Raw genomic sequence first — 118,012 nt, 5'->3', positions numbered from 1 at the left:
ATCTTTCTCTCATGCTCATCCCTCTTTCTGATATATCCATGTTCCCCTTTCCTTTTTTTTTTTTATCCAATATTTACTTTTCATAAGAAAAGTAGTTAATTGTGTAAAAAAATATTTAATAAATACAAAATCAGCTTTCAACATTAGTTTTTTCTTCTTCTGTTTTTTTTTAAAAAAAAATTTCAACTTTAATATAATACACCCCTTGCTTTTGACATGTGGACATGGCATGCATTCAATTTGGATTAACAAAAAAAAAAAAATTAGGCGGAATGGCTATTAATAAAATCGTCATGCTAATTTGGTGGTTGATTTGAAATAAAAAGAAAAACTAATTGAATGATCAAAAGTGTATGATCCGAATTGTTTAATGCGTTTTTTTTTTTTTTTTGGGCTCAGGATTCATAATTCATAGTAACATTATAGGCAGAGAACTCACTACTAACCCCAAAGATATCAAAAAATGGTATGAATGTCTATTTCAAAGGTTGATCATATATTTATCTCTATAAAATGTGATTAATCATCAACAGTTGGAAGATTTTCAATTTGTGTATTTTCTTTGACAAAAACAAATGGTGTATTTTTTTTCCACCCAATTATGTATCATGTATTCATGCATTAGATAGATAGCTACATATATTAACATTAAGGGATAATTTCATAAACCTATTCTAAATTTCTGACTATTTCACTGACCTTCTTTCGGATTTCGAAAATTATACTAATCTCCCTTGAAGTTTAATTTTCTTATAACATTTAGATCCAACCAGTAATTAAAAAGTGATATTAAGAGAGGGAACATAAGATGATTCCACCATCACCTCTCATTTATTACATTATTTAGTTAATTTAATACCAATTCACACATTAAAAAAATACTAAAATTTGCTATTTGTCATTAGGGATCAAATCACATACAACATAAAAAAAAAGTATATCACTCTATATTTTTTACTCAATACAAGATCCAAATTGCTCTTTTTAGTTACATACCCATTGTTAAACGTGATCAATAACAAATAATCGAAAGAATTTGCAATTGAAACATTATGGAGGGCGAACTTTAACGTCATAAATATCATTGTCAATAAATAAGGTTAGGTGCAGAGATTTTTATGATATTAAAGTTCGCTTTTTTGTAATGCTTTGGTTGCAGTTTTTTTTTTAATTATTTGTTATTAATCATATTTGGCAATGAGTTTGTAACCGAAAAAATAATTTGAATCTTACATTAAGAAAAAAAAAATATAAAATGATATACTATTATTTTGATGTTACACGTGATTTAATCCCTAGTGATAAACAATAAATTTTAGTATTTAGATTAACTAAATAATCCCTAAACTTTTTTTTTTTTAACCTACGCATCATTCGTCCATCATCCTGCCTGCTACGGAGTATAGTTTCCGTTTGACTTGATTCATATGACTTTTTTTTTTCTCCCCAAAACTCACTACTTATTCCTGGTGTGGCCCCGGCCTCAGGTCCAGAGTAGCAAGTAGTATAAAAAAGTTTCAAGTAGCGAAACAGAAAATACGGGTCTGAAGAGAAGAGAGCGACAATTCCTCTCCGCTCTCAGGTCTCCGCTTTCTGGCCCTCCCAACTCCTAACACTTTGTATCCGTCGGTCTCCGTCCTCCCTCGGCCGCCTGCCTCCCCGACTAGCTGCCCTGCCCGGAGGACACCTCCCTTCTTCTTCATCTTCTTCTTCCCATTGCCACCGGAGGAAAAAAGGCACGCAATTTTCATTGCAATCTATATCTCAATCAGCAGCAATACTGAGATCATTTCAGAACCAGGAAAAATAAGAACAGAGTAATTGTATGATGGACGCTTCGGCAGCTGCTTCGACATCGTCGTCATCATCAGCTGGAGCTGATTATCTTCCCGAAACCCTAAGCCGGTCCTATTCATCCTCTCTCCTCGATCACGACCGTCCACTCCATCGCTTCAAATCTTCTTCCTTATCCTCATCTCCCTCCGATCCATGCCTCTATAAATCCGCCTCCTTGAGTAAGCTCAACGCCCGCGCTCCCGAATTCGTTCCTCGCATCTCGATTTCGTCCGCCGCTGCGTCTCCTTCGTCTTCGCCGTCTCTCTTGTCGCCCTCTGTATCTTCCCCCTCCTTGTCTTCCTTGTCGTCTTCCTGCGGGAACTTGCTGTCCTTGGTTCAGTCTGAGCAGCAGAGCGATCTCGCCGCTACTTTCGTCGTTCCCCGCCCTCCTGGAGTTCCCTCCTTGGTACATGTGTTTAATTCCAATGGGGCTTCGTCTTCGGCCTCCTCCAGAGCTGTCTTTCAGCTGACGTCGTCCTCGCTCGACACCAATTTGGCCTCCGCCTTGGGGTACCCTTCGCAGCTCCAATTGTACGGTGTTGCTGCTCCTGGACTTGGAGGCTTTCTCAATCAACAGCAGGACCTTTCTGTCCTGGCCCACTCTAGTTCCGATGCTTTTGATCCCTCCAAAATTGGCCTATCTGAAGAGATTGCTCTCAAAATTATCAATCAGGCAACCTCTTCATCTCTAAAAAAATGTCATCTTTGCATTTTTGTCTTATTGATTGATGTTGTTATTCAGTTATGCGTGGTAGTGTGCTTTTTTTTTTTTTTTTTTTAATGAATTACGTTTTTATTGCTAGTTTTTATTTCCTCTGGTGATTATACTTATTACGTTTTTATTACTAGTTTTTATTTTTGGCTGGTGATTATACGTATTCTTTAGCTTTCTTATTTTGCCAACTAGGATGCATTATATAATGAAAATATGACCAGCGCATAATATGTAAACGGGACGTGTATTTGGATCTATTCCCATATTTTCATCTAATAATTTAGTCACTGTACAGAGTGATTTTATGAATCTTCCCTGAGTCATGCTTGAATTAGGAAATAGATATCAAACCTGCTTATTAGTTACTTTGTTTTAGAATTGTATGGCATATGCACCTACTTGGTGCTGTTTGAGAGGCAAAAAGTGGTACTGTGTGGTATAGAGAGCTGAGTGTCTTTAAGATATGGGAATTATCGGTAAGTAATAATTAGGTAGGCTAGATACACTAATGAAAGGGCAGCTTTTGTTTCCATTTAATTTTTCGTGACAGTGTCCACGTCCTGTCTAAGTACTATTTTGCTGGAAAGGTGTTATCCGGCATTGCATTATAATTTGATTTTGAATTTTCTTGATTGCCTTTCAGTTAATCTCAAAATTTCTTTTTAAGTATTAGCTTTGCTGCAAAAACAGCGTATGTACATATACACTACATTAAGTGTTTTGAGTACATGAAAAATCATGGTATTCTTGTTTGAAGGATTCAAAAAATTTGTTATATTGCATTAGGTGGACATCCTCTGATGATTTCTGTTGAAAATCATGTATGTATGGAACGCTTATATCGTTAGGCTCGTAGAAGTTGAGCTTAATACTGAAATAATTGATTTAGAATGGGATTTAGTAAAGTTCTCTTGCCATTTAGATCTTATTCTTAAAACCTTTGTTACGTTGCATATCTCCTACTATTCAGAGCCATTAGCCATTACTCTTATTCCCAAATCTTTGTTGGCTCTACCTCCTTACACTGGAAGATGTTTAAGAAACATTATTTCCAGCTGCAACTCAAGCTGATGCCAGAACACTGAGCTCAAAGCTGCAACCATGATATAAACTGCCGACTCACTTATCGAAAAACAAATGTCAACACAAATTCCAAGTTACTATTGACACAAAAAGCTGTATTCTACAAGAGAACAACCCCTTCCACAGCCTCCACATGCTTAAATTTAAATTAAAAACCTGTGATTTCTGGAGAGAAGGGGATATGTCGTTTAGGAGTGGAGAAAAAATAAGAGAGCTTTCCAAGAGAAAATCTGGACCCACTTTTAGCGAAACAACTATGGGCAGTAAAAGTTTGGAATGCTGATGGCAAACTGTTTGGTGGCACAATGCAGTTCAGAATTGGTTTGCATTGGAGGAGAATTCGTAAAGAGAGCTCCCTGATAAGGTTGCAAGATTAGGAATGGTAGGATTTCAGTTGAAGGGAGGAAGGCAAGAATGCACAATAATCGTGGTCGGGAAGTATGAGGTTATATTTTCTTTCTTTTAGAGTGGATGGGGGTCCAGAGAAAGGATACTGCTATACCATTTGAGGATCTAAACCAACCTGTCAAAAGTTCATCACTTATCAGGCTTCTGGTCAGTCAAGATACTTTAGTTTTCAGTTTGTGGTGATAATGTCTAATACTTCCAAAATTGGGTCATTGAAAAAATATTAGATCATAAACGGGTATGCTGATATGTTAATGTGATAAGGATTCTTTTTCCATATCTTTTTAATCCCTGTAGAACATGCTAAAGCACTGGAAGCTATTACATATGGAAATGGGTAAAGAACACATAAATGGGAAGACAAGCTGTTTTCTAACGAATAATTACAATTACCCATGTATTGGTGTCAATTTATGGGGCATGTTAGGCAATTTCCTTTGTATGTCCATTGTGGCCCATATTTAACTTCCATATGAGTGTGTTATCTATTTTCTGAAGCTTTTGGCGATATAATCTTTGTTTCCACCATATAATGCCTAGTCATAAATATTTGTCTTTGCAGGTGGAGTTTTATTTCAGTGATATAAATCTGGCCACTACTGGTTTTTTGTATAAAATTATGGTTAAAGATCCTGAAGGATTTGGTAAGATTATCCATATTTTTATTCTTATTTCACTTTTGATTCATGCCCGTTCAAGTGTTTTGTATGGAGCTCTAATTTGGATAAACTTTCACTTTTGGTGTGACCCACTTACTTTTTATGCTGCCTCTTGGGAAGTTTTGCCTAATGTGTGGTTCTATTTTATTTTGAGATAATTGCTGGCACATCTACACATCACATCACTGTCTGGCAACTTTTAGAACCTTTGCTTTCTTTGGTTCGAAGAGGCTTTTTATAATTCTAGTTTCCTTTTTACGGCTTCATAACATCTTAACTGGGTACTTTGGTCGATAGCAATGTTTTTGTTCCAACATAGATAGACAAATTTTAGTGAACTGATATTTAGTGTATTCTGGTGATTCTTCTCTGAAACATTTACGGAAGGAATAATAATTAGGTAAAAACTGATAAATGTGCTGCCTTTGACCATGCGGTCAAGATTGGGTCACACCACCATCTATTGGTTTCAAGCAGGAATAGATTGTTATGTTGGTTGATGTGGTGTCAGTCATCACTGCATGGTCTATGGGCGACAGTGTAGAATTGGTCTACCAAAGGTTTTCTAAGGTAATGTGTTTGTGTACTGAATATATCATCAGTTTATGGAGGCGCAGACTGTATGGATGCCAATTGTCTAGAATCTTTAATTTAAAATGTTTAAACCGAGGATATGTTTCTTAAATTTGGTCTTTAATTGGTGATTTTTGAAGTTACCCGTTAGTGAGGTCATGCCATTTAGAGGTCTTTGTACAGAACGGGTACTGGATCCTGGCCACATTTTCTAGCAGTACTTAAATCAGCTTGTCATTAGATAATGGTATTTTTTGTCAAAATCAGATCCAGGCCAGAGGAGTTGCTATAAGCTACACTTAACTTTTGTTTATAGCTGTACTTGAAGTGAGAAACTGTAGAAAAAGAAGAAAGATAAGATATAGCAAGCATAACCCTAAACAAGAAAGAATGAAGTCATGATCGGTGCAATTGGCTTGTTTTCCTTTTCTGTGTTGTGTGTGTGTGAGAGAGAGAGAGAGAGAGAGAGGGAGTGTCTCTGTGTGTGTGTATAAGTGAGAGACCTGCTTTGATAGCATGTAGAAAAGATGAGAGAGAAAATTTATGAAGCATAACCCTAATAAGGGGTCAAGGTCTCTGTTTATGTAAAGTGATGTCACGAGGAGCTAGGAACAGTCCCAATGTGGGATAATAAGCAAATTATCCAATTGGACAAAAACTAATAATGGTTTAATAGGAAAACAAGAGTTCCTTAATTACTTACATATCAGTTTCTAAGATTGTTGAAGATACCTTATTCAAATTTAGGATTATTTTTTGTCTTTTATACATTTCCTCCATGCATGGAAGCTGGGTTTTGGCTTAGTTGCTGTTTCTGCTGTTATATTTGAAATTAAATTACCCATAACCTTCTGAATGATTAAGCCTTCATATTGTGTAGTACCAATATCTGTCATTGCATCGATAAAGAAGATCAAAACTCTCACTAAAAGTCAATCTCAGCTTGCCAGTGTCCTTAAGGGCTCATCAAAGCTTGTAAGTCTTCTGTACTCTGGCTATGGAGATTACACTGTGTTTGGGGTTCCTTCTTTCTTTGTTGTCCAGCTATAGTTGCGTTTCCATTGATTTCCTGTTGTGCTTGTTGATTTTATATGCATTTTCAACATGCTCTAGGTTGTTAGTGAGGATGGAAAAAAGGTCAGACGCCTGCATCCGCTGACTGAATTAGACATGGAAGATGTGCAAGTAGGTTTTCTCTTATCCTGTTCTAGTTGTCTTTGGGCATCAATTATGTATAGGTCATATTTTCTTGAACTAGTAACGGGCCATAAATTTTTTGCTTGCTCTTTAAATGCTTGGTAATCTGTAGTCCAGGATAATCATTGCTGAAAATCTGCCGGAGGACCACTGTCACCAGAATTTGCTGAAGATTTTCTCAGCAGTGGGAAGGTACTTGTTTTGCTCATCTCCACCAGAGCATACAGTTCTTTTAAAAAACGGTTTCCAATCTTCTCTTATTTCTCTTGTTCCAGTGTAAAGTCCATTCGAAGTTGTCAGCCTAGTGGACCAACAGTAACATCTACATCTAGAGCTGCGAAAGGAGATCCTGTGAACTTCAGTAACAAGGTATAGCCTCTGTAGTTTGTTTCCACGTGCTGCTTTCAATGTCATTTACCTTCCTGTGGTGATAATTTCATCCACTTTCTCTTGCACTGTGCATTTTTTACTTGTGGCATATTGCATATGAATGGAGCCTTTGGACTTCTCGACTTCTTAAGTCTTCACTATTTCATGGAAGAAGAATGCTTATCTCATATTGGTCTTTTCCTGTTTGCGCTGATGTTCCTCCTTGGTCCTAGTTGTGGCCTTTTTTTTTTTTTTGTCTAAAATTTATTGTTGATAAAGGTATCAGAAGTTTAAGATGCAGTTGATACTTCATCTTGCATTTGGGCAGGGATAAGAATTTTGTGTCTTTTGAATCCAATCATGATTAATGACTGAAGTGTCCTGAAGATGGAAGAGTTTAGGAGTCTATGTATGTGGAACCATTTCCAGTATTTTGTTAGTGTCCTCGTCAAATTTCATGCATGTATCCTTTTAAAACTGTTTTTCTTCTTTTTCTTTGTGGTAATTGTGTCAGAGCTAGCATAAATCTTAAGGGGAGAGTTGAAAAAATGTGGTTTTAAAAGAAGAAAGAGATATGAGGCAGGGAATCTAGCTGCTCACCTTTTCTTGTTTTGCTTTTGTGTCTTTAAAAATCAGTTACAGTCAGATTTTTCCCAAACTTCTTAAGTTTATAAACCGCACCTATGCTTGTAGCCACTGTAAAATGGTAAACTTTGCATTGTAGGAAAGTAGAATTGTATTGAGATGCTTCATTGCGATGGGGGAGAAACATGGAGGACGGCTTTTTTTCTTTTTTGCTTTCCCTGATACCTTGGGTACATCTTGATGCAAAGATAACAATGAGGAAAACAGAGAGGGTCCTTTTAACTGATTTTATTTTAGATTGGCATCGTGCTTACAGAAGTGACTGTTTTGTTGCAAGAGTAGGCAACAAGATGAATAATATGGCATTCATAGTTTTCAAAATCTTTTCTTGTATATTTCAAAAGAAGATAGACAGCATTTTTATGTTGTAATATGTGGAACTGACAAAGCTGTAAAGACTGAAATAACTTATTGAATTTTGGCCAATTGTCCAGCTGTTATTGGATGCATGGATTTTATGTTGTTTGCCATCAATGCGCAGCTACTTATGTATCTTTGACATTCATTATAAGACTCAAATGCCTCTAGTCCTAACTAATACTTTTGGTTTGCAGTTGCATGCATTTGTGGAATATGAATCAGTAGAACTTGCTGAGAAAGCGGTATACATTTGCTTTCCTTGTCGTCTTTTTTTTTTTTTAATTTTTTTCTTGGCTTGCAGAGGAGGCTCTATATCCTCATAGCTTGTACAGGAACATTAGTCGTCTTTCCCTGTCTCTTCTCTCTTATATTTTGTTTCTTGCTGGTTCTTTTATGGGAAATCAATTCTGAAATCTTCTTTACAGGTTTTGGAGCTAAATGAGGGTAACTGGAGGAATGGTCTCAAAGTGCGGTTACTGCTTAAACGCTCAGTATGTTGCTCACTTTTATATTGATCTGTGCAGTTATGTTACATGGGAATTAAGATGACAGAGCAAAAGGTTTCATGTACTACTATTAGACTGTCTTCTCTGTGGCTGACCAAAATTTTCAGTTAGACCTGCTTTGATTCTGCTGTTTCTATGGCCAACTAAACTTTCATGGTTATATGGTAAATTGTTTGAAACATTTTAAAAAGCCTTCGCCCTCCCATTCAAATGGGCTATATTAGAGAAGCAGCTTTGTTCAGCTTCACACAGTCTTGTGTTGGAAACAAGGTCAAGTGAATTTTGCAAGACATAATTGGTAACGATTGAAACTAAACTTTTGTTTTTTCTTTTCAATTTCAAGCATTTTTTTTTCCTTCCTTTTATAATCAAATTTCAAGTTAAAGATTATTTGTTAAGATTCTAAAAGCTGAGATGAATCATTGTTGCAAATATTCACATGTGACAAACAGTTCTAATCAGAATGTATTTGGTCCCCTTAGCTTAATTTCTTGTAAAGATTATCTTCTTATCATTGCATCCTCCTCAAGCACCACATATAGCAGCAATAATTCCACATGCAGCCAATACAAAACTCTGGAGGTTTTTTCATGATTGTTCTCTCTCAACAAGTGAAACATACTCTGCTTATTCTTGGATCTACCGATTTTTGCATGTTGAACTTAGCCCAAAGCTGCTCAGGCACGTGATAAAAAAGCTGGTCACGAGGGCGAGTACAGCTTCAAGGACGAAGATGGATTTGGACCAGAGCACATACAGCAACATGAGAAATGTTTGGATGATTTTGTGCAACCACCAAATGAGCCTATGGTAAGTGAATTTTTGGACTCTGCATTTGCTTTGACATCAGCAATATTGATCATGTGATTTTACGTCCCTCTCTTGCAGTGGGAGGAACATGGCAACAACAAGGAAGGTGGACTGAGAAAAAGCAGAAGTCGTGAGTTTCGCGAAGTTAATGAAAATCGTGGTTGGGGAAAGGGACGTGGACGCCCTGCATATAATTCCAACAATCGTGGAAATCATCCAGGGGTAACTTCAAATGTTCCCTTGAATATTGAGCAGCCAACTGCGGCTAAGCAGCCTCCAGTGCCACGGATGCCAGATGGAACAAAGGGGTTCTCCATGGGTCGTGGAAAGCCAGTTGCTGTCAGAATCGCTTGAGGTAATTTGCATTCTAAGCTCACGGAAACTGGCGGTTCTTTTGCCCCAGCCCCAACCCCAACACCCCCCCCCCCCCCCTGCGGCGATTGTGTGCAAGGTAGGAGTTGCATACTTGCATAGGTCCTGGTTTCTGCGGTCCTGACGGCTTATATCTACAGACTCCTACTCTTGTAAGGAAGTTGAGTTGACACAAGGTCAGTCTGGGAGTTATAGTTCATCTCTTTTTCGGCAGCATTCGTAGGAAGAAAGGAGCAGATGCGGTTTTCTTGGTCGCTGCCTTTTTCTTTCTTTCTTTCTTTTTTTTTCCCCTTTTTCTTTCTCCTCGAGGATAATTCAGTGTAAAAATGAAAACAAAAAAAAAAACCTTGGGGATTACCCTATACCCTAAAAGCAGAAAGGTGAATAGATAAGTATTCTGTAGTTTAATAGATCTCCCTCTCCCTCCCACATGCGTTGTGGTAAATGTCTATTTCTAATAGCTATTAAAGATTGGAGAAAAAAGGGTCGTTTGATTAATAGATGAGGCCTGAGTGTTAAGGATGAAAACTATGCAAGATAAAAAAGCAAACAAGCAACCTATACAAGTCGAACATAGGAGATGATGTGATCATTCATGATCATGCTAACCCAACAATGATGGAAAATGCTTTAGTAATGATAGTTATGGTAGCGAAATATTTTTACCTAATATAACATGTTGTTGTATTTTTAGCGATCATTTAATTTCTTGTTGGATCTATCCATTTAAATAGAATAACACCTAAAAATATGGAAGTAAATTTCCCATCTAAAATAGTAAGTTAATCTTAATAGATTAGTAATTTTTATACGGGTAAATTGAAATAGAAATTAAACTTACTTTTTAAATAAATAAACTGCTACTTTATATTTCAAACTTATTTTTTAGAGAGCAAGTTTAGTTCAAGTAAGAGTAAGTTTTTATACATAAATATTAATGATTAAAACTTAGTACCTTAGTTAGTAAGTACTCGTAATACATCTATATAATAAATGATTATAGGTATAATTTAAAATTTTTTTGTATTTATATATTTTAAAATACTATGAAAAGTAGTTTCACTTTTCAGATAACCTTGTAAAATATGTAATAAAATTTTGTCATATTATAAGTTTTTAATCATTTTTAATTTTTGAAAAGTTTGAAAGTTTGGATAACAATAACAACAAATTTTCTTAGTTATATATGGAATATCACTTGTTTATAGATCACAATTTTTATAATTTAACACCTATGAATATAATAAGATGATAAAGTTTTAATAAATTTACATCTGGGATATAAGAATTAATAAGAGTTAAAGCCCAAACAAAATGAGAAATAATATAACAATAAAAATGACGAAATTAGTATAACAGTTAATATAAGAAAATCAGTATGATCTAGACTTTTTTTTTCTTGGGAGATTGTTTATAAAAATAAGATTCAACAATTAAATGAAAATCACTTGCACATATAATCTATTGTATAATATAAATTAAATTCAGTTCATGTATAAAACGGTCCAAATATAATTAGCGCACTATGAGATACATATGAGGGATATTTTACCATATTTGTATCTAATTGTAAGCACAAATTTTGTTGCCGAAAATAAAAGATACGAAAACTTGCACAAATATCAAATTTATTAAATCAAATAATAAGAGAGTTATAATCTCTAAAAATTCTTTTTTCTTTTGATAATTACAATTTCTAAAAATTCTTGAATCAAAGAAATTGATTCCCTAATTCTTCTCTTCAAAAGCACTCCTAATTAAAGCATAATAAAATCAAGTTTTTTTTTAACTTTTTAATGTAGTAGTTATGTTTACTAGAAAATTAGTAAAACCATTCTTATAATGCATTGCTTCTCCTAAAAGTACTAATATTTTGTGAATAAATTGAAATAATTTTGTAAAAGATTTTATGCATTTTCACTAATATAATCAAGAGAATTTTGCACCTTTAAAATATAAATAGAAAGAAAGGAAAATGGTATGAGTATAAAGGTGACCAAATGCAATATATATCACATCATGTGTTTAGATACGATTTGTTAAGTAATCAGTAATTTAGTACTGGTCAATATATGATGCATATTGATTTCTTATAAATAAAAATATAATTTAGCAATTATGCACTAACAGAATTCGTAGTTTGAATGCAATCAATTAAGCACCTATTTCCTTTTTTTAAGTAGCTATTATTTATTTCATTACTTAGGTTATATATTTACATGTAAAATAACAATAATAGCATGCCAATCCTCGGACCAATAGAACTTCAATTATTGTTAACTAAACTAATTTTACATTGATAAAAATTAGTCTAGAAAATGAAATGTTAATGGCAACAATAAGTAAAAAAAAAATAGCAATCTTTTAATTTTGGGAAAATAAAAATAAATTCCCAAAATATTTCACTTTTATTTTTTTTAAAAAATGTCAACTTGTTAATTAAATTCAAAATGATTTTATTATAAAAAATATTCTTCCTCAAATTAACATCAATGATTAGACATGAGATACAAATATGGAAAAAAAAAGAGATAAAAATATGGTAAAATATCTCTTATACATATATCATGGATATTGGAGACTTTTGGCAAAAAAAATTTTTGTTGTTAAAATAATATGGTATTGTAGTATGCTAATTATTTTAGGATCATTTTGTACATGAACTAAATTTAATTTAAATTATACATTAGATTATATAAGCTTGTGATTTTTGTTTAGTGGTTGGATCTTATATTCATAAACAATCTCCAGAGAAAAAAATTTTCAGATTATACTAATTTTGTTATCCTAATTTTGTTATTTTTATTTTTGTATTAATTGTTACACTATTTCTCTCATTTTGTTAGGTCTATATTAATACAAGTTTAATTCTTATTATTTCTTGTGTCCCAGACAATAAATATATTAAAACTTTATCATCTTATTATATTAATAGATTTTAAATTATAGAAATTACATAGATAAGTGATATTCCATATATAACTAGGAAGATGTGTTGTTATTATTATCCAAACTTTTAAACTTTTCAAAAATTATTCAAAATTATAATACGACAAAATTTTATTATTTTATAAGGTTATGTGAAAGGTCAAAATATTTTTCATAGTATTTTAAAATATATAAATACAAAAAAATTTTAAATTATACATATAATCATGTATTATACAAGTATATTACGAGTACTTACTAACTAACGTACTAAGTTTTAATCATTAATAAAATATTTTATTGTTATTTCAAATAAACTTCTTGTGCGTTTGTTAGCAAAATAGTACATTTGTGCTATAAATTAGTAAGTTTTGGTCATTAACCAAATTTACTATGTTATAAGTAAGAATTACTATTTATGTATAAAAACTTACTATTACTTGAACTAAACTTACTTTCTCAAAAGTATGTTTGGGATATAAAATAGTAATTTATCTCTTTAAAAAGTAAATTTCATATTTATTCCAATTTATTTTTTGAGACACAAAAGTTACTAATTATAACGGTTAACTTACTATTTTAGATAAAAAACTTACTTCCTTATTTTTAGGCATTATCTTATTTAGGTGGTTAGGTCCAACAGGAAATCAAATGATCGCTAAAAGTATAATAACCTATTATATCAGGTAAAAACTGTTTAGTTACCATAACGATACTCACTACAGCATTTTCCAACAATAATAATGCGAACAACTAAATATGATCAGATTCATAAAATAGGTCAAAGTTTTCAAGAAGAAGTGACATTGGTTTAAATGAAAGAAAAATCTGCTTCTCCTCTGTATTGATCGGAGACATAAGAACTGGGGAAATTCCGATGATTTACAACTAATACGTTAACAATCATCTCTGGCGTGCCCTACAAGGCCGCTTCCTTTTGATCCAATCACATGGTTTATCTTGAAGAAGCACTAAGAGCATCAATTACCAGCAGGAAGACACTTCTTCTTCCCATTTGGTAGGGAAAGAGAACAGGAACAATTAAAATCAGTGTAGATGGATCAAGAATTAGTCAGCCGTTCCATGACCAGGTTGACAACTGCAGGAGCATCAACAGTGACTGCCACCTTGACTGAGGGTTTATCTGACCATTCTGTAACTTCACCAAACCTGTTTCATCACAAAGTGGTAGAGCTAATGCTATCAATGAGATATTCAAAAGAAGCTAGATAAGACATTGTCCATTATAGGATGAGCAATCACACAGTTGCTCCTAAGGAGACAGTGGTACTAATTTTAATAATGAAACTATTATGGAAGAGCAATCATGATCGCTCCAGATGGTATTTTGGATGCATGCCATAAATCTAGTATAAATGGTATTTTCCTAGTAGTAGTTTAGAATGAAAGTATGGAAGAGCAATGAAGATCATTGCAGATGGTTATTTTGGATGTACCTCTTTAATCTAATACTAGAAATGGTTCCTTTGATAATCTGAGCTAATGTTCAATCTTTAGAAAGTTGCTACTTCTAGTGCATGTTCAATCTAAAGCTATAATGACTTGCTCATAAAATAAAAGAAATGAAAATTTGTGAGACAAATTGAAACACATTCCCATGATTGATCACTGCAACAAGTTAGCTTGCAACGATTGCTTTAGTTACTTGCAAAGCTTCCTGTTGTAAGTTCCATGTGCAAACAGATCACTCAAAACCATATTGAGCTAATCTTTAAATGATATGTGCTACATCAGCCACCCATTTTGAAAACTCAACCAACAGGCATCAAACGCACACAAACAACTCATGATGCAGCTCCTCTCCATCATAAAATACTTAGCCTTCAGGAGATTTTCTCAGACAAATTGAGGCAAAAAACATGGGATGCTTAGACCCTATTCAAGTTTCACCACATCCGCATTTATGCTAAAGTATGGAACCATAGTGAATATCGAATACAGAGCATGCTGTCTCAATTCCAGTGTTTGAGAAAATGTTCATGCAATGAGCCGATGCCTAAAGCATATAGTCGGATGAATGCATTTCGATGTTTATGAGTATGCACAGATCATTAAGGTGACTTTTAATGCAGCAAGGGTAAAAGGTTAAACAGAATAATATCCTTAATTTCCGGAGTTGAAAAGGATAAATCTTCAGCTTCCCTTTCTTGAAAAATTGACACTTCTACCCCTAAATGCTTCAAACACTATTGCTCCCATGACAGTTGCATATATTTCCAATAATTATTCTTCCAATTAGTTGTCCACAAAATATTTTAGTTATTTTTTGTGTAATTAACTAGATAATGTTTATTTCTCCAAATTACATCCAATTTCAGAATTGAGGAGGATATTCCTTACTTCTAACATCTTGCGGTTGAATTAACCTTTCAAAGTATTGCTGGTAATGGAATTTTCTTCCACCTGCAACCGTTCCTGAAGGTTATGCGCATTTTGCACACGGCGTAATTCTGTTTGTACATTGTGTAACTTACTTTCAACAATGTGTAATTTTAAAGCAAAATTTTGTGGATCCCACACATGTTGTTAAAAACGAGATACAAGATGAGATCTGGACCGTACAATTTTTTTGGCCAAACCTTGGCCGTGAACTGCTCAGGGGATAGTCTACCTGATGACCGTTCCTGCCCCAGATCCTACTGTTAAGATGGGCCAAGCACATTTCTGACTCCTGAATCGATCCAAAGGCAAGTTTTGTTTCTGTTCAAATGTCTTGTCATTATTCCTGATTCCACTTTCAGTAAACAGTTCACAGTTATCTTAGACATGTTTCTGGAAAACTTTTCTCCTTCATGTTAATTACTTGGGTGGATCTAGCAATATTCCCAGAAACTCACATATCTTCCAAAAGGCAACAAAGTAGATATGTAGCAATGGTTTATAACCTAATTTCGTATGTGTACCTCTGTTGTTGTCATAAGGTTACATAAATAAATAAGATTGCCAAAGGAAAATATCAAATTAATCAGAGTACTCAGTATCTCAAGGAAATGATATTTTGAAGTATATTTTTTACCTTTTCTGTTTGTTATAAAATAGAGTTAGACCCCGTGTAATGCCAGTAGTCTGTACACGGACCACACCTTCTGTGTAGGTGATTAGTGAAGGAGTGACAGCAGCTAGAAGGGCAGCTGGGTCATGAAGGTAAACACCTGCATCATATCCAAATATTGAGTGTAATGCCTGAAAGAACAGGAGAGTATCATCTCTTTATTTCCAACCAAACCTTTGATGCTGTAAGCATCATGATGATATGAATAGTACACATCCAAGATCTTGCACAAGTATTGAGCATACTTTCCATTGGACTCTGCCAACTTATCTCGATCAGCATCTACAAAGGGAAAAAAAAAAAGCAAAGTCCCAGTGATGCAACTGTAGAAAGTAATGTCTTGTTACAAGATAATCAACAAATTTTCTTCAGCTGTAATAGTTGTATGCCTTATGCCATGTTTCCAAATGAAAAGAACATATGTCCTATGATGCAACTCAAACTGATCTACGACTCTGACTTGTCCCAAAAGAGCAGAGGGAATAACCTGGATATCCAGTCCAGCACAACCTGCCTAACAAAGTCCCCAAAATTAATTCCGCAAGACAGAAAACAGAAAAGAATACCAGTGAAAATAACTTGATGCGTGACATTGATTCCAACAGCCAGGACATCAGCTCCACTGGTAAAAACAATATCCGCTGCATCTGGATCTCCAAAAATCTAGTTCCCCAAGAAAATGTGAGAAACATTTCAACCAAAATCAAGGTGTGGGTTGCATATACAAAACAGAACATATAAACTGTAGCAACTCACATTTGCTTCAGCTGCTGGATTGACATTCCCATTTACTGCAAAAGCACCGCCAAGAACAACAATCTGTTGTATGTTTTTTACAAAATGGGGATCTGATTGGATAGCCTGTATCAAAAATCATTCTACTTAAAAACTTTCCATTGAAATGTTGAGCAATTCATCTGATACATTGAGCAAACAGACCAAAGCAATATTCGTAAGAGGCCCCAACGCAACCACGGTGACCTTGCCAGGATAACAACTCGCTTGTTGGATGAGAAAATCAGCAGCAGACAGTTCAATTGGCTTTCCTTTTGGTGGAGGAAAGTTTTGATTTCCAAGCCCATCGTTACCATGTACAAAATCAGCTATTCGGAGTTTTGTCCCTTTCTTCAAATGAAAGAAAATGAATTTGTTGAATATGCAACAATAAAACTCAATTTGATACTTATGCTTGTGGTATCATGAATGCCTAACATTGATTAAAGTTCTTCTGAGGCTCAAAACTGTAATCAGACGTGGCAGATAAATGATCTTTTGCATGAAAATTTTCTACAGTTGATGGAAAGGAGAGAACATAAGCCAGAGAATCTAGACTTACTTCCATTGTCTGTTATAGTTTAGACAGCATACAGACAAAAATTTTACTTGCATTAACTTCCCACAAAACCCTACTCAAAAAGGAGAGGAAAAAAAGAGTTCAGATACCCAGGTTTGAAGAGTTATTCAAGTTTATTTGGAGGACCCGCTTATGGAGTTGAAAAGTTGTATCGAAAACTCACACCTATCTGAGTCGATGGGAGACCTTAATCATTGAACTGATTGTGGGAAACGTGCCATTCCCATAAGCTTTGAAAAAACTTGATTGTTGGGTTGACAGGAATGACCAATCTCCAGAGGTTTCCCCAGGAAGCAGGAGCAATGAAAGCCAAAAAGGAGACAACAACACACAAAAAAAAAAGAAGACATTTTGCAGCAAATTATCTGAAACATGAACCAAAATTGCAATTTGATTTACGGTTCATTGGCTTTTGTACCTAGCAAGGAGGAAAATTATGCTCTTCTTTGATAATCCCTTGACAGGAATCTAATTGAATGTTAATTCAGTTGAGCATGCAGAAGTTTACAGAAGATAAGCACGCCTCAATTAAGCTCTGACAGCTTGCGTGTCAAGCCTCAGTTAAGCTGGGAGAGATGTAGCAATACATACAGTGATTGTGACATGGGATCCTTCAGCAACTGGAATATCCGTCCTTCCCGCAATCTCTAACTGAATCATGACATGAACTAAAACGTGAATTTTGCCAGAAATGAAAGTCACAATGAACTCTGCCTGCCACCGCCTCCCCCCAGCCCTTCTTCCCTCACCCCACAAAAGAATACATGAAGAAAAAGGGAAAAAAAAAAAGTGAAAACACAAACGGGAAAAAGATATTCTTTTATCAGGAAAAACGAATCATATGATCCAAAAGCAAGGTGAAACAACCTATTAAATGTCAAAAATGAGATTCTTGAACGAGGTTGATGTAAATTAGAAATCAAGTGATAAAGCTTCCATACTCCAGCGACAATTAAGCATACTTAGAGCTTATGAGAGCTAAGAAAAAAAATATTATGTTTGACATGAAAACAGAGAAGGGATGAGATGGGGTACTGTAATTACCAAATGCAAAGCATTTCTGGTGGCAAGAGTGGTATAAACGTTGCCGTAGATGGTGGTGAGTCCAATGACCTCCACTTCCGGTGATTGCAGCGCCAAAAATATTGCCATGGCATCATCTGACAATCAAATTAATTCAATTCAAGAAAAACAAGATTCAAAGTCCAGCATACTAGTGGCAGAAGAAACAAGGACTCCTAGTCCTATCTGTGACGGTGAAAATTTATTACCAATCCCAGGATCAGTATCTATGATGATCTTCTTGGGTTCTTCTAGCATGGTGGGCTGTACTCAGGTGATGAAAATTTCCGGATTCTTTAGTTGGACTAGATGATGAAGAAGAAATGCGCTTGGTAGAACTGCCTGCGATTGATTACTTATTGGTTGACTTGCTGATTAGGTATTGGTTTATGCACATTAGTATATGACTCTATGATGATTATGGGATGCTTTTGTTCTGAGGAAATTGCAACTTTAGACCCTTAAAATTGGAGAGTTTTACTCAGCTAGCCGACTCGCGAGCTAACGAGCTTAATATTTTGAATTCAAGTTCGAGCTCGACTTTAACTCGACCAACTTGAGCTCGAATCGAGCGGCTCGATTCGTTTGCACACTTCAAGAAGTGCATTTCTAAGTACCGGTATGGTATGTGACATTCTTTAACCATTTGCCTTTTTAGGATTCATAGTTCCAAAATAGCTGGACAAATAACTCTACATTTTATATAGGGTTAAATGCACTGAATCTTCCTCAACTTTGCCCCTAGTTGCAGTTTATGATCTTTTTAACTCGTTAAAAAAAAATAACAAGACTATCCTTAAAAAAAAAAAAAATTAACTCAAATTTAATATTTTAAAACTTTTTTAAGCTTTAAATACAAATTGATGCAACCTAAACTAAAATATTAGGCCTATTATGGGAGCATTTACAATTGCTCAATATATTTTCAGATCAAAACAAAATAATAGAAAAGTTTTAGGTCAATGTATAAATCAATCTTTGATTTGTTTAATTGTTTCCTGTTGGATGTTGCAGCCTGTCATCTTTTCTCCTCTTTCGTCCTTGGCAGCTATACCATAGACTACAGTGCACGTCTCTTTTTGTCTTGTGACTGCAATTCTTTAGTACTCTGCGCCTTGTTCCTCCCCCTATTGGATTTTTTTTTTTGGTCGAAACGTTAGCTTTCCCCCTATTGGATGTTTGTCGCCTTTTTGACATGATTTGTTGCTCTATTCATAGTACTTCTGATGCTGACTGGCTTATCCACATCTTCAAACCGTAGCGGAAATAGCCGTTCATTGCTGGCCTTAATGATGATTCTCGCAAGTTTCTTTCCTTTCCAGATGTCCCACAGGATAGGTACTGTGAGTGCAATGTGGTCCATCCCTTGCTGTCTGCGTTTTGCTTCAATGACCAATTTCTTGAAGTTGCCGGATAATTCTTGTGGCGGTCCATTTTTTTTTTTAAAATAACTTTATAATTTATGCGTTTGAAAAATGTATTTTTTATTAAAAGATAAGTGAAAAAATGAATTTTTTGATTAATTTTGAGTGAAATTGAAAAAAATGAGTTTTTTGCAAAATAAAAGGAAAAGAGGAAACTTAAAAAGTGCGACGGTTTTGACCCAAAATAATAGTCTAAAAAGAGTTTTTAGGAAAAAAATAGGAGTCGCCATTTGGTATTGAATTTATGTGTACCAAGTCATCAAAAAATATATTTTTAATAAAAAAATAGATAAAAACCCTTTTTAGACGACTCCAAGTTTTTGAAAACAAAAAAAAAAGAGTTCGCGAGTCACGGTTGAAGAAAGCGAAGGCAAAGATTTGATACAATCGAAGGCACCCTTTGTGAGATTTAGTCAAAAAATTTTCTTAATCTAACCTATAAAACTTATCGCATTTGGATGTTTCTATATGGATGCAAATCTAGACCTAATGGATATCGAAATGATCGAAATATCTTTTCAAAGTTTAATTGATGCAAATCACATTAATTGTGACGCCCAAAAATGATTTTTCGAAGAGATCGCGAATATGCAAAAATTAGACTCGAAGAAAATAAGAATTATAATATATAAATATACGTGACCTAAAGGAGAGGAATGCAATATAACCGGTGCGAAGGACTAAGATTCGTTACTCAATTTTCTCTTTTATAGAGGAGGATGAGAGCGTGTTAAGGCTAAGAAGTCACACTCGTCCATTTTCCATTTTTGAAAGGTGACTTTCTTAATCTAGTCAGGCGAATGGACTAGCCTACCTCTAATTTCCTAAATGAAATGCAAGTCTAAATGTCATGTTTCACACATATAAGGATAAGGGAGGTAATATATAGGAAATATCATGCAACATGAGAAAATGTCCTAAAAATGAAAAATATGTATGAAATGCGATGAATGTCACGTAAAAAATATGAAATGAGTCATAGTTAAATTTAGTTAGACCCAAACCCTTATAAGTTTAGAGCCAGACCCTCATGGATCTTAGTATTGAATGAGTATTCATTGTACTTTTCTAAACATATTAAAGTAAAAATATATAGAGTTACAAAATAATATGAATACCATCTAATTTTTATCTCCAAATAATAAAAGTAATATTTAAGAAATTGAATGCAATATTATGAACTAAAAAAAGAATTATTATTGACTACTACTAATTATTTTGAAAGTTTAACTATATCCATGTCTAATCTTTCATTTATTTGCCTTTGCTTTTCTGTCATTTTCCTAAAAAATCTGTACCAGGTATAATGACAACTAGAATTAGTTTGAAAAAAGAAAATAATCATGAAGCCTTACTGTGTTTGATCCAATGGTCATCGACTATTAGATTATTTTATAAATTACTAATATATATACATATATGTATATATACATATATGTATATACTATTAATTATATATACATGGGTCTAGGTAGGATTTGACGTTAAGTATGGATCATAGAAAATCAAACTCTATCCGGATCCTTGACTTTCTTATAGGGTTTGGATTTAATAAATTAATTCCAAACCTTACCCAAGAATATTAGATTTAAATAAGACCTGACCCATTGACATGTTTATTTGGATGGAAAAGGGGCAATGACTTAGGTGTTAGCTGTTGCCACAGAGAAGTTTGTGAAGGTAAAACCTTGTATTAATTGTCGGGTTCATCCTAGGTACGGTGGTGAAGCAATTAATTTTTTCACTTTAAATTTTAGAACTTTTTTTTTATGATTTTGACCCTAAAACGTTACCAAAAAAAAAAGTGTTATAATGTTATTCCAATTTTTTCCAAATAATCCCCTATCCAGATATTCTTAAATAAATAATATTTAAAAAATCACTGAAACAACCAAAAAAACCTAACATAAGTAGACAAAATGACATCGAAGCCCACCTCACCTCCTCAACAATGGCAATATAGATAATCCATCACCTCCGCAAAACCTAGACAACACAAGGAACAACCTAAGCACAAAACAAAAATTGTTTTACCAAAGAAGGGATCAAACTAAGAAACAATCACATTGAAACCATCTAAAACTCACGGTTCATTATCTTTATAATAGTGTTGATGATGATATACTTGCATATCCTGCAACTAAATTAGGGTTTAAAAATTGAAGAAAGCAAAAAAGAAAAAGCTGAAACGTGATTTTGTGGGAGGAAGGAGAGGGATAAGATGAAGAGAAAGAAGGAAGAGGAAGAGGGAGAAAAGAGGGGGAGAAAGAGAGCGAAGGAAAAGGAGGGGGAGAGGAAGGAAGGAAAGAGGAGGAGGGAGGAGAGGGATGGTGGTGGTGGAAGAGAAAGAGTAAGAATATTGTTTTTAATTTTTTTTTTTTGTGTTTTTGTGCATTTGAAGAGTTATTGGGGTGTTTTTGAAATTTGTTACTGTAGATTCTGAAAATAAAAACTTGTATTTCAAATACTGAGTATTCCAAGTAGAGTTGATATTTTTTCAATTTTACAGTCCAAAGTTATGTGTTATTTTACATGGGGATACAAACGAGTTTAAACAAGTTAAATATTTTAGTGTACGACTTTGTTTGATTATTCTAAGGAGTTTGAAATTTTGTTCAAATTTAGTTTATTTATTTCTCGAGTCTAATTCAAACGAGTTTTTATTGAGGCGAATTCGAGTAATTTAAACTTTTTATATGTAACTTTTATTTATATACTAATTGAGCCAAGCTTAAGTCAAATTAAATAATTTATCAAACACAAATTGCTATTCAAACTTAATTTGATTAGCTGACGAATCAAATTTGAACGAACTCTTACGGAGTTGAGATCGATCCGAGTATCATATAGTTTAGGTTCATTCTTCAGCGCTAAATTTAAAGGATTAAATCAAGAGGCTTTCATGCTAGGGATCAAATTTAGGCTTTAGACTAATTCTCGATCCTGTCATACAGGCCCTCACATTTTGTTGCTGTACGGTGGCAGTACATTGGCACCCCATTTTTTTGGCCTATTCAATACCACATATAAATTTGTGTTTGTCACTCTGTTGTGCTGTCCAATTCTATGCCATTTATATATTTCCTTGATAATTATATATATATATATATATATATATTTCCAAGTTCATTCAAGTAAGTATATTTATAGTTTTAAGAGTATCCTTTTCATTTGAGTTTACAAGTACCCAATAGACCAATATACTTGACAAATTAGTCCAAATTGCAATGCTTAAACAAAAAAAAAAAAAAAGTCATTCTTTATACCAAAAAAAGTAGTAGGTACTTTTAAGAATAGAAAAGAAAAGAAGGGCATGACCAAATAACCATCATGTGAATGTGATGATTATACATTAATCATACTACTACTTAATCTTTTTTAGAAAAAGAAAAAAAAGATTGAAACCATGCATGTGAAAGATTGACCAGAAAAAGTTTAAGTTAAAAAAAAGCCAGCCAGTGAAAGAACAGGAGGACAGTCAAAGATTGAGAGCTAAGCTTGGCAGCTAGCTTTGCTAAACAGAAAGAGAATAGGATTCCAATTCCATCCTCATCATCAAGCTATTGACATTTGACAAAAACAAAACACTTTTATTGCTTCCAAGGAATCGGATGACCAAAAACAATAGCCAGTTTGATGACACCTGGATGCAAAAGCGATATCATATCATGTTTAGTGACACTTGAATACGAGAATTTTTGCACCATTGAAAGCAACACTTTACCAAAAACCAAACCTATCACTGCAAACACAGATTGTCATTGATGCAGAGATGCCAGAAAGATTGGTCCGTGGGATTATGACCCAATTACTACGTGGGATGGGACTGGGATCAGTATTCGCTATTCAGTAGTAGTGTCATATATATATATATATATATATATATAGATGTGGATGTACACGTCTTTGTTTCTATGTTTGTGGCCCTCCATTTACTAAGGACGTTCCATGCATGATGATGCAACAACAACCTCTTTGAAATGAATTTGTTGTCCCGAAGACTAGAGTTGTTCCATGTGAAAAGCCAAATTTGATAGCGTAGGTTATACAAATGTATCGTTATTGACAAAAAAAAAAGAAAAATTTGAAGCTATGAGTGGAGAATTGTTATCATCAGAACAGAAGAAGGTTAAGGTTTATTAATCAATCGATAGTGAGGGACATGACGTGTATATATTTTGCAACCAATAGAGGACGTGAAAAATAAAAATTATTTTTTTCTAGTATGTTGACGTATCATAACTCTTATATATACTGCACATAAAGCGGGTGGGAGGGGTTTGGTGTAAATGTCATTTATTTAAGGGTAAAATACTAAAAAACTCCTTATGATTTGCTGAATGTTTAATTTAACTCATTTTCATTTGGAAACCTACAGTATAGCTCCTTGTGATTTTAGCTGAATTGAAAATTGGATGGAAAACATCTGATCTAGCGATTATACGTAAAATGTCAATATTGCCCCTGTATAAATGAGCTTCATAGGGTTTGTCGAATGTTTAATTTAACTCCTACTAATTTGAAAAACTATACTATAACTCCCTACAGTTTCGACTAAATTGAAAATTAAATTGAAAACATCTCACATATAGCAGGGGCAATATTGACATTTCACATACAGCCGTAACATTGAATGTTTTCTGTCCAATTTTCAATTTAGTCGAAACCATAGGGAGTTATAGTGTAGGTTTCCAAATCAAAGGGAGTTAAGTTGAACATTTGTCAATTCACAGGGAGTTTTTTTGGTATTTTACCCTTTATTTAATGTATTAGCTAACCTATTCCTGTTTCTAAAAATAATTATATTATTTCAAATACCCACCTTTCCACAACCGCTCTACATTCCGTTGAATTAACTATTTATTGCTTAATTCCTAACAAAAAAAAATGCTACAGCTTCACTAAAATACTAAAACAGTTTAACGCTTTTAAACGTCTACTTTCTAACTAAAAAATAATTCGCCCATTTTTTTATTAGTTGCACACACATTGCTACAGCTTTAAGTATTAGTGTAAAATTAAAACATCCCTCTCCCTGAGACAAAGACAAGAGTACTCCATATCAGGGTATTGATAAAAATTAGGAATTGATGGATTATTTCTATTTAATTATGGTTAAATGGAGGATCTTTCATTTACCCTCCAAGTATAAAAGGCATAGAAATACTTTCAAAAAAATAAAAATAGTTCATGATTCATATCGTATTATGGTAGTTGATGTAAGTGGCATGTGAGTAGTCAAACTAAATTCATGACATTACATCATATGATTAATCAATTTTAGAATATTTCACAATTTCGTATCTCTAAAAGTGGATGTTGCTGTGGTATGTTTATTGGCCAAAAAACAGGTGTGGAAAGGTAAGGAAAAAGACGGGACAAGCGATTGTGGCCACAGATGATAGGAAATGTGTCTTGAATGGGCACGTGTAAAGGCATTTTATAACTTGGAACTTGAACAGCCGTTGGGTGTTAAAGTTGAGTGGAAGGGCCATGTGAAAAGTTGGGGGGATTTGAAAGCATAAATGGAAAATGTGTGAGGACCCGAATTTTTTTACTTATTTTAATGGCTTAATTAATTATTTATCTACCCGTTTTCTCCAAATAATTTATTTCAACCATTTTAAATCTATTCATATGGAACAATGTCTTCCTTATGTTTTTAAAACGTCCCGTTAGCAAATTTAATTTTCAGAGGTTCGTTTAAGTGAGAAATAATGAGTACATGTGTTTTGAGGTGATATTCTATTCGAGAGTGTAATTATCTTGGGGAAATTAAGAATGATCAATAGTAGATTAAAAAAAGTTAATTGAGAAATCAAAGGTGAATGAGTTCTAATTAAGTGCATGCCGCTCGGGCGTCGTTAGTTTTCCGAAAGATGCGCTGATACAAATTTATTGAAAATTTGAGGAAGTAATACTTATGTGAAAATTTGAGGAAGTAATACTAGACTCATGTGAGGACCCACAAATTTACTTATTTTAAACTCCTATTACTGGATTATTTAAATATTTAATTGCCCGTTTACTCCGAATATTTTATTTCAATCTTTTTAGACCCAATTGCATGGAACTATGACTTGTTTCAAAATTTAATTTTGAAAGGCTCGTTAAGTGAGAATAGTGAATACGCGTTTGGAGTCAATAATCGATTCGAGAATACAATAAACTTGGAAAATTGAGGACTTGTACATTAGTCTTAAAGTAGGTATTTTTATGTTTAAGTGTTCAAGTGTTAGTTAGTTATATTATCGTTATAAGAAATTCTTGGAGATTCCACTTTATCGCGCACAAATCGGTACTACGCGTTTCTGCGCGCGCGATTAATTGAGGGACTTTAAACCCTTATTTTTAGACCCTTAAGTGTGAATAATAATAGTATGAATAAAAGTGCATTAGAGGTTTAGTGCACTAGTGAAATAAACTCGAGAGGAATCGAGCACGAAAAACGCGCGTGCACACGGGGGAGAGAGTTGACTTTTGCACAATTTGGAGCCACACATTAAAGCTTCTCAAGGAAGCTTCATTGCAGCCCAAATACTCTCCTTTCTCTCTCTCATTCCAGCGGCCAAAGGAGGAAGAAAAACAGCCCACATTTCTTCTTTATTTCACCTTCAAATCTTCACCAAATCACCTCAAATTTTACGTACAACTTACTAAACACTTGGTGAACAATCTCAGCTAGGAAAAGAGCTTGCTTTCCATGGTTTTCTTTAGCTATCAAGGGCCGAAAATTTATGCTTGAGTCACCAACAAAGGTAATCAACGATCAAACTTTCAATTCTTGGTTTATAGAAGATATCTTGCACGTATAAGCTAATATATTCATGTGGGTAGCTTTATTTATGTTGAAAATTTGGTGTGTGGGCTCTATGAACTCCCACTATGGCTTGATGGACTGATTTGATGAGTTTTGATGTTATTAATGTTGGATTAGTGCTTAATTTAGTAGAAATAAGTGATATTGTAGATGGAAACTCAAAGGAAGTGAAGAGGGAAATTTTTTCGTTTCTGCCCCTGTCAATGCTGTGACCCTTAGAGCATTTTTTTGAGGTTCAATTGACTTGTTTAAAATGTATATATGTTGTGTGGGTTGTGTGAAAGGTTTCCACAAAAAATTAAGCGATTTGGTTGCCCAAATGTTGTGATTTCGAAAATTTATCAAAACTGGAAACGGGTGTCCAGTGTACTCTGGCAGTGTTTTTGTTTCGGTCATAACTTTTTGCTCCGATGTCAGAATCAAGTGCCGTTTATGGCACTGGAAACTAGACATTCCCAATTTTCCAACGGTATAAAATGAACATCTTGATTCCACTTGAGTGACCCGTACCAACTTTGTAAATTGCCTATTCTGTTTCTTGTTTTATTGGAAGCTCTGTTTTAAGCAGCGAGTTGATGCTCAAACATGAGCTAGTTGTGGATAGAATTTTAAAATGATTCCTTCTAGAAAATCGTAGCCTTATGAATGTAGTTTTCAACGCCACTGACCACGCTCAATTTCGAGTTGAATTGAGTGAGATATGGCCGAATTTCAGAACTATCTTCGTGAAAGAAAACCCTTATTTTTGACTGATTTATAGCAAATCTTGATTTGGGACTTGTTATTGGAAATCCTTGGTGTTAATCACCTACCAAATGTATCTTGGATATTCTTAGGCATTGTCTACCCAAATGGACCATATTTGTGAAGATTTCTTTGGCCAAACGTTTAGGAAAAGGAAATTTACATACAAGGCAGATTTGCCTTGGAAACTTGTGGGATTTTAATGATTTTGTTAACTGACTTCCCGTACGTATTTTTCTATGAAATTTTACAGTAGAGTAGCCCTCATATGATAGTGTAATACTGCCAAATTTGGTACCATTCCAAATCCTTCTCGATGCCCAACAGATGCCCCAAAGTCTACTTTTCAAATCTAGAAAATTTTTCCTTTTCTCTTGGCCGAATGGTCAAATCTGATTTGGGGAGTTATATTTCGAAAATTGTGATGTCCATTACCTTTAAATTGTTTAATGGATGTTTATGGACTCTTGGTTTTGAAAATGGAGTGATTTAGAACTGATTTCATTGCACAAAACGTTTGCAAGCGAAAGAAAAGTGAGAAGACAGATTAGCCTTGAAATATTTCTTGAACTTTGGTTGTTTTAATGACTGCCTTTCCGTAGGAATTTTTGCATGAAACTCGGTAGAAATGTTGTTCACACATGGAGGATTTAGTGTACCAATTTTGGTGTATTTCTAATGCCAAATCGATGGCCAAATGATATTTCAAAAATAGTCTTTAAATCTGGAAAATGCCTGAACAGTTTGCGAAATGTGACCAACTTTGGACTGATGTCTCTCGATACTCAAAACTCCGATTCTTGTTCCACCTATTGTGTTTTAAACTTTGATTGTAACTCTAAATGAGTTCCAAATTTTAGAGACTAATTCGCATTGTATGAATTTTGCCGAATTTTCAAACTTTGCCGAAAATCAACCCAAAACTGTCTTAATGGTCCAAAATAGCCACTTTGAGCCACATTTCGAATGTCATCCATTTGGAATCATGGAAAAGTGTCTTGTACGAACTTTTAGTACTTTGAAAGTAGTTTCCAACGGTACCAAGTTTTTCAATTTTACACTTACCGAGAGTGAGATACAATTTTTCAAAGACCGCTTGATAAATCTGAAATGTCCGAACTTAAGGGAAATTGAGAATTTCGAACTCTTCATTTTCCTTCCATATCACTTGACCGTTTCGCACTTGACTTTAAAGATGCAAATCAGATTTCTCTTGTACTTTTAAAATCCCGCTTTTGAGTCTCGATTTATGAGTAATTAAGGCTCGCATTTGTGAAATTTTCTTAGATTGTACTCTAGTACAATCTTCTTCGATAAATGGGATTTCTAAGTAGTAGTTCGTTATTAATTGCTCAGGCACACAATAGGACCTTCAAGAGGATCTTACAGTGGATGCTTAAACCCTCAAGAGGGCATTACTTCTTTGTTTACTTGGTGAGTGTCAAATGTATGAATATTTAAAAATTATGTGAATTGCTCAATATGAAATGGATGGGTTATAACTGCTGAGTCGAGTGTGTACCTTATCGAATACGTTCTCAATAAAATGAATTGTAATTGAACTGCCTGAATTGAATTGCATTATATGCTATGGTTGTATATGTCGTTGGAGTGAATCTCCTCGATTCATAATTGAACTGTATGATTGCCGATTGGAGTGCGCTCATCGGCCTATAACGGTATCTGTCGATTGGACTGAATGTCATCAACTCTTACAATTATAATCGTATAATCGGGTCTCTGAGCGATAGCATGTACCACACTGATTCGGGTGGGAGGTATCTCTCATGTCGGCTCAAAACCCTAAACAAATGATCGATTTTCTGAGCAATAGCATGTACCACACCGATTCGGGTGGGAGGTACCTCTCATGTTATTTCAGAACCATAAACCTTTCTAAGTCGATTGGAGCGATGTCTCATCGACTATTGGGCGATAATATGTACCACACCGATTTGGGTGGGAGGTACCTCTCATTCGACTCAGAACTATAAGCAAAGCATAAGTCGATTGGAACGATGTCTCATCGACCACTGAGTGATAGTATGTACCACACCGATTCGGGTGGGAGGTACCTCTTATTCGACTCAGAACCATAAACGTATAATCGACCACTGAGCGATAGTATGTACCACACCGATTCGGGTGGGAGGTACCTCTCATTCGACTCAGAACCATAAACGTATAATCGACCACTGAGCGATAGTATGTACCACACCGATTCGGGTGGGAGGTATCTCTCATTCGACTCAGGATCATAAATGGAATAAGTAAAGTTCTATGGACTCTTGGATTGAACTTTAGCAAAGTAAGTGAAAATAAGTTCCTAAGAGCTCCCGTATCCTTCTTGAATGTGTTTTGTGAATATTCGAGAATTGCTTGAATGTTATACCTTTATCTCTCGTACCAGCTTTATTGCTACTTGAATTACCTGCTTGCATGATTTTCTTGGCCTCACGAGCATTCGCTCACCCCGTTAGATTTGTTTTCCTTAACAGGAGATGAAATGAGAGGAATTTTAGAGAAACTTACTTGATGGCTCATGTGATTAGAATTTTGAATGTATTTGTTTAGACAACTTTTGGAATCTGTATATTTTGGGAATGTAAAGTATTTTTGATAGCTTTTGATGTAAGACTTGAATGTTTAGTAAGAAATTGACCTTCCTTTATATTTTCGACTTCTAGTATCGATTGGTTATTTTTAAATTTGAATTGAATTTGTACCGAATCCTGGCGAGAGTTGGGCAGGCGTCCCACGGATATCCTTGGATTCGTCCTTGGGAGAAGTGGGGGCGTCACAAAAGGTGGAGTGCTTAAAATAATCAACTGCCAAAGGCAGAGGGTCGCGAGCGAAACTAAGGGCATTGAAAAAGGCGCCAAGCTTGATGGATAAGCTAAACACTGTAGCATATAAAATGAACAGAAATTACTGCGAAAAACATATTCGTTATGGAGTTGGCGGCTGAAATAAATGTTTCAAAAATATATATTTGTATATATCCTACCATGTATGTCTATATATATATTTTTGTGAATGGGATAACTTTGTACAAGTTCGGATGAGTGATATTTTCGAAATATCATTGGACTCCACTGAGTATAATTTCGTTTCTCGTGACAGTAGTTTAATATGCCAATATCAATGGTGAAAAATTATCTAATAATACTCTCATATTTAAATTTTAAATTCTTTTCATTTACATATAAATTTCCTACTTTTTTAGAACGTGTATACATACATACATTTTAAAAATATACATTTATACATATATATATAGATATATGGATATGTATGTCTTGATATAAATATATTGTGAATGGGATAACTTTGTAGAGTCTCGGATGACGTTATCTGAAATATTATTGGACTCCCCTGAGTATAATTTCAATTTTCGTGATAGTAGTTTAATATGTCAATATCAAAAGTGAAGAATTCTCAAATATTACCCTCATATTTAAATTTTAAATCTTTATTTCATTCTCTAAATTTCTTACTTTTTTTTACAATGTTTATACATACATACATTTTCAAAATATATAATTATATATATACATATGTATGTCTATATATATATATATGGTAAATTCATATATACAATTAGACTTGCAAATATCAATGCAAACTGCTGTGCACTTGAACCTGGAATAATGGATAACTATGCAATAATGTATTTCTAAATTATAATAAATAGAATTTTGTTTTTCTTGTTGTTTTGTGATTGTGATCAAATGAGGTATGACTATGCAAGTTATTTGTTTTCAAATTTCATTTTTACTTTTCAAATTTATAGTTTTATCCGTGATTGTATAGCATTATGGTGTAGTAGTAATACAAAAGAAATACCATGTAAATAATGATAGTTTTTTTCAAATAAACAAAGTGGTTTACGAATATTCCTATCTAGCGAGCAAAAGGGTAGTTAGGATATTTAAAAATCTTGCTATACAAACAATAAAAGTAAGGTAGGTTAGTGACATTTTTAGAACTTTAGGGGTGTCAGGCGAAATGAAGAGAAACCTCAGGGGAGGTTTACAATATTGACTTACTAAATACACTTATTTATGCCAATTATACTCTTCATACTAATTATATTTTTAAACTAAATTACTATTTACTCATATTTTAAAACTTCAAATTTAATTTCTATTAGCGAAATTATATTGATTTTTTTTATATGAGTAGTATTTTTTATCTTGGATACTACTTTAGTTAGAATTTAGTTTAAAGACATTCACTGGAGTTTGGACGCATCCAGAAAGCACCGATCGATGTATCTTCATGCATAAATTGGAATAAATATGCAACTTAATTTTTTAAAAAATAAATTACTACTCTATATCCGAAATTTACTTTTTGGAGAGTAGGTTTAGTTCATACTATTTTTCATAGTATTTAAAAATATATAAGTACAAAAAAATTTTAAATTATACCTATAATCATGTATTATATGAGTATATTATGAGTACTTACTAACTAAGGTACTAAACTTTAATCATTGATAAAACATCTTATCGTTATTTCAAATAAACTTCCTAATACTAGTTTGAGATAAGTTTTAAAGTAAAATAGTACATGTGTCCCATAATCAGTAAATCTTGATTATTAATCAAATTTGCCATGTTATCAGTAATAATTACTATTTATGTATAAAAATTTACTATTACTTGAATTAAACTTGCTATTACTTGAAGTAAAATAGTACATGCATTTGCTTGCCTTTTGCTTTGGTTAATTATAAAATTAGACATAATTGTAGAAACCTCCTATAGGTTTTTGACATATTCACACGGCCTTCCCTAACATTTGCAAAACTATACAAAACTTAAAAAACTCTAAGGTTTATATTACAAATTTAATTCCAACGAAGTTTACTAACATTAAAAAAATGACTTTACATGGGGGAGTGAAGTGAAAAAATGGGAGTATAATAATATCTCTTAATTGTTTATTCCATAAATATCCCTTATACATGCATATGAGTTGAATTTGTTTAATAATAGAAATAATTTTTGGTGTAATGGGCCATTTTTTTGTGCAGTTAGAGCATATTTTGCCTGAATAAAGCTATTTCTAAGATTTTGCCTGAATACCTAAATTATATGTGCGGTTGGCAGATTTACCTTTAATATAATAATAATAGTAATTACTATTATTATTAGCTAGCAAAGCACAACATTATTTCCCTTCACTTCTACATTCTCTGTTCATGCAGCACTTCCCCTCGACATTTCTCTACTTTTCATTGCTCTCTTATTCACCATGTTAATTCAAATGGATATGTGATTTTATTAGTTTCAAATGAGTAGCGGAATAAAACCAATTAATTAGTGGCTATTAAATGGATAGATTTCGACTGCCTATTTATTATTAATTCAATTAGACGTAAATTCAAATTCATTAGTAAGCAAATGAATTTGAATTCGTATACACAATAATTATATCAAAGTTTTTGCAAAGCCATATCTATCCAGTGTTTCCTATTCTTTAATTTTCATTTATTAAAAGTTTTGGAAACAAAATTGGTTACAGTAAAACAAACTGCCAACTATTTATTAAGCACTAATGTGAAAGTATTTTCAAGTACCTTTGTCTGCTTGACATTTAAACTAATTTTTTATCATAATTTTTTATTATTACCACACCCATTCGGTGTGTCATAACTAGTGCTCATAATAATTGAAGTTTTTGCACAAGAATACACTATGTCTAACGTTAATTGTTGGGGTTAAATGCAATAAAATCATGACTAACTATATACTTAATTGCAGTTTACCCCTTAAACTATAGTAATACACTTTTTCCTCCCTTGAATTATTGGCAAAAAAATTTTGGGGTTGCAAAAAGGTGTCCTTAATGTTCCGTAATTTTGGCCAATTAGGGACAATTGACGGGAAATAAAGAATTGATCGTTAGAACCAACGGTTTTACCTAACAAAAATGGGTAAAATCGAATGGAGCCATTTTTAACGGAACAATTGCAACGGACGAAAAGCTCCATTCTTCTCTTTCTTCCCTCTGCCTTTCTGCAACCCCAAAATTTTTTTGCCAATGTCTAGAGTTTTAACGACCATTATACAACTTTCAAAACAAACAAATTTATTCTAAATCTTTATTTGGGATAATTTCATAAACCAAATCGCGGCCACTTTCTATAAAATATCACTTTCCCATAAAAGACCACCTCTTTATGACTTTCCTCCATTATAAGAACAGAGTACCCATTTTTTCATAAATAAATTTATTTATAGGATAAAATAAAAATAAATCTATTTTTTAATAAAAGACAAGCTCTTTATGGCTTTCCTCCATTATAAGAACAAAAAACCCATTTTTCCATAAACAAATTTATTTATCGGATAAAATAAAAATAAACCCATTTTTCAATAAAACACCAGTTCTTTATGACTTTCTTCCATTATAAGAACAGAGTACCCATTTTTCCATAAATAAATTTATTTATTGGAAAAAATAAAAATAAATTCATTTTTCAATAAAAGACCATATCTTTATGGTTTTCCTCAATTATAAGAACAGACTACCAATTTTTTCATAAACAAATTTATTTATTGGATAAAATAAAAATAAACCCGTTTTTCAATAAAACACCAGTTTTTTATGACTTTCCTCCATTATAAGAACTGAGTACCCATTTTTCTATAAACAAATTTATTTATCGGATAAAATAAAAATAAATCCGTTCTCCAATAAAACACTAGTTCTTTATGGTTTTCCTCCATTATAAGAACAGAGTACCATTTATGGGTAAAATCGTTGGTTCTAATGATCAATTCTTCATTTCCCGTCAATTGTTCTTAATTTGCCAAAATTACTAAACTTTGAGGATGCAATGTGTTTGGGGTGAAACTTTGAGGATGAAATTGGCCAACCACTCAAACTTTGAGAATGAAAAGTCCATTTTTTCCTATAAGATATTTAATCAAATGTTACAAAAGATATGACTATGCTACATATTTATTAAATAGACATATCTTTATAATTAAAGTTAATATTTAATATTTTAGGATGCCATATATTTAAATAGATGAAAATTATTTTGAACATAACATATTAAAATAATTTTGTTTGTCAATCATTTTGGCCCCTCCCCCCAAGGAAAAAATCTTGATTTCGTCACTATCTAGGAGGAAATTAGGGTCTATTGCTAGCAAAAGATTGCGAAAATTTACCTTTATACCCTAATTATTTGGAAAAATCTAATGAACAAATTTTGCAAAAGAAACCTTGTTTCTTGCCAACAAATTAAGTAACTAATAAAATCACCTGTAATGTTACTTTAGCATATTTAATTTATGTTAAATACAAATTCTACCAGTGTCCCTTTCGTAAAATATAAGTGTAACACTTTTTCAATTTTAGTTACATACATTTATGTATTTTACATAAATATAATGATTCAGAGTAAAATGCCCATAAATAACTAGTATTTTGTTGATGTAATGCAAAAAGCTCGTAAAGAGCTGGTATGTTATGGGCGCAATCTTTTTTACTTTCACATATTTAAAATTTGTTAAATACAAAATCTGCCAGTTTCCCTTTCGTAAAAATATTAGTGTAACAGTTTTTCAATTTTAGTTACAAATATTTATGTATTTTATATAAATGTAATGATTCATAGTAAAATACCCATAAATAGATAGTATTTTGTTGATGTAATACCCATAATCGGGAGAATCAATTGGAATCCACTGTTCCTCAACCTTGGACGCTTTATGTAAAGTAGAGATATTTGTATTCAATTAAATGTGAAACAGACAACAATTTGTCTTCCCATGAACCCAGTTTCCACAAATGTTAATATTTTACTAATATAACAATTAAAATCAATTTCAATAATTCAAATTTAGTAGGTTAGATAAAAGTTGTTAGAAAAGTGAGAAACCAAAAGAAAAATATCTCAAATTATTAAAAGTCCAAAATGGATTCAGTACTTCAGCTCTAGAAGTCCTCCAAATGACTATATATTAGAACAGCTATAATCAAAATAGATTACATAATTAAAAAACTTAATATTTCAAACATTTTTTTTCTTAAGTTTCACTTCTTAAAGGCTCTCAACTCGTTATTCAATAATGACCATATGTTGCTTCAAAGCCAAGCATGACCGTGTTTAGTACTATTTATGCATCCTCTTCGGTGTTTTATTCGTAGACCCATTATATTTATGTTAATTCCGTGACACCCCAATACATTTTCAGTTTCTCCAGTACGCAACATTTCCAAATCGCCCGCGCCTGTTATAGGTCACCACTTGCTTTTGTAGAAATATTCCCTTCATCGTCCGTACATGTCAGCTTGCAACGTGTCGGCTTCTTTGCCATATTCTTTACCTTTCCACACCTGTCTTGGATTAGCTGAATACACTACAGAATTTACCCTCTAAAAGTATGAACTTAGACCGTATGATAAGATTTACTGACTTTTGGGTGTAAAAATATACACAAACGAGCTAAAACTATCGGTATTAAAGAGGTTAAGTAAGAAAGATTAACCTCTTATTACTAATGCTTCTCATGGGATCGATAATAATAAGTAAGTCAAAAAATCCATGAAATTGCATACTAATTTTTATAATCATAATGGCTATTACAAGAATTTGAAGCTTAGGTGCACAATATATACAAGAATTTATGTAGTAGTAAATATAATAAACATAAAACTAACTATGTAAAAGAGGACAAGTATATGAGATATTAATGCCATGAATAAATAAAATAAGAAATAAAAAAGAACAAAAATAAATTCAATTGGAATTCCTATTACCCATTTGATCTAATTTCATTTCCATTTGCATCCCATTTCATCTTAAAATCCCTAATATCTCTATTTTAAATTTAGGATGATATATTATTGATTCAAAATCAAAATATCAGGGATCAAACTGTGCAAATTCAAAGCTATTGACTAAAGGGCAATGTGATGTCGACCATTAGTCATTCTTGAATTTCTCTTAAGGGTACATTTGAGAAAATTGAAATCTAAAATATATATGAAGTCCGAATCAATTAAGTTATTGAATAATTAAGTACTAAATTTAATTAAATTTGAGTGTATATCACATTAAGTGATAAGTGAATAGCTTATCCCTTATTTTTGAGACCAAGAAAATTCAGTGTTACTTAATAAATTCAGATGTTAAATTTTTTGGTTATGAAACGCCACTAAACATATTAAAATCTGAATTTTATTAAATTTAAGTGCTGAATTGAGTTATCAAATAGGGTCTTAGTTATCCTAAATGTACCTAAAATCATAAATTTTTATGAACCGAATATTTCTTTAGATAAAATATGCGGGCATATAACTAAATATTAGGGATCAAAACTACAATTTTTCCTAAAAGGGGTGTAGGAAGAGCAAACAAAGGAGGAGAAGAATGGAAAGAGGCGTTTGATGAGTGATGAGGTGCCACTTGCCATTTGTTGCCTTGCCTTTGCTTGGCCCCATTTCCTTTTACTCTCTCCATCTCTCAGAGGCTGCAAATAGGCTTTAGATTCTGGAGAGAGAGAGAGAGAGAGAGAGCCCACAGAAACAGAGCCCTAACACTACTCTTTCATTTCCATTTTCCATCTCTGCAACCCAAAACCCACCTCACAATCATAATCCCTCCTGCTTTCTTTTTTCTCTTCTTCACCGATCCATCCGTCCGTCCGTCCGTCCTCCAGGTAATTCACTATCGCTAAACACTACTACTATTATTCCCTCCACCGGACTCTGCCCCAATCAGGTGTCCCTTTCTACTACTGTTAGCTTATGTTCTTCTCTCTTTATTAAAAGGGTTTCTTTGTTGGTTGTCTGGATGTCTTGAAATTAGCTCACTGATTCGTATTGGTAAGATTTTTAACCATCTTTTATTCTTCTACTGTCTGTGGAATGGATTGTTGTGTTACTAATGAAGTATGATCGGATCGGCTTTGGGTTCTTTTTTTTTTTTTTCCCATTTTTTGGGACTTGCTTAACTACTCCCATGGTTTTCATTTGATCGCCGCAGGTGGGTCAGTTGGATTTCTTCGGAATTTTAAATCCATGGGTTTAGTAAATGCTAGTATCTTGTATATGGGACTGCTGCTGATTTTAAAGTGGGATTTTTGTTTAGATAATTTGTACGGCTTAAATACCTTCTTTCCAAAGTGTGAAAAGTGGGATCTTCCAGCTTGAGCATATCAATTTGTTGTCTAACTTCTTAGCCTTAGCTGGTCATTTGTGTATACGTCTGATGTTCGCTCACGCCCCTTCCACTGACTGTCTTTTGCTTTCTACAAATCCTAACTTTATGATTCACGTCATTCATTCGTAGTTCTCTGTTTTCATTTCTAAAAATAACAAAAGGGTTACCTGTGTCCGATTGCAGAGTTTACTGTTTAGGTCATTGGGTTGGTTATTACTGTTTGATTTTTAAATAACGACGCGAATACCATGGTCGCTTCTTATATACATGTGACATTGGACGTTCTTGATATAGATTTAGGCTCTCGTTGTCTGTGGAAACAAGAAAAAATGCTCCTCATTTTGGGAAAACGAAAAGGTCTTCCTATGTGAAAGGGTACGTGATGACTTCCCAAGTGTCACACATTGGACACAAGGGCAATCTGTAAATCGGTTGTTAAATCTTAGACTCAAGTAACTTGGAATAAGTATTTTTTGTCAATCTTGCTGGCATCCAATAAAATGTTAGTCTAGTGCTTACTCAGGTGGCGCTGGTCGACATTAGAGTAGCTTATTGGTGACAAGTTTGAGTTATAAATTGGTTACTAAGTTCTTTGGTCTGCCAGTGTATAGTTCTTCCAGAAAAGATAGGTAGGGAATGATATTCTGAAAAATTTGGGTAGTCCACAATGAATTTTTATTATAATATTCACTATTTCAGTGTTCTACACTTTGACAATGAAAATTAGAAGTTATACAAAACAACAGCAAGGTTGAATCTTCTGTGAATGTTGGGTAGTCAACACCGACTATTGATTTGCTTTGAATGTTTATGACCTTTACCTAAAATGTGTGAATACTAGCTTTCTAATTTTTTTTTTGTTTGTTTCTGTGCTAACTTGTTGGCTACCTTTGCAGTCTTTTGTGTTTGGAATGAAGGGTTTTCGTGGTTTCTTCCGAAGTTGATGGTTGCGACGGTGATGCATCTCAAGTTAGCCTTCATTTTCAAGTCTGAACACGGGCAGAAGCATTTGCTTCTTATGGATCTTTCCATCTTTTCTTAGGTTTTTTCCTCTTTGAGAAGGGTATAGTGAGGGTTTTAAGTTAGAAGAGACACAGTTGCATGTTTTTATTATAGTGGGAACCCTCTGGTTAAAATTGAGTACAGAAAGTAAGGTGCTCTGTTTTGGTGTTTCCCAATTTGCTGGTTATTATGGTGCTTCTGTATAAGAATTGAAGAAAACCAGTTGCATTATTAATTAGAGTTGGTTGAGGGCAAGGGTGCAAAAATGCAAGATAAGAAAGTTTTTGTAGTAGAAAACCCAAGCCTTAATATGGGCAACGAAGGGCAAGGTCCTCAGTATAAAATGGAAGTTGAAACCAATGAGACCAGAATTGCTAGTCGCCACAATGAGATTGCAATTCTAAGTTCAGATAAGGATGGGAGAGGCAGTGGTGATGATGTATTTTCAAGTGAAGCTCCACTGGTCATTAAGGACTCTAGGAAATCCAACAGAGATGGAGGATGTTGTAGTTGTGGAGCTAAGAAACTTAAATCTAGATTGGTTCCTACTGATTCTGAGCTGGGTAAGAATGAGAAATCTGGGCAAGAAAAGAAGCTCTGTAGGCAAGACAGACTGGAGTTGAGTCGACTTTTTCAAGGTGCTTTGAGTTCCAATGACTGGGAGCTTGCTGAGAATCTGATCTTGTTGGCAGATCCACAGACTCTCAATGATGCATTATGCATTGCTTTGGATTCAGTTTGGTTTTTAAGCACCCAGCAAGAGTTGTATGGAATTACTAGATTGATTAAAAAGGTTATAACTAATGGTGCATATGATTTCACAAGAGCTGCTCTGAGGACTTCATTTCTTGCTTCCTGTGTTTCAGCATGTCAGAGTCGAACTATGAGTCTTGCAGATACTGTAACTGTGATGGCACAAAGGTAAAAACATATCCTTTTTCTCTTCCTGTACAAATATGGCACTGCAACTATGACTCATTTAGCATCAATGCATGTCATTTATAGCACATCAATGTGAAGGTCTTTTATTACATCAATCTGTGATGACGCTAATTTTTCTTGCCTTGTTTTGGTATTTTGTTGTCTATGTTTACTGTCATACATAGTGTGGCTTTTAATAAGATGGATAAAGCCTTTCTGTGCTTTGGTGTTCTAATATCTGGATTAATTATGTTTGACGGAGTTTTGGATTTCAAGTTTCATTTTTAACCATTTTCTAGTTCTTGTTCCAGAATGTGAGTAGCTCATTTGATCTGTCCTTGAATTGGTTTTTGCCTTCAATTATTGCATTTTTGGGTTTTTTTCTTCATGGTGTTGCCTATTATTTCCATTTCGATTCCTCATGATTGTGCAATGATATACTGATAGGACATGAGTAGATTTATTTTTGCTTTTAATGAAGAGTGTATTACTGGTTTGTTTCTGTGATTTACATTTTGTTTAAGGAATATAAATTCTAGCATTCTGAAATTTGTGAGTATGCCATGCTAGCCCTTACTTTTCGTATCTGGCGTTCTGCATGTGGGGGATCAATAGTTATTAAGTGGTGTACAATATCATGTTCTTAGTGTTTTTTGTTCTCTATTTCAATGGAGAGTCATGCTAAACCGCAATCTTGGTGCAATGCAACTTTCATATGCACACCTTGCTGTGTCTAAAGCAGTATGTGCAAGCTTAGTAGCTATGGAAGATATGAAGGGGGCTGAAATTTGTATCACCTTGTCCTTGTTATACTTCACTGATCTGAGCATTGCCACTCCTCAGATGTTTGTAGGGTGAATTAACTTTCATTTTTCCTTTTCAGGCTGCACGAAAGATTGCAGGAATGTAATGGGGACGAAATTTTGAAGGCAGAAGCTGGAGCAAAGGTTCAAAAGTTCACTGAATGGGCTCTTAAATGTATAGGTTTTCACTCTCGTAGCCAGGGAAACAGGGATAGAGTGGGTCAGAACTCTGCTGTGGAAATCCAACTACAATTGTCTGCTTTCAAGACCTTCCTCGATCTTGCAGGAAACCACCTGACTGGAAAGGACTTTACAGAAGCTTTTGATGCAGCTTGCTTTCCGCTTACACTCTTCTCTACTTCCTTTGATCCTGGATGGGCGTCAGGTACTTCTGCAAATGCAATCCAAGGTTTGCTAGCCATGTTAGTAGAGGGTGGTGCAGACAATGTTAATCAATGTTTTCTTGAAGCATCGCGTTTTGGAAGCACAGAGCTTGTTCGTATTCTATTGCAGGTATGCTAATCTGGATCTACTGAAACTAGTTATTGATAATCTTTTGTATTGCATGATAGAACTTAACTTAGCAATTTGGTCAGGTATTTGCTTGTGTTGACATTAATATTAACCTTTTTCTTTCAAAGTATTTGTTAAGCAGTCATATTGGCAAATTCTCTTGACTTGCTAGCAATTCCTGTATATTTTAAAACGTGGCTGAAGCGCTGATAGTAGATTTGTGTAATCTTCCCTCTTTAGGTATTCACTGGGGTGAACCACAAGTAGTCCTTTGGCCTTGATATGGTTTGTTTGGTGATTTCACCTGCTTTCTTTTGAACTTTTGAGTACTACTTCATGCTTACTCTACCAAACCAGTTTTAAAGTGACAAATCAAAATTATAAGAAACCAAAGTATGAGTGCGCACAAATCTTATTCTACCCGATGATGTTGGATTGTTAGAGATATTTGCAATTTGGTGACAAGCTTGACCAGATTGGTGAACTTTTCTCAGCATGACTATTAACTCCATAGCATTCAAACCATCATTAGTATACCCAAAGAAAATTGGCAGGTCGGCACTAGGGGATTTACCAATCCATTGTCAGTATTAAATGCTTAAGGGTTATGTAAGTTGTTCAAAATGCTAGATAACATAATCTTTCTTTACAAGTTGTTAAGAGAGTTTTCTCAAGAGTATTTTGGTATTCGGGAAGATAGCTTCCCCAAATTTGTTGCAATTTTTTTTTTCCTTCTTCTCAAGACATGACTTAGACAAAATTCCATCCTCTATAATTTGAATCAAGCACATTTATTATCCTCCAGAAACTCTGCTAGGAAGATATCTGATTCAAAGTAGGTTGCTGAGACTGCACTCCTTTGAGTACCAGACAGTGCTTTGTGTTAACTTGGGTGCAGTATTCATGCCACAGTTAAGATCGATCTCGCTGGTTTCTGTTAAGATTGCGGTATCACATTTTTCTCTTAGCTCAGTGTGGGTGCTATAATTAGATGGAATGATAGTCATTCAATTCTTTTAGGCAGTTTACTAGCATTTTGTCCATAACTTTCTGGTCTAGTACAACAGTTGATTATGATGGTTGACGTTTTGGAATTAATGATGTTGGTGTTGTTATTGAGCACCTTTTGGTTTTTGTCTTGATTTAGTGGTCTTAAATTTGGATAGATCTTTGTCTTTTATTTTTTTCAAGTATGGTTTTTGCACTGCTGTACTGGTCTCTCATTCAGTCCTTTTCTGGTTGCTTTATTTCTCTCCATTGACAGATTGCTCAAAGGAATAGCTTGGATGTTGATGTTGACCTGGCTTTGGGGTTTGCTTCGCACTATGGGAAGATTGGCACCATGGAGTGTCTAGTGGAGGAGGGGAATGCCATGGCTTTCTTAGGGCCTTTGATGAGGGCAGCTGAGAGGGGTTGCATGCCGGTGGTTCAGTGGTTTGTTGAAAGGGGCTGCAGAGACATGGAACTTTGTCTTGCTCTCACGGCTGCTACCTCTAGCAGTCAGGTTGAGGTTGCTGCTTATCTCCTTCCTCATGTCCCTAAGCATATCCTTGCTGCCTTGAGTATTGAAATTCTGAAGGCTGCTGCTGAGCGAAGTGGGAGATCACTTGATGGGGTTTCATTTCTTCTTCGATCGGACTTCCTGGGTGAACCTGCTGCTACATATGCTGTTGCAGACAGCATTGCTAGATCTAATGATGAGTCTGTTGCTCCTGAGCTCAGGGCTTTTCTTAAAGAGCATTGGTCAGAGGCAGCTTTTTTGGATGGATTGAAGCAAGGACAAGAACATTACATGAACTTGGTAAGGATAGTGAAATGGGGCGAGTCTCCTATTTGTTTAAGGGATCTTCCGGGTCCCTTGAGGGTGGCAATAGCATACCTGCCGTTGTATAGGGAGTGTAGGAAGGCAGGAGGCTGCTTGTTATCTCAGAGGCGAAGAGGCCAGCTTGTGGAGGCGGCAAGAAGGCTTGGAGGTGTGGAATTGGAAGAGGCAAGCCAAGGAAGGCAGCTACTGGCTGTGTTGGAGCATCATCTTCCTTCATTTTTGCTCAACGCATGAGATGTTGCCTAGTGAAATGGTTTTCTTTCTTTCTTTCCTTTTTTTTGTTTTTGGCTTTCCCCAAAATTTTGGATCTCCTTTTTCCGATCCCTATCGCTTGCTCACTGGCATGCCTTCTCTAGGCATATAGTATTATAATAAAATGGTAGCTGATCAAGCTGAAAGTTGGCAAAGTCCACAAGGTCTGCCACTTTTCTTCTTGCCTAGTTATTTGATGTTGTATTAGGTATTAGGTTTCTCGAAATATCATACCTTCGATGTGTATGTTAACTTTTCATGTACGTGCAAGAGAAATTGCATTCAGAAGGTCGGTATTATGATAATGCTCGTGTATATTTTCTGTCTAGTTTAATATGCTGTTGATTTGCTTTTTGATGCTGCCAATGTAGCTGGTGCTGCTACTTTGATCCATGAGTTTATGCAGATGCTAATTTGTTGTACAAACTTAATGAGAAATGGACGACACTTGGAACTTGCATTTAGAGTTCTAGGCAAGCTGTATTACTACCTCAATTGGAAGGAATTTGAGTAATCTAATCTTGTGCAAGATTGTTGTTCAACTTCGATTTCAGGTGTTTGTGGTCAGTGGCGGAGCCAAAAAAAAATCTTAGTGGGGGCAAAAATAACACTAAAATTTTTTATCTACTCTTTTTTTTTTTTTTCTAGTTTTTTAAGCAAAAAAAAAAAATAAATTCACCAACAAGTATAAATGATACGTACATTCCATGAAAAACATAAAAAAGACAAAATCAAAATTATTAATGTAATAATAATTTTATTTCAAAAACAAACTAAACTATTTACAATTACTCACGACGAATTTTTATATTTTGATAACGGTTTACAATTTTCTCATTTTGAACTTCAAGAAGTATATTTTTCTCAATATAAGTAACTAAACTAAATTTTGTGACCCATTCTTCCACATCTTTTCTAAAAAAACTCTGGGGGCACGCTTAAAATTATGTCAAAATTGTATAAGTATTATAGGAATTGAAAGGGAGCAGTGGGGGCCCGTGCCCCCAGTGCCCCGACCTTAAATCCGCCCCTGTTTGTGGTGGAATTCTTTGGATCATTTAAGAGAAAAGATTAGCAAAAGCTTTGGGATCAAGACTTGAATATGAACTTTTAATGGATCTTAGTGTAATGAAATTAACCAACATGCTTAACTCTTTTCTTGTGGGAAGTCTAATGGTTGACAAACTAAACATTAATGTATGGGGGCACTTTTTGTGAAATGGAAAAAGTTGAATATCTTACTATTAATTTTATCAAAGTGATGTAATTGTATCAAATTAAACTTTTTTTTCGGTTGAAAGGCTTGTTTGTGATAATGTATTGTTGATGGGCCAAAAAAAGTGCAATGAGAACAGTTTAAGGGGTCAGATGGATAATTTCCTCGTTCGTTTTTTATGTTAACTCATCCACCCATTGAAGTCACTGCATTCGTCTATAATATAAGCCCTTCCCTTTCTGTCTCTTTTTGACTGTGAATTGAATGAATAGACAACTCATTCAGCGATTGAATTTAGGGTTGAAAAACGAATCAAACTACTTGATACTCGAATTCAACTTGACTCGCTACGAGCTCATTTGAGTTTAATTCGCTAATTAATCAGACCAAGTTCAAATAACGTTCTGCATTTGTGACTTGTAAGCACCTCTTTTGTGTTTACAAGGAGAATTAGCAAAATGCCTCTGGGAAGTCTCTATTTGGTAGTCAGCCATTCCAATACATCCAGTTTCGGCTCCATCCAATTTTAAAAGAAAATTGAAAGAGAATACCATTAAGGTTTCTGCAAATGCTACCTTTTCTATGACTGACAGTCTAAACGTCTAGAGAATAAATTATCTCAAGTTTATCAAATGAATAAAGATGAAAGAAAGTGAGATTGAAAATACATGAAATGTAGGCAAATGATTGAGGGACTAATTATTATTGGGAAATGATTTTAGCTAATCTGTCACTTATTTGGTAGATTGAATTTGAAAATTTCCATCATACAAGTAGGCATTACCCCATTGGTATATAGTCAATAGATGACAAAAATTGGATCCATATACATTCTGTCAATCTCTGATTCTACCTGTGGCTCCGTTTGGATTGTTTTTCAAAAACAATAGCATCTGAAAAACAATGGATTAGGCAGAATGATTGAGGGCATTTATAATACTAATTTACAAATGTATTGGGAATATTATATAAATGATGCATTTATGCATTTATAATCATTTATAGATATTTATAAATAAATATATTTATATATTCATATAAAAATATATAAATGTATTATAATATATATAATACATAATATAAATATATTTATAAATGTATAAGTGTATATTATTATAAATGTATAAATTATAAATGAATATTATAAATATATTATAAATTATAAGTGTATATTATTATAAATGTATAAATTAATATATTATAAATATATATTAATATTATGTAGAAATGTATTTAAATAATTAATATAAATGTATATATGTATTGATATTATGTATAAATGTAAAATTAATATTATGAATGTATAAATGTATTATATTATATATAATACATAATATAAATGTATATTTAAATGTATAAGTGTATATTTTTAAAAATGTATAAATTATAAATGAATATTATATAAATATATAAATTAATAAATTATAAATATATATTAATATTATGTAGAAATGTATTAATATAATTAATATAAATATATACATTTATTAATATTATGTATAAATATAAAATTAATATTATGTATATTAATATAAATGTATAAATGTATTATATTATATATTATACATAATATAAATGTATATTATAAATATACATAAATATTTATATATTATGTATAAATGTACATTTATATAAATGTATAATATATTATATATTATATTATATATAATTTATATAACATATAATATTTATGTAAATATATTATAAATATATAAAAATATATTATAAATAAAATAAAATATTTATAATATGTATGTATAAATATATAATATTAGAAATGTATAATATATATAATATACATTATTATTAATATAATTTATGTATAATATACATAATTGAAATATACATATTAATATATATTATAAAACAAAAGTGAATAAATATATTTATAAATTTATATATAAATAAATGTATTTATATAAATATATAATATTTATTTCAATTGATATAATATATATAATATTATACATAATTGAAATATACATATTAAAATACATAATTGAAATATACATATTAAAATACATAATTGAAATATACATATTAAAATACATAATTGAAATATACATATTAAAATATAATTGAAATACACATATTAAAATACATAATTAAAATATACAAATTTAAATATACTTATTAAAATATAAAAATTAAATATACATAATTGAAATATATTTGGAGTTGTTTTTGATATATTGTTTAGATATGGGTGTTTTTGAAGTTGTTTTTGAAATACACATTACTGTAGCATTTGGAATGTGAAAAACAGTTTTTCAAAAACAGGTGCAAAAACACTCAATCCAAACGCAGCCTGTGTTTTTCCATGCAAACGTGACCAAATTTTCATGTTGTCAAAGGGCTAACCATCCCTGGTACCTTTTCAAAGCTTCATGTCAGGCCCTGATCATCCCTCTTCCTTGAAAGAACAATCAGCAAGAAGATTGCAAGTCAGCTTCCCATGGTCCTCCCACTTTCTGAGCTTGACAATAGACTGCAAAACTTGGTTGTATATCTCTGATTCTACATGACAACAATCGACTGTTTCTATATAAACATGACTAAATTTTTATGTTGTCAAGGGTTTAATTAAGTCTCGCGGACACTTTACAAAGGCTGCATGCAAAAGTCCAGATCACCCATCCTCGCCGAGAGAACAACCAGCAAGCAAGAAGATTGCAAGTTTACTCGCGTAGTAATCGTCCCACTTTCTCAGTTGAAAGAGCTCTTGTTATCACTTCTCTCGATGTCAGCATAGAGAGACCAAATGTGTGGTTCATCAGATATGCATTTGCTTAAGCTAGCTGCAATTTTCTCAACCCCAGCTGATAGATCAAGATGGTAGCTGAGATCCCAAGGAATTTTGAACTACCTGTTCTTTTAACTTTTAATTTGCTGAGATGGCAAGAATAGAAGACATCAAATGATAAAGTAATACTAGAAGCATTCATCATCTTCTCCATTTGCCTTTTGGTCCAGTGTATCTGCACGACACCATTAGGATGCTCTAAGAATCAGGTTCTTTCTAACTAAAAATTGCAGAGGACTATTGTAGAGGGACTAACTGTTCCCATATGAGTCATGACAGCAAGGTCAGATCAACTGTGCAAAAAGGTTAGACCTTCCAAAATATCAATTCTTCAATCTTTCCAGTGAGGGAAACTGTTGGAGGCGTTCACCAATTGCTAGCCCTCTGTACCCAAATGAAGAAAAACAAGTTGGTGAGGAGTGTAAAATTGAGACTAGGTTCTCAGAAACTAATTCATCCTAGGAATTTGACATGGAGGTTATAGTTCATATATGAAACTCTAAATAAATATGCACGATTTATATGGTAGAGATGGAAAAAAAGAAAGCAGCAATGATTTTAGTAAATATCTATAATATGTTACGAAAAGTCAAAGACATGATCACAACTACACGATCAAAATTTTGTTCGAGTTAGATCCAGCCAGAACACTAAACCAACTTGAACAGTAAAATTATCCTAGTCAACTAGCATAGAGTACATTATAGAAAAAGAAGGTGATTCAGTTACCGGCATATCAGACTGATGCATTCATTGTCCAAGAGGCCAACTGGGTGCCCCTGATCCTGAACAACTGGTACTTGACTCATACGATGTCTGTACATCAGAGTTTGAGCAGAAAGGAGACTCATATTTGGTGTTACAGACAGTGGTATCTGACACTCTGCTCCTTCAGGTGCACATACTTCAGATACTGTAAGCTCCTAAATATCAAGATGCCAATAGACATCATTCATAATATAAAAAGGAAAGAAAGCTAATATTCAGATACTTTTAGCTGGAAAGCAAAATTCATTTCATGGTTTAACATGCACGCTAACAGGTAGTAATGCTATCCTGTGTGGGCTCTAGTGTTGTCCCCTTGCCTTAACGTATCAAGTAACCATTTTTGTTTATTTGGCTTTTTCCTCTTCGCAGTTAGTTTCCTTCAAGGAGTTAAATGCACATAGCTAAGATCTCTCACGGGCATTCATCTCATCAATCGTTTATTCCATCTGGAGAGATATGAATGAGGTCTAGAGTTCGATTTTAGAATGTTTTCCGGAATTTGTGGAAGAATTAGCTATTTAGAGAACAGCAGAAAGCTGATCTTTTCCTAAATATGATTTGATAATGATGCAGAAATCAATGATCAAAAGCATTCCAGAACCCACCTTAGGACTTTTAGTTTTTGCCTTTGATAATTCAGTGAATTGTTGTATATTAGCAAGAGTAAGAAGCCCAATCAGAAGATCCTTATCATCAACTATGGCTGCACAAGATTGCTTCTCTGCTAACATGAGCGACACTGCTTCTGCTACTGAAGTGCTCATCATGACTGTTGCATAGCGGGTTCTCATGGCCTGTGCGACCAGAATCCTCTGCGTGATGCCATTTGTATTATCATTGGGCCCGCCCAGATAAACTAACCTCCCAAGTTCACCAAGGTTGCTTTCATCTGATGCTTTTTCAACAACAGAATTGGCAGAAGATACAAGTGGTGAGCTGGAGGAAGATATTTCAGGCTGCTGATTTAAAAAGGCATTCTCATTATTGACTTTCTTTGTTCCCGCAACTCCCTTTCTTCTTGTCTGCCCAGATGTAATCCACGACGACAGCCCCACAGCTCCTAGAAGGGGTAGAACTATCCGATAATCTTGTGTCAACTCAAAAAGAAGCAAAACTGCTGTAAGAGGTACCTGACATACGCCTGCTAGAGTAGCAGCCATACCAACCTGTGCAACAAACCGGAATGAAGTAATATTATCAGAACGTGCCAAACAATAAAAGCTTTATAAAACAACAGCATGAAGATAGACCCTTATAAATCACAAATATTCTGGTTTGCTATACGGGTACATGCTTCAGTAAACCGTATGGGTATTCCAGCCTAACTAATCCACATTAGACAATGATTGATACTATGTTATGTTGTTTTATCCAGAGCCAAGATATGATTTTTCTCATAATTATACCAAGGGTACATTGATCATCTAAGACCAGGAAACTTGATTAACACACAGAAGGAACTTCTGACAAATGAGGCATCCCACGATGTGAAACTTACTTCAAGACACTCAAATTAGGTAATTAAGAATAAATTAAGCTTTCCGGCATGTTAAGGTGAAGGAAACAAATTTAAGGCAGTCTCTCTATAACAAACAGATAGTCTTAATAATGCTAGCAACACCACCGCTCAAAAATAGAAAAGAAAGAAATTATTACAAAGAAGTAGTAACTCAAGTGAAGAAGTGATGGAGAAAAAAAAAAGCATGTGAAGCCCAGAAGCAACTGTAACAGTAAACTTTTGCAATCTTCAGTCCCAGACAATTACTCATCAAGCAGTGCCCATCTTGGATCCATTTATCTAGAAGAATTTACTTCCCTCTCGCTGTCTCTCTCCCTCTCTTTCCCTTTAAACATTACAGTATCTGGCTGACAAATAGGAAATGCTGAGGGGACTTCTAGCGCTAGAGATCCAGTTTCAATTAGTTGAAAGGGTTTATGCTCAACTTTAATAGTAAACTGCATATACGATATGAATCTTAATCAAGTTTTCCTAGATTTATAGCTGCGGATATATTCCAAGAAGAAGGACAAAATGTAGGCAAAGTAATTAAATAAAGATAACCTACATCAAGGGGATCAAATGACAAAAATGCGTGAGAACTTTTCAAAAGATTCACAATATCTAACTTTTGAAGAGGTAACTCGAGAGAGGCTAATGCAGCAGGTTTGGATTCTGTAATGTGAAGTTGAATCTGTTTTATCACAACAAATGGAGCACAGTACAAAAAAGCAAGCACAATAGCCAAAAAGGCTAAAAGCTTGCAGCATCTCGCCACATATGGCATTACAACAAATATTTTGAAGGAATTCTGCTTACAGCAGCTCAAAACCAGAAATACAAGGTTAGATAAATTAAGTTCATGGTAAAGGTATTCAACAAAAATAGTATATTTTTCAAGTTAATATCTAGCCGCCTATGAATTGTATAAGGAGTTGTCATACAACTCACCATTATTTTTCACTACTTTGTAGCTAATGAATTTTGAAAGGACTCTTAGGATGTAACTCTAACTCAAACAGATATTCTAGTAAGGCATCAGTACTCTGCAACAGAGTCCTAACTTTTGCCATGTAGGGATTTTCAAAGTGTTGAATGGGTCATGGAACCTTATTCTTCTTCCTTTTCTTTTTTTTTTGTCATTTGCGCATGCAGCTGGCTTGGTTTTGAGCAAACAATTCTTCAAAACTGGGAGATGGGAGCAACTGAGTATATAAGGTAGGGGAGGAGACCAGATGGAAAGCAGACTTTAATTCTGAAACTAAGTATAAGGGGTTAAGGAACCAAAAAACCTGATAGTGATGCCCATATAGGGCTGGTTCACGGAGAAAATCATCAATTTTGCTTTCATTATCGGTGGTACCAGAAGGAAATGTATGCCACCAGCAGTTTGACAAGATAAGGGTCGAGGACATCAACCCTTTAGCATTGGATTGTAAGAGTATGGAGATATAACCAATCTGAACTATCCTTAAGGGTACAGGACATGCCAGGCCATAGAATTCTTCCCATCTTTTTCTTTTTATTGGTTTGAAATTATTCTATAGCAGGTTTAAAGAACTATTTAAAAAAAGAAGAAGTGAGGATTTGAAGATTAAAATCCTACCAAGAAATTAGAAAAAGTCTGTAAATGATATTTCTGTCCAAATGCTTAGCCCAAAAAGAAGAAAACTAGATAGCTCCATGTGCTAGAAAATCATGATTGTGAACCTGCAATGCCAAAGAGGGTTAGTCTTATTGGCAGGCTTTGTTATTTGGAAAAGGAGAAAGCGTGATTTGGAAACTGCCAGTTATGCACTTTCCTGGTACTGAAAGATGATAGAAACACAATGGACTTACTTAGTACAAAAACTGTGGGAATTGTCTATGTTGAAAAACAGGGTAATAACCTGAATAAAGAGGCTCAATAGCAATCTTTTAATTCTGTGTATCAGTTAAGGAGAATATAATCCTTAGGTTACTTTACCCTATATGGAATTTCTACATTAAAAAAACAATAGCACAAAAGATGCAAAAATAAATGAAAGAGAGAAAACGAAAACATTGATTTGACCTCAATACATGCAGGGCACACAGATCTACTGGAAGATAATATCATTTGTATCATCCTTCCAACAAATGTGTCATTGCAAAGCCAAGAACCTCAAAGCAATGCAACAGATTGACATGTTTACAAGTCTGGAGGCATATAATTCACTCATTAGAGTAACTAAAACATACCAGGCCATATGCTTGTGGTGATGCAACTTCCAAGAAGGGTAAATGAAAAATTGGATTGGATTGAGAAAACACAAAGCTAACAACTTTTCCATATGCCATTCCAGTAGCAGCACCAATAAACAACGATGGTGCATAGTAGCCTCCAACTAATCCAGATGCCCGACACAGAGAGGTAGCTAAAATTTTGACTGCCACGATCTGAAGCAACAGATTGACAGAAAGAACTTCCACAAGAGGGCGAGATTCTAATAAAAGGTCAACATTCTCAAAACCCCAGTAAAGAATTTCTGGATATGCTAATGCCATTAAACCAACAGTGAAACCACCAAATATGGGGAAAATGGTGTTTGGAACGCCAGTAATCTTCTCAATATTGTCGACAGCTACTCTCATAAATGCTGTGCATTGAGATAAGGTAAGGGAAACCAAGCCACACACCGTACCCAGCAAAAGATAAAGAGGCAGTTCTGAAATGAAAAGAAAAGATTCAGGTGTCTTGGTGTTAGCTTAGCCGTCAAAAGCCTACCACTTTCTAGTGTCTTGTAACAAATTACCGAAAAGAGTGATAATAACAGATGTATAAGATATCACCTATAATAGAATTGCCTTGAAAACTTAGATAGTTCAACATGAGGCAGAATTCCTCAACGCCCCTATGTAGGAGACACAAAACTTCTCTTCTAAATTGCATAACAGTGAATCGAAACCGGATGTATTGCTTTTTTTTTTCAGAATTCTTTTATTCGTGTAGGTCAGAAATTCATCAACAGTGTTGAAGCCTGCCTTACATTTTAAAAAAAAAACCTTAAAATACCTGAGCTGGTAGATGTTTCATGCATTTTTTTCACACATATTCAGTCTAGTATCCAATATTGCAAGATTGGGAGAGAAAACACAATGCCACAGAGGGACACACAGTTTTTTGAAATTAAAACGTTCCAGTTTCAAGGATAAACTCAAGTTCCTGTGGCAAATAGATTTTCCAACAGAAAAAGATCCTGAGGTAGCTCTTAGCGTTACAGAATTTCTCTGATGCTGTAGAGAACATAATCCACTTCATCCGCTTCAGATGAAAGCTCATCTATTGTACAGGTTGAATTCAGAAGTCCATTGACATTACATGCTCATGGGCCTCTTAAGTTTCAAGTTTGTGTTTTGTCCATGACTTCCTCTCCTAATCATTGTGTTGAGATTGTCTTTATGTAAAACCTAAAAATCATGTCTGTAACAAGCAAATTAACTAAAGGTACACCACTAATCCCAGGAAAATGCTAGCCTAGAGAAAAAATAGTGGAGACAGCAATACCACATTGAAGATGACATGTTTGTAGTCAGGAAGGGAGGCTTTTCTGGAAAAGGAAACACATAAAGAGACGGAATGTGAGTATCAGAATGAACACTCTTTGGCTTGGTATGTAATTTATTTCCTCCTCAGCCTGGTCTAATAACTCCATTGTATCAGAGATCTTTGATTGGATCTGCATCCTTTAGGTATTAATTAAGGAAACTTTGAGCAAACAAGAATGGGGATTACCACTTGGTGAACGGAATTCATAATTCGGCACTATAAAGGCAGGTTCAGAGCCAAGACCAATTTCTGAAACTACGGAAGCTATCACAGCACTAAGAATGACCATTGAAGTTGTATTTGTCAATGAGGAGGATGACTCTGCTGGCGATGGCCACAACACGACCTCTACTGCAAAAAAGCAGCCTGCAACAGCTGCGTTGAACCCTTCAAGGCAAAAGGAAGTCAAAGAGATATTGTTAACAGATGACATAAAATTCTTATTTACATGTAACATAAATTCAAACTCACCAGAGCTGTAACAGCTTAGAATTGGGAGGTAAAGTAAATGAAAATTTCAATGAGAATGATCTTAAGGACAAGAAGATGGCAGAAGAACAAGACGGTAAGAATCTTAAGGATGGGAAGGATGTTGATGAGATGATGGTTCAATAGATAAGAAAATAGTATAACGCTGATTGCCACTGATTTTGTCTCCAAGAATGAGCTAGGTATGGAAATTGTTGCTGGCTCTACATAGCCATTGGCATGTTAATGATGATCAAGCATAACATGCAAGTAAATAACAGAAGGACAAAAGAAACAAATTTTTGAAAGAAACAGAAGTGATTTTATAATCATGTCTCAGGTAAAGACAACAATTACATAGTACAAATATGATTGCCGAATGACTTCTCCAGTTCTGAAGGGAAAAACATGTGTGATTTTAGTTGATATAAAGCCAATAGGAGCATAAAACTATGAACGTCATAGGCCTTAAAATTTCCTTCCGTTTGGATTTGGTTTCCTTTCTCTAGGACTTAACCAGCCATAGCTGAGTTTTTTCAAAGTTTTTGCAACTGCAATCTTTTACACTAGTGCAAGCATGACAACATGAATTAGTGATATTAAACACAAACCACTGTTGCTCAGAAAAGAAGTGCTAGCCAGAGCACAAACAGAAATTGATATTAACACCAATCCACTGTTTGTTAAAAAAGAAATGCTGGTCACTGAGATAAATAGGAGAATTATACTTTCATTTGAATCTAATAGTCCAAAGTTCATGTATAAGGTTATACCTGTGGTATGCAGAAGACAGATCACATAGTTATTGAACAAGAAATTCCAAATTCACCACAAAAATGCATTTAACTCTCTGTCTAGAAGAAGTGTCTAATATGCTGATAAACTGAAGTTTACTTGTACAGAAAATCAACCATATGACACTGTCAAGCAGAAAGCCAGAAAAATGGAGGAAAACCAACCAGAGGCAATTCCAGCAGCAGACCCTGCAGCCTTGAGGGATAGCTTTCCCTGAGAACTGTTGTCGAACAAGGTACCCACTCCCTTGGCAATAGATGCACCTATCTCAACACTAGGACCTTCTGGTCCCAATGAGTTCCCAGTGCCCAAGGTGATACAAGCAGCCACTGCCTTAAAAATTGGGTCTAGTGTTGCTTTTACATTAGATGACAAATTCCAATTCTTGGGCTCCTCTATAGCAGTTTGGAACAGCTTTAACATGCTAACCAACAAACCCCCACAAGCAGGTATTAAAATAACATGTCCCCATTTTACTCCAATTGGCTCCTCTCTTAGCCATGAGGCACCTCGATCAGGAATTCCATCCCAGAAAACATCTCGGATTTCATCCACCTAAACGAAAAGGTAAATCTGCTGAGCAAGAAACTAAAGCAGGCCATGAAACCGGTTTCCTTCAAAAACAGTCGATCCCAATTCAAATAGAATTTTATAGCTCGATTATACCAAGTTAAATAACTAGAGGTATGAGATGGAGTTTTCAGGGGATGCATGATACCTTATAATTATTAACCTTGCAAATGGTATAAACAGTTTATGTTTCGCAAGGCCTAACTTGCTAAAGCAACAGAAGAACAGTGAACTTTATTGAAGAGTCAGTTCTACATAAAATCAAAATGGAGAACATTAAGGAGATGGATTCCAAGAACCTGAAAATCACTGTTGAACTATTCTTTAGAGGCTTGAATAAGAGGCTGTGCAAATGAAATTGCAATATTCAAATCCTCTCAGGAAAATAAAATTTGAAAATCATATTACTTCTATCTTTGCACATTGGCTGTTTATACATTTGAACAAAATAAGACCATAAATTGCCATCAAACTAGTGATATTGCAGAATCAAAAGAAATGAAACCATTTCTGGAGGCTACATGTGAAATATTTTGGACATGGGGTTGCGTATGTTGAAGCATCTAAACTATCTCACCGATGAATGTAAATACACTAGCACCAATATTGCGTTGCTACAACAGTGCCAGCTCCCTTTTTATGCAATTTAGTCCTCAGATTCAATTATGGGGATAAATCTTCTTCATATTTCTTCAAAGGGTCAATCTTGAGACATTTTCTTGACAACTTCTTGGAACTTCTCATTGCAAAATAATTGTCGGCATTTCATGCCTGTTTCAACATCCAAACAATTGCTTTATGTTGCTTCTTAGTTGTAAAGTGTTTACTGCTTATGCAATATCGACATTTCACCATCGCTCTCAATTTCATCATTTTATTGATGGACTATAAACACAGAAACTATGAATGCAGCACCAGCAATGCAGAAATGAATAAGAAGACCTGATCACAAAATTGAGCAAGGTAGAAGCAAATGATGAGCACGCAAATTACATCTACATATTAGAAGGGAAAAGAAATGTGCAACCGTCAAGAGATTTTCCAGCCAATATACACTGAAAAATGCCAAAAAAAGAAAAAAAGTATACTAGGACACAGATTTTTGTAGAAGTTCCTTTCCAGTAAACTTTTCTTCTACAGGTCAGAAAATTTTTCTTCAGGCAAATGAGCGACAGGGGAATTGGGATGTCATACACACAATATATAACTTCTTCCACTAGTATTAATCCAGATTATTTGGCTTATTGCGTATTGCTTGAACAAGACAAGGCTGTCGAGTGGTTTTGGCTCTTGATGTCTTCTTGATTCAGAGGCCATGTGGAAGACCATCAAGTCCAACCAAGACACCAAGTTGTATACTGTTGATAAAAATTATTAGTACACAAAAAAGTTGTCAGACTTGTAGGTCGTAATTCTGAATCTGTGTAAGTAGTGTTAATTGGCATGATGTCCTGACTTTGATTTGGTGGGATTTGGGCATTCTGAATGTATTATCAAGATTGGAAGACTTGAATGGGATATGGATCATAGTTTCGGGTGCTTAATTAATCATCATAAGAAAACGAGAGAACTATTTTGGGGAGGCCTAGCCTCTAGAAGAAGTATTGTGTTAATTGTACTTGAATCAGATGAGTGAAGTAGATGAAGAAGAATATATTGATTAATTGTGAAGGTAGCAAGTAGTTTATAAGAGAGATGACATAATACCGCAATATTGAAGAGGACAACGCCAATGCCAGTGAAGAGACCAACAAGGCAAGCATTGATGATGGCCTTGTTTTCTGGGGAAACAACTTCCTCTTCTTCTTCTTTTTTCTCTTCTTCTGCTTCTCGCCCCTGCCCACCGTCATTTTCGTCCTCGTTGCTGTTGCCACCATTAGTATTACAGAATACTAACAAACTCCTCCTCCTCCTCCTCCTCATCCTCCTTCTTGCAATGTTCAACTTGGTAGTAGCGTTGTGCAAATGTGACATCACGAGTGCTGAGGATTCTTTAGAACTGTGGCAAACAACAACGGATTTCCTCGTACTACTAGAATTCAACATGGAAATGGGATATGGTGGCGGTGGTGGAGGAGTAGAACTGGGAATAATGCGGGGACGCAAGAAAAAGAAGGCATTACAACAAGAGTAGCAGCATTGATCAATAGATGATATTGGCTTGGTGGTCGAAAGAAAACCCATCAGTAATTCTGACTATTATTTCCTCAGCTCTACTCTTCTGTGCTGATGTACTGACGATTCTTGAATTGGATAACCTCTTATAACTTGGACATGATATATAATATAACGTCCCTCCCTCAACTCAAGCAACCAAAAAGCTACCAACAGCAATTGGTTTGTCCTTGGATTTTGGAAGGACTAATGAAGAGCAAGCACCCACCTTCTTCACAAACCACAACTTCCCAAGTCCAAGCCAACAAGGGGTTGGTCTCCTGTCCGATGGATGATCGGCCGACAGTTTTAGTTTAGTACATAGCTGAATAGTTGATGCTGCTGTTGTTAGGCTCAGCTGGGCAACAAAAGAGTGAGTAGAGCTGTAGAGGCTCACACCTCACCACTATGATGTGAATCATTGTATGGCTTTGGGCGGTTCACGTCACTCCCGCCCCTCAATTCACTCATTCCCAAAATGACCGACTGTTGTTGAAACAAATTAAATTTGTGATTTAAATTAAAATACCATCTCCGTTTAGATAAGCTATTTTTAGAGGTATTTTAAAAAAATTTTACTGTAACAGAGTTTTTATAATATATTTTGGAATGTTTTTAAAAAATATTTTGAGATATTTAAGAGTAGAAGAGTTTTTAGAATATATTTTGAGATTTTTTTAAATATTAAAAAAAATTAGACTATTTTTAGAGTACCTTTTAGAGTATTTTTAAAAAATTTTAATAGCATTTGAAAAATTAATTTTTAAAAAACTACCATTGCACAAATTCCTTGTTACAAATAAAACTTAATACTAGTATAAGTGACATATTTAAACTCTATTCTTGAATTATTTTGTAGTCTTTGTTTCCTATTTTGGCCGCAGAAAAAAAAAAGGTAACAGTGTCCTAACAAATGCTACTGGTATTAGAGCTGCAAACAAATCGAGTTAAATCGAGTTTTGGTATAATTGGACTGAGCTCGACTCATTCGGTATGATTGGCCGTAGAAAAAAAAAAAAGTGGCTATTAGAGCTCGACTTAAATCAAATCGAGTTAAATCGAGTTTTGGTATAATTGGACTGAGCTCGACTCATTCGGTATGATTGGCCGTAGAAAAAAAAAAAAGTAACAGCGTCCTAAATAATGCTATTGGTGTTAGAGCTGCAAACAGGTCGACTTAAATCGAGTTTTGGTACATTTGGGTTGATGTCGAATTTATGAGCTTTCAGTGTAAACCTCTAAATCGAACCTACTCGAGTTCCAAATAAATAAAAATATAATTTTTTTATTTTTAAAAATGAATAAAACATGCATATTTTTTTAATCAATAATAAAATATTAAAAATATATATATATTTTACTATTAAAGTAAAAATAATATATACATACATAGCCACCTCGCCAGCTTTACTAACTAACAAAATGAATTTTTCTATACGCAATTCGAGTTTGACAACTCATTCGCCTTGATCAACTCAAACAGTTTGATTTGTTTGTAACCCAAATTAGTTTGGTACACAATATAGCAGTGTAAGAAGTAAAATTCAGTCAACCACTGGGCTAATGGCTCAGTGGCCATCAGCGAGGGACTTAAGTTCCTCTTTAGGTTGTAGGTGAGGGTTCGGACCTCACCTGTAACGAAAAAAATCTAAGGGTTGTGCCATAGCACTCTCTTGGCTTAGGTGAGTGGTTTTCTTTTTGCTGAAAAAAAAAAGAAGTAAAATTCAGTCAACGGGCTCGTTACATGATTCAAGGTGGCGTTGGCCCTGTTGCATTGGTTTTTTTTTTTTTTTTTAAAATTTATATTTTTGTGGTCCCAAATAGTCTTCTTAGTTTTCGGTGGGGATACGGGGTATCCTTTGGGTGGACGAGGGAGGGAGGGAGAGGGGGTGATGACGTAAACATATCATTAATTTTGGTAAACCTTTTTAGTTTCAGTAGTGGTGCTGACTGCAGACTGCTGAGGAGTGATGAGAGCCATAAAATGGAATCTCTAAGCTACGCAACAACCACTGGTACAGTGCTATTCAGGTACGGAGTCAACCCCTTCTCCTTCGCCGCCTTCATTTCCGCTCTCCATTGATTTAGCAATGGATTAACTTCTTTTTCTCTCTGTTTTCTTCTGTTATTTCTTTTCTTTCCTACTCCCAGTATATTCATCAGCAATCCTTCTGCTCCCATTTCTGAGTCTTCTTTCTTTCTGTTTTTTTTTTTGTTAAAAAATTATTTATTTTTTGGGTGTTATCATCTTCATATGATTTCTGGTTTGTTGGAACTTATTCTCAATGGCTAATTTGGTTTCTTCAGGGCCTAGAGGTCGATCAAATTCATGGCAACTGCTAATTCAATTTCAGGGGCACAGGGGTTTTGGGTTTCTCTTAAGTTTATGATTGCTTCTAACAAAATTCTGGCTACCGTCCTTCAATTTTTAGTCTGACAAGGTCAGGGGGAAGGGCTTCTGTACAATGAGATTTCTTAGGCATCTGGGCCCGTTGGAATTGTTCAGATTATAGGTTTAATAGTAGCAATTTATGGTATAAAAACTGCACCTTTTTCGGCTGGAGGATATGATGATCTGAAAAAAATGGCAGCTGAATCCAACCAGGCTTCAAAGAATGAGATTGTAGTTTTATGCCCAGATGATAATGCTGGGGATGAGGGAAGCAACGTTGTGATTTTGAAGGAGACCTTGCTTGTGCCTAAAGAGGGCTCGGAAGACTGTTGTTCTTGTTCTTGTTCTTGTTCTTGTGGTTGTGGAGCTCAGAAACTTAGATGTAGGTTGGCTAATTCTGATTCCGGGCTTGCGAAAAATGACAGGCTTAGAGGCCAAGACAAGAAGCTCTGTAGGGAGGATAGACTGGAGCTGGGTAGGCTGTTTCAGGGTGCTGTGAGTACCCGGGATTGGGAGCTTGCTGACAATCTGATCATGTTGGCCGATCCACAGGCTCTCAACGACACCTTATGCATTGCTCTCGATTCGGTTTGGTTTCTCGGCACGCAGCAAGAGTTACATGGTATTACGGGAGTGATGAGGAAGGTAATCGCTAATGGCGCTTATGACTTTACGCGAGCTGCTCTTAGAACTTCGTTTCTTGCTTCCTGCGTTTCAGCCTGTCAGAGTCAAAAAATGAGCCATGCAGATACTGTAACAATAATGGCACAAAGGTAAAGACTTCTGCCTTCCTTCTGATTTAATTAGGTTCATGTAATCATGACTTGAATTGTGCCAGTATCTATACATTTTTTTTAATAGATTATTCTACTGGGTTTTAGCTGTCGATCTCCGTTACTGCTTCACTGTCCTATTGTTGGTCATAATTGGTACCGTATATTTCTTGTGGATTCTCTTCACTGGTCACACAGTGATTTTTAAAGAGGTATCCGTAAATTTTGACATTCTGAGGTCAAGGTTGATATCCTAGCTTGTAAGGCAGATTTAAATTTTGAGTTGAGGCAGATAGGAGGCAGTAGTTAGCTTGATAACAGTAGGATATTGACCTTACCAGGCCTTGTACTTTTACGCTGATTTGTGCAGCCATCTTATTTGAGACATTAGTGCTGATTACAGCTTTACACTTTCCTTCTTCAGGTTGCATGAACGATTGCGGGAATGCAATGGGGATGAGATTTTGAAGGCTGAAGCTAGTGCAAAGGTTCAGAAGTTTACGGAATGGGCTCTTAAATGTATCAGTTTCCACTTTCGTTGTCAGGGAAATGAGGATAGAGCTGGTTTTACCATTTCTGAGATCCAAATACAGCTATCTGCGTTCAAGACCTTCCTTGATCTTGTGGGGAAGCACCTTGGCGGAAAGGACTTCACAGAAGCTTTTGATGCTGCTTGCTTTCCACTGACACTGTTTGCAACTTCATTTGATCCTGGTTGGGCATCAAGTCCGTCCGCATTTGCAATTCAAGGGTTACTGGGCATGTTGGTAGAGAGCGGTGCAGACAATGTCAACCAATGTTTTCTTGAAGCATCACGTTTCGGAAGTACAGAGCTTGTTCGCATTTTATTGCAGGTAGAATATTTCAGAGCTGTTAAAAACTAGATGTCATTACTTCAGTGTTCTTCTAGCAGGAGGAACTTATCTCAGCATTTTGATGTGTACTATTTCTCTTTTGACATTGACTGAAGTAATTCGATTGCGGTACTTCTCGTTTATAATTGGGATCCCATCAATTGACTCATACCTTCCTGTTTGTTTTCCTTTGCCTTTTTTTTTTTTTTTAAATGAACATAAACGTGCACCGGGAAAGTAATGTATTGCACATTTTATGTTGATTAATTTGTTCCTTTAACATTGTTAAATTTTTTCAACTATGCAGTGACTTTCTTTTGTGATGTTCTCTTATGTTGCTTTACAGCAATAAATGGAAAGTGTGTAAATCTTCTTTGGAGCATCATCACCTTTTAATGACAAGGTTGATGCTATTGGAGAAATAGAAGAACTCTCCTGCTTATTTGTTGCACTTAACATGATTAGGGAAATGGAATTTATGCTGTCCTGATTATGAAAGTGTTTAGCACAAACTTCAGTTTTTACTAGAGGGGAACAAAAAACATTTAGCAAATTATTCCACGGGACATTTTGGAGGTTGTTCGTTACTACCTTTCTCTAAGATCTCGGTTAAAGATAACCTGGTACATCATAGTTAGATCGACTGTAGCTAAGCTTTGTTTGTCGTGTTTGTTTCTTTCTATGATGCTGCAAGGTTAGTCATAGAATTGTTTGATGGTGCTATTTCTTGTGCAAAAATCCTATGTGTGCAAATTGTATTCAAAGAGTTTTCATGTGTAGATGGACTTTAGTTGCATATTTCAATTGCTTTAGAGAATTAGAATACATTTGTTCTCGCAAAATTATCCTGACGCAACTTATCCCCAGAAAGTAGTTGGAAGAAGTCTAATTTAAAATGTTTTTACTAAGATTGCGTTTGTGGATTGCAGATATTGCATTGTGCTTTTTCATTTTTTCCTTGCTAAAAGAAAAGATAATCTCCCGGATTTATACTTTAATAAACCTGGGGTCCCTTATGCGTACCGTTGTTAAGTTTCTCTTAGCATGGCCCTCTCAATACTGCTCTTTGCCAATTTTGGGTGCCATTGCCACATGGAGCAACAGGAATTAGTAGTGTTTTTTCACTGTTAAGGTGTTCTCACTGGCTAGTTCCAAACTTCTGGTTCAACTGCAACACCTGGTTATGAGTGTTGAGATTATCAAATTTTGTTGTTTTCTATTTTACACTTTTGCATAGTAATCCTAACTGTCGAGGTCCTATTTTGGACAAGCATTCAAACATATGCATGTATTCACCTTTTAAAGTTGACATAGACTTTCACGATTTTTGGTTGCTACTTTTGGATTTTATTAGATTGCTCAAAGGAACAGCTTGGATATTGATGTTGACCTGGCTTTGGGGTTTGCTTCCCATTATGGGAAAATCGACACCATGGAATGTCTAGTGGAAGAGGGAAATGCGATGGCATTCTTGGGTCCTCTGATGAGAGCTGCCGAGAGGGGTTGCATACCAGTGGTTCAATGGTTTGTAAACAGGGGTTGCCGAGACATGGAACTTTGTCTTGCTCTCACAGCTGCTACTTCCAGCAATCAGGTTGAGGTTGCTTCATATCTCCTCCCTCGCGTTCCTCAACATGTCCTTGCAGCCCTGAGTACTGAAATTCTCAAGGCCGCTGCAGAGCGAAGTGGGGGATCTCTTGATGGGGTTGCATTTCTCCTCCGCTCAGACTTCCTAGGCGACCCAACTGCTACATATACTGTTGCAGATACCATTGCTAATTCCAACGACGAGTCTGTTGCTCCTGAGCTAAGGGCTTTTCTTCAGGAGCATTGGTCAGAGGCAGCTTTTCTAGGCGGATTAAGGCAAGGACGAGAACACCATATGAACTTGGTGCGTATCATAAAATGGGGCGAGTCTCCTATCTGTTTAAGGGATCTTCCAGGTCCCCTGAGGGTTGCAATAGCGTACCTGCCGTTGTACAGGGAGTGTTTGAAGGCAGGGGGTTCCTTATTATCCCAAAGGCTTAGAGGGCAACTTGTGGAAGCAGTAAGAAGGCTTGGAGGTGTGGAACTGGAAGAGGCAAGGCAGGGAAGACAGCTGCTGTCTGTGCTAGAGCATCATCTACCCCCTTTTCTGGTCAATGCGCCGGCGGCTCTGTAGTGGAAAAGTTTTGGATCTCTTGTTTCTCATTTATGTCTTTGATAGTAATAAAAATGACAGCTCAGTTAGAAGGCTACAAGGTCTTATCAAATTCTTATTTGCCAAGAGGAGGGTTGTGCTATATAGTATGGGGTTTCGCCACAAAATGTACCTTCGTGTGTATGTGTAATGTATATAACTTCTTTGTATGCAATAGCTACTTGAAAAGGTTGTGCTAAATTGAGATGGTATCCAGGTAGAAGTCATTGTGCAATAGCTGCTTCATCTGCCATTGTAGTACGTGTTGTCTTCATCCTCCTCTATAATGGTTTTGAAAAGCTGTTCTCTAAATCTGTGGAGCTGGATTATCTTCATTTTGTTCTGAATTCTGAGCATTCAAATTCATCATGAATCATCTCCAAGGGGCCAGCAGGTTGGTGCATTTTAAAAAAAAATTATTGCAGAAAGAGTAGAAATTTACATTTGAGGTATATTGTCTAAAACGAATTTGAGTGTCAATGTGTATTTGATTTTTTTTGTTTTGTTTTATTTATGACATTTTAAATACAACCCCAGCTTCCTCTTTGAATTCCATCTCTCATTTCCACAAGATAGTTTTTTTTTAAAAAAAAAAAATTTTTTGTGATACAAACCATAAAAGAATGGTGGATTTTTGTAGCATTTCTTATTATAGACTTGCACAAGGACTCTAGCATGAGAAATTTTTCAAGTCTTTTATTTTCATTTCATGGTAGAGCTAATTTGAACTTGAGCAATGTTCTGGCAGAGTAAACATCAGATAAATAGAAAACGAAATTTCTTGATTGATTGCTAAATTATAGTTTTTCAATTAGCTTGTTCAAGTGAAATCAAATAGAGATATATTACATGTTATTCGTACTGTTCAGGTGAAATCAAATAGGCATGTACATGGGTTTTCAAAAAAATTTTGATTTCACAAAATTTTCATTTTGTGAAAATCGTTCAAAACGTCCCTCACATTTTGTAAAATAACTTTTTTCATTCCTTACTTTTAAAAGTGTACTTTTACGTCCCTTATAAATTCATATTGATTAAATTTGGTCCCTATCTAGATTTTCGACTAATTTTTTGTCGGAATCCACCACGTGCCTTGCACGTGATCATTTTTGAAAGGCAAAATTGTCAAATCAAAATTTACATAATTCAATCCATAGTCTTTCACATTTCACAAAATGAATTTTTTTATCCCTCACATTTTACAAAATGAATTTTTTCATCCCTCATATTTTATAAAATAATTTTTTTCATTTTTCATTGTTCATGTGTATGAATAACTTTTTTTAAAACTAATTTATATATCTATTTGATCTCACTTGGATAATACGAATAGCATGTAATATATCTCTATTTAATTTTCGCCTAAACATACTGTTTATGTGAAATTAAAAAAGATATATACAGGGGTTTAAAAAAATTGTTAGTTTTTCACTCATGTTCATTCCTTTTACTCGAAAATTGAAAACAAAGAAGACATTTAATTCTAAACATTATCAAGTATTTATGTCGAATTAAATTTAGACAGAAAAAATAAACAAAAGAAAAGTATGACAAAAAGAAATAAGTAATTGACACTTTCAAATTTTAAAATAATCATAAGGTAAGAAATTCAACTGTTGGTCTTAAAGGTAGCAAGTAAAAATTTCAGATTTAAACTACAATTTGTTAACATGACTATAAAATTCGAATTAACATCAATTAATTAGATACTCTTATTAAACAACTCAATAAATGAATTATTACTAAAATAGAAAAGACTACAAATATTGAATAGATTCACATGGTGAAATCATATATATATATATATATATATATAGGTTTAAAACAAAATTATTAGATTTAAACCCATGTATATATCGATCTGTTTAGGTGAAATCAAATAGAGATATATTACATATTTGTACTGTTTAGATGAAATTAAATAGATATATTCATGAATTTAAAAAAATAAAAACTATTCGTATACGTGATCAATGAGAGATAAAAAAAATTCATTTTGAGAAATCTGAGGGATGAAAAAATTTATTTTGTGAAATATAAGGTACAAAACGATTCATTTTGTAAAATGTAAGGGACTATAGATGGATTATATAAATTTTGATTTGGCAATTTTACCCTTAAAAAATGATCACATGCAAGGCATGTGATGAATTCCGTCAAAAACTAGTCGGAAATCTAGATAGGAACCAAATTTGACCAATGTGAATTTGTAAGGGACGTAAAAGTACACTTTTAAAAGTAAGGGACGAAAAAAGTTATTTTACAAAATGTGAGGGACATTTTGAACGATTTTCCCTTTTCATTTTGTGAAATGTGAGAGATGAAAAAATTCATTTTGTGAAATGCAAGGGATGAAAAAATTCATTTTGTAAAATCTAAGGGACTATGGATTAGATTATGTGAAATGTGATTCGAGAATTTTGTCCATAAAACATAACCACGTGCCTTGCACGTGGTGGATTCCGACAAAAATTAGTCGGAAATCTAGGGATCAAATTTAACTAACGTGAAGTTATAAGGAACGTAAAATTACATTTTAAAAAATAAGGGATAGAAAAAGTTATTTACAAAATATGAGTGACGTTTTCAACTATTTTTCCAGAAAGGAAAACAGAGCTGATAAGACTGAAAAAAGATTTGTCATGGAATGTATCTAAACTGGTGAGAAATTGATGGAGAAGGAAGACAGTTGGATAGCCAGCAAAAACCAGCAACCAAATTTCCCGCGTCTTCGTTGTCCCCTTGAGACCCGGACACACTCATCACTGTCAAATTCACCATACTTTAGTATCTACTGAGCCAAAAAAAAAAAACCAAGAAAAAAAAATTAAAAAAAAAACCCACATGCAGGATTGCACTCCTCGCTCAGATAATCTTGATCGCCATAACTTTGATCAGAATAATTGACAGTACCAAGAGTCCATACTGGGATACATGGCATGCATCAGGCTTGGTTCCAAATCTGAAGCATTCCGCCTCGATGGCCAATCTTGGTACTCATTTACTTATTTTCCGCATTGAAAATCAATTTCGCTTAGTCACTTGCTGTGACTGCTAACTATTTGGGATTATGTTTGGGTTCTTGGATACGTGGATGTGGCTGAGTTTTTGTTTTTGGTCTGTATGGCTATTGTGTGATAGTATTGGAGCAGAGAAAGCTAGAGTTGCTGACTCTTGTTTACCCTTACTAAATCCTGTCTTGTGCACGCATTGAGAAAATTTGGTGGTTTTTGGCTTCACTGTTACCAACTACACCCTGATAGCTATATGCATGAATTCATGTATGACTGGTTTCTTTATGGTTGGTGGGCTACATCTGCCTCACGAAAGATTAGATACTTAATCCTTTTTTTTGCTATGTATTTAGAATCTATCCTACTGTGGTTTCTTTTTTTTCTCAGGCATTGCTCATCTGGCCTTGCTAGTGATGTTACAATTAGAATTGGAGAAATGTCCTTTCATCTTCATAAGGTGCAAAAAGTTTGAAGTTTTATTTGTGTTTTTATTCAGTTTGAGGAGCTGAAAAGTTATTAATTAGTGAAGTCTTTGACACCATGTATATGTTCATAAGCTACCATGAATTCTGAATCCTACTTGGGTAATGCAGTTTCCTTTGCTATCAAGAAGTGGGCTACTAGAAAAGCTTATAGGAGAGCTAGAGCAAGAAGATGGATCAGCGTGTGTTGTACAACTTGGGGAAGTACCTGGGGGAGCTAAATCGTTTGAGCTTGTAGCAAAATTCTGTTATGGCATCAAGATAGAGCTGACCGCCATGAATGTAGTGAGTCTTAGATGTGCAGCTGAGTATCTTCAAATGACCGAAGAATATGGGGAGGGAAACCTCATTAAACAAACAGAAGCCTTTCTGAATGTTGTTTTTGCCAATTGGACTGACACAATAAAAGCTCTTGAAACCTGTGAAGAAGTTTTGCCTCATGCAGAGGAGCTTCGAGTTGTGTCGAGATGCATAAATTCACTGGCATTGAAAGCCTGTGCTGATCCAAAGTTGTTCAATTGGCCTGTGTCAGGCTGTAACAGCAACGACGCTGCAGAAGCCAACCAAATGTGGAATGGGATAGGCACAGCAACTAAGCCACTACCTGCAACGGATAATTGGTGGTACGAGGATGTGTCCTTCCTCAGTTTACCCCTCTATAAACGATTGATCCTTGCAGTTGAGGCAGGAGGCATGAACCCTAACACTGTTGCTGGATCCCTGGTCTTTTATGCAAAGAAATATATTCCATTGATGAATAGGCAATCTAGCTTCAACGATGCAAATCATTCCAAACAAGGATCATCCATGTCCACCCCTTCTGAAGCTGACCAAAGGGCACTTCTCGAAGAGATAGTGGAGTTACTTCCAAGTCACAAAGGAGTAACACAGACGAAGTTCCTTATCAGGCTGCTCCGTACTGCTATGGTCTTACAAACGAGCCCTTCGTGCAGAGAAAATCTGGAGAGGAGGGTAGGATTGCAGTTGGATCAAGCTACCTTGGATGATCTGCTTATACCAAATATGGGATACTCAGTTGAGACTCTATATGACATAGACTGCTTTCAGAGGATTCTCGATCATTTCATGTCAATGGACCAGTCTTCGGTTGCTACTTCTCCATGTATAGTTGAAGAGAGCCAATTAGTAGAAGGGACAGATTCACTGACTTCAATCACAATGGTGGCTAATCTTGTGGATGCATATCTTGCAGATGTTGCCACAGATGTTAATCTAAAATTCCCCAAGTTCCAGTGCCTGGCTGCTGCAATCCCTGATTATGCTAGGCCGCTTGCTGATGGCCTTTACCGCGCCATTGACATATATCTGAAGGTAAACAATCCTGGCACAAATTTATATCCATAAAATACGATAACTGCACAAACTTTTAATTACTTCTATATCACCAACCACCCCTCTGAAATTGAATGATCTTCTTCAATGAACAATCAATTTCTTAGGCTCATCCTTGGCTCACGGACACAGAGAGGGAACAAATCTGTAGGCTTATGAACTGCCAGAAGCTGTCACTGGAAGCCAGCACCCATGCAGCCCAAAACGAGAGGCTGCCACTCAGGGTGATCGTCCAGGTCTTATTCTTTGAACAGCTTCGCCTGAGAACCTCAATATCGGGCTGGTTCTTTGTCTCTGACAATCTGGAGAACCCAGAAAACCCTGATGGAGTCCTGGCTCTCCCTAAAAGTGACGGTTCGTATCGCGCACACGGCAGAGGATCGGGCATCGAGGACATGAGGCAGCGTGTTTCGGAGTTGGAAAAAGAGTGTGACAGCATGAAACAGGATTTTCATAAGCTGGTGAAATCCAGAAGAAGTTGGAACATATTCTGCAGAAAGAAATCACATTATACAAATGCTAGATCAGGCACCCATGCATCATAGGCCTCTCTCTAGCTGCATCTATTCATAGATTAAAAATGTTGGATGACGTTGATTTGCAAATCAATTTTGTTAGTGAAAAACGTAGCAGCATGACCTGTGTGAGGTTAAAGCATTCATACGTCCACATGTTTGTAAGATGGTACGTTGGTTCCCTGATTGCTTGCAATAGGTATTTAATTTTTGACAGAAATTGATGAACTATTCTTGTAGAGTTAAACCAAAGTTTCCTTTTTCTTTTTTTTTTTTATTGAAAAAAGCCAAAGCTCCATACATAAATATAATACATCTCCCCCATTTACAATAATGTCATCATTAACAGTCTAATTAATTGACTTTCTGCAATTAAAGAAGTTCTGTGCCGGCTTTTGTGGTCACTACATTGCATGTGATGAAGTTACTTGGTACAGCTTCTTTGATGAATGTCAAGTGTAACGTTGAGAAAGAGACAAAGAATAAAGAAAAGTCCCACCTTTCCATTTTTCAAACCCGTGGCTTCACTTCACTTCATTTTGCTCTGTGCCCTTTACCGGACTCCACCCCACAATATCCCTTAAACCATCCAATTCATTCATTTCCCAATTCCAACCTTTTTTATTAGCACAATCAGATAGTACTTCTATAGTGTATCAAAAAAGCTTTTCTTTTTTCGACATGTTCCACAACCAAACTACTGTGGAATTGCAGCAGCATCAGCTGACAGAGGAGGAGGATAAGAACAAGAACAAGAAGAAGAAGAAGAAGAAGAAAGATGGGAGGCTGCAAAGCACTCATGAATCCAGAAGCCCATTACAGGAATTGAACAGAGTCACCAGCAGAAGAATCAACCCTGCAAAAAAGAATTGCTGCACCACTACCACCATTAGCAGCAGTAGCAGCAGCATTTGTTCGTCTTCTTCAACTTCTGTTTCCATTGATGCTCCCAAGTGTTGCCTCAAGTTTCTGCTTTCCTCCACGTCAAACTCAAGACCTCGCTCCTCTTCTTCTTCTTCGAGTTCCCATCTTCAGAAGGATCCCAATTTCAAACTCAGAAATAAACCCCTCCTCACCAAGTCCACCCCAAAATCAGCTCCTAATTCCTCCAGGCCTAGATCTAATAAATCCATTGCTAACGAAAATGATGTGCCCAAACAACCCTCTTCACAAAGTTTTAGAAAAAACCCTTCTTTCCTTTCCCAGTGGCAATCCGGTAGAAGGCCCACTTCAAAATCTGCTTCCCAAAGGTCGAAACTTTCTTCTGATTTGAGGGCAAATCTGAAGAGCCCAGCATATGGATGTTCTGGAAGATTTGGTGCTGGTAATCAACAACGATTGAAGCAGAAATATCAACAAAGCTGCGGTGAGCCTGGTTTGCATTTCAATGTTGCTGATGATTTGGTAGACGCTGACAATTTTACTCCTGTTGGCAAAGTAGCTTGTGGGCCTAGTTTAAATTATGCACTAGTTGTTGATGATGATGAGAAGTCTGCGGGGGAAGACTCAAACTCTGGTCATGGTACTATAGTTGTTAAAAAAACCCCACCTATTGAGGCCTCGTTGTCTCCTGAGATCCAATGTGGCGGGTCATCTAATCCTGTTCTAGGTTCAGCTGCAACACCTGTTTGTTATGGTGCCGGGCATCTCATTTCCGGGGTCACGGATAAAAGAAAATGTAGGGCTAGGGGGATTTTAACTATAGGGGGTCCTACTGATTCATCTGATTGTGGAAAAAGTAGTTTTTGTAAGGATGATAGTAATGAAAATGCTGATGTTCTCTTTACCAAGTCAAGAACTTCTTTAATTCCTTTGCCTGCTGAGGCTTCAATGAAATGGTTGTTATCTCCACCTGGTAAGGAAGATGAGGTTCAGAAAGATAATAATGCAAATTCTGATTCACCATTTACGGGCTCAGCCTCATTGCTTCTTTCATCCCCACCTTCATCGTGCTGCCAACTTTCTTCTGATTTAGTTGGTGATAGTGGTGAGAAAAATGGTAGTGGCAATCAGGATGCCACAGCAAGTACGGGGAAGACTAGGATAGTGTTATTATCTCCAAGAAGAATTACTAACTTTGAAGACTTTTCTCATACCCCATATGAGAAGAATGGAGGTTCGTTGATCACCCCCCAGACTAAGTTTAGTTGTAAGACCGATAACAGGCAAAAAGGAGGCGAGAGATCTTATGCTTTGATAGGGAAGAGAACTCCATCTTCGGGTGATCCCTTGAGTGGCAGTAACATTATTCAGACTCCGACATCAGACTCTAGTCCAGATAGGAATGTTGGCATTTCCTGGATAAGTGCAGATGATTGTCAAGCAAATGAAGCTAATCCTGTGGTGGACTCCATGGCAGAGATCTTTCATAGAATAAGTGTATCTCCAAGAAGTCAGATGCAAATGTGGGATCCTTGTGGTTTCAGTTCACAGTTCACTGGCTTGACTTCACCCTCCTGTTCAACAGACCACATACAGCTTCAACAGAATTTGGATACTCGAGTTTCTTGGATTTCTGATACCACAGTAGGGAACTTGTCATTGTCTCAAATGAGGATATCGTGGAGGGAAGGTTTAGTGAGTAGGATCTTGGATACTGATGAATTAGATTGCTGCAGATGCTTGTCAGATGAAGAGAATTATGGTGATAGATCTGATGAGTTACAGCATAAATCACCAAAAGCTTGTGGAACGGATTCACTTACAAATGGCAATCCCAGATCTCCAGAGTTTCTTGAGCACGAACCCGAAATTCTTATAAAAGGAAAAGAAGCACTGTCTCTTGTAGGGACTAACATCTGTGCGGAATCCATCAGCACAGATGCAGGTGGTCTGGTTGCTTCTGGAGATTCAGATTGGACCCTTAGCTACAAAAACCAATTGTTCGAAGTTTAAATGGATCCTCACATTTTTCTGAAAGTAAGCTTTAGTATTTTCTGTGAGAGGTTGTTTGTTACCAGAGAGAAGAATGAAGAACTGCTTCTGAAGCCACCTTTGTTTTATCAGCTCGTCGAATGAGAAGAGTATTTTGTATCTCATGCCATCAGCTTGAATCACCTACAGCCTGCAGCATCTGGATCCTGTGCAATCAGTAAAATTATCAACTCATGAAGTTATTTCAGATTTTATGAGAAGAAAGGCAGCTCAACCTGGAGCAACGACTGTAAGATTCTCTTGCATCTAATGTACGTGCAATGTCCATTGCATGGATGAAAGCATGTTACTGGCTTTCAGGGGTTCTATGTAGGCTACCTTTTGCAATAACCATCAGCTTCAAGAATGAGGAGCATTTCTTTTCATTTATTTCTTATCTATTTATTCAGAAGTTTCTACCATCAGTGAAAAGTGTCTTATCTTTGTTGTGCCAAAAACTGCCCCTGAAGTCACTGATGTACTGTTTTCTTTTGTGGTTATCTCCAAATGTAATCCTATGTCGCATCGGTGACATCTTTTCAAAAGTTTCTGGAATCTTATTTGTGCTGATCCTTGTTATGTGCTATAGTCTGTTTGAATGAACACATTTTCCTTGTCAAGCCTATTAGTGAAACATGTGAAATTAGTACGCCATGAACAGGTAAGGTAAATAAGTCCTGTTATATGAATCTTTAAATCAACCTGCAGACAGTATGTCATCCTGGCCTATCCTAATGCCTTCCATGCTGGAAGTTTGTCAATGCTGCTTACCAACACTGTGTTATACTAATTGAACCCTTAAGAAAAAAAATATGCTCTGTGGATAATGTTGGTAACAAGTGGCTTGTTTATGGTATCCCACCTTACTAAGTTCAATATGTATGATATAATTGTTGAACCAGCATTACAATGATGGCAATGATGTAACCTGGAAATCAAAGTCACAATTGAGTGGATTAGTACTTGACCTTGTTAAGTTTGACGTGATAAGAAAGTTTTAACAACCCTGGAACCTTCTGCATTGAAAAAGAGATGTATCACAAAATTGAGGACTCATGAGATTGTCGACATTCTGGTGTGAGGGGGAAGTGTAAAGTTAGAACAGTTTAGTTGTGTTTCGGTAGAGGCAGCTCAAGAATGGGGTGCTATGTGCTGTCATATGGTGTCTATGAAGAATAAGTTAAAGACTTGCTAAAGTTTATCCAAGGAGTTAATTTCTTACATATGCATGTTTCTTCTGATTCCAGCCAGTGGACTCTTGAGTATCTCATGACCTTTTCCTTCTGATTTTAATTCTTACTAATAGTTAGTGCTTCTACACGATCTGAAAGTGTTGAATTTTCCATATGCTTCCTCCATCCCTTTTTTTGTGCATCTTTCTTTCATCCTTTGCGTTTTCTGAGTAGCAATTTTTAGTTTATGAGAAGCAAGGAATGCATGTCAATTGTGTGTTAGGTTATGACTTTTGACAACTGCAACATTCTTATGTAATCATGGAAAAATTTCAAATATCCAAATGCTAGCATGGTGAATTTGTATAGAATCCCTTAAGAGCAGGAATGTATAGTACAGGGTAGCCTGCTCTAATTATGTTTTCCATTCTCATATGCATTAGTCAATTTGACAAAAAGTTCAATGCACTTCTACAGTATTAGCAGCTCTGCTTATATGTTGTGCCAATCTTAGTTAAACAAGACTGGATGCGTTGGCTTTAAAATACAAAAAGTTCCTGGTCTAAGGGGTCAGCCTTTTGAGGGATATGGCTTGAGCAAGCTGTTACCACTACTGTGATTCAATGCTTGAGAGAGAGAGAGAGAGACCAAATATGAACCTGGTCAATATTAAAAGAAGTAAGAAGCTAGCATGGCCTCTCACTTGTAGTTCAGCATCACAGATTGGTTTGGATCCATCACACAAGTCATGCTAATAAGCAGTTCAATGTGGTCATTCATGTTTTAGAGTGTGGAACGGGCATGATAAACTTGCAGAAAACTGAACCAAATTAAAATTGCAGTGGCCAAATTAGAGGAGTTTACAGAATACAATTATATTAGTTCTCGATCACTACTCTTTTTGCATTATACAGAGGCTACCAGGATTTGTTACCAGCCATTGCTTATTAGAGCTCTCTTTAAAGAGAACTTACGAGGGAGAAGAGGGAGTCTTGATGAAAGATGATGGCAAGACAAAAGTGAAATTCAGGAATGGATGGTTGAAGTGGCCAGGTTGCATTTTTTTTGCTAAATCAATTTGTGTCGCAGCTTGAATTTTCGATTGCAAAGTTTCAGACTTTCTAAATATGCATGCTGTTCTTGGTCAGAAATTTCTATTGTCTGACTAAATACTAAACCAAAAAAATATGGTCTCGAAGTTGTACTTCATTAGCAGCCTTCAGAAAATACCTTCCTCAGACCCTTGTGCTGGTCATGTATACATTCTGCAGCCCAGTTTGAAAGGTAAGTTCAAAGAATATGATGAGAACAATAATGTCAAAATGGGCTTCGCCTTGACTGCGATGTCTTAGCTAACAGCATCGTTTTTCTTCATAGGCAGCCACAGTTCAATCGAATGTGTATCCAGAACATGGTTCAAAGACTCGGCTGAATCGTCTTCGGAACAGTGCCTTCTGTTTCGATATCGGGACTAGATGATTCCAAAATAATGGATTGCTGAGAACTCGACCGAGACGGATAGGAATGGCCGAGTCGCCCCGACTCACCCCAGTCATCCTGAATTAACTCGAAATTTTATTATTTTTTGCTAATTTTTTATTATTTTTATTTATCATATCTTTTACAATTTTTAGAATATTTATCATATCTTTTGCTAATTGATGACAAGTAGTATTAGATTTTCAAATCAGGTTGTTGGTGGAATTGTAATCTAGTGCAAGGGGCCAAAATGGAGTAGGTAAACAATAAAGATAAAAACCCATAAGGACCAATAACTTTCTTTGAGAGTTTGTACTTTTCTTCAGCCATCAAAATCAAGTCAGATAACTTGACGTAAGTGCGTTTTGAATATCATATCGTCATCTTTGAAGACAAATCTCTGCCCAGAAAAAGAAGAGCATAAAACACTTAAAAAAGAAACTTTTTTTGAGAAGAAAAATTCAACCCTCACGTGACTAGAGGAGAGGACTATGTGAATTGGCTCACAATGTTAAAGTTCAAAACGTTTTTTTCCTTCTTCTTCTTCTTCCCTTTTTTATACATAAATAAAGTGGAAATTCATTCAAATTCTACATGACAAATGTTTTTTTTTTTTAAATTTATTTAGTATCTAATAAACTAATCAAAATTATATATCATTGCTTCATGATTCATGTGGTAGACCATTTCAAAGTTTAGCAGTACAACAGGCGGCACAGGCATGTAATTAATGTAATTTGCTTCTAAGAAAGAAATTAGAAAGTGGGTTCTTTTTCTTTCATGTGGAAGATTAAGAAGATGAGAAGGACTTCCAGGAAGAATCTTGTTGACAGTATAGATTAGAGGCCAAGGGTCAATGGTTGGATGGACAAGGCAAAAATTGGAGGTGGTGGATTCTGCACCTAAAAAGCTTGTCTCAGACCAAGTCAACAATCCATCCATTTATATAGGTTTAACTTTTGGTAAAAAATAAAACTCTTAACAAGATAGGTGTCCTTTTTTTTTTTTCTATTGGTTTGTTAAATCAGTAAAAAATGTGTGTGGTTAGGCCTCATTCTTGTGGAATTAGTTAGTTTTACTTGGTAGTAACTCTGCTCTGCTCTGCCTTGCCTGCAATTGGCACAAATTGCCAATCTGCAGTCAAGAAACTACTAACAGTAAGAGTTTTGTTGCTTATTATGGTCATGCTGAAACAAATTGCTCCCCAAGAAGAAATAGAACAAGCCAATGTCAAAATCACACCGCCCCTTGCTGTGCCTTTTACTCCTTGAAAAAATATGTATGTATATATATATATCAAGATCAAATCTTTCCTTGTACTTGTTGGGTTTTCAATTTCTGACGCTAAATCATCTTTACAAGTTAGAATCTCCAACTAGAGTGCATAAACAAATAGTAATGATGAAATTTGATCTTGTACGTATGATTGATTAATACTCTTTGGTGCTTGTATGTATTTTAGCAACCCCATCAAATTCAAGAAAATTCTACACGACAAGAGAGAGTTGCATGTTTTTGGTTATTTTTGTAGGAGTTGAAAATGGACTTCATTTCAGATAGATCAGAAGTAAGATTTAAACCCTTATCTCCTACCTCACCACCAAACTCAAAAATGAATTCCACGAGTGCCATTTGTTTCTTTCTTTGATTTCCTCTGCTATGCTATACAGCTATAGACTATAGTGCATTTGACTGGTGAAGTCAAAAAACACACACACAAACAAACAAAACTTATGGCGTGTGGGTGCTTCCAACTCATTTTCTTCGAACTTTTGATCATCCATCCATTAATCCATCCACTAACTCTCCCTTACCAAACCCAAAACTGATACTAGTACTTAAACGAATCCAAAAAGAAAAAAAAAACGCAATTCATAAGGCCCCAAAAGTCTTCCTTCTCCAAATATAATTCATACCTACCTGGCAGCATTTCCTCCTTTTTGCCTTTAAACTTCCCTCTAGTAGTAACTTCAAAACAGAAATAAACAAAACCAGCCGGCCACCTGCGCTGCAAATTACAATACCATGGAAGGTCTCATTCCAATGGTTTACAGGAGCATCAAGAAAAGCACGTCTCGGCGCCACTACGAACATCTGGGCTCAGGTACTAGCACTGCACCAGCAGCACAAAGCTACAACATTGCTGATTTTTATGCCAATGGTGATGATCAGGACTACGTGATGATGAAGGGACGATATGCTGCTGCTGATCATCATCATCATCATGAGAAGAAGGTTGATGATGATGGCGGCTTCGGTATTATTTATGAAGAGAAAGTTAAGGGACACCAAGACTTCCGCCACCGGCGCTACAAGTCCTTCAGCGTTGATTATAGGGGCGGCAGTTTTACACCGGAGAATAGAACAGGAACAGGAGCAGGAGCAGCCCAGTCCAAGAAACTAGTGCGTTTCAGGAGCCATAGATTCTTCTCCTGCGTGACGGGTGCATAACTAATTTGCTTCTGATGCTCCCTCCCTCCAAGTAGCACTGTCTTGAATCATCTTCAAGCTACGTTGTTGTTGTCATGATGATGATTGTGTTGTTATTGCTGTTGTCTTATTCATTTGTTGTGGTTTTGTCTGAAATTAGATTAAATTGAAGGAAATGATCCATTCTAGTTATTAAGCTAGATTTCTTTAGGCTGCTGCTCGGTGCCATGTAAAATTGTACATATCATCTTCTTCATCATCATTAATAATACATTCTTATTTCAGTCAAATTAGATTCGATGTCAGATTAGTAGTGAGGATTGGATTGCATGTATCAGAGGATTTGTACTTCTCTCACGTCACGTAAAGATTTGACTATGACAATATACAATTGGGATTCATTCATTCATAAACCTTACTGACAGAAACATCTTATTCAGGGCACAAGCAACAACCAACACCAGAAGAGCAATGCCTATACTAAAATCTATTGAATTTGTCATGGCAGAGAAGAAAACTTCTTTGTGGCAGCCAACCCTTGAATTTATTTCCATTGCCAGAACTGTAATTTCTGTACTGCATCAATCTGCAACTTGGATTTTCATTTCCTAGATGATTCTGCTATAATGCCCGTGAGCTCACAAGGTCTGACAAGTATCTGAAAAATTTGTGAATTTTTTTTCTCCTCAGCTTGTTTTTCTATTTGTCCTGTGATCTTTGCAGGGAATTATACTTCAGTTTCCCTTTAAAACAAGCAATCTTTTTTTTTTCTTTTTCTTTTTGCCCACACCTGCCACTTCAACATTTCTCTCTTCCTTAGTGAAAAGGAAGAAAGGACAGGAAAAAAAATTGGAAAAAGTACAATCATTGAGATTAGTAACTATTGGCAACATAAGCTGGCCAAAATCATCAATATTTTACATCAGCTGATTTAATTCTTCACAACATATTCACTGATAACTTTACATCTCATTTAACAAAAGTTTATCAATCATCAAGGATCAAGATTCTAGAGCGACTGCGGTGGAAAATGCTTTAATGTTTACAGCGACACTAATCGCTACCCTTATACAGCGTGGTGTGAACCTGAGTACAATATTCCTATGTTAGGATGTATGGAGTAACCTACGTAAATTCCCACCTATCAGCCCGAACAGGGAGTACTTAGATGTATTGACTGCGAGGAAAAGAAGCAGCTTTTCTACTTTCATTCGTTCCTCATCTTGCAGAAGACACAATATCCACGACAGTCCAGGAGATGATCAACTATCACAAAAGTACGTCACAGGTAAAACATAAAAATCTATTGCATCAGAATTTACATAAAAACATTACATAAGTGTGTAATGTTAGTGTACTGGCCCATATTGTCACAAATTTAAAAGATCATGCTCACTCAACCAGGCTTCCAATAACCTTAAAATCAAAACCAGTACTAGAACGGATTGCGAGAAATGTTCAAGGACTAATCTTCACTGTCAGAGCTACCAACATCACTGCTATAATCACTACTGTCATCGTCAATGTCAAGCTGCACATGCAGAACTTGTATAGGCTCGGGTGCCTTTGTAAGCATTGGAGGGGGGATATGCTGAGGTTGTTGCTCTTCAATTCTAGGAGGTACAGGAAGAGAATCCAATGGGGGGAGTGCCACTGGATCACCAGGTTTCCAACCAGGTGGAGGAAGAATAGGTAGATCACTGGGCAACTCCACGGGCATTCCAGGTTTCCATCCTGATGGCACAGCAATATTAGGTGGAAGCAGACCCTGCATTCCAGCTAGATTGGCCAGTGGATTTGGCTCTGCTGGTTGCCCAACAGGAGTTTCGATCAATGGCTCTATAATTTTCTTCTTATGCTCATCTGTTTTTGGTAAACCAACATCAAGATCAGCAAAAGCGTACAGTTGGGATGCCCGCATTTGCTCCTCCTGTGGAGCAGGTGGGAGTGCCCCACGGAGAGGAGCCTGTCCAGCACCAAATTCTGGTGGTGCAAAAGTAGTGTAGCTTATCCTATGGGCATACGACAATATATCAGAAAGCTTCAGCTGAGATGCCACAGTGGTGGTTGAAGAATCTTCTGCAACATCTTCTGACTTGGACCGTTTTGAACGGCGATAATCTGAGTAATCATCCACAAGGTTGTCAAGAACCTGCTCAGCTTCTTTGAGCTTGCTTGCAAGTGCAAGAATTGCAGCATCTTTTGACCTGATTTCATGTGAGAGTTTCTGTTTTCCATCTTGAAGATCAAGAATTTCTTGGAGCTCTGCAACAGCTTCAAATAGCTGAGTTTGAAGGTTTGTGAAAAGAGTGAGAATTTCTTTGGAGGAAGAAGGATAAGAATCTGGTGCAGTTGATGTCAAAGGTTGGGATTGGGAAGACAAGAAGGAGGGTAGGGAACCTCAAAATGCACTAATCCAGTGCGACCTATTAGGCAAGTGAGGACATTTGCAGAAGAATAGACTGAGCTCTTGGCAGAGGGGGAAGCAGAGGAAGAAGTGTTGAAGAAGTTGGAATAATGCTTGGTGCATTTGATTGTTGATTGGGTGGATGAGATTGCTGGGCTTGGGAGGCAAACTTAGCCGGAGTAGCGTTTTGAAGAGAAGGTGAATTTGGATTTGGTAAGCCTAGCCAAGCTGGAGATTGCACAATCTGATGCGGAACATTCTGGAGCATTTTGCACTTGGTTTCACCTTCAGCAAAACCTAAATCATCCTAAAAAGAAAAAAGAATTACAAGTGAATTCAATTAAGTACAATCTAACCACAAGTAGAATCCAAATAGAACAAGGCACCACACTGGCTTTGTTAGAGGGAAAAAAAACAAAAAGTATAAATAGATTGGTCCTGATAGAACCAGATCATTCAAGGCAAAAGAATGCTTGTTTCAGTTGATTTTGATCAACAATTTGCCATATAGAAGAGCTAAGACAAAAGGGGAAGAGAATGCAACTTTAAAGGACTTGCATCCATCAACAATTTTATGCATCTATGCCTCCTGGCTGCTTTGTTCATCAATTCCACATCCAAAGTAATAGCAACTCATTAAATATCAACTTGAGGAAACATATTTACTAATCCTAGTTTTTTTAAGCCTGACACATCGCGTCAGGTTGCCTGGATTCTGCAGTGGTTGTGTATTATTTGGTGTTAGTTCTTAAGTAACACTTGCAAAATTTCCTATTGACTTGAAATATAGATGGAACAAGCAAGCCTCCAATAAGGCCTGTTAGGAGAATATTAGTATTCTTATAGATAATAAATTAGTAAGGGTATTCTTGTAAATAGTCGGTTAGGTTTGTACTCCTATAAATACTAGTTGGTCACTCATAATATGTGACTAGATGTTTTCCTCCCAAGATACCTGTTGACATGGTATCAGAGCAAAAGTCCTAGGGTTAGGGTTAAATATCTAGCAAAAGTCTTGACGCGATACTGTTCATCGCGCACTGTTCACGCGCACTGTTTACGCGGTACTATTCACGACGCACTGTTCACGACGCACTGTTCACCGCGAATTTTGATTGCTGTTTTGTTTGAAGTGCTATTCGCTATGGTTGAAAGTTTTGCTAATGGGGTTACCACTGATCAAGTTGAATCAAGTTCTTCAGCACATGGGTCCCAGAAAACTGTTACTATATCCGAGGAAGATTATGTTAAATTCTTACAGTACCAAGCTACAAATCACGCATCTCTTCCCTCTGCTTCTTTAGCACAAAAAGGTAATGACTCATAGATTATTGACTCCGGGGCTACTGATCATATGTCAGGTACCTCTAAAATTTTTTCTAATTTTCAAGAGTCTACTCCCTTTCCTCATGTTACTTTAGCTGATGGATCTACCACTAAAGTTAAAGGACTAGGCACTGTAGAAATTAATCCATCACTTCCGCTGTCTTCTGTTCTTTACGTACCCAATTTGCCATTTAATCTAATGTCTGTTAGTAAGCTCACTAAATTTCTACAGTGTACAGTTACTTTTTCTCCTGATTCTGTTGTCATTCAGGATTTGAAGACAAAGAGGACGATTGGTGGAGGGCATGAGCATAATGGTCTTTATTTTCTCAACTTCAATGGTCCGATAGCATGTCCTGCTACTGTTTCTCCTCTTGAAATTCACTGTCGTTTAGGTCATCCGTCTTTACAAAATTTGAAAAAGTTGGTTCCTACTTTGAATCAATTATCTTCGTTAGAATGTGAGTCTTGTCAGTTAGGAAAGCATCATCGTGTTTCTTTTGCTCCTAGAGTCAATAAACGGGTTTCTGAACCCTTTTTGTTAGTTCATTCTGATGTTTGGGGTCCTAGTCGAGTCACTTCAAAGTTAGGTTTTAAATATTTTGTAGTCTTTGTTGATGATTTTTCCAGAGTTACATGGCTTTATTTAATGAAAAATCGTTCAGAATTATATTCCATTTTTTGTGCATTTGTTGCAGAAATAAAGAATCAATTTGGTGTGCATGTACGTATACTTCGCAGTGATAATGCGAAAGAATATTTTTCCACTCCTTTTAATACCTTTATGACTAAGTCTGGTATTATTCATCAGTCCTCTTGTCCTCACACTCCACAACAGAATGGAGTTGCTGAAAGAAAAATTGGGCATTTAATCGAAATTGCTCGAACACTGTTATTGCACATGAATGTGCCCAAACAATTTTGGAGTGATGCAGTTCTAACTGCATGTTATTTAATTAATCGCATGCCATCTAATATTCTTGGAGGTCAATTACCTCACTCCATTCTTTTTCCTCATGAACCTGTGTTTAAATTGCCTCCTCGTATTTTTGGATGTGTGTGCTTTGTTCATCAGCTTGCTCCGGGGATGAATAAATTAGATTCTCGTGCTATTAAGTGTATTTTCTTAGGATATGCACGAGCGCAAAAAGGATATAGATGTTACAGTCCAGTTTTAAATCGATTTTTTACTTGTGCTGATGTTACTTTCTTTGAATCCACTCCGTATTTTATCAAGCAAAGTATGTCTTGTGAATTAGACCAGTGTCCCTCTTTTTCCTCTCCTGTTTTACCAATCCCTTCCCCTTTATTACCTGAGTTGTCTAGTCCACCAGATTCCATAGCTCGATTATCTCGTCCTCATCTTCAAGTTTACTCTCGTCGTTCCATGGTTGAGAAAGTTCCTGATATGCCACGCACTTCACCAATTAACTCTCAATCTTCAAATCCAGGTATGACGCCCTCCTCTGAGTTAGATCTTCCTATTGCTTTACGCAAAGGTAAGAGACATTGTACTTCCCATCCTATTTCTAATTTTGTTTCTTATTCTCGTCTCTCTATGTCATATTCTTCTTTTGTTGCTTCTCTTGATTCTATCTCCATTCCTAAGTCTATTACCTATGCTCTTAATCATCCTGGTTGGAGATTAGCTATGCAAGAAGAGATGTCTGCTTTGGAACAAAATGGTACTTGGGATCTTGTCCCTCGTCCTTCAGGTAAGCCTGTTGTTGGTTGTAAATGGGTGTACACTATAAAAGTGCAGCCTAATGGTTCTATTGATAGATTGAAGGCTCGGCTGGTAGCTAGAGGATTTACTCAGGTGTATGGAGTAGACTACTTAGAAACATTTTCTCCTGTTGCAAAGATTACCTCTGTCCGTCTTCTTATCTCTTTGGCAGCAACTTATAATTGGCCATTGCATCAGTTGGATGTGAAAAATGCATTTCTGCATGGAGATTTGGAAGAAGAGGTATATATGGAACAACCTCCTGGATTTGTTGTTCAGGGGGAGAATCCGCGGTTGGTTTGTCGTTTGAAAAAATCCTTATATGGATTGAAACAGTCTCCGAGGGCTTGGTTTGGCCGGTTTAGTAGTGTTGTCATGGAGTTCGGTCTGACAAGATGTGGAGTAGATCACTCTGTATTTTATCGGCATTCTAATGCTGGTAAAATTTTATTAGTTGTTTATGTGGATGACATTGTGATTACAGGTGATGATGTTGTGGGGATCCAGAAACTTAAATCCAATCTGCAGGCAAACTTTCAGACAAAGGATTTAGGTCATCTACAGTATTTTCTGGGTATTGAGGTAGCTCGGTCTAAATATGGGGTTTATTTATGTCAAAGAAAATATGTACTCGATATGTTGAGTGAAGTTGGGATGTTAGGTTGCCGACCTGTGGATACTCCTATGGATCCCAATGTGAAATTAGCAGGAGATCTAGGTGCATTACTTGATGATCCTAAGCAATATCAAAGACTTGTGGGTAAATTAAATTATCTCACTGTAACAAGACCTGACATTTCGTTTGCAGTGAGTGTTGTGAGTCAATTTCTTGATACCCCTCGTACTAGTCATTGGGATGCTGTTATACGGATTCTCAGGTATCTTAAGAGTGCTCCTGGAAAAGGGTTGCTGTATCAAAATCATGGACACACTGATATTGAAGGATATAGTGATGCAGATTGGGCTGGTTCTGCCTCAGATCGAAGATCGACTACAGGATATTGTGTGTTTGTTGGTGGTAATTTAGTGTCGTGGAAGAGTAAGAAGCAAACAGTTGTATCCAGATCAAGTGCAGAATCTGAATACCGCGCTATGGCTCACACTGTGTGTGAGTTGGTTTGGGTGAAGAGCATGTTACTGGAACTTGGGTTTGAGCATAAACAGCCTATGAATTTAGTGTGTGATAATCAGGCGGCTGTTCATATTGCGTCTAATCCAGTGTTTCATGAAAGGACAAAACATATTGAAGTTGATTGTCATTTCATTCGAGAGAAATTGCTTGACGGGGTCATCAAGACATCTCATGTACCGTCTGTAGATCAATTGGCTGATGTATTTTTTGATTCTTGGTTTTTTAGGAGAAGTACGATGTGATTTTAGAAGATTGTAACTTTGGATTAGCTCTTTTTTTTTTTTTTTTTTTTTTTTTTTTACAAATCAGCTCAATCTTATTTGCTTAATATTCAGCGACAAAATATATATTCCCAAAAGTGAATGACAGGTATGTATGTTGAATACTATCTGTCAACATACATTTGGCTGATGTATTTACCAAGAGTTTAGGGGGCTCTAGGGTGAAATACATTTGTAACAAGTTGGGTGCTTATGATATATATGCTCCAACTTGAGGGGGAGTGTTAGGAGAATATTAGTATTCTTATAGATAATAAATTAGTAAGGGTATTCTTGTAAATAGTCGGTTAGGTTTGTACTCCTATAAATACTAGTTGGTCACTCATAATATGTGACTAGATGTTTTCCTCCCAAGATACCTGTTGACAAGGCCAAATGTGGCATTCAATTTAAACATCACCAAGAGTAACAGTATAACAAAAAATTACAAACATAATATGCATAAACAGATAGAGTACATTTGCATGTTTTACATTGTTGTTATTATAACTCTTGCATATTATGCAAGGTTGCTAGTCAATCTTGACTGTTAGGTAGTTAATCTGGAGCTGCCTTAGCAAATGGAGATAAAGAAACTATTCTAGTAACAAGGAGGACATTGCATATAAAAAACTATTAGTAACTGATTAGATGCCTCTCTGCAGTTCGAGTTTAGTTCTGATTAAAATATAAAGCTTGCAAACATAGCTAGCAAGGTTTTGATTGTAGTAAATGATAGATTAAGATACAGAAACCTATCAGCTTGCAGGCGAACACATCATCAAGAGTACTAGTCTCCAAAAACAATGTTGGTAGATGTTCTGTGTTCACATTTCTAATCGTACATTTCTTTCCTCTAATATAACAAATTTTGCAAATTCTTTTGGCACCAGATTTTCCAAAACTCAAATACATTGTGTAATGTTCTAATACTCAATTCACTTTCACGTATAGCAACAAGGGTCTGTCAAGCAAAATGCCAAAAGATTGTATAGCATCATGAGACTGAATATACATAACTGAAGATAGCATTATAGAATACACAGAATTGACTAAATCATTAACACACTCAGTGTAGACTTCAGTTTTCTTAGAATTTAAGCAGATTGTGACAACTTAGCATCCAATTAGAATATGATCAAAGTAGAAAATCTCATAGCTCTTGCATCACTCACTGTTGGGGCAGCTCCCCTTGTGACATCATCTTCCCTATAAATCAAAAGATACGCATCCTATATCCACTCAAGCCTTCTGGTGGATTGGTGGAAGGATTACCACTCAAGCTTTTTGCATTTGCCAACTTAGAACCCTTCAACAGACGAAAGCTTCTCAATTCGACTAGGTTATGTTTCTTTAAAAGGGCTGACAAGCCTCATTTGCAGCAGTTGTCATCTAAATGGAAACAAATTTGGTATCTGTTAGGTTAAGTGCAATAGTAAATACACTCCAGAAAAGTGGAAATAATAGACCTAGGAAGTAGATGCATGATTATGGGAGCAAGAACATACCACAACTTAAAAATCCGACCAGTGGCTTTCCCATGTATTGCTCATCCATAGCTCTGTTATTTAACCTTGAAAACCATGGGTGGAAGATTCAAAATTTCAGACAAGTTTAAAATAAATGGCAATTTAAGAAGATCTTACTAATTCTATTGTTTATGAAAATTCACGAAGCCATAAAGAAATCAGCAGTATTGACAAAAGTCAAACAAATTTTCTAAAACCAGAGAATTTTCATCACAGAGGGAAGTGTGTACCTCATGCATGAGAATCCCTGCAGCTAGCCAGAATGATCTGTCGTTGTCAGCCTCATATTCTTCCACAATTTATCAATCTGAGAGTAGACTCTCAAGCTAGACTCAAAACCGCCTACAACCACGGGAAGAAATGGCATCAGATCAGAAGCTATATAGTAAGCATACACCACTGTAGAAAGCATTACACTCATGCTGAATTGTAATTTAACGTTCTCTATATGGAATTAAAGTGCAAGAATCTTCCTCTTGGGAGAGAGCCCAGATAAATCCCTCCAACAAAGGAAGCTTTCTGCTTACTTTTTGTAGTGCAACTGTGAAGGAGGTTTTGAACTAGGCTAGTTAAGACCTCAATCTTGGGAGGTCTTGAACTAGGCCAGATATAGAAGAGGTTCCTCAATATGTGCAATGACTCTGCTGTTCACAGAGTGTTCTTTGAGCCAAAAAGTAGCTACCATCAGGCACCAACAAAGTTAGAAAAATTAGTAACATTCAATTCTTAGAAGATTACAACATAAATGAGCGCTTACTTTTTAAAGGAATGAAGTGTAGATTTAGATCTTGAGTAGTTAATACTAACATCAATATAAGAGGATAAGTAGCTGGCTAAATTATTCTAATTCATTAAACTTGACTTTTGTTCCTTGGAACCCAGCATCTCAATGTTTTTGGTTGCGCCAAATTTGTTATGAATAGATTAACATCAGGTTACTAAGGTCAGAAACCCTTTTGCACCCACAATATAGCCAAATTCAAACTTCATCTAAGTGATCAAGCTATTTAAACAACGTATCAGGACTCTAGATTTTGTTCAAGACATCCTGTTTCAATAGAAATAGTCCTCTTAGATTTGAGAAACAAAATCAAAAGTCCACAAAAACATAAATATCAAGAAACAGGTAAAAAACAAAATGATAAGGCTGATAGAGGATTGCACCAGCATTTATGGTACCAAAACCCTTCCCAAAATTTCTAAGCAATTTCAATTTCGAAAACCAGAGAGTTCATTTTGTAAGAATTCATTAGATAACAGAAAAAACTGAATTTGCAAGATACCTCAAAAAATAAAGTCAATAAATTTACTTGATATTTAAGTCATGCCTTAAAGCAGTTTCTTGATATTTCTTCCCAATGGGTTTCTGCAGCATTTGATGCTACAGCAGAAATGGCAAACGAAATAAAGCCACACTACTTCCACGAATTAACAGGTTAACTTCCCTGAGATCCTGAAAGGGAGCTGGAAGAGATGATTTACCAGAACCATATAAAAGCCCAAACCAGTGTTATCCTTATCACTTGAAATATTGACCTTTTTCAAGTTCATAACTTTAAAGGCTAACAATCTCCCAGTACTATTACAATTTGTTCGAAGAAAGTAACACATAGGATCATGTTGAAAATCATGCTAAGTTTAGAATCTCCATGGAAGCATAGGGAATTCAGTTTACTTCATGAAATGCATTCTTTAAAAAAAACAGTTTGAGGAAAAAGCTCTTACTTTCAGCTATAAGTGAAAATCCTGAGCTGAATGGAAAACACTGGTAGAAAATGTCACTTTTTCATTATGTTACAAATCTTTTACTAGAAAGATACCCAAAAGAATGTATGCTTACATGAGTCGCCAAGCTTGTCCACAGTCATTCTCACGTAAAACATTCTTAAAACTTCAAAGTAATAGTGGTGTTAGTTGGCTACTTCAATTGTCAATCCTTACAATCTCACATGCACATTACTCGTGTCGAAATTTCAAACTAGAAATATGCAAGGATGAATAAGTAAATGCCAAAATAAAAGAGTAACCATGAAGATTGACTCTAAGGAGTTAATGGCAGGCTGAAGTAGCTTCTGTAGTTAAATATTTTTGACATAGAGGATCACTCATACAAAATTTACCATTTATAGAATTTCAAAAGACACCAACGCAATCTAGGAATTTGTTTGAGCTAAAAGCAAGACTTAAACTAGTCTGAAACCTTCACCACTGCATATAGACCAAATTTGAATTAACAATTCACTGAAATAATCGACGATGCAAATGTAAAAAACAAATGGAGATAAAGGATTGATATGGCATACTAAATGCATAAGCAAAGTAGAAAGAAAAATAAGATGATCAAATTTGATCAAACATACTTTGGTGGATGCTGAAAAGTTAGCATTATTCATAGCAATGAATTTGCAAACTTTATGTTGCACACTATAAACTGCAAAATTTCGAAATTATTAGCTGTAAGAATGACCTGTAGTTACTATTTTCAAACATAAGCTATGATAGCTGAGAAAGGTTTTGGATAACCATAGCTAATACAACAATTATGTTTTCCGACCATATTGCAATAAATTTCAGAAATGGCCTCACAAAATTTCTCTCATTAACAAAGTTCCAAATAATGTTAATCCTTTAACATGTTGAAAGACACAAATATTGGAGGAAGTAAAACATGGTAGTAGATCACAAAGGAATATCTGGAAAGTGCTAATTCAGGGACAAAAGATCACACAAACATAAATGAAAAGATTACCTAGAAAGCAAAAGCGCACAGGACGAAGGAAAAATAGTTCGCATCAATTATTGAGTAGAAGTTAGGCTGCACAAATGAGATTTGATTAACAAATATTATCAATACATTTCCGCTGTAAATACAAAGAAAAGATTTTAAGGGAAAAGAAATATAGATAGATAGAAGAAGCAAAATTAATTGAAAAAACTGTGAAGTAGTAAGACAGAGGAATACCTAGTAGCTTTAATTGGGAAAACTGACGTTATTTATGAGCTTCAAATGGGGATTAGCCTCTGATTTGCTGCTCATCAATTTCAATTTGGGGAATGCCGGAGATCTTCGACCACTCAGAATTGGATTCGGTGGTGCTGCTACTGCTGCTCTTTGGTTTACATCTTTCCTTTAGAAGGGGACACCCGTCACTCTCCAGCTTTCTTAGTCTGGTGAGGCTTCTCATAGATTGGTGAGAGGGTAAATTCTCTAGCTTTTTACAATCCAAGAGACAAAGTCGTTCAAGTGACGAAAGCTTCCCAAACCAATCGGGCAATGATTTCACTCCAAAACCTTCTAAAAAAAGAGTTGTTAGGGCAGAGAGGCCCTGAAGTTGCTCGGGCAGAGATTCCCAATGAGACCATCCACGCAGAAATAATTCCGAAAGGGAGGGGAAGTAGGGGTGCGGTGGTGGGAGAGCATCAAAGAGGTATAGGAAGGAATGCAACTCTGTGGTTTCTGAGAATGGTCCAATCGATAAGGTTCTCAAGCTTGTAAGAGAACAAAGCTTCCCCTTGGGCAAGTCCGTTAATTTGGGACAATATGATATGACCAGGGTAGAGAGAGAAGGTGTTCGGGTTAAATCAATTGGAAAGGAGATCAGATCGGGGCAGCAGTCTACTTTCAATTTCTCGAGAAGTAGAAGAGGAGGAGGAGAAGTAGCGGAGAGGGAGGGCCGAGGAGTGGAATCCCACTCTGACTCAGTTAGCTGGGGGATGGACAAGCGGGAAAACCTATCGCAATAGGAAATTTTTAATTCGCGCAAGGCAGTGAGGTACTTGTCTCCCTTGGGGAATGAAATCGACTTGAGTGAATCGCACAGGGAAATTTCTAATTTCTCAAGGGACTCAAGACCAACCAAACGTTGAGTAGCACTATTGTCAATGCAAGTGTGTGGTTGGCTCAACTCAAGTACTGTTTGGGAATTTGGACCTTCTAAAGTTTGAGGAACATTTGGATTGTTTTGAAATAACATATTTGGTAGCTCAGTGAACCCATTCACAAACAAAAGGCAAAGACTAGTGAGAGTGCTAACTCCTCTTCGGATATATTTCATTACTGCTGACCCATTCTTAGTCCGATAGATGTGCAATTTCTTGAGACTTGGAAAATGACTTGGAAAAGTTGCTAGTCTGGGGCAATTTTCAATCTCTATCGTCTCAAGGACAGGAAATACCATCAATTCTCTATCATGAACTTCTGCTTCCGTCCATTCAGTCAAATTGTGCGCGTACCTTAGAATGAAATGTTCAAGTGCTGGAAACAATTTTAGGGGACTTTGACTGCCGCTTCCACTATGTATGGTCGATTCTCCATAAAAAGAAGGTCCTATGCTTGTTATGCCATTAAGTCTTTCCAAGTGAAGAGATCTGAGGGAGGACATGTGCCCAAGAGTTGGTAACTCTTTGCAGTTTCTGCAATCTCGCACTTCAAAGTGCCTCAAATTGGAAATTCGTGAAATTTTCTGGAAACTTTGTCAATGATTCGCAACCTTCAACTCTTAATGTCTGCAAATGATAAAGTCGACAAAGAGAGTCTGGCATTATTTTGATTGAAGGTCTGGATAAATCAAGGTACCGCAAATGAGTTAGCTTCCCAATTGATTTAGGAAGCTCCTCGACACTTGATGACCTTAAACTCAAAACTCGCAACATAAAAAATGATATCTCTCTATCATTAAGTGATCTGTCTTCCAACAAAAATAATGTTGTAATACACTTGAACCTTTCAGAGGGAGGAAATGGCATTTCTTCTCCACTTCTCTCCAGTGCAAGATACTGGATGGGAAACGTCCCCTGGTCATCACTTCCAGACTCTGTCAACCTCAAAGTTTTAGAACTGGAAATGGAATTGCACCATATCATGCACAAGATCATGCATTTTGCAATTCACAACATTCCCATACCCATCCTCCTCTGCATCTTGAAACAAGTTACTATCCAACAAAATGGTAAAATACATGTTACCAACTTCCTCCATACACATATTATTGTTTCTTGGATTTGAATAAAGAAATCCTTCTGCCGCCCAAAGTTGGATCAGTTGATCCTTTCCCATTTGAAAATCCTTGGGAAAAATTGAACAATATGCAAGACACTTTTTAAGAGATGGATATGGCAGATGATCAAAGCTCAACTTCAAAATTTCATCAATGCCATTATTTTCACCTCTTTGAAGCCCACTCTCTAATTTCTGCCATTCATCTATTTCCTTGTTGCGCAGCATGCCCCCGAGAACGCTTGCAGCTAATGGTAAGCCTCGGCATTTTTCTGCAATCTTGAACCCTATATCTTCTTGCTGTCTATTTGGCACTTTCCTAGCACCCAATGCATTTGCTTTGAGAATGAGCCAACAATGATCAGGTGATAATTCTTTCAAGGAACAATCTTGAGGAGAAGAAATTCTCGTGATGGTTGCCACTTGTCGCTCACGAGTGGTCACAAGAATCCAGCTCCCCATGGCTTGGCTAGTACCCCTTAAAGACCCAAGAAACTCATTCCATAGTCCGGAATCCTTATTCCAAACATCGTCCAAGACCAGTAGATACCTTTTACCATCCAATGAGCCCTTAAGCCGATTGACTTTGGCTTCCTTACTCTCAACTCCGGTCATTGGTACTTCCAATGATTCTAGCATCAACTTAAAAAGCCTATTGGCATTGAAATCATCCGACACGCATACCCACATGCTCTTCTCAAAATGTTCTTTAATCTTTGGATCATTAAAAACATTTCGAGCCAATGCAGTCTTCCCGATCCCGCCCATCCCTACTATAGGGAGAACGGAGATAGTTTCATCATTATTTGGGGCAGCCAACTTTTTTACTATTTCTGAGACATTATTTTCTCTTCCAACAAAACTCACATCAATAGTAACAGAGGCAGTCTCCCTATTCTTTAGAAGAACACGAGGCGCATCTCTAGCTCCAATCTGTGGCTGGAGGCCAAAGCCCAATGCTTCTTGATTGATTCTTTCCAAATCCATACTGATTTTCTGAATTTTGTTGGCCATTTTGCAACGAAATGCAATGGGATTGGAGAGTGAGAAGAAGAAGCATACCTTCCTCTTCATTTGGTTTTGAATCTCAACTTTGCGCCGGATCATCTCATAGTTGATGTCATCCAACAGATTACCAGCATCGAAAGCCACACGTTCAAGCTTCTCCAGCCAACGCTTCACGAATTGTTGAGTCACCTGTCTTTCCTCTGCATCATGAAGGAGAGCCTGGATCAGAGTCAACGTATCCCTCAGTTTCTCCAAGTCTTTCTTGAATGCAACAAACCGGCCAATTTGTTCAGAAGCCAAATTTATTGCCTTCTCCACTAGAACTTCTACAACGGGACCAAGTAGTGCATCCGCCATCAGGTCAGGTCGATATCTGGGAGAAAGAGAGCAGTTGATAGTTTTGAGAGTGTGGAATGGAACCGGGCAATTTGCAAGTTCGAAGGTGAGAACGAGTTGAATGTAGCAGTCGGTGAAACCAAAAGTCTACGAGTAGTTTGCTGCAATAGAAGGAAAACGAAAAGGAAGAAAAGGTTCCCGACAAACATATCACGTGATAGACACGACACGACAGGAAAGGAAATGAATTCTTTACTTTAACAAAAAGTTGCCAAGATCGACTTTACTTTCTAAACCAATACTCTTCTAGTTGTTTGGCAATTGTGCACAAAATCAATAAGAAAATGTCCCTTCATTTTCAAGAATCTCAAAATCATCTTACTTTATCTTGAGTAGAAAATCAGATGCCAAATATTCGGGCAAAGTAGGATGATGGTTTCTTAAGCAAAAGCTAAATGTCTACGGGATAATTTTCAATGTTCCTGAATGTCTACAAAAAAATCAAGATGGAATTCAATTCCACCGAGAAAAGGGAAAAAGAAAACTAAGGGAAGTTGGAATTCAATTTCTCACCATCTAAACCTCAATTTCAGAGGCTGTGCTCGGTGCTCAGAAGTCTGAAGCAATAATGAACTTACAAGAATTTTCATAGTCATCCATGATAGACGCGTTTTGTTAAATACATTTTACCTTCTTTTTTTTCTAGTTTTTTTAGGCTATTTTTTACTTTTGTAGCATTTTGTGTGATGTGATGTATGTGAGATAAAAAGGTGATTTGAGAAGATAAAAAGGTGATTGGGATTTGTAAGGGTAAATTTTGCAAGATCAAAAATTAGTTGGATTTGATCAAGAAAAAATGAAGCAGAAAACGAAGTGTAAAATGCTTGACCAAAGTGCATCCTTTATTCCTTTTCCTTTATCAATCTATCCATTTATTTTTCATTTTTGTGGTGGCCAGTTCATTATATTATCTCAGATTGACCGAGTCTATGCCCAAAAGTCTAAAACAATAATTCACGTACTGGGCCATTTCAATAATGCAGCCCTGGTGGTGGGATTGAAAAGCAACTCACAATAATGATATACTCCTTTGATTCTTACGGCAATAATGCTTTCTTACTCGTTAAAATTGGGTAGTGCAGAAAATATCCCACAAGAATATAACAAAGAAGAAGAAATATGAGAGAACTCTTGAGACGTGATATATTATTACATGTAAATGATTTTTTTTTGCAAATAATCTCTATCCAAAATCACAAGTTCCTCCATCCCCTTGTTAATGTCATACTTTTCTTTTTATTTTAGATATTCGAAAATGAAAAACGCATTCTAAAATGGAATTCGATTTCATCAAGAAAAGGAAAAAAAAAAAAAAAAGGCAGATGGAATTTAATTTCTCAGCATCTAACTCTGAAAAATTATAGCTTGCATCTACTAATTGGGTTCGCATTGAAAAAGAATTACACTTGTTCGTTGTTTGGGACCTTTTTTGTGCTTTCTTCTCACAAGTAGACAAACCCGTACGAGATCCATGTGTTTTTCTATCTCGTGGTGGCCAGTACTTGCATTATTATCTCAGATTGACTGAGGCTATGCTCAGAAGTCTGAACCAATAATGAAGTCACTGGGCCATTTCAATAATTCAGTCTGGGTGGATTGAAAAGGAACTTACAACCATTTCCACGGTCATCCATGGCAGCAGACGCGTTTTCTCTTCTTTTTTTTTTTTGTGTTTTTAGGCTATTTTTTACTTTTGTGTTTTTAGTCTAACCTTGACAAATTACTGCTTGCATTTACTGTTTGGGCTGGCATTGGAATAAAATTTCACTCATTTGGTGTTTGGTAACCTTTTTTTTTTTGCTCTCTTTTACGGCAATAAAAAGGTAGTGTGTGACAAATTTTGTGCCACTCGATTTATCATTTATGAGTGGAGTCATAAATCTGATCTACCCAAACTTTTGCCTCTTTTCATGAGCAGACAGACTTGTACGAAAAAACAACTAAGTAGTGTACGAAAAGTGTAAAAGACTTCGACTAAACAAAGGATGACTGAGTGAGTCTATGCTGACAAGTCTGAAGCAATAATGAACTTACGGACAAAGGGCCGGAGCGGTTGTCGAAACTTTTCATGGCTAAGATGTAATGGGCCATCATCAACGGACAAAACGAAGCCATGTCGCCAAATTATATCAGCTAAATAAGACGGCGTCATTTTATTAAGTGTCAAATAAAAAAATAAAAATTTTGGAAACGGATGGAGCATCATTGTCAAACGGCGTCAAATTTATCCCGCCCAAATTATTAATGAAAAGTTCCTTTTTATCAAAAATCCCCATTTCACTTTCCTCATTTCCAAAACCCTTTCCCCGTTGTCAGGTAATGCAAAAAATCACTCCACGGAAGAACTGCCATTTCACTCCACAGAATCACTCCACAAAATCACTCCCATTTCACTCCCCGTTGTCTGCTAATTTCTAAAACAACTGCTTGAATTCCTCCTAAAAAAGACCCACGGTATTTTTTGGAGGAGGAGAAACTGCATAATCCAAAGCAAGATAGGATCTTTTACACTCTCTGCTCCTATGTTGCACTTGTAATGTTTATCCGCAACATTGATACTCTTCATTTTTTGACATTTTTTTAATTCATTGGGGTCAAAATTTTCTGGAATTTTCGAGTTAATTTCTTATTTTAGTGAATCTTAAAGTTTCACATTAGTTTTCGTGGGATGGATTGACGAAATTTTGGAGCTTTGTTTATTTCGAGCTGGGTAGCTCAGCTGGGCAGGACAAAATTGTTGAAATTATGCTTGTAAAAAAGTTATATTTTTTATTTTTCTTCTTTAGGTTGCAAGCTTAGTTAGTTTAGTACTTATTTTTTGGGTCTTCTTCCTACTTACAAACCTTTTGAGGAGGTTCGTAATGTCTCTGTAATTTCATTGTTACTAGATTACGAACTAGTATTTTCATCGTTACTCGTTCGTAATCAATAATAATTTCGTTGTTAACTAGAAATTACAGGTTCGTAATGTCTTCTTCCTGATTTTTTATTTTTATCTTGTAACAAACTAATAATTTCTCCGTAATGTCTCCTGTAATGTCTCCGTTTTCACTAGGGTTTTTCTTTACCCCTCTCAATTATGTTAATTGAATTTTTTAATTTTTAATGTCAATTCTTTTCTGCCTAAGTTGTTATGGTTTAATTTTGATTTTAATTTATTTATTTAATTGTGAAATTCTTGAAAATCTAGTAATCAGTCAAAAGAACCCGCAATATTAGAAGAAGGAAAGGAAAAGATGAGAAATTGTCAAAAAAAATCTGTTCAAGTTTTGCATTATATTCTGTTCAAGCCAATTGTAAGTTTTTTTTCTTTTGGCAATCATGATATGCTAAAATATTTGGCTTTTTCGCCTATTGATGGGCAAGCTGAATTTAAGGTTTCCAGAAGCTCGAAAAGTTTCTTTTGCCTTTGCCGTTGTTGTCTTATTCATTAAATTTTAAATTGTTCGAGTAGTAGATTAAATCAACTTAAACTCTATCTAAAACCGTCGTGACCTGAGCCCAGAATTATAAGTGAAGATATCGAAAGAGAATGAAAATGAGAACTTAAGCTGCATTGCTATCATTTTCAGGATGGTGATGTTGTGCTAGGTTTTCAAAGCCAAATAAGTATTGGGTTAAAAGCTCGAAGAAAAGTAACTATGCAACGGATTTGCAAAGGTCTTTTTGTAGTGTGTATAAGATAAAATACACCGTGTACCAGAATAATAACATGATGTCAATACAAAATAACCAGTGGAACATGGTATGTATAAATGCGCACAACATAATATCAGTTTATACACATAAAACAACAACATGTAAATGCTATTAAATCAAGAGATCGCCGTAATGTGTATCAACTAAAATACACCGTGTACCAGAATAATAACACGATGTCAAAATTAAACAATGAGTGATAAATAATTGTAATTTGTATGATTTAAAAAATGAATGTGAGGAAATAAATCAATAATCCGTAAAAATTTTTATCCAAAAGTGTAATCATGTGTCCAAATGCAATAACGATATTTTAAAACAAAATAACCAGTGGTACATGGTATCCAAAAGTGTAATCATGTGTCCAAATGCAGTGGTTGTGTATTATTTGGTGTTAGTTCTTAAGTAACACTTGCAAAATTTCCTATTGACTTGAAATATAGATGGAACAAGCAAGCCTCCAATAAGGCCAAATGTGGCATTCAATTTAAACATCACCAAGAGTAACAGTATAACAAAAAATTGCAAACATAATATGCATAAACAGATAGAGTACATTTGCATGTTTTACATTGTTGTTATTATAACTCTTGCATATTATGCAAGGTTGCTAGTCAATCTTGACTGTTAGGTAGTTAATCTGGAGCTGCCTTAGCAAATGGAGATAAAGAAACTATTCTAGTAACAAGGAGGACATTGCATATAAAAAACTATTAGTAACTGATTAGATGCCTCTCTGCAGTTCGAGTGAAATATGTTATTTCAATTATCTTTACATAATGTCGTGCCTTCGCAACATTCTGCTGGTCTAACTGCAGATTTCTTTAACCAAGAAAAGTATAGAAAAAATCAAAACTACCTACTTTGTAACACTGTCAGAGTGTATACATACATTCCAGAGGCAACATACATACAATTCAATAGATAAATAGTGCAAGCCGCAGCCTTCGCCCAAAAAGACTTTGACATATTCTTTAATTTCAACATGCATCTCACCATATAAAAAGTTTTGATTTATTTTTAGACACAAAAATCTAATGCATGAGAGTAGGGGTGAGCAAACGGTACAAATTCGGTAATTCAGTTGACTGAATTCAGTGAATTCGGTTATTTGACTTATAGAAATCTAAACCGCTTTCAATTTCAAATTGACTATAACCGAATTCATTTCGCAGCCGATTTCGAATTTGGAAATGGTAATGAATTCGGTTAACCGAATTCATTTATAAAAAAAAACTGATTTTTTTAAAAATTATTATTGATTTGATCTCCAAATTTATTCATAATTTAACACATTACTTATGTTCTAATCATTTTGTGGTTTAATTCAATTGGCATTTATTTGATAATTTATTCCTAGAATCCTTAGCCTATGATTTAAGGAACACATAAAAAATGATTGATTTAAACTAGAATAAATCTTAGACTATATAATGATTAGTGATAATTTATGAATTTATAATTTACAATGATTAATAATAAGTAATATTAGTTACAAACTTACAAATTACAATGATTAGTGATAAGTTATATTAGTTACAAACTTATAGTTTATTTCAAATCAAAATAAAACTTATTTACTTACATATGTTATTGTGAAAGTCAATATACTAATACATTGATTTGCAATTCATATACATTCACTTACAATGCTTAGTTGTCTTGTCTATACTTAAAGCCTTAAGATTAGTGAATAAAGAATATGAATTTTTATGTTAAATATGTAATGTAAATTTAGAGCACGTTTAAAAAAAAAAAAAAGAACCTTTATACTTTTAGCATAAAGAAAACTGAATAAAACACAATTAAAGGAAAAGAAATCATAAACTTTTATCAAGAACAGAACAGTTTGCTGATTGGTCTAAATTTACCAACAAATAATCTACCATTATTAACTTGAACTAAACCCACAAACAAGAAAGTAAGGTCATGAAAAGAATTTAAAATTGGAGCACAAAATTTCAATTTCTGATACGACGATATGGCGATAGTGATGGCGATGGTGATAGCGGTGGTGGGCTGAAAATAATCGAAAAAAAAAAAAAAAAGAAGAAGAAACTTCACCGTGCTTTCCTGATGAAGAAATTCAGACACCACAATAGCAGTGGCGAGCTCTGGTCGGCAAACAATAACTCCTCCCTTTTTAGTTCTGGCGTTGGATTTGCTTTTCTTTTCATTTTTTTTCCTCCATTTCTTCTTTTTTGTTAAGTGGATGATTATGAAGATTGTGAAGGGATTTTGTATAGGAAGAGATGTTGATTAATGATTCTACGGAATGAAATGTCTGAAATGAAAGAATAGCAGCAATTGTGCAGGAGAAGGTGAAACAAGGAATGCGTGAATATTCACAATTATATGGAGAATTTAGCAATCAGCTTTCAAGCATTTACTCATATATCATCCAGAGCTTTGTTCCAAATCTTTAGGCTGTAGCACCTCTTTTGATAGCTGATGTGATGAGCACGCGTTGCTGTCAAACTAGCAGTCGCTGCTGTTAGTTCAATATTGGCATTACATTGGAATGTAAATCACTTGCTTCTTCAAATGTAAATCACTTGCTTCTTCAAATGAGATATCTTTCTTTTCACTTACTTATTCTTCATTGTGCAGTCAATGTGTCAGGAGGCATTCAGATTGCTTATTCTTTGCTTTGTGTTCCTTTCTTCAGATCCACAAAACTCACACCTTTGCCAGAAACTCTTGTAGATGGGAAGCGCCAAATTTTTTATCAGGTCAGAATTTCTCATTTTACTTGTGTTTAACTGTTAAAATTATTTGTGCTTGCAATTATCAGATGGAGAAGAACAGAGGGTTAACTCGTGCTCGGAAGAAGCTAACCAAAAATCCAAGAAAGAAGCACAAGGTATCTGGCAATGACTGCTGATCTTTTTTCTTTAAACAAATTAAACTCCCAAATACATAGCTGGTGTATCTCTCTTTCTCACAGTTGAAACACCAAAAAGCAGTGGTGCGTCGGAAGGGACAAGTGCGAGATATCAGGAAGCCAACTGCTACTTATGGTGGGTATTAATGCAGCAATCAGCCGCAGCATTAGGTTTAAGAGCTAGTCATTGCGGTGCTGCATTTGCATTTTTGGAAATAGGATGTTGTTTTATATACATGTTTTTGCAGTAATTATCATGTTGAAGAGGGAATTTTAGGTTGAGGGAAGTTCATGTCCGCTGTCTATTTTTTAGTAGACGTACAATTTTTGTGATTGTGACAAAAAAGTTTTGGAGTTTTCAATCAGATCTTACCTTCATGCATTCATGGTCCAATAAGTAGTACATATAATATAAGCTCTTACTTCCTTGGTGCTCAACATTCTAGTAAACCTGGTAGTAGTTTCATTTTATCATATTTGATGATACTACTAGATATGTGTGGCTTACTGTATCTTTTAGCTCCATCTGCCAATCATTATCTGTGTAATTACCTGTTTAAGAAATAAAAGTACCTTTTTTGGTGACCTGTTATCAGATTCATTTACACTTACATCAGAAAAAGTGAGAAGGAACCCTTCGATTACTTATGTGTTTGTGTGTGTGCTGGAGTTTTTGTTTATTTCAATTGATATTATTGTTGAAAGCAGGAAATGTGGTGGTGCCTTTGTTTTCACCATGGGATTGTAGATGTTTTCACATCAGTACTGTTTCTGCTCCAATATTCCGGGTCTGGTAACGTGTTAAAATGAATCAATGCATAAGTACAGCTAGTTCTGGAGTTTAGGGGGGAGAGAGGAAAAATTAGTTTTAGACACAAAAAATGATAGGAGATGAGAAGCAAGAGATTAGAGAGCTTTTAAATCTTGTTTTTAGAGTTCAAGAGATGAAAGAAATGGTTTGGTAAATTTAATGCTATCCTATTTTATATATTTTTGAGGCTAAAAGTTGCATTTTGGTAACTCTAATCCATTTCTCACCAATTGGACACTTTCTTAACTGTGGCTCCAAAAGCCATCCGCTCATATCTGTCCATTTTTATGCTTTCCATCCTCATAAAAACTCAAAATGGAAACTTGACATTTCTTCTCATGTCTCCTCTCTGTCGATGCTTATATTGTGCAGACAAAGTGGTTTGTCTACTAACAGAGACAGTAACTCACATCCACTCGTTGACCAACCAAACAATGAGAGCCATTGAATTGGTGGTATCTTAAAGTTTGGTACAGCTGACATGGAAAAGTTTAGTTCTGATTAAAAATATAAAGCTTGCAAACATAGCTAGCAAAGTTTTGATTGTAGTAAATGATAGATTAAGATACAGAAACCTATCAGCTTGCAGGCGAACACATCATCAAGAGTACTAGTCTCCAAAAACAATAATGTTGGTAGATGTTCTGTGTTCACATTTCTAATCGTACATTTCTTTCCTCTAATATAACAAATTTTGCAAATTCTTTTGGCACCAGATTTTCCAAAACTCAAATACATTGTGCAATGTTCCAATACTCAATTCACTTTCACGTATAGCAACAAGGGTCTGTCAAGCAAAATGCCAAAAGATTGTATAGCATCATGAGACTGAATATACATAACTGAAGATAGCATATTATAGAATACACAGAATTGACTAAATCATTAACACACTCAGTGTAGACTTCAGTTTTCTTAGAATTTAAGCAGATTGTGACAACTTAGCATCCAATTAGAATATGATCAAAGTAGAAAATCTCATAGCTCTTGCATCACTCACTGTTGGGGCAGCTCCCCTTGTGACATCATCTTCCCTATAAATCAAAAGATACGCATCCTATATCCACTCAAGCCTTCTGGTGGATTGGTGGAAGGATTACCACTCAAGCTTTTTGCATTTGCCAACTTAGAACCCTTCAACAGACGAAAGCTTCTCAATTCGACTAGGTTATGTTTCTTTAAAAGGGCTGACAAGCCTCATTTGCAGCAGTTGTCATCTAAATGGAAACAAATTTGGTATCTGTTAGGTTAAGTGCAATAGTAAATACACTCCAGAAAAGTGGAAATAATAGACCTAGGAAGTAGATGCATGATTATGGGAGCAAGAACATACCACAACTTAAAAATCCGACCAGTGGCTTTCCCATGTATTGCTCATCCATAGCTCTGTTATTTAACCTTGAAAACCATGGGTGGAAGATTCAAAATTTCAGACAAGTTTAAAATAAATGGCAATTTAAGAAGATCTTACTAATTCTATTGTTTATGAAAATTCACGAAGCCATAAAGAAATCAGCAGTATTGACAAAAGTCAAACAAATTTTCTAAAACCAGAGAATTTTCATCACAAAGGGAAGTGTGTACCTCATGCATGAGAATCCCTGCAGCTAGCCAGAATGATCTGTCGTTGTCAGCCTCATATATTCTTCCACAATTTATCAATCTGAGAGTAGACTCTCAAGCTAGACTCAAAACCGCCTACAACCACGGGAAGAAATGGCATCAGATCAGAAGCTATATAGTAAGCATACACCACTGTAGAAAGCATTACACTCATGCTGAATTGTAATTTAACGTTCTCTATATGGAATTAAAGTGCAAGAATCTTCCTCTTGGGAGAGAGCCCAGATAAATCCCTCCAACAAAGGAAGCTTTCTGCTTACTTTTTGTAGTGCAACTGTGAAGGAGGTTTTGAACTAGGCTAGTTAAGACCTCAATCTTGGGAGGTCTTGAACTAGGCCAGATATAGAAGAGGTTCCTCAATATGTGCAATGACTCTGCTGTTCACAGAGTGTTCTTTGAGCCAAAAAGTAGCTACCATCAGGCACCAACAAAGTTAGAAAAATTAGTAACATTCAATTCTTAGAAGATTACAACATAAATGAGCGCTTACTTTTTAAAGGAATGAAGTGTAGATTTAGATCTTGAGTAGTTAATACTAACATCAATATAAGAGGATAAGTAGCTGGCTAAATTATTCTAATTCATTAAACTTGACTTTTGTTCCTTGGAACCCAGCATCTCAATGTTTTTGGTTGCGCCAAATTTGTTATGAATAGATTAACATCAGGTTACTAAGGTCAGAAACCCTTTTGCACCCACAATATAGCCAAATTCAAACTTCATCTAAGTGATCAAGCTATTTAAACAACGTATCAGGACTCTAGATTTTGTTCAAGACATCCTGTTTCAATAGAAATAGTCCTCTTAGATTTGAGAAACAAAATCAAAAGTCCACAAAAACATAAATATCAAGAAACAGGTAAAAAACAAAATGATAAGGCTGATAGAGGATTGCACCAGCATTTATGGTACCAAAACCCTTCCCAAAATTTCTAAGCAATTTCAATTTCGAAAACCAGAGAGTTCATTTTGTAAGAATTCATTAGATAACAGAAAAAACTGAATTTGCAAGATACCTCAAAAAATAAAGTCAATAAATTTACTTGATATTTAAGTCATGCCTTAAAGTAGTTTTTTGATATTTCTTCCCAATGGGTTTCTGCAGCATTTGATGCTACAGCAGAAATGGCAAACGAAATAAAGCCACACTACTTCCACGAATTAACAGGTTAACTTCCCTGAGATCCTGAAAGGGAGCTGGAAGAGATGATTTACCAGAACCATATAAAGCCCAAACCAGTGTTATCCTTATCACTTGAAATATTGACCTTTTTCAAGTTCATAACTTTAAAGGCTAACAATCTCCCAGTACTATTACAATTTGTTCGAAGAAAGTAACACATAGGATCATGTTGAAAATCATGCTAAGTTTAGAATCTCCATGGAAGCATAGGGAATTCAGTTTACTTCATGAAATGCATTCTTTAAAAAAAACAGTTTGAGGAAAAAGCTCTTACTTTCAGCTATAAGTGAAAATCCTGAGCTGAATGGAAAACACTGGTAGAAAATGTCACTTTTTCATTATGTTACAAATCTTTTACTAGAAAGATACCCAAAAGAATGTATGCTTACATGAGTTGCCAAGCTTGTCCACAGTCATTCTCACGTAAAACATTCTTAAAACTTCAAAGTAATAGTGGTGTTAGTTGGCTACTTCAATTGTCAATCCTTACAATCTCACATGCACATTACTCGTGTCGAAATTTCAAACTAGAAATATGCAAGGATGAATAAGTAAATGCCAAAATAAAAGAGTAACCATGAAGATTGACTCTAAGGAGTTAATGGCAGGCTGAAATAGCTTCTGTAGTTAAATATTTTTGACATAGAGGACCACTCATACAAAATTTACCATTTATAGAATTTCAAAAGACACCAACGCAATCTAGGAATTTGTTTGAGCTAAAAGCAAGACTTAAACTAGTCTGAAACCTTCACCACTGCATATAGACCAAATTTGAATTAACAATTCACTGAAATAATCGACGATGCAAATGTAAAAAACAAATGGAGATAAAGGATTGATATGGCATACTAAATGCATAAGCAAAGTAGAAAGAAAAATAAGATGATCAAATTTGATCAAACATACTTTGGTGGATGCTGAAAAGTTAGCATTATTCATAGCAATGAATTTGCAAACTTTATGTTGCACACTATAAACTGCAAAATTTCGAAATTATTAGCTGTAAGAATGACCTGTAGTTACTATTTTCAAACATAAGCTATGATAGCTGAGAAAGGTTTTGGATGACCATAGCTAATACAACAATTATGTTTTCCGACCATATTGCAATAAATTTCAGAAATGGCCTCACAAAATTTCTCTCATTAACAAAGTTCCAAATAATGTTAATCCTTTAACATCTTGAAAGACACAAATATTGGAGGAAGTAAAACATGGTAGTAGATCACAAAGGAATATCTGGAAAGTGCTAATTCAGGGACAAAAGATCACACAAACATAAATGAAAAGATTACCTAGAAAGCAAAAGCGCACAGGACGAAGGAAAAATAGTTCGCATCAATTATTGAGTAGAAGTTAGGCTGCACAAATGAGATTTGATTAACAAATATTATCAATACATTTCCGCTGTAAATACAAAGAAAAGATTTTAAGGGAAAAGAAATATAGATAGATAGAAGAAGCAAAATTAATTGAAAAAACTGTGAAGTAGTAAGACAGAGGAATACCTAGTAGCTTTAATTGGGAAAACTGACGTTATTTATGAGCTTCAAATGGGGATTAGCCTCTGATTTGCTGCTAAACAATTACAGTATCAGAATTGGATTCGGTGGTGCTGCTACTGCTGCTCTCTGGTTTACATCTTTCCTTTAGAAGGGGGCACCCGCGAATCTCCAGGTATCTTAGTCTGGTGAGGCTTCTCATAGATTGGTGAGAGGGTAAATTCTCTAGCTTTTCACAATCCCAGAGCCTAAGTTGTTCAAGTGACGAAAGCTTCCCAAACCAATCGGGCAATGATTTCACTCCAAAACCTCGTAATAAAAGAGTTGTTAGGGCAGAGAGGCCCTGAAGTTGCTCGGGCAGAGATTCCCAATGAGACCATCCACGCAGATTTAATTCTGAAAGGGAGGGGAAGTAGGGGTGCGGTGGTGGGAGAGCATCAAAGAGGTATAGGAAGGAATGCAACTCTGTGGTTTCTGAGAATGGTCCAATCCATAAGGTTCTCAAGCTTGTAAGAGAACAAAGCTTCCCCTTGGGCAAGTCCGTTAATTTGGAACAATATGCTATGTCCAGGTAAGAGAGAGAAGGTGTTCGGGTTAAATCAATTGGAAAGGAGATCAGATTGGGGCAGCAGTATACTTGCAATCTCTCGAGAGGTAGAAGAGGAGGAGGAGGAGAAGCAGCGGAGAGGGAGGGCGGAGGAGTGGAATCCCTCTCTGACTCAGATAGCTGGGGGATGGACAAGTGGGTCAACCCAGGGCAATAGGAAATTTCTAATTCTCGCAAGGCAGTGAGGTACTTGTCTCCCTTGGGGATTGAAATCGACTCGAGTGAATGGCAACTCCGAACAAGTAATTTCTCAAGGGACTCAAGACCAACCAAACGTTGAGTAGCACTATTGTCAATACAAGTGTGTGGTTGGCTCGACTCAAGCACTGTTTGGGAATTTGGACCTTCTAAAATTTGAGGAACATCAGACGGAAAATCCAAGAATTGGGTCAAATCATGACACCTTCTTAACTGGAGATCTGCAAGATTTGGATTGTTTTGAAATAACACATTTGGTAGCTCGGTGAACCCTTGCTGAATGGGAAGAACAGTGAGAGGGCTAACTCCGATGTGCAATTTCTTGAGACTTGGAAAATGACTTGGAAAAGTTGCTAGTCTGAGGCAATCTTCAATCTCTATCGTCTCAAGGACAGGAAATACCATCAATTCTCTATCATGAACTTCTGCTTCCGTCCATTCAGTCAAATTGCGATTGTCCCTTAGAATGAAATGTTCAAGCGCTGGAAACAATTTTAGGGGACTTTGACTGCTGCTTCCACTATGTATGGTTGATTCTCCATAAAAAGAAGGTCCTATGCTTGTTATGCCATCAAGTCTTTCCAAGTGAAGAGATCTGAGGGAGGACATGTGCCCAAGAGTTGGTAACTCTTTGCAGTTTGTGCAATTTCGCACTTCAAAGTGCCTCAAATTCACCAAATTCGTGAAATTTTCTGGAAACTTTGTCAATGATTTGCAACCTTCAACTCTTAATGTCTGCAAATGATAAAGTCGACAAAGAGAGTCTGGCATTATTTTGATTGAAGGTCTGGATAAATCAAGGTACCGCAAATGAGTTAGCTTCCCAATTGATTTAGGAAGCTCCTTGACACTTGATGACCTTAAGCTCAAAACTCGCAACATAAAAAATGATATCTCTCTATCATTAAGTGATCTGTCTTCCAACAAAAATAATGTTGTAACACACTTGAACCTTTCAGGGGATGGAAATGGCATTTTTTCTCCACTTCTCTCCAGTGCAAGATACTGGATGGGAAACATCCCCTGGTCATCACTTCCAGACTCTGTCAACCTCAAAGTTTTAGAACTGGAAATGGATTGCACCATATCATGCACAAGATCATGCATTTTGCAATTCACAACATTCCCATACTTATCCTCCTCTGCATCTTGAAACAAGTTACTATCCAACAAAATGGTAAAATACATGTTACCGACTTCCTCCATACACATATTATTGTTTCTTGGATTTGAATAAAGAAATCCTTCTGCTGCCCAAAGTTGGATCAATTGATTCTTTTCCATTTCAAAATCCTTGGGAAAAATTGAACAATATGCAAGACATTTTTTAAGAGACGGATATGGCAGATGATCAAAGCTCAACTTCAAAATTTCATGAATGCCATTATTTTCACCTCTTTGAAGCCCACTCTCTAATTTCTGCCATTCATCTATTTCCTTGTTGCGCAGCATGCCCCCGAGAACGCTTGCAGCTAATGGTAAGCCTCGGCATTTTTCTGCAATCTTCAAACCTATATCTTCTTGCAGTCTATTTGGCACTTTCCTAGCACCCAATGCATTTTCTTTGAGAATGAGCCAGCATTGATCATGTGATAATTGTTTCAAGGAATAATCTTGAGGAGAAGAAATTCTCGTGATGGTTGCCACTTCTCGCTCACGAGTGGTCACAAGAATCCAGCTCCCCATGGCTTGGCTAGTACCCCTCAAAGACCCAAGAAACTCATTCCATAGTCCGGAATCCTTATTCCAAACATCGTCCAAGACCAGTAGATACCTTTTACCGTCCAATAATTTCTTGAGCCGATTGACTTTGGCTTCCCTACTCTCAACTCCGGTCATTCGCTCTTCCAATGATTCTAGCATCAGCCCAAAAATCCTATTGGTATTGAAATCATCCGACACGCATACCCACATGCTCTTCTTAAAATGTTCTTTAATCTTTGGATCATTATAAACTTTTCGAGCCAATGCAGTCTTTCCGATCCCGCCCATCCCTACTATAGGGAGAACGGAGATAGTGTCATCATTATTTGGGGCAGTCAACATTTTTACTATTGCTGAGACATCATTTTCTCTTCCAACGAAACCCGTATCAACAGCAACAGAGTCACTCTCTCTGTTCTTTATAAATCCTCCTACATTGGGAGGAGGAAGAACACGAGGCGCATCTGTAGCTCCAGTCTGTGGCTGGAGGCCAAATTTCCTTGCTTCTTCATTGATTCTTTTCAAATCCATATTGATTTTCTGAATCTTGCAGGCCATTTTGCAACGAAATGCAATGGGATTGGAGAGTGAGAAGAAGAAGCATACCTTCCTCTTCATTTGGTTTTGAATCTCAACTTTGCGCCGGATCATCTCATAGCTGATGTCATCCAACAGATTACCAGCATCGAAAGCCACACGTTCAAGCTTCTCCAGCCAACTCTTCACGAATTCAGTCACCTGTCTTTTCTCTGCATCATGAAGGAGAGCCTGGATCAGAGTCAACGTATCCTTCAGTTTCTCCAAGTCTTTCTTGAATGCAACAAACCGGCCAATTTGTTCAGAAGCCAAATGTATTGCCTTCTCCACTAGAACTTCTACAATGGGACCAAGTAGTGCATCCGCCATCAGGTCAGGTCGATATCTGGGAGAAAGAGAGCATTTGATAGTTTTGAGAGTGTGGAATGGAACCGGGCAATTTGCAAGTTTGAAGGTGAGAACGAGTTGAATGTAGCAGTCGGTGAAACCAAAAGTCTACGAGTAGTTGGTGGTGGTTTTTAATCTTTTTTATTTATTCGTACTTTCAGCTTTTGAAAACTCATTTTAGAATTTGCTGCAATAAAAGGAAAACGAAGGAAGAAAATTCCCGACAACATATCACGTGATAGACACGACAGGAAAGGAAATGAATTCTTTACTTTAACAAAAAGTTGCCATTTACGTACAAGTCAGAGTCTCAGACACTATTTGGATAGCTCGTTATTTATAAAAAATTATTTGATTGTATAATAAAAATATTTTTTAATTATATTTTAATTTTTTTAATTATCTTTTTATCCCATAACTCGTATACGTTACATCATAAAAAAATGTTACAATAGTATTTTTTAAAAATATTATCCCAAATACTCTCCTATCAAGCTATCTGCACAACTAAAATATAAAATCAACTCAGTACTACATCCGGTGTTTGTTAATCCAATCATTTGTTTGTGTAATTTTTTTTAATTATGGCTCTAAATCTAGAGGAAGGCATCGGAAATTGGATGGGTAATCTTGATTTGAAATCTAAACTACCTGGTTTTGTGGGAGTTGTCTTGTAGTTGCTATTTTTATGATTAGTAAGCTTAGATATGGAAAATTATTTTGAAAGGAGTTGTCTTGTAGTAAGCTTTGTGGGAGTTGTCCGTAATCATGGAAGGACTTCCGATTTCCTTAGGATCTGTTTGGATAGTATATTATTTGCAATTTTATTTGAAATAATTACTGTAATACTTTTTGTGATGTGATGTATGTGAGATAAAAAGATGGTTAAAAATATAAAAAGATGTATTAAAAATTATAATGGTGATGTAAGCAAATAAATTTGGCTAAATAATTGGCTGTCCAGTTTCTTAGGCCGTAATCATGAATAGAGCGAAAAGGAAGTACTCGACAAATTGCATCTTTAACTCCAAAACTTAATATAGTTTCTTTTAATTTCACCATTTTTATAAAGGACTATTAAAATTTGTTTCTTATCATATTTAACCATTTTTAGGCATCTACAACTACGCCGTCATGTTTTCCATCCTATTATCAATACCAAATAGCATAAAAATGTACTCTTCTATAATTATTGTTTCTTGATTTTTCATAATTTTATTGTCATTCATTGACAATACTTTTCATAATTCTCATGAACTTTTTGTATTTATTACTTATTAACCATTACAAGTTAAAATTTGTATCTTGTAAACAACTAATACATCTGAAATTTTAGATTTCATTCATTAGCAATTATGGAAATTCATAAGACAAAAAGGAATTCCATCGTATACCCCAAGTCAGTGCACCTATAATATGAAGAAACTATCAATGAGAGAGAAGATTACCTGGTCTCGGAGCAAAAAGATGGGAAAGAGTATTATAGCACTGTTTTCTCTCTAACAGTAGTGTCAGCCGTTGTTGCGAAGATAAGGAAGAGTGAGATGAATTTTTTTATTGAGTGGGGTTTTATAGGGAGCCATCGAAAATAATTTTTTTTCTTAGGAACTTTTTAAGGGTAAAACTGTCATATTGTAAAAGTATACTTAAGCCTTCGCCTTTTCCTACCATTTCAACCCAATTTTCGTCGGACGACATTTTGGCTTTGGGAGGGAATCAGGGAAACGAAATCCATCCAATTCTTTTGTTAGCTTTCCCACAGTTTCTTCCAACCGACAGAAATTAAAAAGTTTCTGACCAGAAATTTTCTTTTCTGACCGTTTCTTGCCTTCCAAAGAATCCAAACGTGTTTTTTCCCCAAAGAAAGAAAATAAAATTGTTTTGCTGTTCTTAAACAATTTTTTTTTGACTCAGAATTAATTTCCCTAAATTTCACAATAGCCTTAAAAGAAATTTTAGAATTCAACACTTGTCCCAACCCTCTCTCCTGTCCTTTCACATTCCTTCTTGTTTCTTGGACTTGTGGGTTGCTTAATCTTTTTTTTTTTTCCCGAAACGATAAAACTTTTCATTTATACTTCATAAACTATACAGTATCTGAGCAACGACTCAAAGAGACTTTACAAAAGTGTACCTTGACACTTAAGGAGAGACATAGAGTCTCTCCTCATCCATTAGTATGCATACTGCATATTTACTGATCCTAGTACTTAAATCCCTATTACCGGTATTTGATATGCAAAAAGAGCACATTTGAAACAAGTTAGCTAAACTTATGATGTCTTCCACTTAAGGGTTGCTTAATCAACTTCTTGATTTTCGATGGATTGATTGAAGTTTTAATTATTTATTTATTCGACATATACTAAATTTTCTTTTTTCAATGCTCCATCAATTTGTTAACCATTTCTTTTCTTTCCGATATTAGGACTGCATGGTTATCATTATATTTGGGATTTTAAGAATGCGAAATATTTTTTGAGATAATTAAGCAATCCAGTACAAAAGATTAATTGTTTGGATAGGGTATTATTTGAAATATTATTTGGAATAATTACTGTAGCACTTTTTGTGATGTGATGTATGTGAGATAAAAAGTTGATTGGGAATATAAAAAGGTGGGTTGGAAAATGTGTTTATGATGCAAGCGAAATATTATTTGGAATAATGTGTGTATCCAAACACTAAGGTATGTGAATTGACCGTCAAAGATGGAATTCGATTTCATCAAGAAAAGGAAAAAAAAAGGCAGATGGAATTTAATTTCTCAGCATCTAACTCTGAAAAATTATAGCTTGCATCTACTAATTGGGTTCGCATTGAAAAAGAATTACACTTGTTCGTTGTTTGGGACCTTTTTCTGCTTTCTTTTCACAAGTAGACAAACCCGTACGAGATCCATGTGCTTTTCTATCTTGTGCTTGCATTGGATTCCCATTATTATCTCAGATTGACTGAGGCCATGCTCAGAAGTCTGAACCAATAACGAAGTCACTGGGCCATTTCAATAATTCAGTCTGGGTGGATTGAAAAGGAACTTACAACCATTTCCACGCTCATCCATGGCAGCAGACGCGTTTTCTCTTTTTTTTTTTTGTTGTGTTTTTAGGCTATTTTTTACTTTTGTGTTTTTAGTCTAACCTTGAGAAATTACTGCTTGCATTTACTGTTTGGACTGGCATCGGAATAAAATTTCACTCATTTGGTGTTTGGTAACTTTTTTTTTTTTGGCTCTCTTTTACGGCAATAAAAAGGTATAATGTGATAAATTTTGTACCACTCGATTTATCATTTATGAGTGGAGTCATAAATCTGATCTACCCAAACTTTTGCCTCTTTTCATGAGTAGACAGACTTGTACGAAAAAAACAACTAAGCAGTGTACGAAAAGTGTAAAAGACTTCGACTAAACAAAGGATGACTGAGTGAGTCTATGTGGCAAGTCTGAAGCAATAATGAACTTGCTAGGCCATTCCAATAATTCAGTGTGGGTTTTGACCGAAAAAAAATCAGTGCGGGCAGGAATCAAAAGGAACTTACAACCATAGTCATCCATGGTAGGTGGCTAGACGCATTTCGTTAGATGCATTTTAGATTTTTTTAAAATAATTTTTGTGCTTTTAAGCTAATCTGACTAACTTTTAATTTTGTCCCTAATTTCCATTGAGCAGCGATTTTGAAAAGATAAAGGGTTAAGCACACCTTCTGATAAATTTTTTATTTTTTATTATCTTTTAAACACGATGAGTTTAATCTACTCCTATTTCCACTTTTTCTTTTTAATTTTTCCTAGCAAGAGAGGGAAGGAGATGAGTGATTTGAAATCAGGACCTCTAATTTTTAGAACTTCAATCTTAACTATTAGATCAAAACTTCCTCAGCACACCTACTTCTACTCCACACAAAAGTCATAATTATTTTTTAATTTCACGTACATCACATCATAAAAATTACTATAATAATTATTTTAAATAATATTCTATCCAAACACATCACTACTATTCATTTTTTTATTGTCCTCCATTTTTTTATTTATTGATTTGTTTGTAACAAAAGAACTTAACAATAAATTAAAAAAATTTTAATTTTTATGTATCAAGTAAAATGCATGCCAATGTTGACATCAATTTGCATGATTGAAGTGTTGGAATTGAAGCAATTAGGTATAATCCACCAAAGAGGCACGTCAAGTTTTTTATGGAATTCGAACATTTGCTTTTATTGGTTTCAGGATGTTGTTGCGGTATGTTTAGGAATCAGAGAAGAGGTGTGGAAAGTTGCTGCGGTATGATTGTGACCACAAATGATAGGGGAAGTGTGGGTGATGGACACCTGTAAAAGGCTTCTTTACCTGCAACCTGGAGGGCTGTTGGGTGTTGGGGGATTACAACTGCAAATGTAAAATGTGGAGTGCCTAAATTAGGCAACTTCCAAAGTGAGGGGGTCGTACGCTGAAGTAAGGGCAGGGAAAAAAGGGGCGAAGCTTGGCGGATAAGCTAACACGGTATGCATAGTAATAAGGAAGAAGCGCGAAATCGGACGAAAGCATTGAAAAGTGGGGTTCTTTTAATAAACACCGACGTGTTTATTTTGTATGCTTTCCGATAAATGAAGTACTCAATTTAAGAAAATTGGGTACTCCTGACCGTATGATGGACGAAAGCCATAAAGAGCTGGTCGTTTATAAGACAACGGGTTTAACTATACTTTTTTTCCGATAAATACATTTCTATTTAAGGCACCTTGCTACTCTGTTCGTGTAACGGTCCAAAAGACATAAAGAGCTGGTTTTTTATTCAACAATGGGATTATTTTCATTTTATCTGATAAAACATTGTGTCTTTAAGGCACCTTGGGTATTATGTTGTTGTAAGAGAGGAAAGCCATAAAGAGTTGAAACTTTTAAATTGAAACACACGTTTGAATATATGAATGGGCCTCTACGGAAATGGGTTTAATCTTTACTTATAATGGGGGAAAGCCATATAGAACTGGTTTTATTATCGAAAAATGCATTTCAATATAATGTTGTCAGATAAATAAATATTTATTTAAGGAAAATGGGTACTCCGTTCTTATACTTTTTTTCGATAAATACTTTTATACATTTCTATTTATTAGTAAGAATTACTATTTATGTAAAAACTTACTATTATTTGAACTAAACTTACTCTTTTAAAAGTAAGTTTATAAAAGTAGTAATCTACTTATTTAAAATTAAGTTTAATATTTATTCCAATTTACCTTTTGAGGTATAAAAGTTAGGAATAATTTCAGAAACCTCCCCTGAGGTTTCTGACATTACACTTACCTCCCATATGGTTTGAACAATTACACTGACCTCCCCTGAGTTTACTAATCCTTTACAAATTCAGTCCAAATGATTAAAATATTATTTTAGAGAGTGAAACTAGAATTTTGTACCTGATTTGTCCTTTGTACCACATGTCCAATGAATGGCAAAGTATTACAAATTAATTAACAATTAATAAACTTTAACGAGCGTAGTTTTATAGGCAAATACGTATTGCCTATTTAAAGTACCAGCTCTTTACATGTATTTTACTTTCAAACATTTACTTTATCACAAATATTTATTCTCAAATACAGATTTGTATTTACTCTCAAATATTTAATTTTTGTTAAATACAAAACCTACCAGTTTTTCTTCCGTAGAAATATTAATATAACATTTTTTCAATTTTAGTTACAAATATTTATGTATTTAACATAAATTAAATGATTCAGAATAAAATACTCATAAAGAGCTAATACTTTACTCATGTAATGGATGAAAGCCATAAAAAATTAACATTTTATAGGCCATTTCTTTTTTTAAAATTTAATTTATATTAAATAGATAACCTATCGATTTTCTTTTTGCAAAATATTATTGTAACACCTTTTAATTTTTAATTACAAATATTTATATATTTATTATAAATTAAATAATTAAAAATAAAATACCTGTAAAGAGACGGTACTTTAAATAAGTTATGCGTATTTGCCTATAAACTAACACTCCTTACTTAAATCAATAAACTACACTCCTTAACTTAAATCAATAAACTATACTCCTTACTTTAAATAGTGTAGTTTATAGGCAAATATGCATATCCTATTTAAAGTATCGGCTCTTTACAGATATTTTATTTTCAAATATTTAATTTATGATAAATATATTAACATTTGTAATTAAAAATTAAAAGTGTTACAGTAATATTCTTGCAAAAAAAATCAGTAGGTTATCTATTTAATATAAATTAAATATTTTTTTTAAAAAAATAAATGGCCTCATAAAATATTAATTTTTTATGGCTTTCATTCATTACATGAGTAAAGTATTGGTTCTTTATGGATATTTTATCCTGAATCATTTAATTTATGTTAAATACATAAATATTTATAACTAAATTGAAAAAGTGTTATATTAATATTTCTACGGAAGAAAAACTGGTAGGTTTTGTGTTTAACAAAAATTAAATATTTGAGAGTAAATACATATCTGTATTTGAGAATAAATATTTGTAATAAAGTAAATATTTGAAAGTAAAATACCCGTAAAGAGTTGATACTTAAATATGTAATATGTATTTGCCTATAAACTACGCTTCTTAAAGTTTATTAATTGTTAATTAATTTGTAACACTTTATCATTCATTGGACATGTAACACAAAGCACAAATCAGGTACAAAATTCTAATTTCACTCTCTAAAATAATATTTTAATTATTTGGACTGAATTTGTAAAGGATTAGTAACCTCAGGGGAGATAAGTGTAAATGTCAGAAACCTCAGGGGAAGTTTTTGAAATTATCACTAAAAGTTACTAATCTATTAGGCTTAACTTACTATTTTAGATAGGAAACTTATATTACTTCCATAATTTTAGGTGTTATTCTATTTACATGAATATGTCCAACAATAAATCAAATGATCGCTAAAAGTGCAACAACATGTTATATTAGGTAAAAACTATTTCGCTACCATAACTATCATTTAGTATATCTATATGTATTGCTGAGGGGGTTTTGGATAGGGAGCTTCCAAAATTGTCAAAAGTTTGAATGCTATTTTAATAGAATTTTACATTTTTATAATTAAAAAATGTTTATCTCTTAACTAATCGTGTAACCGCTCCTACAAATCCTATAATTATGCTCATATTTTTCCCACATTTCCCGCACGTTTTTTTCACTACCCCGTAAAATTCAAACTCCTAAACTTTAACTAACAGATAATAACCACCCCTGTAAAATGATATCTGCAAATTTCAATTCACATCTCACATTTATTACTGACACTTATCATATCACTGATAGTAATAACTAACCGTTAATTTAAGAAATTCGCAACTACGAAAGTCAAATATCCAAAATTTAGTAGCCTGTTTAAATTACAATTTTCACAATTCAACGTATCTTATTGTCATAATATATTTTACTCTCACAATCATTCACAAATTATAAAGGGATTAAAAAATAAAAAAATTTTAATAAAAAATTAATTCAAAGGTAGTTAATTCACACACACACACACACGCATACATATATATACATATATATATTCATAATATAAACTAAAATTATAAAAAATTAGAAGGGCTAATTTTTTTTTACACAAATATTTACACAATATGAATTAAAATTTTTAAAACTTTGAAAAGAAGGGACCTATGGCCCCGATTAGCCCCTATTAGTTTGGAAGTGTTTGGATAGCAGATTTTTTCAAATAATATTTTGCTTATATTATAAACACATTTTTCAATCCATTTTTTTATCTCACATACATCATATCACAAAAAGTGCTATCATAATTATTTCAAATAATATTTTAAATAACACTCTATCCAAACAAATTTCAATAGCGTCTTAGTTCCAAACCTGCAAGATTACAAAAGAGAAAATAACTTATCACAAAATGAATTTTACACTATGGTGATCCCACCCAAATGTAGTTATTTCACGCACACACGTACATATATATACTTATATATTCTCATAATATAAACTAAAATTATAATAAATTTGGAGGACCAGTTTTATTTTACACAAATATTTATATAATTTAAAATTTTTAAAACTTGGGGAGGAGGGCTATGACCTCCATTAGCCCCTATTGGTTCCATTATTGATTTCAACAGCATCTTAATTTCAAACCTGTAAGATTACAAAGAAAAAAAATAACTAATCACAAAGCGAATCCCACACCATAGTGATCCCAATGAAATATTTTAAAAAGATTCAGCAAGTTCACTTAAAAAAAATACAAGTCTTGCTGAACTTTTTTTATAGTACGAATTCTTCAAAATTCAATAGAATTAATTAAACTACCAATATTAATTTTCATACTAAAAGTTGATTGGTGTAAAAAATATTCGCACATTTGTACAAGATTATCAAATCGAATGCATAATATTGGTAAGTATTTCATTTTAAAATCAAATAAAACATGCAATTACATTTATTTCTATCCAAATATCATTCATTTTCTAATATAAATTATTATTATCATTTTAGGATTCATCTTTCGCAAAAACACAATTCTTGATTGATTTACAGTTTTTGTCATATTTTGAACTATTGTTAGTCAAATCTTAAATTTTAATTATGTTGGTATAATTTTTTTAACTTTTTTCAAATTAAAATGGTATAATCTTTTAATTTATTTTAATAATGTAAGCACCGTGCGTAGTATGGATATTCACACTAGTTGTCCTTGTATGACCGAGCCTGAGAGTTTGGGCATGTTTTGGTTGAATGTTGTAATTCAAAATTTGGGGTTTGGAGGGAATAGGTTATATCCATTGTAATCAAAATTCAAACAAATGTGGGAATAAGCCTGGTTGTCACAATGAACTATATAAAGTGAATTTTTTTATTTATTTGCACAATGCTACCTTATTTTTACATGCATCAGAATGGATTGATTACAAGTTGCATTTGCTTGCCTTTTGCTAGAATTTTGGCTAATTAACAAATTATACTAATTGTAGAAAAGCAAGTTTGTAATCATTTTCAATTTTTAAAAAGTTTGAAAGTTTGAATAACAATAACAACAAATCTTCCTAGTTACATGTAGAATATCACTTGTTTCTATATCACAATTTTTATAGTTTAACACCTATGAATATAATAAGATAAAATTATTATTTTATAATACGATAAAATTTTATTATTTTCTAAGGTTATGTGAAAGGTCAAAATATTTTTCACAGAATATTTTAAAATATATAAGTACAAAAGAATATTAAATTATACATATAATCATATATTATACAAGTATGTTACGAGTACTTACTAACTAATGTACTAAGTTTTAATCATTTATAAAATATTTTATTGTTATTTCAAATAAGCTTCCTAGTATTGATTTAGTATAAGTCATAAAGGATTTAGTGATTTGAGCCAGCTACTTCTGTGTTAATTTTGACTGTGGTTAACAAATTCAATGATTTAGTCCGTCTAACTTAGGTTAGTGGGAAAATGGGTCACAGTTGGCTGGAATAAAATTATAATAAATCCGTTTTTCAATAAAAAAAAAATGAACTCTTTATGACTTTCTTCCATTATAAGAACAGAGTACCCATTTTTCTAAAAAAAATTATTTATTGGATAAAATAAAAATAAACCCTTTTTTCAATAAAATACTAACTCTTTATGCCTTTCCTCTATTATAAGAACCGTGTACCTATTTTGCCATAAATAAATTTATTTATCAGATAAAAAATTATTTATCGAAAAAATAAAAATGAACCCGTTTCTCAATAAAACATCAGTTCTTTATGGCTTTCCTTCCTTATAAGAAAAGAGTATCCATTTTGCCATAAATAAATTTGTTTATCGAATAAAATAAAAATAAACTCTTTTTTCAATAAAAATTAGTTCTTTATGACTTTCCTCCATAATAAGAATATAGTACCCATTTTTCTAAAAAAAATATTATTTATCGAATAAAAAAAAATGAACCCGTTTTTCAATAAAATACCAACTCTTTATAGTTTTTCTTTATTATAAGAACAGAGTACCCATTTTTTCATAAATAAATTTATTTATCGGATGAAAAAAATATATTTTTCAATAAAACACCAGTTCTTTATAACTTTCCTCCGTTTACTACAACAAAAAGGGTATTAACGACAACAACTTTAGCAAGAAGTAGAAAGCTTGACACTATTAAGAGACTTATAGCAAGGAAAAGGAAAATAATACCTCATCAAAAATTGGAGCCAAAATGAGTGCGGGAAAGCTTCCCTCCAAATACTGATTCGAGTGGGCCAAAGTTTCATGTTATTGGTGGAAAATCATGGGTGCTTTTTTGTGAAAATTTCAAAATTTTGGTCCCTTTCAATTTTTAGCAGAGCCGCGCATTGAAAATTTTTTAACCATTCCCGGCACAGCACTTGTCAAGCGTAGCACCATATGAATTCCAAGCCTTCCATACTTGCAAGGCTACTTTTTCAAATATTGTTCTCAGATCAGAGCTCTCGAAAGTTCAATCGCAACCTCCTCTGCACCTTTCTCCTTCTATTTCTCTTTCCCTTTCTATCAATTTTCAGTTTTCCGTAGACATATGGTTCCCCTCTTCCTCTCTAGCACCCAGATCTAAATTTATACAATCATGAACACACTTTAAAGATCCTTCCGATGCAATGGTAGACTTCAAGGAAAAGCGATGGTGTAGGTTTTTTAAGTAGATATGTTATTTTCATCTCTGTTTTGTCAATTGCCTTTTTCTTGCATTTTTGGTCAATTTAACAATCACAAGATAAACTTTTTGAAATTGTAAGTATCTACTTCAGTGGATTAGAATGAATGGGCATCTCGGTTGGAGTAGAGAAAGGGGTCTTACTGGAAGGCAAAATGAAAACTGCCCGTCAAAATTTCAAATCTCAGTTTCAGGTAGTCTCCAACATATTTTCATACTAGAATTCTTCCTTCCACGATTTGATTTTTCCCTGCTTTGTCGTATTGTTCAATCTCCTCTCTTTACCACTCTCGCTTCCATTCCTCCGTACCTCTCGTTGCCCAGCCCTAATTGTCCCCTTTTATTGTCCCAAACCCCCTGTATCTTACACAATTTTTGAATGCTAAACACTGATTATGACATGTTCTAAGATTGAACCCTTATTTATTCAGTGACTTAACTGAAATTTTGGATGATTTTCTACTCCGATTGGTGATTAGGATTGATGGTATAGGTGATTTTGCTTGTCTTTGAACTGGTTTGTGGTGCTTCATCATTATCTATTGTTTTATGTTTCAGTGTTGTAGGACCATTCGTGAAGCATATTTTTTCCCTTCCTTTGGGCTAATTCTAATGCTTTTATTGCGCTGCATGTGATTCTTTTAGGTGATAACTTCTCCTTCTCCGGAATGTTTGTGCCAGTTTTAATGCATTTGATTTTTTTGCTATTTGATGATTTAATTTTATTGTTTATTTCTTAACTAAAGATCTAGAAAATAGAATATAGTTTTCTTTTAAGTGAACATACTGGACAAAAATAATAAAGATTAGAAAAAAGGATCTCATTGGCTATTTGCACCTTAGAAGTCTTGTTGGCAGTAAAATGTAATTCCTTTTTTCAAGTTCATTTCATGCTTTCTAAGTTCGAATGTTACGCTTGCTTAGCTACTTCTCAATTTTGAATGAACTGCAATGGGTGAATGCATTTACGATTTTTGTGTTAAAGGAAATAGTCTTGGCGTTACTTTGCAATTGATTTCATGTTAAATGGGGTCATAATGATTTCTTCATCTTAAGTACATGCTACCAACTTGTAGTTTGAAATTCAGTTCACATTTTGTACTTGTGGTTAATAAAAGTGATCCTTAGCATTTTTTTAAAGTCCCTCATTTTCATTTCTTTTCATGCAACAATATAAGGATCAATGTCCTAGTTGATATATTAGGCTAATGCAGGTTTAATTTATCTAACTATCAATGTAAATTTCTGTTTAATAATTTTTTTTTTCATTGGACTCTGTAGGTTGATGGTGGATTGTAGTAAACCTGGCTATGAAGCTCTTACAAGCTACTTCAATTATGGATTTCGCCAATTAATGCAAACATGATACTCATTGTATATCGGCACATGGTCTATCTTAACATTTGTTATTCCTGACAATTTTGGTTGTACATATTAAAGCCTAATTAGGATTTGATTTGAGTATCTTTATGCTTTGTACTTTGATAGTATTGATTGTAATATATTGTTGCTCGTTTTGTATTTGTAATGACAAATTGGTTTGTTATT

At 35.1% G+C, this 118,012-nt stretch overlaps 12 protein-coding genes and 1 long non-coding RNA gene across 23 annotated transcripts; 7 read left to right on the top strand and 6 right to left on the bottom strand.

The window, feature by feature from the left end:
* The first annotated feature begins 1,555 nt into the window (after window positions 1–1,555).
* LOC113766960 (la-related protein 6B) lies at window positions 1,556–9,943 on the top strand. Of its 2 annotated transcripts, XM_027311123.1 has the most exons (11): window positions 1,556–2,509; window positions 4,605–4,686; window positions 6,155–6,249; window positions 6,388–6,459; window positions 6,584–6,663; window positions 6,747–6,840; window positions 8,040–8,087; window positions 8,271–8,336; window positions 9,018–9,161; window positions 9,240–9,516; window positions 9,674–9,943. In XM_027311123.1, exons 1-10 carry the CDS (start codon window positions 1,826–1,828, stop codon window positions 9,513–9,515), a joined length of 1,641 nt encoding a protein of 546 aa, XP_027166924.1. In that variant the 5' UTR covers window positions 1,556–1,825; the 3' UTR covers window position 9,516; window positions 9,674–9,943. The 2 variants fall into 2 exon arrangements, with proteins under 2 accessions (XP_027166924.1, XP_027166925.1); XM_027311124.1 differs by lacking the exon at window positions 9,674–9,943 and having other exon boundaries at window positions 9,033–9,161; window positions 9,240–9,594.
* Window positions 9,944–13,199: 3,256 nt separating this feature from the next.
* LOC113765181 (probable uridine nucleosidase 2) lies at window positions 13,200–18,375 on the bottom strand. The gene is made up of 9 exons (XM_027309268.1): window positions 18,160–18,375; window positions 17,933–18,048; window positions 17,480–17,539; window positions 16,474–16,659; window positions 16,291–16,395; window positions 16,101–16,197; window positions 15,709–15,816; window positions 15,499–15,634; window positions 13,200–13,631 (listed from the first exon to the last, which is right to left on the bottom strand). The coding sequence occupies exons 1-9, from the start codon at window positions 18,206–18,208 to the stop codon at window positions 13,523–13,525; spliced, it is 966 nt and encodes a 321-aa protein (XP_027165069.1). The 5' UTR covers window positions 18,209–18,375; the 3' UTR covers window positions 13,200–13,522.
* Window positions 18,376–36,439: 18,064 nt separating this feature from the next.
* Window positions 36,440–42,777, top strand: LOC113764707 (ankyrin repeat protein SKIP35-like). Of its 2 annotated transcripts, XM_027308676.1 has the most exons (5): window positions 36,440–36,624; window positions 36,737–36,790; window positions 38,024–39,050; window positions 39,934–40,366; window positions 41,631–42,777. In XM_027308676.1, exons 3-5 carry the CDS (start codon window positions 38,395–38,397, stop codon window positions 42,423–42,425), a joined length of 1,884 nt encoding a protein of 627 aa, XP_027164477.1. In that variant the 5' UTR covers window positions 36,440–36,624; window positions 36,737–36,790; window positions 38,024–38,394; the 3' UTR covers window positions 42,426–42,777. The 2 variants fall into 2 exon arrangements, with proteins under 2 accessions (XP_027164477.1, XP_027164476.1); XM_027308675.1 differs by lacking the exon at window positions 36,737–36,790.
* Window positions 42,778–46,143: 3,366 nt separating this feature from the next.
* Window positions 46,144–56,665, bottom strand: LOC113764859 (chloride channel protein CLC-e). Of its 3 annotated transcripts, none has more exons than XR_003467696.1 (8): window positions 55,837–56,665; window positions 53,724–54,114; window positions 52,483–52,683; window positions 50,949–51,415; window positions 47,836–48,396; window positions 47,192–47,385; window positions 46,719–46,846; window positions 46,144–46,637 (listed from the first exon to the last, which is right to left on the bottom strand). XR_003467696.1 is itself a non-coding variant. In XM_027308890.1 (8 exons), exons 1-7 carry the CDS (start codon window positions 56,311–56,313, stop codon window positions 46,786–46,788), a joined length of 2,352 nt encoding a protein of 783 aa, XP_027164691.1. In that variant the 5' UTR covers window positions 56,314–56,665; the 3' UTR covers window positions 46,144–46,637; window positions 46,775–46,785. The 3 variants fall into 3 exon arrangements, 2 of the variants coding, with proteins under 2 accessions (XP_027164691.1, XP_027164690.1); XM_027308890.1 differs by having other exon boundaries at window positions 46,775–46,846; XM_027308889.1 differs by having other exon boundaries at window positions 46,144–46,846.
* Window positions 56,666–58,220: 1,555 nt separating this feature from the next.
* Window positions 58,221–62,847, top strand: LOC113765282 (ankyrin repeat protein SKIP35-like). 2 transcript variants are annotated; one of them, XM_027309402.1, is made up of 4 exons: window positions 58,221–58,314; window positions 58,591–59,448; window positions 59,873–60,302; window positions 61,657–62,847. In XM_027309402.1, exons 2-4 carry the CDS (start codon window positions 58,868–58,870, stop codon window positions 62,461–62,463), a joined length of 1,818 nt encoding a protein of 605 aa, XP_027165203.1. In that variant the 5' UTR covers window positions 58,221–58,314; window positions 58,591–58,867; the 3' UTR covers window positions 62,464–62,847. The 2 variants fall into 2 exon arrangements, with proteins under 2 accessions (XP_027165203.1, XP_027165204.1); XM_027309403.1 differs by lacking the exon at window positions 58,221–58,314 and having other exon boundaries at window positions 58,322–59,448.
* A 2,568-nt stretch (window positions 62,848–65,415) lies between these two features.
* Window positions 65,416–67,891, top strand: LOC113764432 (BTB/POZ domain-containing protein At5g03250). The gene is made up of 4 exons (XM_027308329.1): window positions 65,416–65,474; window positions 65,883–65,952; window positions 66,089–67,309; window positions 67,438–67,891. The coding sequence occupies exons 1-4, from the start codon at window positions 65,416–65,418 to the stop codon at window positions 67,873–67,875; spliced, it is 1,788 nt and encodes a 595-aa protein (XP_027164130.1). The 3' UTR covers window positions 67,876–67,891.
* A 635-nt stretch (window positions 67,892–68,526) lies between these two features.
* On the top strand, window positions 68,527–70,740 carry LOC113766566 (serine-rich adhesin for platelets). Its single transcript, XM_027310743.1, has one exon. The coding sequence runs from the start codon at window positions 68,527–68,529 to the stop codon at window positions 70,738–70,740; it is 2,214 nt and encodes a 737-aa protein (XP_027166544.1).
* A 4,694-nt stretch (window positions 70,741–75,434) lies between these two features.
* Window positions 75,435–75,860, top strand: LOC113766565. Its single transcript, XM_027310742.1, has one exon. It carries the CDS (start codon window positions 75,435–75,437, stop codon window positions 75,858–75,860), a length of 426 nt encoding a protein of 141 aa, XP_027166543.1.
* A 1,346-nt stretch (window positions 75,861–77,206) lies between these two features.
* LOC113765425 (putative disease resistance protein At3g14460) lies at window positions 77,207–88,651 on the bottom strand. 6 transcript variants are annotated; one of them, XM_027309596.1, is made up of 6 exons: window positions 87,182–88,651; window positions 86,969–87,034; window positions 84,450–84,561; window positions 84,199–84,263; window positions 83,966–84,082; window positions 77,207–78,553 (listed from the first exon to the last, which is right to left on the bottom strand). In XM_027309596.1, the coding sequence occupies exon 1, from the start codon at window positions 88,599–88,601 to the stop codon at window positions 87,234–87,236; it is 1,368 nt and encodes a 455-aa protein (XP_027165397.1). In that variant the 5' UTR covers window positions 88,602–88,651; the 3' UTR covers window positions 77,207–78,553; window positions 83,966–84,082; window positions 84,199–84,263; window positions 84,450–84,561; window positions 86,969–87,034; window positions 87,182–87,233. The 6 variants fall into 6 exon arrangements, with proteins under 6 accessions (XP_027165397.1, XP_027165396.1, XP_027165395.1 ...); XM_027309595.1 differs by having other exon boundaries at window positions 77,207–78,543; XM_027309594.1 differs by lacking the exon at window positions 77,207–78,553 and having other exon boundaries at window positions 83,613–84,082.
* On the bottom strand, window positions 77,305–79,211 carry LOC113766563 (mediator of RNA polymerase II transcription subunit 4-like). The gene is made up of 2 exons (XM_027310741.1): window positions 79,202–79,211; window positions 77,305–78,182 (listed from the first exon to the last, which is right to left on the bottom strand). Exons 1-2 carry the CDS (start codon window positions 79,209–79,211, stop codon window positions 77,305–77,307), a joined length of 888 nt encoding a protein of 295 aa, XP_027166542.1.
* Window positions 88,648–90,580, bottom strand: LOC113766562 (putative disease resistance protein RGA3). Its single transcript, XM_027310740.1, has 2 exons — window positions 89,124–90,580; window positions 88,648–89,056 (listed from the first exon to the last, which is right to left on the bottom strand). The coding sequence occupies exons 1-2, from the start codon at window positions 90,578–90,580 to the stop codon at window positions 88,648–88,650; spliced, it is 1,866 nt and encodes a 621-aa protein (XP_027166541.1).
* Window positions 90,581–96,774: 6,194 nt separating this feature from the next.
* Window positions 96,775–97,353, top strand: LOC113765428. The gene is made up of 3 exons (XR_003467715.1): window positions 96,775–96,864; window positions 96,987–97,181; window positions 97,266–97,353. It is a non-coding gene; the product is annotated as an uncharacterized LOC113765428 (long non-coding RNA).
* Window positions 97,354–98,698: 1,345 nt separating this feature from the next.
* Window positions 98,699–105,739, bottom strand: LOC113766561 (putative disease resistance protein RGA3). The gene is made up of 5 exons (XM_027310739.1): window positions 102,331–105,739; window positions 102,118–102,183; window positions 99,598–99,711; window positions 99,347–99,411; window positions 98,699–99,230 (listed from the first exon to the last, which is right to left on the bottom strand). The coding sequence occupies exon 1, from the start codon at window positions 105,737–105,739 to the stop codon at window positions 102,401–102,403; it is 3,339 nt and encodes a 1,112-aa protein (XP_027166540.1). The 3' UTR covers window positions 98,699–99,230; window positions 99,347–99,411; window positions 99,598–99,711; window positions 102,118–102,183; window positions 102,331–102,400.
* Between the last annotated feature and the right edge of the window lie 12,273 nt (window positions 105,740–118,012).

Source organism: Coffea eugenioides, chromosome 3 (genome assembly GCF_003713205.1).
Source record: "Coffea eugenioides isolate CCC68of chromosome 3, Ceug_1.0, whole genome shotgun sequence".
Lineage (NCBI taxonomy): Eukaryota > Viridiplantae > Streptophyta > Magnoliopsida > Gentianales > Rubiaceae > Coffea > Coffea eugenioides.
The sequence above is the reverse complement of the archived record's forward strand: the minus strand, read 5'-3'. Positions and strand labels throughout refer to the sequence as shown.

Bases quoted from the DNA above. Each gene is read 5' to 3' on its own strand.
- LOC113766960 (XM_027311123.1), top strand. From the start codon at position 1,826: ATGATGGACGCTTCGGCAGCTGCTTCGACATCGTCGTCATCATCAGCT. The intron at 4,687-6,154 runs GTAAGATTATCC...CATATTGTGTAG, and splicing joins TAAAGATCCTGAAGGATTTG to TACCAATATCTGTCATTGCA. The intron at 8,088-8,270 runs GTATACATTTGC...TCTTCTTTACAG, and splicing joins TAGAACTTGCTGAGAAAGCG to GTTTTGGAGCTAAATGAGGG.
- LOC113765181 (XM_027309268.1), bottom strand. From the start codon at position 18,208: ATGCTAGAAGAACCCAAGAAGATCATCATAGATACTGATCCTGGGATT. The intron at 16,198-16,290 runs GTGAGTTGCTAC...TTGGGGAACTAG, and splicing joins ATCCAGCAGCTGAAGCAAAT to ATTTTTGGAGATCCAGATGC. The intron at 15,817-16,100 runs GTATTCTTTTCT...TTCCCTTTGTAG, and splicing joins GCATCAAGTTATTTTCACTG to ATGCTGATCGAGATAAGTTG.
- LOC113764707 (XM_027308675.1), top strand. From the start codon at position 38,395: ATGCAAGATAAGAAAGTTTTTGTAGTAGAAAACCCAAGCCTTAATATG. The intron at 39,051-39,933 runs GTAAAAACATAT...TTTCCTTTTCAG, and splicing joins GTAACTGTGATGGCACAAAG to GCTGCACGAAAGATTGCAGG. The intron at 40,367-41,630 runs GTATGCTAATCT...CTCCATTGACAG, and splicing joins TTGTTCGTATTCTATTGCAG to ATTGCTCAAAGGAATAGCTT.
- LOC113764859 (XM_027308889.1), bottom strand. From the start codon at position 56,313: ATGGGTTTTCTTTCGACCACCAAGCCAATATCATCTATTGATCAATGC. The intron at 52,684-53,723 runs GTTGGTTTTCCT...TTTGCCTTGAAG, and splicing joins TGCTGCTGGAATTGCCTCTG to GGTTCAACGCAGCTGTTGCA. The intron at 48,397-50,948 runs GTATGTTTTAGT...TTTGTTGCACAG, and splicing joins CACCACAAGCATATGGCCTG to GTTGGTATGGCTGCTACTCT.
- LOC113765282 (XM_027309402.1), top strand. From the start codon at position 58,868: ATGGCAGCTGAATCCAACCAGGCTTCAAAGAATGAGATTGTAGTTTTA. The intron at 59,449-59,872 runs GTAAAGACTTCT...TTCCTTCTTCAG, and splicing joins GTAACAATAATGGCACAAAG to GTTGCATGAACGATTGCGGG. The intron at 60,303-61,656 runs GTAGAATATTTC...GGATTTTATTAG, and splicing joins TTGTTCGCATTTTATTGCAG to ATTGCTCAAAGGAACAGCTT.
- LOC113764432 (XM_027308329.1), top strand. From the start codon at position 65,416: ATGGCATGCATCAGGCTTGGTTCCAAATCTGAAGCATTCCGCCTCGAT. The intron at 65,475-65,882 runs GTACTCATTTAC...TTTTTTTCTCAG, and splicing joins CGCCTCGATGGCCAATCTTG to GCATTGCTCATCTGGCCTTG. The intron at 67,310-67,437 runs GTAAACAATCCT...TCAATTTCTTAG, and splicing joins CCATTGACATATATCTGAAG to GCTCATCCTTGGCTCACGGA.
- LOC113766566 (XM_027310743.1), top strand. From the start codon at position 68,527: ATGTTCCACAACCAAACTACTGTGGAATTGCAGCAGCATCAGCTGACA.
- LOC113766565 (XM_027310742.1), top strand. From the start codon at position 75,435: ATGGAAGGTCTCATTCCAATGGTTTACAGGAGCATCAAGAAAAGCACG.
- LOC113765425 (XM_027309596.1), bottom strand. From the start codon at position 88,601: ATGTCCTCCCTCAGATCTCTTCACTTGGAAAGACTTAATGGCATAACA.
- LOC113766562 (XM_027310740.1), bottom strand. From the start codon at position 90,580: ATGGCGGATGCACTACTTGGTCCCGTTGTAGAAGTTCTAGTGGAGAAG. The intron at 89,057-89,123 runs GTATGGGAATGT...TTCCATTTCCAG, and splicing joins CAAGATGCAGAGGAGGATGG to TTCTAAAACTTTGAGGTTGA.
- LOC113766561 (XM_027310739.1), bottom strand. From the start codon at position 105,739: ATGGCGGATGCACTACTTGGTCCCATTGTAGAAGTTCTAGTGGAGAAG.